The sequence below is a fragment of the Hemicordylus capensis genome, chromosome 2, assembly GCF_027244095.1.
Source record: "Hemicordylus capensis ecotype Gifberg chromosome 2, rHemCap1.1.pri, whole genome shotgun sequence".
Taxonomy (NCBI): Eukaryota; Metazoa; Chordata; class Lepidosauria; order Squamata; family Cordylidae; genus Hemicordylus; species Hemicordylus capensis.
Window position 1 is genome coordinate 181,995,861 of NC_069658.1, and position 126,158 is coordinate 182,122,018.

The window sequence follows — 126,158 nt, forward strand, 5'->3', positions numbered from 1 at the left end:
CATTATTGACCATTTGAAGTGTATCTTCTTCACTGTCCTTTATATATTCTTCAAGGCCTCTTTTCTCCTCCTCTACTGTTCGATGGACTTGCAGCATTCCTCTTCCACCTGAGCTGCGAGGGAGGTATAGCCTATTGACATCACTGCGGGGTTGCAGAGCATGATTGATGGTCATGATTTTCCTGGTCTTACGATCCAGCATCTCTAGCTCTGCCTGGGTCCAGTCTATTATTCCTGCAGTGTATCTGATAACAGGTATAGCCCAGGTGTTTATGGTTTGTATGGTGTTCCCGCCATTGAGTTTGGACTTGAGGATTTTTCTAACTCTCCTGATGTATTCACTTCCCATTTTTCTTTTAACTTCAGTGTGTGCGATGTTTTCAGCCTGGAGAATGCCCAAGTATTTGTAATGTTCTTTCTCTTCCAGGTTCTTGATCTTGCTTCCATTGGGCACTTCTATTCCTTCTGTTTTTCTTATTTTCCCTCTGTTCATTATTAATGCAGCACACTTGTCTAGTCCAAACTCCATTGCTATATCGCTACTGAATATACGGACAGTGTTTAGCAGTGATTCGATTTCTAATAGGGACTTTCCATACAACTTCAGATCGTCCATGTGCAGTAGATGGTTGATTTTACTTGATGTTTTAGATGTTTGGTATCCAAGGCCTGTTTTGTTTAGTATTTGTGAAAGTGGGGTCATGGCGATTACAAACAGAGGGGATAGTGAGTCCCCTTGGAAAATGCCTCTTCTAATGCTAACCAAGTGTCTCGCCATTGATTGTTAACTGTGTACTCCACATGCTCATTGCTTTTTTTATAAATATCTGAATGTTTTTGCTGACAGCAGTTGTTGCTAAACATTTTAGTATCCATGTGTGAGGCAATGAATCGAAGGCTTTCTTGTAGTCAATCCATGCAACACTTAGATTGGTTTTTCTTCTCTTGCAGTTTTCTAAAATCATTTTGTCAATCAGCAGCTGGTCTTTTGTGCCTATGGTGTTCGGGCAATTTCCTTTCTGTTCAACTGGAAGCTGTTTGTTAGTTAATAAGTGTTGCATGGCTTCATCTGCTATTATTCCAGTTAATAATTTGAACATGGTTGGCAGGCAGGTTATCAGTCTATAATTACTTGGAACTGCACCTTTTGCTGGGTCTTTCATTATGAGATGAGTTTTCCAAGTTGTTAGCCATTGTTCAATATCATTTATTTATTTATTTATTATTATTATTATTAACAACAAAAAATTATATCCCTCCCTTCAGTGCACCACTTCTTGGGGTGGCTTACAACATTAATAAAATAGATACAATATAGAATTCAATAATTAATAAGATTTTAAAGAGCTAAAAACAGCCAGACTAAAACCACAGTTAAATTTACAATTTTTAAAAAATTGTATTTAAATGTTACCAATGAAAAGCTAAACACTAAGAAACCTACAGATAAAAGCCTACCAGATTAATATCCAGTGGATATTAAAGCCTCTCTAAAAAGACATGTCTGCAGTTGACTGAGGGAGGGAGCATGGCAATTCTCTTCTGGGAGGGCATTCCAAAGTTGAGGGGCCTCAACCCAAAAGGCCCTGTCTCTAGTACCTGAACATCTGTTATTGGCAAGGCCATGAACAGGGCCTGAGTTGCCGAAGAGAGGGCCCAGGCAGGTTCATATGGGCAAATGCAGTCCAACATATACCTTAGTCTCAAGCCATCTCAGGGACATGTGGAGGTTTGGGTGTGCCAGAGGAAAAGATCTGACTGGCGGCTCCCCTGCTCCCTGGGTGTTCTTGTGCACATATGAAGCATGTGCCCCCCCTAAAGCCATGCCCCCTGCATCTGACATCAGACACATAGGGGTGGGGTAGGGTTGCCATAGTTTGGCTTTCCAAATCTGGGTGCCTAATTTGCATATTATGGAAATTGGCTTGAAAATAATTTCTGAGCAGAATAGTGACTGCACGTTTTGCTCCAAAACTCTGCTTCTGCAAGGGCTAGAGCTTAGCTGTTTTGTTTTGTTTTTGTAATGAAAGCTGAAATCCGGGCTAAGCAATCTGGGTGAGAGGCTTAAAATCCAGGTAAAACCCAGAATTCCAGGGGGGCATGGCAACCCTAGGGCGGGGCCAGTGCAGAGAACGGGTCTGTCACAATCCAAACTCCTTGGAAGGAGTTCCCTTTTAACTATTCCACCAACCGTTGACAGGGGAAATAAGGAAATGAAACTATGCTGCGGCTTTGACAGACCCGTTCTCTGCACTGACCCCTCCCCACTCTTGTCTCTGACATGAGAGTCTGAGGCACCAATGCCCAGTCGGAGAGGAGAGTCCATCCCTCCCCAGCCAGCATGGAACACTGGCTGAAGAGAGGGGTGTGCCTTGCACTCCCAGCCAGTGAGCACTTTGCTTGCTGGCTGAGTGCAGGAGGAGGCAAGCGAGGGCCTTGGGAGGGGGGCCCAGACCCTTAGGGCCCGAGGACAATTGCCCCCCTTGCTCAGCGGTTGCTACACCCCTGCTTGCTTGGCTTTAAAGGTTAAGACCAGCACCTTGAATCTAGCCCAGAAGCAGACTTGTAACCAATGAAGCCACCGCAGGATGGGCGTAACACTCATGATGGGACTTGGGCCCCCGAGCACCTTAGCAGCAGCATTCTTAGCAGCACCAGCAGAAGCTTCCAAAGCCTGTTCAAGGGCAGCTCCATGCAGAGCACATTGCAGTAGTTCAATCCGGATGGAGCCTTTGTACTCACTGAGCATGGAGCTCTGGTTACTAGGGGTGTGTCCAAACCGGTCTAGAGGCCATTCTAAAGGCCTCCGAGCTGTCCGGACTGGTTCGGACCTGGCCGGTCCGGGTCCGGGTGGGGGGTCTTTCTTTAAGGGCGGGGAGGGCTTACTTACCCCTCCCACCTCTTTGCCCCCTCCAGCGCCTGTATATTACCGAGTAATTGGGGCGCTGGAAACCAGCCGCCCCCGCCCCCCCCACGAGCAGATTATGGCCAAAGCTACTGCTGCCCCCGTCGCCTGCCCGCCCGCCCTCCTAGCAGCCCGCCCTCCCCCCCTCTCTCCCAGCTGCCCGCCCGAGTCCTCACCAGATGTTGATTTAAAAATAGAGAGGAGCTCGCGAACAGAGCTCCTCTCTCGGCAAAGTCCCAGACGCTACTGAGGCTTTGCGCGGCGCACGCGTGCCGCAAAGGACACCTGGGAGTTCCGGCGGAGGCCCGGTCTACCCGCCGGGACGAGGCCAGGCCTCCAGGCACATCCCTACTGGTTACTGTGTTTTGCCAGCTCCATTCAGTTTGTATTCAGTAAGAAGGCTGCAAACAAACCCTTGGCTTGCTTTGCACAGCTTTGCAGTGATTGGCTGAGCCCTGCCCAGTGACTGCCTGTATCCCTAACTGAAAGCAGGAGTTGACAGTCTGCATGAAGTGACTTGAAGACTCAACAAACCGATCTGGTGTTACCTGGAATAGGCCACAAAGAACTGGAAGTGCTTTTTACCATCTCTTGTTTTATGTGTGATGTTGTTAACATGGGTGGAACTGGGGTGGGGCAGCCAGGGCACGTGCCCTAGGCGCCACTGAGGGGAGGGCACCATGCCAGTTCCAGCCACCCCCACCCCATTGCCCACCTGCCCAGCCCCAGGGCCCCTCAGCCACTTGCCTCCAGCTCCGGCCGAGGATCGGTGAGGCCTGCAAACTGCAGAGCTCTTCTCTCCCCGCCTCTCAGCTGATCGGCGGGGCTTCCAGAGAGGCCTCCGTGTAGGCCTCCCTGAAGTCTGAACTCGGCAGGCCCCAAGCAGAGGCATAACTAGGGAAAACAGCGCCTAGGGCAAGCACTGAAATTGCGCCCCCCCCCCGCCGCCGCCCCCAACATACATCTGACTGACACACATGTTTCAGAAAACTTTTATTTTAAAAATTACAAAAATTACCAAAAATTTCAAAATGCAACAAATAACCAAAGATGCAACAAATAACCAAAAATGCAACAAATAACCTAAAATAAATAACCTAAAATCATAACTTGGCTTAAATCAACTTGAATTTATTTACTCAGAAGTGTCCCATTAAGTTCAAAGGGGCTTACTTACTAACACGAAATGTGTATTTTCATAGCGATAGGATCAAGAAAATTAATATGTGTGTGTGTTGGTATATATATGAGAATAAATACATCTACAGCTATGTACACATATGTTGTCTCTATTTAAATTATCCCTTTATCTCTGCATCATGCATGCATACTGTACATTTATTCATTCATACATATACATACACACACACACACTACATGTTTTTATACACACACACACACACACACACACACACACACACACACACACACAGATTGACTATTTCTAAAGCTGCAAAGAGAACTCCATACAAGTATTTTCTGGAGCCCCAGAAAAATACAGTTAATAAAAAAGAATAGAATACATTTATTGTTGATTAACAAACAGAAATATAATGTGCAAGACGTTTTGACTTCTGCCTTCTTCAGTTGCTCTGATGTTGTTATAAGAAAGGTCTATTTGTTAATCAGCAATGGATGCACACACATTTTGTCCTTATTTAAACTCTCCCTATCAATCCTTATTTAAACTGCAGACAGTTAATATGTGCATTGCATCGCCGACATCAACTTTTGTTTTAACTGTTTTTGTTTTGTTTTTTGTTGGTTGTAAACCAGCATGAGAGTGTATACTTTGATGGCACAGAAATGTATTAAATGGGGGGGAAATGTGTGGTTGGATTCCCTGGTTAAAAAATGTTTTGATCTTAGAAATACCATGCCCGTTTCCCCCCTAGCACAGGAAAGGACATGCCTCTAAGGGAGAGTTATGGGTTGACATTTATGCATGGTAAAAATAGCAACAAAGAATCAATAATTTCTAATTAAAATAAGATCTTATTATAATAAGCTAATTAGAATAAGAATATTTACAAAAAACCGTATTTATTATTTCTTTATTTTTCTGTGTAAATTGCTTCAAAAATTTTTGTTGATAAGCAGTATATAAATAGTCATACTAGTCATGTATGTGTTCAGGCTGTGCCTGTTCACAGAAACTAGAAAAAGCTGTATCCTGCTGTTTACACCACATTACCTGAATCCCTGGAAGTGGTCAATACTGCCAATCTTTAGTTGCCAATGCACATTATTCTGTATGTCGTGGGGTAGGTTTAACGGGAAGTAACCTTTAGTGATGCTATAGGCTCAGGAACCAGAAAGTGATCTAGATACTGTTTTCAGTAATTACCATTTAGGAATGTCTCTGAAGGCATTTGCTATTCACATGGAGGATTTCTCTTCCCTCCCCTAATCATTTCCTGACAATAGAGGGAGATGGAAGAGAAAGTAACTGCAGAATCAGGCCCCAAGTATCTGTATTCTGGCAAGAAGACACACAGCCAACCTTTCAGTTAATTCCATGCAGAATGAAGGGTGGGGAGAGGAAGCCAAGGCAAGGTTTGGTTGGGGAGGTGACAGTCTGAAAGTGCAGGGGAGGGATCCATGAGTACTTCCCCAAACTCAAGAGTCTCCCAAGTATCTTTATTTGAAACTTGATGTATTTATATTGGTTGCGAGGATCTTCAGCAACATGGAGTAAAGGAACAATTGTTACTATAGATATTGTCTGGGTTTTTTAATATCATTTGGAACACAATAACTACTGGAATTCTGAAAAACTTTCCATTACAATCTAGCATGAGCTGCATTGATGGTTATCAAATACACTCTCAAGGTCTCCTCACAATTAAAAATAAAACAGCAGACACAAGCACATCCAGTCCTTCAAGATGATGAGTGCCTCTTGAGAACTCACAATTTATCATAAAAACTGAAGGCACTCCTCACACTGCCCATTCTGTTCTTTGAACATAGACATTACAGTTATTCATCCAAGCTTCCCAGGTTAACTTTGTTTGTGGAAAAGGGATTTCGTAGGTTGCAAATCGCAACGGAGAGGGAGAGTTTAAATCTCTCACACTCACCCACTTTGTCCTGATTTAAATTCTCCTTTTAAAACCACAGCATGAAATCCTGCCCTGAGTGCAGCAGGGCTGCGGCTGCTTTCCCCTTCCCAATGCCCCGCTGTTGCTCCTCCTCCCAGGACCAGCCCCGCTGCCTGCCCCCCACCCGCGCCCCAGACAACTCTGGGGTCAGCAGCTGCTGCCAGCCAGCGCCGGCTCTCGCGCTAGTTACCTGCATAGGGGGCGCCGTCGGCGTCCGCAGAGATGGGGGGCTCGCTGCCCTCGAGAGAGAGGGCACGAGGCGGAGGAGGCGGCAGAGGCAGGTGGCCAGGGGCAAAGGCCGGCAACCAAGGAGAGGGACTGGGCGCCCATGCTCTGCCATGGCTCCACGCAGCAGACTCCGAATTAAGGCTGGCCGGTCGAGAAGCCTTAGGCGTGATAAGAAATAACCTCAAAATATTAAAGCGGGCTGCCTTTTTTGCACACTTCGGAATGAGCGGCCGTTGGATTTTTTTTTTTTTTAAATAAATTTTTCAAGAGAAGAGAACACACACAGACCTTCCTTGTCGACCACCAAACACTTGATGATGACGCGACACGCGAGGTCTGTTCTCCACGCTCCTCGTCCTCCTCCTCCTGCCTGCCTGAGACTCAGCCCCAAAACGCTCTCGCTGCCTCCGACGCCACGTGCAGAAGGTGCTGGGGACGCTGGGAGGACGCACGCATGCGCAGCGGCGCAACTCGGCCGGCTTACGCTGATGAAGATTGTGTGCATGCCGTGCGTGTGCCCTCACCCTGGCAAGCCACTAGAGGGCCTGCCGAAGCAAGACAGCCGAAGGCAAGCAAGCAGCATTAACAAGCAATAAATTTAAAAATGCAAACTAGGTGTCTGCCGCCCGCCAAGCCAGCAAAGCAATGGGGGGGGGTGTGCGGGCGCGGCAGGGACCGCTCGTGGGGGGGGGCGCCACGTGCTCCTTTGACTGCCGCTAAATAAATTTTTATTTAAAATAATTTGGGTGGGGATCGGCAGGGGGGGCATGGGACTTTTTGGCGCCCCCCACATGGCCAGCAAGAGTGCCACCCAGGGCACGTGCCCTGCCTGCCCCCCCTATCATTACGCCCCTGACTCAGCTTGACTCTTTGCCTGGATCCAAGCCTCTAGCTGCTGCTTTGGCTCTTGGTGGAAAATAAGGGGGCTGGAGAATAACATTTGGCCTCCTTTCCATTTGGAACACTTGGCCTCCTTTCCATTATTCCTGCCACCCAGCAGCCCTGAGTGGTTCACCTAACCCAGGGCTGCACCACTTGGGCCTTCCAGCTGTTGTTGGGTTACAGCTCCCATAGTCCCCAGTCACACTAGCCAAAAGTCAAGGTTGATGGGAACTGTAGTCAAACAGCAGCTGGAGGGCTGGTGTTGTGCAGCCCTGCCCTAAATCAAGCTTCCCCTTCTGCATCACCACTCCATCCTCTTCCACAAGAGGCAGATCCCTCTTCAGGGCCAAAATCAGGCCTCCTAGCCATACATATTGGGGCAGACAAGCTCTGTATAAGCCTCCTGGCAAGGAGCAGTCTATCTTGAGCTACCTCTTGAACCTCTCAGAACATCTCTTGGCCCCAAGTGGACTGGCCATAGAGCCTTTTCTGTGGCTGGGTTTGACCCAAAGACATTTTTACCCAACTCTACCCAAAGAATATTCAAAGTAAGACAACTTTATTTTCTTTAAAATCAACTTTTTAATTTTTAAGCAGTAAATATGCATGTTCTATTGCTGTTTAGTCTCTACATCCTATCCTATGAAAACAAATGTTTAATATTTTTAAAATAAATATGCAGCATTTTATTGCTACCTATGTATGAAGCACTGTCTGGTTTTTGTCTTGCTCTTTTTCCTCCTCAACATCCAGCTCCCTTGGAGGAACCAGGATCCCCATAGTGGCTTCCACCCTTGCCAGTCTGCTCCGCAGTCTCCGGAGCTGTCCCCTCAGTGCCTTGAGGTTTTGCAAACATTCCTGGCAGCTGCGGAGGTCTCTTTGGCCTTGAAGGAAAGAAAACAAACAGGGTCAAGGGGCCTGTCCTCCACAATACCAGTCCCTGCACTGACTTCTAGTCCCTTTCCATGCCCAGCACAGACTTCTCCTCTCTACCTTGAAAACCCTCCATGGCTATGCCCCACCCTGTCCCTCTGCACTGATCCTCCCCCCCTCCCCCAACTTGCACCCCAGCAGGTTGGGTTTTGCTCCTCCAGCTTCTGTCTTCAGCCACCTGGAGGTCTCCTGCTCTCTAAAACTACTCTTTTTCTTCTCCCTCACTGACCCTTGGGTCTGGAACCGCCACTCATGTGGGCCCACATCTCTCTCCTATCCTTCCACCTCCTCTGTGCAGCTTTTGGCTTAATGCCTCAGCAGAGGGAGCTCCATCAGCTTGAACTGAATGCCCCTTATGCTTTCCTCCTCTTCCTCACTTCTCTCTCCAAAGCCAGACTTTAGACTGTATGCTCCTGGTGGCCGGGAACTTTTGCCCATGTACATTGACGATGCTATAAGGAGGATTGTGATAAGCACAATTGTATGACATCCTCCTTGGTTTCCTCTTTCAGTCCAGCTTGAATTCAAAAGGGCTGATATTAGCATTCATATTATCAGCATTCATGAATTTAGTATTCACATTCTGCTCTTCCTCAAGCAGCTCAGGGAGGTATACATGGTGATTTTTTCCTCCTAACACCCCTAAGAGTTAAGTTAGACTGCGGGACAAGTGACTAGCCCAAAGTCGCCCAGCGAGGTTCATGGCTGGATGAGAATTCAAACCCACGTCTCCCTGGTCCTACGGAGGTGCAGCTGAAATACATACACATCGTTCCCCCGCTTGTCCCACCTCAACTTCCCTCTCCTTCCTCTGTTGCTTGCCCATCTCTGTTTTTAGACAATAAGTGTTTTAGATTGGAAAACAACAATGAGGATGGAAAAGGGGTGCTGCCTCTGTGAGACTTACGGTCATTCAGCTGATGGAACTGCAAATCCATCAAACTCTGCAGAGTTTCTTTTACATTGCTGAGGTCTGGCTCTAGAGGAGGTGGGGAAGGAGGAGGAGGGGGAGAGGGATGCAGGAGGAAAGAAGAGGTGGAGGCGGAGGGTGGGATGGAGCCAACTTCCAGCGAGGCAGAAGATAATAATGAACCGGACCCAGGGGGGCGGAGACATGCAGCAGGGCCTGCAGGATCATCTGCAAGAGAGAAGCAGCAGCAGCTGATCAGCCGCAAACGCTGGCATACTACCACACCCGCCATCACTTGCCCTCACTGCTCACCATGAGAAGCTGTCTGAATTACAGGCATCAGAGCTTGGTCACCTGAAAGACAGAAAACGAAGGAACACTTCAGCAAGCACTGACAACCCACCCACAGGCCTCCCCTCCGAAACTTAGATGCAGACTCAAATCAAACATTTCAACATTCAGGAGAAGGAAACAGAGAGCAAAAGAGCCATTTTTAGCCCAGCAGCAACTTCAGGGGTGTGCTGCAAACGTACCTTCCTTTCCCCACCGCTGCAGCCGAACTTCACTGCGGATGAGCCTTGTCCGTGTGTGTCTGATTTGCAGGTTGATGGCCCGGAGAGAACGAGGGAACTGCTGGGAAATGCGGCGAACCCTCATTTCTGCAACCAAGAGAGCCAAAATGTTGTATGTTCTGACCAGGCTGAGTGCTGGTGTCTTGCAAAAAAGGGCAGTGCTAGTGCTTGGTCCATCATCTGGGCTGAGTATCAAAACTCCAGCTGAACTTTGTGCTGGGTGTCTATGCAAAAGGGTTCTGAGGTGCCACAATACTTACGCCGCTGGACATAGTCATGCTGTAATCCTGTGAGGATTTCTACTTCTTGCTCAAGATAATTGTCAGCAATGGAAGGCTCTGGTAAGGGCTCTGACGCAAAAGCTGCTTCCTTTGGAGTGCCAGTGGGGATGGAAGGACCTGGCACTGAGGTTTCCTCATTGACCTCTTCCCCCAGAATGTCATTGGTAATGTGAGGTCCTAGAAGGGATCCTGGCATTGAGGTTTCCTCTTTGAGCGTTTCCTCGAGAATATCAGTGGAAATGAGAGGTCCTGAAAGGGATCCTGGCACTGAGGTTGCCTCGTTGAGCTCTTCTCCCAGAATACCATTGGTGATGTGAGGTCCTGGAAGAGGTCCTGGCTTTGAGGTTTCCTCATTGACCTCTTTCCCCAGAATGCTAGTAGGGACACAAAGTATTGGAAGGGATCCTGGCACCAAGGTTGCCTCATTGGGCTCTTCCCCCAGAATGTCATTGGTGATGCAAGGACCTGGAAGGGATCTTGGCACCGAAATTTCCTCATTGAGCTCTTCCTCCAGAATATCAGTGGGGACGTGAGGTTCTGGAAGGGATCCTAGCATTGAGGTTTCCTCATTGAGCTCTTTCCCCAGAATGTCAGTGGGGACATGAAATCCTGGAAGGGGTCCTGGCACCAAGGTTGCCTCATTGGGCTCTTCCCTCAGAGGGTCCCCCAGAACATGGTGCAACCTGGGTCCCCCAGGACACGGGGCAACATGGGCCGGATTTCTGGGATGACCTGAAAGAGAGGAAATAAAGCAGGAATCTGGAAATGAGGATGGCCCATAGCCCTGATAGAAATTGCCTCCCCTTTCTGCCTAGGTTAACCAGCTGGGGTGCAGCCTGGGATTGTGGGTGAGGTGGTCCACCCAAGGAAACAAGCAAGGGATGAAGAGGAATACATTGCCTAGCACTGGCAAGACAGCCCTCACCAACTACGCTTCAGAAGGGAGTGCAATGGCCAGGCGCTATCTGCTGAACATACCAATGCAGCTGCCTTCTCCCAAGTCATACCCCTGGCTCACTTTGCCCTACTCTGGCTGACAGCCGCTCTTGGGCAGAAGCCTTTCCCTGGCTAGCTAAGATCCTTTAACAGAAGATGAAGAAGACTCAACCCAAGACCTTGTGCATGCAAAGCACTTGTTCCACTATTGGACTATGGGCCCTCTTTCCTCATACCTGTGAGCAAAGAGGCTTCTCCTTTGAGCAGAGTGGGAGCTGATGGTTCACATGGACTAAACAATGCATTTGCTCTCTGGCTGAAGCAACAATCCCCAGTTACAGCCTTTTGACCTATGTGCGGGGGTAGGGGTGGGGCTTGAAAATCTGCCTGGATGCCATAAGCAGGAAGCATAACTATGATCTGAGGAATGCAGGCCCAGCTCCGAGGGGCAGAAAACTGGGATCAGAGAAAGAAAGCGTCTCTTTGGACTGATCTCGGAGCTCATTGGCCAGGAAATGTTGCCCTTGTTTGCAGGTGATCCTCCAATTGTCAAATTACATGGGTCCTAGCTAAGGGACAAGGAAACAAGACACCAGCTTTGGAAACAAGACACCAGCATGCTTTAGCTTCCTCTTCTCCAAGGCAGGGGAACAAGGCCCAGAGGATGTCTTGGGGCTGGGTATGGGCAAAGGGTTCTTGCAGGGCTTTTTCAGAATTGCACCACTTCCAAGGGAGAATGACCAAACCTACCTGCCTGTCTGCTGCCACAACCCTTTCCTCATCTCCTCCTAGAAGGGAGGGTATCCAGATGTGACTTGTCCGGGCCCCCTGGTCTCCACCAACACTTTTGGCTGCAACAAGTGCCAGCAGCAAAGGATAGAGGTGGCTGAACTTGCCCTCCTGCCCTTCACCCATCAGATGGACGTCTGCCCATCTCTCTCCATTTTCAAAGCAAAACAGGTCTCCAAGGAGACACTCCCTGGGGTGTTGAGGAGCCCTGAGAAGAAGCATGCACTCTCCGTCATCCACTTACCAGTCTGTGCCCCCTCTTCATCTTCATCTTCATCCCTGCAGAGATAAGGAGAAACATTCTTAGTAGCAAATCACAGGAAATTGAGGGGTTCCCCCCAGTAATCCGAGGGGGTGCTGTGCCATCCCAAGTGTGCCCTCACCCATAATCCTTCTAGAAAGCCCTGCTAATTTTGGATGATTCCATGGTTGGGAACAGTGAAAGTAATTGCTATTGAAAGTCACTCACTGCATTTTGCTCAAATTGTTTTCACTTGGGGATTGACTGGTTGACAGGACTGGGGGCAGACTCACTCTCGTAGTTTATAGATATGAGACCAGCTTTCCCACCCCTCTCCAGAGAAGCTTTTCAGCTTTTTAAAAAGCCCTCCCCAAAAAGGGGACACTTCAGCTGAAAGAACATACATGATGTTTTGTTTTGTTTAAAAAATGGAATAAGAGGGTTTATATTTCTGACAACTCGAATCCCCGGCAGTATGTTTCCCAGACTATGGGAAACACCTATATCGGGCAGCAGCAATATAGGAAGATGCTGAAAGGCATCATCTCACACTGCGCGGGAGATGGCAATGGTAAACCCCTCCTGTATTCTACCAAAGACAACCACAGGACTCTGTGGTCACCAGGAGTCAACACCGACTCGATGGCACACTTTTACCCGGGTTTGGGCTATGTCTGAACAACCCCCACCCCCTCCACCCCCATCCCTTTAGCTGGCCACACCAGAGCCAAAAGCATTAAGAGGAGTCAAGAGGGGGGAAAGCAACTCACTTTGGTTCTGCCTCTGGGCGAGACCTATAGGAACATGAAAGAAGAAAAGGTTAGGCATGTTCTTGGAAATAACATGGGGGTGCTGGCAGAGGGCAGCTTTTGAAGTCAGCTTCAACTGGTGGGCAGGATTCCCCCCTCCCCCCCCAAAAAAACCCCAAGTGGGCCCACAGGGGCCAGCCAGTAGCTCCTGGGTGCTACCATTTCACAGGTCTAGGACCTGCAAGCTTAAGAAATACAGTGGTGAGTGGGAAGTCAATATTTACTTAATTAGATGTAACGGGATTGTTAAGATATTGTAAAAACCAATAAAACATTTAAAAAGCAAAAAAAGAAAAAAAGAAATACAGTGGAAATCAGCCCAGCAAGTGACCTTCGAGGGCCACCTGCATTTCAAGGAGAAGCTGTGTGGTGTGAATACTGGTGGTGAATTTGTGACCACTAAAGTTCACATAGAGAGCACAATCGCATGTAAAACAATGGAAGGGCATCTTTAAAAACCAAGTCCAGGCAGCCATTAGATTTGGCTTCCCCACCATGCCGGAGACTTACCTACAGTTCACCCATGACCAGCAGCCACCCATCCTGACAGCTAAGATGATAAGCTGATGATAAACTGACAGCCAACTTATCAAAGATGCTGCAGCTTATCTAGAATGCTGCCAAGTGAGCCTCCTGCAGAATCCTCACAGGTCTCCAAGGGGAACCATGACGGCAGAATTCTGTGGCTGATTGTGAGATCGCAAGATCAGTTACTGGCCACGCTGGTTCTGGTTTGAATCCAAACACTGTCTTGGTTGTGCAGCTCAAAGTGTCAAAGCACCAGGGGAGAGTCACCCCTGTCCTGCCCTCCCTGCTCCCCACATGTTTTCCACCTAATCACTTGCTGAAGTCCCTTAGTTAGGAAATCCCTCTACATCACATTTAGCACTAAGGCCTGTCTCTGTTCAGAAAACACAAAAAAGAAAGCCAATTAACTTGTGGAACTAGGTGTGGTGATGATCCCTGGCTTAGATGGGTTTGAAAGGGGGTTAGAAACATTCATGGAGGAGGAGAGGCCCCTCTGTGGCGATTAGGCAGGATGGCTATAGAGAACCTCCAGCACAGGCTGAATCCCAGATGCTGGGGACATGCAATGGGTGTGGCTGTTGCCTTTGCACTCTTTCATGAGTTACAGAGGACTCCAATGTTACAGAGGACCCATGCAGGTTTATTATCAACCTGCACTAGCAGTGGCTGCAGCCCACCCCTATCCACAAGCATCCCCTTCCTTCAGCATTTGCTAACAGAAGGGAAAAGGCAAATGAATAGAAAGTGACAGAGAGGGAAGGAGGGGGAAATGAGAAGGGCAAAGAAAGAGGGGAAGCAAGAAAAACGATGGTGCCTCACAAAGAATGAGCAAGAGAAACAGCAGGCTGTAATGTACTTTTTGTATAAGGTTATGAAATGGAAAACAAACAATATTCAATATCTTGCCCCACCCCCACCCCATTACATCTTCGGAAACAACCTACAGTATGTCCTTATTAAACTCCATAGGCCCAACTGCACAACATCTTAGTTTCCACTGCACTTTTTTTTAAAATGCACTGCATAGAATGCACCCAGCTGCACATCAGAATGAACCTTGGACTAAGGGACCGCCTATCTGGCCTCCCCAAAGACCCACCACGGCAGCTCATGGCCCCACAGTGGATGGATGAATCCTCCCAAGGATGCTACTCTTACATTTTTAGGGGACAGGCCAGGAGCATTCTAGCTATTGCTCCCTTGACTGATTGATTGATTGAGTGAGTGCTGTTAAGTCGGTGTCGCCAGGGGTGTATCTATGGTTGGGCAGGCAGGGCGCCACTAGAAGGGGGGCGCTATTTTATAAAATTAAAAATATTTAAAAATGACCGTGGAAAACAAAATGGCCACCACGCATGCTCAAATGGCCTCTGTGAGGCCTGCCAGGCCTCGCAGAGGCCATTTGAGCATGCGCACTGGCCATTTGTTTTCAGCAGCCACTGTATAAAAACATATTTTGTTTTTAAAAATGGCCACCGCACATGCTCAAATGGTCCCTGTGAGGCCCTAGAAGCCAGTGGGGGGAAGGGGAACCTTTGCAGACCCCCCCCCCAGCCTTTAGGAAGCCCCTTGAAGGGGCTACAGGTAGAAAAATTTTTAAAAATTTAATATAATATAATTCACTGTACACATATTCAGTTTGGCACTATGTACAGAGAATCAGGGCTTGTGAATACTGAGCTGAAGCTTATGAGTTAGGGTTATATTCATTTGCTCTTACTTTGCTTCTTGTGATAAGTGAGTTTTGTTTTTTTTTTTTACATTTATATCCCGCTCTTCCTCCAAGGAGCCCAGAGCAGTGTACTACATACTTAAGTTTCTCCTCACAACAACCCTGTGATGTAGGTTAGGCTGAGAGAGAAGTGACTGGCCCAGAGTCACCCAGCTAGTCTCATGGCTGAATGGAGATTTGAGCTCGGGTCTCCCCATTCCTAGTCCAGCACTCTAACCACTACACCATGCTGGCTCCACTTACAGTAAATGTGATGTCTTAATAATATGGCTATTAATGATGGGTTTGTCTTTGAATCAGTGTGAGATCCTTTATATTAAGGCCCACTGGGAGTTTCTTGCTCTCTTTCTCTCATTTTAACTGTCTTTCTGAAATACTAGAATATATTCCAAGCAGTGACACAGTTTACTCTGCATATCCTTTAATTATTTCCAGAGTATCTGGGAAAAGTCAAATTCTCCATTTATTTTTAAAACTTATGTAACAGTGATGCTACAATGCATAGTAGAGAATTAGACAGGCACTTCTGTTTGGTTTTCCAAGTACACCTCCACATAGTATTTGGGTATTTTATGAGCCCCAGCATACTGAAATGTGTAGTTTTCCAGCACTTTTTGGTCTGGCTATGTCCACTGCTAAATAGTTTTTGAAATATTAAAAGGTTAATGAGCTTGACTTGTATTTTTGAGCTGATATTATGGTAAAGTTATCTGAAAGATGGGTGTCAGATGTTTGGACAAGGGGCACAATTTCAGTGCTTGCCCTAGGCGCTATTTTTCCTAGATACGCCTCTGGTAACTCCTCTCCCCCCACTCCTCCAAAACCAAGCTCTTAGCCCTTTAATTACTTCACAACAACCCTGTTGTGTTGTCATTTTTTGTTTGGTAACTGCTGGTCAGTGTCTAGAATGCCTAATTCTAAAATTCCCCATAGCCTAGCTGTTTGGGGCACATGGATGTAAAAGTGGGGTAGCTAGCCCTCTATCCTGTCAGGAGGGCCATTACACCTATGGTCAGGTCCAGCTTCTCCAAGTTGGGTTGCAGCTGCTGTACGATGGTAAAAAGCATTTCTGCACACCACCACCACCACATTTTAGAACGGTTGGTTAGCAGCATATGAGACCATTCTTTGACCCTTGCCCTTCATGGCAGGTGAAGGCTACTAGGGTTAGGGTCCAGGAGTGACAGAGGTGGTGAATATCTACCTGAAATCCTCCAAGCACCCCAAGCTGTGGACTTTGTCTTTTAGAGGAGTGACACCCCATCAAAGACCAGACTTCCCTCTCTCCAACCCCGATCCAGTCCAGAACAGCCTCCAAACCCCAGTTCGGAACATTCACTGCCTCCCTTTTGTCTGCTGACTTAAATTATAAGTAGAGTTGGGCGTCATCTGCATATTGATGACACCACAGCTCACAGCTATGGACGACCTCTCCCAGAGGTTTCATGTAGAAGTTAAACAGCATGGGAACGGAATGGATCCCTGCAGCACCATATAGGACAAAGGGTGGAGTATGAGTCCCCTAGTAGCACCTTCTGAGTATGACCTTCAAGATAGGACTGGAGCCACTGTATCACGGGGCCCCCAGCTCCCAACCCAGAAGGATACCCCGACTGATGGTATCGAAAGCTATTGAGCGGTCCAGAAGAATCAAGAGTCACACTCCCTCTGTCTACCTCCTGGCATAGGCCATCCACCAGGGCAACCAGGGCAGTTTCCATCCCGTATCCAGGCCAGAAGCCAGACTGGAAAGGATCAAAGTAATCAGAATCATCTAGGGCTGCTTGGAGTGAAGACACCACCATGCTCTCCAACACCTTGCCAGAGAAGGGGAATTAGAAAATGGTCAAAAATTATTTAAATCATCCAAGTCTAATGAAGACTTTTAAAGGAGGGGCCTAATGACTGTCTCCTTCAGGTGGGGAGGGGGGGACAGCCCCCTGATTTCAGGTAGGTATTCACTACCCCCGCCACCCATGGACCCAATCCCTCCCTAGTAGTGGTGTGCCCGGACCGGTCCGGAGCCATGGAAAAGGCCTCCGGACCAGACCGGTCCGGAATTTGGCAGGTCCGGTGGTCCGGCGGGGGAGGGGAGTGTCACTTTAAGGGCGGGGGGGTAGTACTTACCCCTCCCACCGCTCTTCCCCCTCCGGCGCTTGTCTTTTAACCAACTTTTTGGGGTGGCAGGGTTCCTCCCTGCTGCCCCTGCCCCCATCATTGGCTGCAAAGTTCTGAAGTAAGTATAAGCTGGCGCTACGCATGCGCCCGGCGTGGTGCACACACCCCCGTTGTTGCCGCTGGCATGCACGCGTGACGTATGCGGTGCACATGCGCCGGTGGAGAAAACGGGTGTGTGCACGCCGCGCCGGGCGCATGCGTAGCGCCAGCTTATACTTACTTCAGAACTTTGCAGCCAACAATGGGGGCAGGAGCAGCAGGGAGGAACCCTGCTGCCCCAAAAACGTTTGTTAAAAGACGAGTGCCAGGAGGGGTAAGTACTAACCCCCCCCCCGCCCTTAAAGCGACACTCCTCCCAGTGCCGGACCACACCTCCGTGGTTCCTTGCACATCCCTACTCCCTAGTAGCCTTCACCTGCCAGGTAGGGCAAGAGTCAAGGAATGGTCTCCTATATGCTGCTAACCAACTGTTTTTAACATAGAATATTTAATCTGTACATTAGTCACATTTCTGCCTTGACCATCCTCCAAGGAGCTCAGGGTGGCATAATTTTCTCCTTCCCATTAATCCTTACAACAACCACCCTGTGACTTAAGTTAGGCTGATTGACCCAAGATCACCCTGTGAGCTTCTTATTAAGGAGATTTGAACCTGTGTCTCACCAATCCTAGTCCAACACAATGACATCTGGATTTTGCAGGGAAGGAAGAAAGGAAGTTTGACTCCTATTACTTTTAATTAATATTAATTTATACAGCATTTTTGGAAGGTTCAAAATGCTTCATATACATTATCTTGTTGAAATCTCCCAATTCTGTGAAATTAGGCCAGTATTATCATTCCCCTATCACAGCAGGAAGCTGAGTGTGGCTTGCCAGGCCACTTAATCAGCTAATAGCAGAAGTTAGATTATAATCAGGGACTTTCCAATGTGCAACTCAGTCTCTAAGCCATGTGTTATACCATGTTCATTGCCATCTCCTCCGGCTTCTCTGCCTCTTAGTGTGGAAGCCTTTAGATTTCTCAGCTAAGTTCTGTTGTAATGTGGTGGTGTTTTAAATTAACTTACACCCCACCATTTCTTCAAAGAAGAGTGTTCTAAGTTTAGGGAATCCTGTCTCTTTTGATGCATCTGCCATAGAACCCCTTCATGCCTCCTTTCCTGTATCCCTTGTGTATTGCAGAAGATTTGGCAGCATATTCTAGCACAGTGTTTCTCAACGTTGGAGGAGAGGTCTATCAATGGCTACCAGTCGGAGGGCTGTGGGCCACCTCCAGCCTCAAAGGCAGAATGCCTCTGAGTACCAGTTGCAGGGGAGAAACAGCAGGAGAGAGGGCATGCCCTCAACTCCTGCCTGTGGCTTCCAGCAGCATCTGGTGGGCCACTGTGCGAAACAGGATGCTGGACTAGATGGGCCTTGGGCCTGATCCAGCATGGTTGTTCTTATGTTCTTAACATTTTTGGAGTCATGGATCGGTACATAATTCATGTGCAGTTTCCTGGACCAGCAGTTAGTAAGCCTTGTAAGCTTTCCAGAGACAGCGGGCTAGCCGCTTCTGGAGACAGAATATAGGACAAAATGGTCTACCCGTCATCTGATCCAGCAAGACTCATTATTAGCTATGACAGGAATGGAACCTCCATGTACAGAGGCAGCTGGAAAGGAAAGGTTGTGCTGTCAAGTCGGTGTCGACTCCTGGTGACCACAGAGCCATGTGGTTTTCTTGGCAGAATACCGGGGGGGGGGGGTGTACCATTGCCTCTTCCCACGCAGTATAAGATGATGCCTTTCAGTAGCTTCCTATATTGCTGCTGCCCAATATGGGTGTTTCCCCTATTCCCATATTCTGGGAAACAGAGCAGTGGGGATTTAAACCAACAGCCTCCTGCTCTCTAGGCAGGTTGCTTCCCCACTGTGCCATTAGGTGGCTATAGAGGCAGTAGGCCTATGAATTCCACAAGGTGGGAACAGACACAGAGGGAGAACATAGTTTTCATGCCAGACTTCTGGGCTGCATACACATACTTTTCGTGCCATACTTATGGACTTCCAAGGATGCTGGGCCCTTGCTGTGATCAAGCAAGGCGGTTATTATTTTCTTCTGAAATACACCATCTAAATGCTTTATTATTCCTTTTCATCACTTCTCTAGTTTTGCTGGTTTCATCTTCCAGCAAAAAAACAAAACAGCAAACCTCCTCCTCATCACAACAGTCCACCGTTTCAAGTGTCAGCAGCATTCGGGGAAGTGTAGCTATGCCCAAAGACAGGGTACAATTTCAGCAGTCCAGCCAGTTTTAATGTTCACATTAGAAAAACACTAAACCTCCCAGGGAAAATGGAATGGGAAGCAATGTCCAGCTCACAGCCGCTCAGTCCATTTCTGGCCCCAAGGCTATGGGAAGTCGCTGTAGGGCAGTCGGAAGGGGTATAGCGGGCTGTATCGCATGTCATGCCACAGCAGCTTCTCTTCCAAGAAGGAGATCGTGTCCAGGGTGAGCACGAGAGTCTCATACTTCAACATGCTGTGCACATTGAGACCTAGAAATGGGGGGAGAACAGACAAATGCTTAAACTGTATCTTCAGTGACTCAGCTTCACAGATATAGCCAGCAACCAGGCCCCTTTCCAGCTGCTGGGACACTAAATAAAGTGATCTGACTGTGGCAAGGGAGACGGGAGACAAGGAGGGTGAGATTCAATCTCCTCACTTCACTACAAATCTGGTTAAGGGATCAGAAACTGGACACCTCTAGGCCAAATCCGGCCTCCTGCCAGTTGGCCTCTCAGATGCCCTCAGCAACATCAGGACAAGTTGAGATCCCCCCACCTCCACCTTTGTGCTGCCTCCGTATCTCCCTGCTGCTGCTGACAAAAGCAGCACAGTTTCCCTCCAAGACGATGCAAAGGCTGCAAAAAGCCTCCACCACCTCTTGCTGCCAAGTGCTATGCAGAATGTGAGGTGTGCCTAAGCCCGCTGAAATCAGTGGGCTTAGCCGTGCTTCTCTTTGCATACAATCAGGCTGCAAGCTTCACAACACACAGTCAGCTGGGGAAATCTTGCTTGTTAAAAAGCACTGTCGTTGGAAGATTGGCAAGCCCAATTGTGGATCAATGCTGGGTCGAGAGACCTTGAGATCCAAGTGGAGGCTTGCTTGAAACCGGTTAAACAGCCCACCCCAGCCTGGGCATGCAGGAAGCCAAATGGAGAAATCTATCCTGTATTAATATTTAACTAGCAGACCAGGCAAACAGCATCTGCGCCGCTAGTCTCTCCCCGCTGCTTCCCCCCCTCCCTTTCACCCCAGTCCATTCCCCGCCGCTTCCGTCCATTCTCCATCGTTCCGGAGGTCCCATCCTCCTCCTGCCACTGGCAGCTTTCCCTCCCTGCCCCTTGGCAGCGCTTTCTCTCCCTGCCGGGCTCCCTCCCTCCCCGCTATTTTAACCCACCCGCCAGCCTCCTCCTCACCCTGCCATCTGCCTCCTCTGCTGCTCTCCCCCCTCTCAGCCCCCAGCCACAACGGTCCCAGTTCGTTCTCCATCCTTGGAGGCTCGCGCAGCCAATCCGCTTGCTGCGCCAGCCTCTGCCCAGCCACAGGCCTGGCTAATCCGCTTGCTGTAGAACTCTCCCTGCCTCACATTGGAACACACCGCACATGGACCATCTACCAGAAATAGATAGATAGATAGATAGATAGATAGATAGATAGATAGATAGATAGATAGATAGATAGATACTTGGTTGCACTGATATCTTGCCCTTCTTCCACCATATAACTTTAGGCAGCATACATGTGGATTCCCAAGCAGTCAGCCATCCCAGCCCTGACCAGAGCGAGATCTGCTTCGTTTCAGCAAGGCAGCTGTGTTGTGTGCCCTCAGACCACCACTATGGCACTGCAGAAGCCCCATCCCACCCCCTCTACCCAACTCACCTATTGCTGGCACTACTGTGATGGTTTTAAGGCCACTTGCTGCTGACATGATGTTCTCAGGTATCTCATTACTGAAAGGCAGAATGGTGAGAAAGTATGTTTTTTTGCAGGCTCAGGGCCAGGATTTCTTGGGCATACGATCCTTGCCATTCTCCACGACTCTGAATGGGTGGTGTGCAGTGATCCTATTCCAACTCCCTGGTTAGAAACATCTGCACTGCACAGTGAATTGTGACTGGAATCATGTTGGGACCCTAAACAGAGCAGCCTGACTCCAATCCACACTGCATTTTAGAGCTGGAAGGGACCTTGTAGATCTTGTAGTCCAACCCTCAGCTCCACTACAGCATCTCCGACAGCCAATCAATCTGAGTTTGAAAACCTCCAGCAGGAGGAGAGCTCACCACAGTATGAGGCAGGTTGTTCCCGGTGTGTACCCTGAATTTGCACATTTCATTAGTAAGGGCTCAGATTTATTGTAGGAGGCTCACCCTTGACTCAGAAGCTTCAGCAGCAGCATAGTCCCAGCTGTGTTAGCCCGTCACAGCAAAGTATTTTGTAGCACCTTAACAAATTTAACGTGGCATTCCAAAGTCCACTTCATCAAATGCCCAAAAGCTTATGCCACAGAGTATTTATTTAAGGAGCCATAAGGCACTCTGATGTTTTGGTATAAAGGCTGGTTGCATGGACCATGGATAGGGAAAGGCATTCTGCATGTACACAGAAACACAAAAAAAATCTCAGCAGGCCCTGCAAATGGACTTCAGTAAGCAAGTTTCACTGAAACTTGGGCCAAGCAAGTTTCAGGGCCCTCCACCAGTAGCAGAACAAGAGCCCAGCCCATGCCAGTTTTGCCCAGATCATAAGGTGGAAATTTTCCACCTCTAACAATGGACAGATTTTTGTACATATACACAAGAAGCATGTGTCTTACAAAGGATTTCTGGGGGCTTTACGGCATCTCAAAATAGGACAAAGTCTGGATTAAATCACATAGTACATGGCTGAAACTTGTTCCGTTTTGGGTAGAAGCACTTCTGGACACATAAAAGAGAACATGTGATGTTCTTCGAGAGAACCTTGTCCATATCAGATGCCCTCAAAGCCCCAGTGCTAATACTCCCATTTTGGCCATAAAGCACATGGCTAAAGTCAATGCCATTTTTCTTATACTCATGAACAAAAAGCAATGTTCTGCACTGGATGGAAGTTTTGTACCTTATGACCTGGGCCAGCTGAAGGAGCCCTTTCCATCTCAACCACTGCCAGGGAAACCCTGTGCCCTGCTGTGGGACATTCTGAGGCTTATTCTAGGGCCCTGAGCAAGTTCACTGGGGCAGCACTGGCCAGGCCTGTTGGGCCTCACTGTCGCTTTGCATGAAGGAAGCATGCATCCCAAAGCAGACCCGACACTCCCACTGTGGCTGCACAATTCGAGGGAAGATCAGAGGTTATGGGCAAAGGGTCTCTTAAGGAACCTTAAGGGCTGCTACTGATCTTCTCACTCTCAAAGCTCTGAAGAACTCCAGAGCTCGCCCTGAAAACCAGCCACTGTCCTGGGCTATTCCTGAAACTGTTTCCATGGCTCAGTTTTCTAGCAGCTCCTGGTCAGATTGAAATCCTGCCCTGTTGCCACCAGAACTTGCTCTCCCTGAAGCTCTGGGTGGAGACAGTGAAGGCTTTTCAGTTTACAGTGACAGGGCAGTCTGTATCCTCAACCACATCCCCAACCAGACTCTGAAGCAAACTCACACATCCACAAGCAGCGCTGACTCCCCCCAATGCCTGTAACGGGCCAGATCCATCAGATACTGGGGGTCAGAGGTTGGCATTTCCAGAGAGTCTACGATGTGTAGATTGTCCTGGGGATGGATTCGAAACAGAGATTCATCAGGATTACGAAATCAAAGTTAACTGCTGCATGTCTCCTCTGTGACCAGGATCCAACTAAACTACACACACACACCACAAAGTGAGAACTGCACACACAGAGCCAGGAACTTCTTTGAAGTTTCTGCTTGTATTGCTGAAGAGACAAGCTGCTTTTCAGTTCCAGTTTTACTATTCAAACTGAAAATGGATTACCTCTTTAGCATACAACTTCAAAGTACACTCCAGCTCTTCAGCATTTTCCTCAGTTTTCATCACTGACTTGGAGATCACCTGAACCTCAGATCACTTTTTAAAAGCTACCAACCTAGCCTCTAAGGCAGGCTTTTCCAAACTGCACCCCTCCAGATGTTGCTGAACTACAACTTCCAGCATACCCAGCCACATAAAATGGTGTCTAGGGATGCTGGGAGTTGTAGTTCAGCAACATCTGGAGGGCTGCAGTTTGGGGAAGCCTGCTCTAAGGCTTACTGCACTACCACAGCTGCTAGGGCCAATCCACCAGCCCTCATCTAGCCACAAGCCGTCTCTTTTCCTAGCCAATCATCACCTGTTCAAATTGAGCAAAAGATGGTGCAAGAATCTAAAGCCTTGCCTCAACAGCCAAGATTCATTTGAGTTAGTTACAGATGCAAATTTTAATACATGTGGTAGTCAGGATTAAGATCTATGTGGATGCCCACAAACTGGACTGAGGGACACTACAGTTTTACAAGGTATGGGGAAGGATTAAACTAAACTGTGCAAACTGCATTAAGCCCAAATTATAGTAGGCATTCTTGCAGTTAGCAATGAAGTAATTCCACATGTAGACAAATCATCAAGATTTGTGTGACTCATTTTCCAGTGAATTTACAGAGAAAACTCAAGAGAGACATGAAACTCGTTTACACCAGGATGACAAGAGGATGATCATGCAGTGAACCAACCACTCTGTGTTCCTCAAAACCATTTATTTCTGTTTTATCAAACCCTCTTCACCTCAAGTCTCTTCCTGCCTCCCATCATTAGTCACGATGGCTATCTGCTACTTCTAAGTTCAGTATACCTCCAAACACCAGCTGCTGGGGAGCCACTGTCTTCATGTCCTACTGGTGGGATTCCCAGAAGGATCTGATTGGTCACTGTGAGAAACAGGATCCTGGACCAAATGGTCCTTTGGTCTGATGTAGCAAGGCCCTTCTGAAGTCCGGACGTTCTCTTTCATGTCTGCGTTTTGATTGCTCTCCTGCCCCTGACAATCTAATCAGACCTATGTGTATTTCCTATATCATGAAATCTCCAACTCTGCACATGTCTCAGGGTCAGCATAGTTTTACCTGTTTCACAGAAATGCTTTGTTCTGAATTAAAGGTTTCATTTTTGGCAAGAGAGAGAGAGAGAGAGAGAGAGAGAGAGAGAGATGGTTTGGAGAGGGTTGTTGCTTGCATGCAAGGAACTATGTGGTCATTAGCTGTAAAAACAGAATACATGGCAAAGATCACGAGGAAGAGTTGTGAAGTGTGCAGGAGCTTTGCAGGCACTGCATGCATGTTTTCAGCATAACCTTAATCACTGCAACACTGTGAACTTGCTTTTTTAAAACAAATGAAACCAAGAGTCTCTGATACTACATTCTGCAGGAAATTCTGCACAAATAAGATTATAATCCAACTTGCCACTGTGGCAGCAAATGGGACCAGAGAGTAACAACAAAAGGAGAGCTCTGCTAGATCAGACCAAGAATCTCTCTAGTCCTGCATCCTGTTTCCAACAGTGGCTAAACACTAAGAACCTCATAAGAAGGGGACAAAGGTGAAGGTCTTCTCCTTTAATGTCTGGAGTAAAATGTGAATTGCATTTTCCCAGCAATAGAATTTTGCAGTTAAAAGAGCTGGGGAAATGTAATTTCCCTGAAATGAGCTATCTTGACAATAAACGCGTAACTAGGAAAATGCGTCCAAAAGATCACAAGCAGAATGCAAAGATGATGGACATCATGCCAGCGTTTAGGGTGCAGAGTTATACTACCTCTGTATGCTGAAGCTCCGTTTAACTATCATGGTTGATAGTAATTAATTAACATCTCTCTCCTCCATTAAAATGTTTAATCATTTTCAAAGCCTTCTAAGCTACCAGCCGCCACCACGTCTTGTGGCAGCGAGTTCTGTAAACTTAAATTACCCATTGTCTGAAGGAGTACTATCTCATGCCTATCAATCAGTTTCACTGGGTGACTCCAAGCTCAAGCATTATGGGATGAAGAGCTTCCACCTACTCTCTGTATATCATTTATCATTTATAATTGTATAAACCTCTACATCTCACACTTAGTTGTCTTTTTTCTAAACAAAAAAGGCCCAGTGCTTTAGCTTTTCCTTGCAAGGAAGTGCACTCCAAACCCACCCCTTCCCTGTACCTTTCCCATGGGGCAAACTGTACACAGTAACCTAGAAGTGGTTGCATCATAAGTTTTATCATCGATTAAGTGCAGTCAAGTCAGTGTCGACTCTTAGCAACCACATAGATAACATTATGTTATTGGCCATTTTATTTTCAATCCCTTTCCTAATAGCCCCTAACATGGAATTTAAATAATAATTAAAAAAACCATGGAATTTGCTTCTTTCCCCTACTGTTGCCACATGATATTTAATGAAGATATCCACCACAGCCCTAAAGTCCCTTCCCTGGCCATAGTCACCGCTAGTTGAGACTCCCTTTGTAGAAATGACATTAGGAATTTTTTGCTCCAATGTGTATTGTTTTACACTTATTTGCTAGGGATGTGCACGGAATCAGCGATAGCCGGCTCGATGGCAGTGGTGGTGGTGGTGGGGGGTGTTACCTTTAAGGAGCAGGGAAGGTGCTCTTAAACACACACACACCTGCTGCCACGTTCCCTCTGCCAGCACTGTGATTTTTTAAAAATGGTCCCATGGGGCAGCAGCGTACCAATTTGCAGCCCCAGTGCACGATGGACCAGAAGTGCCCAGTGCACATAACATACACACACACCCTGCCGTCGAACCGGCCCAACTTTTGAACCGGTTCAGAGGACCGTAAAAGGCACTTTGAACCGGTTTGTGCACATCCCTATGATTTGCTGTTCAGCAGTGCCCCCAGCCTTGCCAAACTAGCTACAAGTCAGACCTTCAAGGACTGGAAGTTCACCCGGGACACCGGATAGAACTCTTTGCATTAACCATGAAATGCGGCTGTGATACCTGTCCCAGTTTGACTGTCAGTGCCACTTTGAGGCCCAAGACACGCATTTTCATGGGAAGCATGTAGTAGTAGCTGGTGGGGCCGCGGGGGCCATGGGCCACGCCACCTAGAAGGAAGGAAGGAAGGAAGGAAGATCAGAGAGATCAGGGGGGCATCAGCTGGGACAGATACACTATCTTAGCTGGATACTGGCAGCAGGCCCAGGACAGTGCTTGAGATAGGAAGCTGCCATATACTGATTCAGACCATCAGTCCATCTAGCTCAGTATTGTCTACACAGTCTGGCAGCAGCTTCTCCAAAGTTGCAGGCAGGAGTCTCTCTCAGCCCTATCTGGAGATGCTGCCAGGGAGGAAATCCGGAACCTTCCGCTCTTCCGAGAGCGGCTCCATCCCCTAAGGGGAAAATCTTACAGTGCTCACACATCAAGTCTCCCATTCATATGCAACCAGAGCAGACCCTGCTTAGCTAAGGGGAGAAGTCATGCATGCTACCACAAGACCAGCTCTCCCCTCTGGTCTGCCAGCAGAAGGCACATTTCTGCTGGCAGAATTTCAGGAGTCTAGATTTTTGCCATGGAAGGGACCAGTCACTATCCTCAAGCTTTAATAAGCTGACATGTCCTTTAGGACTACAAGACGCAGGAAAAGGAAAGGGAGAGTCACTCACCACCATGCCACAGAGGTGACCTGATACTGCCATGCCGGGCCCGTCCAGTGCCCTTCTGTGGCCAGGGCTTCCTGCCACCACCAGACATCTCTGCACGTGTCTTGGTCTTGGCATAACTCTGGAAAGTTAAGTCAGGGGGAAAGTCATGCTCAGAACAGCATGCAGCAGACACAAGTTCATCAGAGCATTCAAAACACTCCACACACCTCAAAAATCCTTACAATCACCCCCTACGGTAAGACAGTACTGTTTTTCCTATATTACAAATGAGAGGGCTAAAACGGAGAAAATGTGGCCGGCTTGCAAAAAGGAACAGAGCTGAGATTATCAGCCAGTTGAATTCTATTCTCAATAGTGCACTCCAAATGCAGGAGCAGAGACAGTGAATATGTCTTAGGGCATAGCGACACGGGCAGTTTTTGCTTATAATCCCTACAAGTATCACAATTTCTGTGCACAGTATGTGCTGCCAATGCCCTACCAGCGCACATGGCAGACCAGGACATTGGAACCCAGAGGAAAATAACTGGGTAAGTACTAGATGGAAATTCATCTCTCGACGCACTGCAATTCCACAACATCTCTGAGCACAGAATGTGGTGAAGAATTCAGCTTCCTGAGAATCGTAGCTTTTATTTAAACGTTTCTAGTTCTTGTGAGTGCAAAGATATACTTGAACATGTTCATGGGCAATGTCTGTTGAAATCTCAGAAGCCAGAGGAATTGCTGTTTCCAGGGGCCAGGCTTCAGTGTCTTGCATAACTCCTTGCCCCCACATCCCCATGATTAGCAAAAACAGTTATCTTCTAGAAGAGAGTAAAAACTGCAAAATGGTGGAAAATAAAGGTGCTGATCTGCTTAATTTACAAATATGATCAGAGAATTTTGTTTTTATGGACACAGAATATGAATTACCTTGGCAAATCATGTTTGGTATTACCATTTTAAAAGAACTGTATCTCCTTTGGGGTGCATGAAAAAAGTACAGTTCCTCAGTTGTCCAGGTTTGCATTAGAGCAGGGGTAGGCAGCATGTGGCTCTCCAGATGTTGCTGAACTACAACTCCCATTATCCCCAGATGTAATAAATTGTGGCTGGGAGTGATGGGAGTTGTATGCCAACAAGATCTGGAGAGCCACACGCTGCCTACCTTTGCACTGGAGCACTGCCTTAGGAACAGGAGGAACTTCTTTGTGGACATGCTCCTCCAGGGCCTACTGTACACCTCTCTGACCAAGCAAGCCCAGGCACCAGCCTGCTCCTCCAAGGCCCTGTTCTGGAATTCCCACCAACATTCTAGCACTCACGATTCTTTTGAAGTTCCTCTGCCAGATAGCCACTGCATGCAGAATATCAATCCTGAGGGGGGTGAAAAAACACACACACGTTCCCCTATGAGAAGCAGCCGTTAGCAAGAAACTTGGGAAATAGACAATACGATCGCAATCAGCATAAAAAGAGAACCACTGTGGTTGTTGTGGGAGGGAGAGCCCCTTATTCAAGGGCAGAGATACAGCGAGTGGGGGCGGGGCGGGGGAGTACGGGAAGGATCTCACAAAACAGCTTGGTCTGTGGTAGTCAGGAGGCTCAGATTTCAGTTTTCACCCTTGCTCGGGTTTGTTCTCATTCAAACATGGTTTTAAGAATTACATCGGGAAACCCAGGACTCCTCCTATCAGCCAAATGTTAGGCAAGGCATCACATCCCTGTGATCAAATCCCTGAGTTCCATGTCAGATGCTCATCTGGAGACATTTTAAGATCACGTGCACATTTTTGCACATCTCTGCAATCATAACACTGGAAAAGAAACAGAATTTCAACCCTTACCGGGGCACTACTGCAAACACATCGGGATGCAGGTCTGTCAAGCCCACATGCCTGGCATCATAATGCTTCAGGGACTCCACCCAGGCCTGGGCAGGTGTGAGGTGGTTGGGGATGGCAATACTGCATTTCCGTAGGATGGGGTCTCTGGAAACCAACTCAGGAGAGGATTCTAAAGAGAATCAGCAGAAAGATACAGAGCAACCAACACTGCAGATGTGGTCTTGGAGAGCTCTCACCTGCCATCTACCAAAGGAAATCATTTTTTAAAAGTGCAAATACATGTAAAAATTTACTATCAATTTGTATCTCACAAGTCGAGAAAGCAAGATCAATTGATTGGTTATCTCGGAATATGACTTATCAGACAAGAAGTTCCTACAAACCCGTTATCAGGGTGGGTGTCATAAAAACCCAGCCTTGAATGCAATAAAGGGTTCAAAAGTAAGGCTAGACAAATATTTTTAAATAACTAGATATCAGCATCAATTTTTTTCTAGACAAAATTGAAAGAAGTGTATTTTACATCCTACCCACATCGAGTTAAGCATTAGTAAGAAGTTCTTCCTAGTGGCAGATTATCCCTCTGCTGCCACCTAGAGGATTGTATGTTCCTTCATCAGAAGCAATGAGCTAAGGAAGGACTAGTAACACCTACTCAGCCACAGCACAGAATCACTCCAGGGGCTGTTATGGGTACCTACCCTGTGTTTCTCTTTAACTGTCCCAAAGGGCCTCACAGGGAGCCATTTTCTTATTTTTATTCCTCTCACTATATAAACTGCTATGAAAACTTTTTTGTTGAAAAGCAGTATAAATAAAACAACAACAACAGGAAACTGGGTTAGCAAAAGACAGGTTGGTTCTCATCCAACAAAGGAGCTAATCTCCTTTGTCAAAGTGTAGAACAGACACTGGAGAACACACCCCATATGCTCAAGTCTCTGCGGATCAAATGTCCTGCAGCCATGAAAAGGACTTACCTGTTAGTGAAGCTGCATCCACCTGAGCTGAAACACTAGAATTGCCTGGAAGACCTGCCTGTTTTGACAAGGTGGACAAAAGCTTGGGGGTGGAAATGAAAACAAAGAGGGAGTGAGATATCTGAAGGCACCAATGATCTCCAATATACTGAAGCTACATAAAAGAGCTAAAATCTAGGTAGCTCCCTTAAACTACTCTGCCCATTCTTTACTGCTGCTGTCCCTTATCCCTGAAACATTCTTTGTCATGTAGACTACTCAGAGAACTTTTCAATAAAAAGTGGTATATAAATAACATCCCCTTACCCTGAATACCTGCTCCATGCCACCTCTCACCCTTCAAATGAAACCACTGGGAGAGATCATCAGGAAGTTTTGTCTGGTATGCTATCAATATGCTGATTACACCCAGATCTATTTCTCCATACCAACTTCATCAGGAAATGGTATGATCCCCCCCTAAGTGGCTTCCTGGAGGTGAAAGTGGGCTGGATGAGAGATAACAAGCTGAAGCTGAATCCTAACAAGACGGAGGTACTGTCTGTAGGGGGTCGAGATCCAAGAGATGGTTTTGATCTGCTGGTTTTGGATGGGGTTACACTGCCACTAAAAGATCAGGTTCTTAGTCTGGGAGTACTCCTGGATCCCAATCTCTCCCTGGTTTCTCAGGTTGATGCTGTGGCCAGGAGTGCTTTTTATCAGCTTTGGCTGATATGCCAGATACGTCCATTTCTGGAGACAAATGACCTTAAAACGGTGGTACATATGCTGGTAACTTCTAGGCTTAACTACTGTAATATGCTCTATGTGGGGCTGCCTTTGAACGTAGTTCGGAAACTACAATTGGTACAGAATGCAGCAGCCAGATTGGTCTCTGGGTTTACCCGAAGGGACCATATAACACCCAATTCTAATAGAACTACACTGGCTGCCTATATGTTTCTGAATGAAATACAAAGTGCTGGTTATTGCCTATAAGGCCCTTAACAGCTTAGGTCAAGGGTACTTAAGAGAGCACCTTCTCCGTTGTGAACCCTGTTGCCTATTAAGATCATCTAGAGATGTCCAGTTATAGTTGCCGCCAACTCGTTGGGTAGCAGCTTGGGACCGGGCCTTCTCTGTGCCTGCCCCAGGGCTTTGGAACACGCTCCCTGCTGAAATAATAGCATCTTCTTCTCTGTTTGCTTTTAGGAGGACCTTGAAGACCTACCTGTTTTCCCAGGCTTTTAATTGAACTTTTAAAGTGTGTTTTTATCTATTGTGATTTTTATCTGTTTTTATGAATTTTAAATATTTTGTTTTATATTATGTTTTATTCTGTACACCACCTAGAGATTTCTATACTAGGCAGTACAGAAAAGCAATAAGTAAAATAAATAAAATAAAATAAATGCCCAACTCAAAAACCCAACTTCCCTGTGAATTTTTTGGCTTAATCCCACAGTTCCCTCTTCCTCCTCAATTTAAGTGCAGCATTGGGTCCAATCCTGTGCACCCCTGCTATGGAGTAAGTCCCATTGAGCTCAGTGGTGCTTATTTCCAAGTAAGCATGCACAAGATCAGCTATAAATAATGTCATTATGTGTTCACATTTATCTTGTTACCCTCACCTTTTGCCACCTCCCTTCCTCTGCTGCTTCTCTCCACTATCAAATGCTGTTTGGGGCAGACACCTGTCCTTTGTATTATGTTACTGTGCCAAGTACAATGATAATCAATGAGCTATGACAGGCTGATGCTTTCTCTTATTATGGACTGTGTCAGAATGTTGAGGCCTGGCCTTAAACATAGCAGTTCTCAAACCTGAATCTCCAGATGTTGAACTACAATTCCCATCATCCCCAGCCACAATGGCCTTTGGGATAATGGGAGATGTGATCCACCAAGATCTGGGAACCCAAGTTTGAGATGTTCTGCCTTAAGCCCCTGGTGGCGCAGTGGTGATGAGCCCCTGGTGGCGCAGTGGTAAAACTGCCGCCCTGTAACCAGAAGGTTACAAGTTCGATCCTGACCAAGGGCTCAAGGTTGACTCAGCCTTCCATCCTTCCGAGGTCGGTAAAATGAGTACCCAGAATGTTGGGGGCAATATGCTAAAATCATTGTAAACCGCTTAGAGAGCTCCGGCTATAGAGCGGTATATAAATGTAAGTGCTATTGCTATTAAACCCCTTTCAGGAGTGCATTGCCATCATTTCCTGACTTGGCAGGGAAAGACAGCTCTGTCCCCATGTTCCTCAGACCTCTGAGAAGGCAAGAGCTCTGGCAGGCATTCATCAAGGATGCTTTAGGCATCTTGGAGCAGAAGTCAATTGGCTTTGCAAAGAGGGTGGGTGGGTTTGAAGAGCACAAATGCCCAATACAATTGATTGGGGTGAAGCTCAAGCCAGACAAAAATATAATACTTCTCTGCATAGCTGTGTCACAAGATATGGTAATGATGGCCACTAGCTTGGATTTGTTTTTGTTTTTAAGGGACTGGACAAACTTGTGGAGAACAGGTCTACAAATAGATATTAACCATGCCAGCTAAATGAAAGCTCCTTATATAGAGGGATTGAAGTTAATATCCCCCCAGACAGTGGGGACAAGCAATGGGCGATAATCATCACGTTTGCTAATATGTTTTCCAGAGGCATCTGGTTGTTTCCAATTAGAAACTGAATGCTAGACTAGGGAGACTATTGGTCTGACTTAGCAAGGCAATTTATTCTAGTCTTATTAAGCATGATAGCTAAAAGGAACCTCCATGTTCAAACATCTCTCCTTGTAGCAAGAGATGTACATCCATCTCCTATATAAACTCTGAATGTAGCCACCCAATGAAGCTAATTGACCATAGATTCTTTGGCTCTCATGTCATGGAGATCGCCTAATCTAAATATAATTGAGGATATATTACAGCAATATTTTGATTTTAAGCATGCTTTTGTTTTCTCAATCTTACTATTGCTCCTTCTGCTGCAGATACATTCTTAGTGAGCAATGACCACGGGTTATAAAGGTGGTCCCCCCCATTCAGTAAGTTAAGGTCATACAATGTAAGTTAAGGTCTTCATACAATGCATAATGCAGCATATAGAATTCGTTGCCACAAGATTTGCAAATAGCTTACATGGCTTTAAAGCGGAATTAGACAAATTCGTGGAGAAATTGAAACTTCACAGAGATCATGAACCTCTAAATACCAGTGGGGTGAGGTCAATAGAGGACGACGGTTGCTTTCCTACCCCGCTTGTGAATTTTCCGGTAGCATCTGACTGACCGTTGTTGGAAACAGAATACTGGACTGAGGGCAGCTGTGCTCTGACCCAACAGAGGCCAGAGCTGCTTACGATGCGCTCGAGCTCTCCTAGGTCCAGCTCTCTGACACTTTGGAATCCCCGTCCGCCTCCACTGAGCTCCACGCATGCATGCATGCAACACCCTCATCCACCCTCCGCCACATCACTCCTCTGGCCCAGCCGCCCTCCCGCTTCAGCTCTCTCACCCGCGGAGCAGCTCCCCGACTCAACAACGGAATCCCGAGCCGGATCATCGCGGCAGCTACGGCGACTTTCCACTCCAAACACACCACCACATGAGGCAGGCGCTGGGTGATGACGTCAGAAGGGACTTCCGCCACCCTGGAGAATACACAGACTAAAAAAAACCAACCCACAATGAGAGTCGCAAAATCTCGCGGTAGGCGTTGACGTTTGAAATCGAGCCGGCGGCGTGGTATCAATTTCTCAGGTTTCTATCACACCCTCCTAGTCCTTTCCGGTATGGAAACTGTGTGTGTAGTATAGAGAACCCTGCCGGAAAGGAGAAAGTGATGCATCTCGGAGCAATTGATTCCACACCGGTTCCCCACTCTGAACTTCGGATGCGGCAAAGCTGCAGAACTTCGGGTTGGACTTGGCGTTTACGGCGAGCATGGTTCCAAAGGGCCGCGCGGCGCGGGAACGGATCTCAGTGGGCGGGGCTGGGCGGGCGGGGCTGGAAACAAGCCCGTGTGCCGCGAGGACCGTGTGCGGGCGGGAGGAGCGGGGCCGGACAAGGAGTGGGGGAAAGAATGGAAAGCCTCGTCTCGTTTGCATGTGTTAATCCGGGGAGATCCGTGCACATTGACTGGTGCTGTGCTAAGGTTATCACCCCTCCCTTGTCAGTGCCCCCCCCACCGCAGCACCAACAACACACATATGCTCTGTTGTTTCGTTTAACGGAGCGGAGGACGAGACCACCAGCAACACAGCCACTGGGAGTGCACTATGCTGGGTTGAATACAGACGGTTTCTGAGCCCCTGCTCGTTATAAGAGCCACCACTTGACAAGGGTGCCTCTTTGCTCAGCAGGGGTCCTTGCACTCGGGGCTGTTTGGAAGGAGGCCAAGCAGAACAGTACATCAGAGCAGCCTTGCTGGATCAGACCTAAGGTCTATCTAGCCCGGCACACTTTCACATAGTGGCCCACCAGATACATTGGGAAGCCACGTAAGGAGGAGATGAAGGCACCTGTCGTGGCTTGTCTGCAGCTGGTATTTGGTGGCATCCTGCCTCTGAACAGGGAGCTAGCCTATAGCCATCAGGATCAGCAGCCACTGATAGACTAGTCTAATGAATTTGTCTAAGCCCCACTTAAAGTCACCCAAGCTGGTGGCCATCACCACATCCTGTGGCAAAGAATCCCACAGGCTAATTATGCACTGTGGGAAAGTACTTCTTTTTGTCAGTCGTACATTTCCTGGCAATCAGTTTGATGGGAGGGCCCCTGGTTCCAGTGTTGTGAGAGAGGAAGAATTCCTACCTATGTTCTCCAAACCATACATGATTTTATACACCTCTTATCACATCACCACTTAGTCACCTTTTTAATAAACTAAAAAGCCCCAATTGTTGTAGCCTTACCTTGTAAGAAGGTCCTGTAGCCCCTTGATCATCTTGGTTTTCCTGTTCTGCAGGGTGGATTTGATTTAAATCAAACGGATTTAAATCACGATTTAAATCACTAGCAGGGTGGATAAAAATAAAAAAAATCTGATTTAAATTTAAAAAATCTGATTTAAATAAAAAAATCTGATTTTTTTGATTTAAATCAGATTTTTTTATTTAAATCGGATTTTTTTTATTTAAATTGGATTTTTTTTATTTTTATCCACCCTGCTAGTGATTTAAATCGTGATTTAAATCGTGATTTAAATCAGTTTGATTTAAATCAAATCCACCCTGCTCTTCTGCATCTTTTCCAGTTCTACCATATCCTTTTCGAAATAGGGTGACCAGAACTGTACATGGTATTCCAGATGTGACTGCCTTCCCTGGAGGTCAGTACTTTGAGCATCATGAACCTTTCTTATTGCATTAAATGTATCACTGGAGCCTCTAATTATTTGCTTAGATGTATTGCTCATGGGCACTAGCTGTTCTGCCTTAGCACACTAATGTGTCCTAGCATATATTTTGTCGATGTCCTGTCTTAACCTGTATGACAGCAGTTGAAGAGTCTAATGCCTCCTCCATTCTTCATCCCCTTTTAGAATTGTTTCCCCTGTATGATTTTTAGCCTACTTTCCAGTAGGCTTTTGAGATCACCCAGCATTCTTTGTGTGTGTGTCTGTCCGTGTGTCAACTTCACAACACCTGAACCAATATGAACCAAATTGGGTACAGTTGTAGGGACACCTCAGCGGCGTAGTTTGTGATGATGTCATCCACTCCGATCCAAGATGGTAGACACATAAACTTTTGAAGCGCAAGTGGGCTAACTTGTGAACTGCCTAATTTATTTGAATCAAATTTGCTACAGCTGTAGGGACACATAGGGATGCCCAAATGGTGTGGTGTGTGATGATGTCTTCCACTCCAGTTCAAGATGGCGGCCACGTGAACATCTGAGGCACAAGTGGGCTAATTTGTGGATTGCCTAACCTATTTGAACCAAATTAGGTACAGCTGCAGTGAGCCACACACACAGATACCTCAATAGCATAGCTTGTGATGATGTCATCCACGCCAATTCAAGATGGCGGACGTGTAAACTTTTGAGGCGCAAGTGGGCTAACTTGTGAACAACTTAACTGATTTGAACCACATTTTCTGCAGCTGTTGGGACACATAGGGACGCCCTAATGGCATGGTGTGTGATGTCATTCACTCCAAGATGGCAGCCATGTGAACATCTGAGGTGCGAGTGGGCTAATTTGTGGAGTGCCTAACCTATTTGAACCAAAATGGGTACTGTTGTAGTGAGTGACACACAGGGACACCTCAGTGGTGTAGTTTGTGATGATGTCATCCACCCTGATTCAAAATGGCGGAAGCATAAACTTTTGAGGCACAAGTGAGCTAACGTGTGAACCACTTAACCAATTTGAACCAAATTTGTTACAGCTCTAGGAACACATAGGGACACCTCAACAGCGAAGATTGTGAGGATGTCATCCACCCCAATTTAAGATGGTGGACACATAAACCTTTGAGGTGCAAGTGCACTAACTTGTGGACAGTCTAACCAATCTGAACCAAATTTGCTACAGCTGAATGGATACATAGAAGATGCCCCAATGGTGCAGTTTGTGATGATGTCACCCACCCTGATCCAAGATGGCGTAAACATAAACCTTTGAGGCGCAAGTGCACTAACTTGAGGACTGTCTAACTGATTTGAACCAAATTTGGAACAGCTGTAGTGAGTAGTGACACACAGGGACACTTCAGTGGTGCAGTTTGTAATGATGACATCCACCCCGATCCAAGATGGCAGACATATGAACATTTGAGGTGCAAGAGATCCTACTTGTGGACCTTGATTTGCATCAAATTTAGTCCGGATGCAGGGACAGTGAAAAGGAAGTAGGCTGAGTAGTTATTACTAGAACAACTTGTTTTCTTTAGTGCTGTCAAAGATCCAGAACCTCAGGCATTGAGACTCAGGGGAGGATTCTCAGAAACAGGGCTGTCCTTAGGGTAGGACAAGAAGAGTGACCATCCTCTTTTAACCTCCATTAAAATTAACTGGAAGAGGGGCCACACACTGGCTGATTTGTCCCAGGCCCTGCCACCCGCCAGGGTGGGCTGTCTCTAGGGACAGCCCAACTAGGAAATAAGGGGTGGTATGTGGGGCAAAAGAAAAGTGCACTGTGGTGTCATCAAGTTGTGGCAGTTGTAGCACCTGGTTGAGGAAGCAGAGCCCTAGTGGAATCTGATGGACTGTGGGGGATGAAGCTAACAGGAAAGCTCTCATGAATCAGATTGCTCCCTTCTTTCTTAAGAATGTAAGAATGGCCTTGCTGGATTGGGCCCAAGGCCTGTCTAGTCTAACCATCCTGTTTTCAAGAGTGGCCAACCAAATGCCTTTCAAGTATGGATATAATGGCATGTCCCGTTTCCCACTGGCTTCCTTGCAACTGGTATTCAGAAACCATCTGCCTCTGAAGCTAGAGGTAGCCTACAGCCATCAAGACATAGCCATTTATTAGGGATGTGCACAGAACCTCCAGCGGCTGTTTCAACCGTGGGGGAGTTACCTTTAAGGAGCAGGGAGGGTGCTCTTACATGCATCGGGGCAGCAAAGAGGTACACTGCTGCCCCGCGGGACCGTTTTTAAACACAGCGCCAGAGGGGGAAATGTGGTGGGAGGGTAAGAGCACCCTCCCTGCTCCTTAAAAGTAACCCCCTTTGTCAAACCGGCTGAACCACTGGTCCTTGGGATCAATTTGGAGGTATATAACAGGGCCTCCGAACCAGTTTGTGCACATCCCTACCATTGATAGATTTCTCCATTAATTTGTCTAATCCCCTTTTAAAGCCATCCAAACTTATGGCCATCATCACATCCTGTGGCAAAAGGTTCCTCAGGCTAATTATGTGCTGTGTGAAGAAGTACTTCCTTTTATCTGTCCCAAATTTCCTACCAATCACTTTCATTGGATGGCCCCTGTTTTTAGTGTTGTGAGAGAGGGAGAAAAGCTTCTCTCTATCCAGTCTCTCCACACATAATTTTATAGACCTCTATCATGTCTCCCATTAATCAGCTTTTTTCTAAACGAAAAAGGCCCAAATGCTGGAGCCTTTCCTCATAAGAAAAGTGCCCTAGCCATTTGATTTCGCTCTTCTGCACCTTTTCCAGTTCTATAATACTCTTGTTTAGATGCAGTGATGAGGACTGGACATAGTGTTCCAAATGTGGCCACCGCTTAGACTTATAAAAGGGCATTATCATTTTAGCAGTTTTATTTTCAGTCCCCTTCTTAATGACCCCTAGCATGGAATTTGCTTTTTCCCCACAACTGCTGCCTCCTAAGTTGACATTTTCATTGAGCTGTATAGCCAAGATCCCGACAACCACAAGATTAGTCACCAATAGCTCAGCCCCACTTGGTGAATATGTGAAGTTGAGCTTTTCTGCCTCAGAGTGAATCACCTCACACTTATTTACATTGCTACTTCGTTGACCACTCTCCTGGTTTGGAGAACTCTTTCTGGAGCTCCTCACAATCCATTTTGGATTTCAACACCCTGAATAGTTTAGTGTCATCTGCAGATTTGTCCACCTTGTTGCTTATCCCAATTTCTTGATCATTTATGAGCGAACTAAAAAGCACTGGATCCAGTGTCTTCTTCATCATCATCATCATCATCATTATTATTATTATTATTATTATTATTATTACATTTATATCCAGCTCTTCCTCCAAGGAGCCCAGAGAGCGGTGTACTACATACTTGGGTTTCTCCTCACAACAACCCTGTGAAGTAGGTTAGGCTGAGAGAGAAGTGACTGGCCCAAAGTCACCCAGCTAGTTTTATGGCTGAATGGGGATTTGAACTTGGTTCTCTCCTGTCCTAGTCCAGCACTCTAACCACTACACCATGCTGGCTCCATGTCCATTTTTATCTACCTCTTGTTTCCTGCCTAAGCAGTTCCTCATCTTGCTCCTTCACTCTAATTCTAATCCTTCCTTTGGAGTCCTTAAGAGAGGCTAAAACCTTTAAACTCCAGGTCAGTCCTTGAGACTTGGCAACCATATGTGGGGTAGGAGGGCAGGCAATTGGGAGATGGAGACCTAATGGGAAGAAAATGTTCTTGTCTGAACAATCTAAAATTATTGGAAATTGTAAATAAAGCACAGCAGAGTCTACCTTTATCCTTTGAGGTGAATAATGTGTGCTTTCAGCTTCTCTTCAAGCTTTATTACTTTTGAAGGACCACCTCATTGATTTCATCATTTGGAGCTGACCATTCTGATCATCCTCAATTGCTGGGAAGTTTTATTGGAGAGAAAGGAGAAGTCATTATTACTTGCTAACTGAGCAAAGAGACACCTTTTAAAGTGGTGATTCTCTTATATTTAGCAGGAGGAGAGCAACCAATCCAACCCTATCCAACCCCAGCACAGCATCCCTCCAGTGACTCTTGCTGGTATCTGCCTTACATTTCTTTTTTTATTGTGAGCCATTTGGGGACAAGGAACCATCTTATTTATGTATAATTTCTTTTTCTATGTAAACCGCTTTGAAAACTTTGGTTGAGGAGTGGTATATTTATTTATTTTATTTATTACATTTTATATCCCGCTCTTCCTCCAAGGAGCCCAGAGCGGTGTACTACATACTTAGGTTTCTCCTCACAACAACCCTGTGAAGTAGGTTAGGCTGAGAGAGAAGTGACTGGCCCAGAGCCACCCAGCAAGTATTTGGCTGAATGGGGATTTGAACTCGGGTCTCCCCGGTCCTAGTCCAGAACTCTAGCCACTACACCACGCTGGCTCCTAAATATTCATAGTAGTCGTATTTTTATTTATATCCCACAGTTTATCCCTCCAAGGACCTCAGGGCAACATACTTGGGTTGCCCTCTTTTATCCTCACAGCAACCTTGTGAGAGATAGTGACTGCTCCTACGTTAGTGACTCCCACTGAGCTTCATGGGTCTCTAGAGTCCCAGTCCAACGTATGGTTGTTTGTATGCAGGGTTTGAAACAATTCAAAAGCACCTGCTTGCCAGAGATGGAAGTAAGATGAGTGTACAAACATCACAAGCAGCGATGGCGCTTTCCAGCGCTTTCCAGATTACCTGCTACAACAGGGGTAAAATGCTTCGGCTTGGCAGGATCGTATTGAAAATGATCCCCAGAATCTCAATTCCTACAACAGGAAAATACAGCTACTTTTTTTGCAACGCATATGCAACATTGTTGCACTATATTACAAAGATAAAATCCGAAATAAGGCATCGGATTCGGAAATGTGGACGGCACCTTGCTGACCGCACAAGGACCGAGGTGTCACAACACAGGAAGTACGGAAGCACACTTAGTAGATACGTAGTGACATTGTTGTAGCTTTTAATCTGGAAAGTGCCTCAGACAACCTGAAAAACTGGAAGCACAATGGTCCAGGCAGTCTTCTTGGTTATTCTTAAAGGAAACAGCAGAGGGCAGTCCAGACATTTGTTTATTCCCAAGCAAAAAGTTTCCTAGAAGGCATTTTCCCCCCTTTTGCTCCTTCAATGGTTGGTAAAACAAGAAGAAAAAAACATAAACCCACTTCTTATTTTTGCTTAATGCTTTCTTATGAAACCACAGTTCACCGATTCTAATCTCACCATAAACCTGTGAAGTAACCTGTGAAACCTGTGAAGTAAGAGACAGTGAACCAAGGCAAGCCAGGTGAACAGCTATTCAAATGAACTGGCAAGAGATCAGAAAATAACCTCTGAACTGAAGTAAGACTAGCTGCTATGAGAAATAGAGCTTTTTCAGTGGTAGCACTCCTTTGAAGGAGAAATACAAGGGTAAAAATAAGAGTAATGAACGGGACAATAAATAGAAATCTGCCAAGGCCAGCTTGTTCTTCACTGCATCGCAACTGAAAAGAAGCTGCCTGAGTCCTTTAGATTACAAACATGTGACTCCATAACATAAATGAACCAAGGGCACTGGGGAGCTTTCTGTTTTCCAGTTTGGAAACCAGAATTCAGTGACACAGCGACTTCTTAGTTAATAATTCCTAACAAAGTTCATGTGATTTTCTCTTCCACAGTCATCTGGCCATTTGACCTGAACAAGAATGTTCAAATTATCATACGTTGATTAGGACAAGGCAAGCGGAAATGCAGAAGAAAAGCTATTTTATTATATTATAGTATTTAATTGAGTAAACAGGTTAATCAGTTTTCAGACATTGGCTAAAAAGCTGTTCTGATTAACTGGGCAACAGATTTTTCAAAAATATTATTTTTTTATTCAAGTATTTCTACAGGCAGCAAGCCCTATCTTTAAAAAAAAAAAAGATATTCCTTCTTTCTTGCAGGATGGAATGCCTCTTCTGATGTCTCCTATGCTACATAGGAGAGGAGAGCTGGTCTTGTGGTAGCAAGCATGACTTGTCCCCTTAGCTAAGCAGGGTCCGCCCTTGTTTCATATGAATGGGAGACTAGAAATGTGAGCACTGTCAGATATCCCCCTCAGGGGATGGAGCTGCTCTGGGAAGAGCAGAAGGTTCCAAGTTCCCTCCCTGGCTTCTCCAAGATAGGGCTGAGAGATACTCCTGCCTGCAACATTGGAGAAGCTGCTGCCAGTCTGGGTAGACAGTACTGAGCTAGATAGACCAATGGTCTGACTCAGTATATGGCAGCTTCCTATGTTCCTATGTGTGCATCAGCATCTAAAATCAAAGAACATTTGCTTTTTCAACAGAATGATTGTATTTATTCATATGCAAATTTAACTAGGAACATAGGAAACTGCCATATACTGAGTCAGACCATTGGTCTATCTAGCTCAGTATTGTCTTCACAGACTGGCAGCGGCTTCTCCAAGGTTGCAGGCAGGAATCTTTCTCAGCCCTATCTTGGAAAAGCCAGGGAGGGAACTTGAAACCTTCTTTTCTTCCCAGAGTGGCTTCATCCCCTGAGGGGAATATCTTGCAGTGCTCACACATCAAGTCTCCCATTCAGATGCAACCAGGGCAGACCCTGCTTAGCTATGGGGACAAGTCTTGCTTGCTTCCACAAGACCAGCTCTCCTCTCTCAGTTAATTGATCAATCAACTAAAACACATTTAATCCCGTAAGAGCTTTTTAACTGGGTGACAGCTCTAATTATTATTATAATTGTGCAGTATTTCATTATCAGAGTTCTTTCCTTCCCCCACCAGGAGATCTTACCTGGCAGAGATAAAACCAAAGGGATCATGATTTTAATTGTAATGCAGATCCCCGCCTCCAATTTGTGAATATGGGTTACTGAAACATGTAATGCTGGAAGCAGACAGTTTTAATTCTATAGAAGGTAGTTATTTAATTGGAATCATCTGCTTATGTGTGTTCCTGTTCTGTGTGTGTGTTCTGTTATGTGTGTTCCAGGCCTTAAAGATGGTAGGATTGTAAACTTATTAAACATGTTTTAGCTGATTAATCAAATAATTATTCTTCTCACTTTCAATAAACTAGCAGTCTGGTCTATGCCCTGAAAACGTACTCCTGTTCAAAGATGCCTCCAAGAAAGATGTAGTGTTCTCAATGTTGACCAAACTGGAGCAGAGAATTCAGCTCTTTTCCACCCATCAGCATGAAAAGGCTCTTCTCTGCTTCCCAGACTCCGACACATCCAAAGTCTCCTTTCTTTCTTAGCATTACCAGCCCCATGGAAAAGCCGGGTCTGGGAAAAGGTTAGTCCGGTGTCTCCTTGAGTTATTTCTGCCTGTGAAAAATGCTGAGAAGCTGGCAGAGATGAGAGAGCACAAACTGCTAATTTTAGCTGCTGGTTTTGAAGGAGGTTGTTCTGTTTCTCTGCAGGCCAGACATCTGCAGCAGAGGGACACTAATTTCTTCCCAGCACTCTCCTGCGCTCTGTGTTTGCCCTTCTCTCTGACAGACCCTCGGAGTGAGGAAGATAATGAAGAGCATCGAGAGGGGTGGAGCTGGGGAGCCCGGGTTCTTTGAACCCCTTCGCTCAGTTATAGCTACACCCCTGAGCCCAGCGTCAAAAGGGGAGCTTATAGATGGTGGAACTACATGGAGATGTCTAATCTGACATGTGCTAAGGGCCAAACCAGACATGATAATAGAAGTTTTGCAACTGGAACTACTGGTGGTTCTTTTTTTTTCCCCCTTAAAGAAAGCGGCAGTGGGAGCGACCGAATTTGAACTGGGGCTGTGGTGCGCAAAGTGGGGGAGAGGGGGGTCTAACCCTTTCCCTCCATGCTGGTCCACATCCAAATTGACCCTCACAGCTGTGTGGTATGTGTGTACTCTCACAAATGGTACTTCTATGCTTCCTCTCCACGGCTAATAGCTCTGTCTGTGTGCCTTCCTGCTGCTGTTTTTGAGAGAGAAAACACTGGAGGGTTCTCATAATGGAACTCTTATGTAACATGTCATAGGAACATAGGAAGCTGCCATATACTGAGTCAGACCATTGGTCTGTCTAGCTCAGTATTGTCTTCAAAGACTGGCAGCAACTTCTCCAAGGTTGCAGGCAGGAATCTCTCTCAGCCCTATCTTGGAGAAGCCAGGGAAGGAACTTGGGGCCTAGATGCTCTTCCCAGAGCAGCTCCATCCCCTGAGGGGAATATCTTACAGTGCTCACACTTCTAGTCTCCCTTTCAAATGCAACCAGGGCAGACCCTGCTTAGCTAAGGGGACAAGTTATGATTGCTACCACAAGACCAGTTCTCCTCTCCTAGCTCTCCTTGGCCCAAATGTCATTTGGGCCAAGCTAGTTGTTGTTTAAACCTGTCAGTGCTGCCTGTCAGTAACAGGTGGGCTTAAATATTCAAACATGAAGTGACTGGAAGTAGACCTTTTAAGTCCCAAAACATCTAGGAGGAGCCTGATTCAACATGGGTGTGTGTGATGCATGATGAGAAAGGGTTAATGCTTTGCCCCCAACCTAGGGTTGCCATGTACCCTGGAATTTAGGGTAGCCCCCAGAGTTTGGCTCCTCCACCCAGCTGCTAAATTCCACCAAGATTTACACGGATTTCAAATGTGCTGCCCGGATTGCTGCCCGGATTGAGCAGAGAAGGAAGGGAAAATAAACAAATCTGTCAAATAAATAAAAAATGCAAATTAGTTGCCACATAATATGCAAATTAGGTCACCTGGATTTGGGAAGATTGAATATGGCAACCCTACCCCCAAAATTGTTTTTACACCAAAAATCTCTCCCTTGAAGCAGCTATTTGCTGCTGAAGCAACTATTTGTGGAAATAGCCTCTTGAGGGGCAAATAGCTATTTTGGGGGAGGGGGAAAATGTGTTTTTTTAAAACCCATGTTCCTGCTTCATCCTTCATCAACACATAAACCCTTGCCCCCACACCCCCGGGGCTTTTTTGAGCCTTAAAAGGACCTGAGAGAATAGACTGGCTTAAGAGAGGAGGTTTATCTGACACCAAAGAGGAAATCAACTGCACTGTAGATGTCAACCACTGGACATTCTGGTGATTAATGGGGATTGTAATTGTTGGGATTTATGTGTATATACATTGTCTTTGTTCTTGCCGCTGATATATGTATATCTGTGTATAGGCTTGGGGTAGAGTTTAGAATGTTTGCATCAGTCATCTGTAGACTGATTGGTCAGTTTGTAATTCTTACTGAATCTTTCAGACCGTTATTTTTCTGTTAGGATGACCTTTCACTCAGTAGGACTATTGTTTATAATCTTGGTTATAGTTAATAAACCTTAGTAACTTGGTTCAATAAACTTAACAAGCCTTGATTTCCACTCTGTTACACTCCGCTACAGTTATCAGGAGCTGGCGGGGGGGAAACCTAGGGGACTCTCAACCCCCACCCATATGTTTCACATGTAAATACTTTTCAGGAGCACTTGTATATCTGGCAAGCTCACTACTACTACACAAGTAGAAGATGGGGGGTGTCACTTTAAGGGCGGGGGAGGGTGCACACCCCTCCCCTCGCTTTTCCCCTGCCAGCACTCAGTGTCCATAAAAGCCTTTGGGGTGGCAGTGTACCTCCCTGCTGCCCCTTTCCTCCTCTTCGGCCAGAAGTGGCCGGAAGTACCGTGTGCACATCACATGCGCACGTCAGACATGCACACAATGTGCGCACGTGCACCCGGTATTTCCAGCCACTTCCAGCTGAAGAGGAGGAAGGGGCGTCAGGGAGGTACATCCCCCACCTCCCTTAAAGTGACACCCCCACCCCCTCAAGCCACCCCCACCTGGTTCTGTGCGCATCCCTACTCCTGGCAACCACAGAGCCCTATGGTTCTCTTTGGTAGAATACAGGAGGGGTTTACCATTGCCATCTCTCATGCAGTATGAGATCATGCCTTTCAGCATCTTTCCTATATTGCTGCTGCCCAATATGGGAAACATACCAGTGGGAATTCAAACCAGCAACCTCATGCTTGCTAGGCAAGTCATTTCCCCACTGCGCCATTATGGTAGCATTAATTGTCTCTCTTTCTAAGCAGGGTCTGCCTTGGTTTGCATTTTATAAATCAAATAAATACATTTGGATAGAGGCTACACATGAGCACCATAAAATATTCCCTTTAGGGATGGGACCACAGCTCACTGGAAGAGCATGCAGAAGGTCCCAGGTTCAATCCCTGGCAGCATCTCCAGATAGGGCTGGGAGAGACTTCTGCATGAAACCTTGGAGAGCCACTATCAGTCTTTTAGACAATACTGAGCTAGATGGACCACGGGTCTGACTAGGTATAAGGTAGCTTCCTATGTTCCTAAACAATGCAATGGAACTCTACTAAGGACAGTTCCCATCATTTCATGAGCAGACATGATGGGCACAGGAATTAGTAGCAGGGGTGTAGCTATAATTGAGCAGATGGGTTCAAAGAACCCAAGCTCCTCAGGGGCCCCAGCTCCACTCCTCCCTATCTTCTTCATTATCTCTCTCATCCCAAGGGGCTGCTGGAGAGAGTGGTGAACACAAAACACATTTTAAAAAAATAAAAAATCCCCAATCCATGACTTCAGGCACTTCTCTTCCAGCTCGCTCATTTCTGCTAATAGAACTGACCTGGGAGGAAGAAAGCTCTGGGAAGGGTTCAGCTTACCTCACCTGGGGCTTTTACACACATGGCTGTTAGTTCACATCTCCTCCAGAATGGAGGGTTCGATTCCACACATCACCTGGATTTACCCCGAAGTCCCTGCAAGCTATCAGGGACCAATACATGCCCCATTCTGCTTTCCCCTGAATTACTGCTGCACATTCTAGCTTGGCCTGAATTATGTCCAGAGTTTAAAAAATCATCTATTTGCAGCAGCTTTTTCTTTCTTTTTTTAAACCAAGCTTTCTGGTATGCCCCACCGCTTCTCCTGCGATGTGTAGAGGGGCCATTGCCATTGGCTTTTTTTCGAAACTGGCACTTTCACAAGGCTAAATGAAGAGGAGTTTGACAGCTGTGTTGGGTATGGTCTGCTCTTTGAGTGATTTGCAATTGCAAGCGTGCAGGCAGGGTGGGGGGTTGTGGCAGATTGTTGACATTCTGCGGAGGGAGTCCAGAAGGGGAGGGAGAAATTCCTGAGCGAAACACAAGCCTTGCTAGTGCTGCTAGTCTTTTGGCTACTTTTAATTCATATATGAGTCTCTGGCTTCGTCTTATTGAAGCCTGTCACCATAGGAACATAGGCTTTACATATGCAGATGTTGTTGGAGGATGCCTGGAAGCTTAACAATGGAGACTACAGGTTCGGTGTAACCTGAGCCCTTCGTGTCTGAGGTGATTCCATGAGGCTGCATTTTTCTTCATCACAGAGAGAAAGCAATGATTTTGCCTTTAAACTTCCATGGCCTCTTAAATGGTCTGGAGTGGGGTGTGGGGAACATGAGGTGATGAAGGCAGTCACAAAGGCAGGTTCATGATAAAAATCAGCAAAGATTTGGGTGAGATTTTGCAGGTTCGGGTTAAACGTTCTGTTGTTTGATCCAGCTGCTTGGCAACTTTTCTTCCATAACTAGCTGTCAAACTAACAACCACAAAGGTATCTCGCCTGCTCCTCTGGGATGTGATTGGTTGTCGGAAAAACCCGGAGCAAGCTGTGGGGCTGCACACAGGAAAAAGATCTACCGGGATTGCAGAGAGGAGCCGACCCTATGTGAATGGTCCAGTTAATCCCCCCAATTAACCAGCTGTGAATCTGCTGAGAAGCAGATTTACCCCAAAGTCCCTGCAAGCTATCAGGGACCAATACATACCCCATTCTCCTCCCCCCCCCCCCGAATTATTGCTGCACATTCTAGCTTGGCCTGAGAATCTGAGAAGCAGATTCACTCTTTGGATACCCCGCGGCATGAAGCCATGTCAGGTAGTGAACTTGCCAGGATGGGTTCAAAGAACCTGGGCCCCCAGCTCCACCCCTCCCTATTTTCTTCATTATGTCCCTCCCTCCAAGGGGCCGCCAGGGAGAGGGGTGAACATGGGCCCCCTCTCCCATAGCTACGCCCCTGATCTCTGCCTGCTTTTTTACAGCTACATTGTTGCCAGGGACAGTTACACACAGCAGGCTTTACTGCAAGTTTACTGGGAAGTTTTAATGCAAACTAGTTGTCCTCCAAAACTGTCACAAATAATGGATTTTTTAACCCCAGATATAAATCGGGCTACACTCTAATGCACAGTGAAAAACCCGAATTGTGTGTGAACTGCTCCTCGATAACTCTCAGGGACTTTGAGGTAAGTCTGGCTGATATGTGGATGCAACCCCTCCATTCTGGAGGAGATGTGAGCTAAAGGGTTTTAAAAGCCCCGTGTGAAGGCAGCCCTAACAGTGTTGAAATGCCAAAATACACAGTGATGAATTGGCAGGAAACTTCACATGCTGGATTGGAGGCCCTGAAAATAAATCATTCTCCACATGCACAGAGGCATTCTTCTTGCATGTTCTGGTACCATTCTTGGTGTGGAAAAATAAGTCCCTGGAAAAAATGAATGAGTTGTGGATGATTGTGTTATATTCATATGAAACCATAGATCAATATCTTTCAAAGCACAGATAAGCAGATGTTCACTGAGGTTCCCCGAACGTTTTTAATTCAGTTCTACCCTGCTCACCAACAACACTGCTAGAAATCTCTTAATTTGAAACTCCGTGCCACTCCAATTCCTCTTGTAACTTACTGTAAATGGTCTTTCTGTTTCTTCAGACATCTAATTTTCTGAACTATTTAGCTGTTTCCCAGGCCATTCAGATTTATGAGGTGGCACCAGATTGGTCCAGGGAAATAACGGTGTATTTTTTTTATTCACAAAATTTGAAGGGACTTCCTTGTCTGGTGTCTAAGCTTGAGCCCCCTTTGTGTTCTGGGCTTAATTGAAGGAGCAGCTCACCAGGGGTTAGCCCCAGGACTTCTGCAGTGCAGAATAAGATTTTTCTCTCTCATTTATAAAATGGATTTGTCACACTTTTAAAAATAAAATACTTGAAGCAACATCAGGCAAACTGTGTGGCTATGTCTTTAAAGCTAAGTTTTTACCAGTTTTGTTTGTAAAATTTGTTTGTAGAATTGTATCAACCTTAAATCAGCAGCAATAAAATCCCTGTTTGTAACGTCATTCTTGCATTACATAGCCTTTTGGCACTCTTGTTTACATTTTTTCTTCAGCACCCATGTATACATATTTGCCAGCTGAGGATAACACTTTATAAATCTGACATTGTGGGCTCCACCACTCTTCCAAAGCTTATCCTGTGCTAAATCTGTGAGTCTTTACAGTGCCACAGGACCCGTTTGTTTATGCTGCAAGATCACCCATCTCAAGTTTGCCATTTTAAAAAGTTGTCCTAAAAAAACCCCACTGCCATCCAGACTAAATGACTCCTGAGTATCTATATAATTAATTCTCCAAGATTGGGAATGCGTGGGGACGCATGGCAACCTCTCGCGAGAGTGGCGGCACCATTCGTGAATGTTCCAGGCTTTTGGCACAGAGGAGGCATTAGGAGGTGGGCAGCCAGCCAGCGGCTGAAGCCACGCTGGTGTGAGGAAGCGGCCGGCCAGCAGGCGAAGCCCCGCTGGCCTGAGGAGGCAGCTGGTGGGCGAGTTAAGCTGTGACAGCCTGGGGAGGCGGCCAGCTGGCGGGCAAAGCTGCGCCGGCCTGAGGAGGCGGCCAGCGGGAGGAGAATGGCAGGCTGGCCGGAGGTGGCTTCCAGGTGGGCAGGGGGGAGGAAAGTCAGGGAGAAGTCAGGGAGAATTAAGGGCACAGATGCTCTGTGCCCGGTCAGCTAGTTCCTTTTGAAATCAAGTAGTGCTTTAGAATAACTCCTGAGATAAAGTATCAAGTAACTGAGTCTGGATGTCAGCCACTTAAATTTCACAGCAGGAAGTAATGTAAGAGAGACGGCGCTTGACCTGCTCTTGGAGTAGCACATTCAATAGGGAAGATTATACCACAACAGTGAAAGGTCTGCTTTGCCTCCTTCCTTCAGTCAAGAGAGGGAGGAGGTCTTTGCTGTTGACCTATTAAGAGACATTCACTCCCCTAAGCTTTGCAGGGCCCAGGCCTTCCAGGAAAGGCATTTTTTAAAAAAATTGCAGCTGGGTGTTCATTGTTTCCTCACAATGTGGTGAGGCTCTGGGTTTTTTCCTTTTTCTTTCTTTCTTCTTCTCCTAAAACATGTCCAGCTGTAGCAGAATTCTTACAAGGAAAATAATTAAGATCAGGGGCATAGCGAGACCCCCAGGCGCCAGGGGACAACACACCCAGCCCCTTAAGCCATGCCCCCTGCACCTGATGTCAGACGCAGGTGGTGGGGCAACAACTCTCCCTACTACTGCCCCTGCCAGGGGCGGAGCCACCATTGGGCAAATGGGTTCAAAGAACCTGGGCTGCACCCAATCAGGGACCACACCTCGCAGCCACGACACACACACCCCCACGTCTGACGTCAGACGTGGGGGTGGTGGTTTAGCTCCTGATGGGGGGCCATGCGCCCTGTTCAGGAGTTAAATGGCTGCTGCATTCACGGCAAAAGCAGCGACAGCCCAAATCTAACTCCCAAAGGGGCCACGCGGCCCCTTCAGAAGTTAAATGGCCAGCACTGCGTTCACAGTATTTGTCCAGTGGGTGCTATGCCCATGATTAAGATATAGAAAACCTCAGTATAATCTCAGAAAATCTCAGTATATACAGTAATATATTTTGTTCAGAACAATCGTTTAGCAAGGTCCAAACAGGCCCATGTTTCACAAGTGAACGTATTTTTTAACCTGTTTTGGTTCCATAGGAACCACCAGCATTTTTAGAGATGAATCAGGGGAAAATGGGCTTTTTTGGCAGTTCCCACCATTGCCCCCTAGCCACCCACCTCCATGCCTGCCTGCCTGCCTCCATCCCTGATGCCCGCAAAGAGCCAGCTTGCCATCCACCCCCTTGCCCTGCTGGAGCTGGCAAAGCTCACATGGGCTAATGACATCACTGACCAGTGACACACACCAGGCGGTGATGTCATTAGCCCTTGTAGGCTTTGCCAGCACAAATGCAAGTGAGTGGGCAGCACCCACACAGTCTTTACAGCTTATATGGTGTGGAAATTAAGATGAGCACTTTAACTTGGAATTTCCATGCTTTTTAGAGTGGAAATGTAAAGCATCTTGTCATCGTAAACCTAAGGGTTTTGGATTAATTAATGTGAATGTTATATGTCCAAATCATGTTTACTGGGTGTCCACTAGCTGCGGACTGAGTGTCCATTTAACAACTATTAGTTTACATATTTTCTGCTTCCAGGGCTTTTAAATCAAAGCCAGCACCTTGAATTAAGACTGAACATAAAAAGTATGCCTTTTGAGCTTGTGCTGAATGTCACAGCTGGTTCTGGGATTGTGTAAAAGGGTTTCTGGATCAGAAAGTGTAACTTTTGCATGTGTTTGCATGGTTACTGGTTTAATGTGTTTGCATGGTTACTGGTTTAAAATGTATGTTGGGCATTCTCTGAAAACTATTACATTCCTCTGTTTTTAAGCACTTTGAACACTGTTCCAGGAAATAAGGGGATGCCTGCCCAAAACATGGGCAAGGGAGGGAGCTTTGAATTGGGAGACTGTAAATGTGGAGATGGGGGAAGGAAAGTGCTCCCAGAAGCAGCCAAAAAAAAAAAAAGGTGATCATGCTCTTTCGATCCAGGTATCTCTGTATGCACTCTCTGTCTTCACCCTCAGTGTGGTGAAAGCTGTTTTGAGCCCACATCGACTGCATTTGTTTTCATGGCAGTAAATACATGTTCAGGCCACATCCACAGCACTTTAGAATGTCATAGGGTTGTCTTCACCCTCTGTCTTTCCTACAGGGCTGGTTCTGACCCAACACGTTTTTGCCACCCCAGGCAGTTGCATCATCATTCAGTCCGAGATGTGTTGTCCTTACCCATCACCTCATCTGCAACCGGAGTTTTCAAACTTAGGTCCCCAAATGTTGTTGGACTACAACTCCCATCATCCCCAGCCTTTATGCAGCTTTTACGATGGGAGTTCTAGTCCAACAACAGCTGAGGACCCACATTTGAGAGCCCCTGCTCTACAACATTCCTAGGTCCTGGGGGGTGGGGACACCTCTTGCAGTGGGCATTGCCTGATTGATGCTACTAAACACACTGTTGCCCTGAGCAACGGCTTGTGCACTTGAGCTGACTCTGGCCAACGGCTAGGAGTCATCCATAGCTAGACACTTTATCCCCACATAGCTTTCAATTCACTGTTTGGGAATTGAGCAGTTAGGCCAAAACACAGCCCGGATATGCAAGTTCCTCTGCAGCTTCTGTGAGTCCATGAGGTTATGATAATAAAGTGGAATTGTGCATCTCTGTTGCTTTCCTTGGCTATGGGTGAAGGAGTCAGCGACCTCACTGCCTGGCCTGTAGTGCAGCTAAACATCTCAAAACTTCTCATTCCCTCTGAAGTGAGTTTTGTTTACAGACCCTTGGATTCCAGGGTCTTTGAATATGTGTCTCATTTTCTAAAGCAGGGATTCTCAATGTTGGGTCCACAGATGTTATTGGACTTCAACTTCCATAATCCCCAACCAAAGGCCACTGGGGCTGCGGATTATGGGAGTTGAAGTCCAATAACATCTGTGGACCCAGTGTTGAGAATCCCTGTTCTAGAGTATACTTTTGCTTCTAGGTCAATATCTTGGGGCTAAGGTTTCCAAGCACCTTCCTAAATAATGTCTGAAACTGTCTCATCAGTAATTATAAGGAGAATGTGATATTAATCTCTACACCACATTTCACGTACTTAAAGCACTTCATGCAGTGTCTCACTAATCCTTGCAACTGTCCTGTAAGATGGGGTCAGTATCACATTGCTAATGGTGAAGGCATATGAAGCAGAGATACAAGTAGCTTACCAAAGGCCACTGAGTGAGATTGTGCCTGAAGAGGTACAATTTGAACCAGGGACTTCCAATATACAGTGTATACCCTTAGCCACTACACCATACCAGCACTCACCTCAGAAACCATATCCTACATAGAAATCAGATCTTAGAAACTGTCTACATCGGAAATAAATTGCTTGGAGGTGGCAAAAAAGAACTTAAGTGTGAGAGCCATTTGCCTCTGTACAATTCTGTATTTTTCTCAGTGCTGGAAGAGCCCTTTAAGAGAGAGAGAAAGCCCTCTCTAAAGAGCTCTATGGGGAAAGCACTGGGAAGAGTTACACTGGAACATACCTCAGCACTCCATGAATGCCTTGCAAGACAGTACAGGGGTTTAAGAGGGCTCCATTTCCCTTAAAGGAACCTCAGAGGCTCTGGGCAAAGCATAGCACTGTACGGTGAGAATGGTTGCCTCGGCATGGTGCCAAGAGAAATGAGCAGAGCATTCAACTTTGGCTGAAATTTCTCACAGGCCAATAACAATTAGTGTGATATCCAAATGGTACCTGTAGTTGCACAGGTACCATGAAGACACCTGTTCTTGGCCATCATTGGCGATGACCCACACAGCTCTCCCTTATGCTATGTTCTTAACTTCCGTTGTTTGATATGACTGTTCCCCCTGATGTTTGCAACTTGAAACCTTTCCAGTTGATTTCTCCAACTTTCAAGTTGATTTCTCCAACTTGAAACCCCAGCACCAGATCATCCAATGCTAGCATTAAACATTTCTGCTAAATGTAAGTGCTGAATATTTGAGGGTGAACCTTTCTGGTGCAAGCAGCAGCATCTGTGTGCAAATGTTTTCTGAAAGATTCCCTAAATGCTTACTTCCCCCCCCCCTTTTTTTTTCTTTTTGCGTACTGGTTTGCTGCCCCAGTCAGCTGCAGTTTCAATTCTTTTATTTGTTTTTCTTCTGCCTAGTAACAATTGTGTTGTTACCTTAGCCAAACTAGCTGTCTGATAACATCACTGTTGCTAGGCAAAAGAAGGCCAGTTCTGAGCAGAAAGTGAAGCTGTGGCCCTTTGTGACTGCAGAAAGGCTCGACCTCATTCTGGAGCACTGTCAGTGCCACCAGATACCAGAGAAGTGAAGTGCAGAGATGGGGTTGTGTAGGGGAAGGGAGGGTGGGAGTGGGGTACATACCTTTTCTGTGAGTTTCTGTCATGTTCATACCCCCCAAAAAAACTTTGGGGGGGCAGGAACAAAGGAGAATTTTTCATGAAAATGTTCGCTCCCCCCACCCCAAACACACACTTTTAGATCAATCCTGGCCAAAAAAAATAAAAATAAATAAAATTGCAATCACCTCCCTCTCTGATCTGCCACTTCAGAAATATTTTCCCCCACTTCCAGATAAGATGCATACTTTGGAACTGCCACTCTTTCTTCACTCTCTTCTTACAGAGAGCCTTCACGATCTCATTTTCAAATCTTTTTTCTCTTGTGTTTTCCCATCCAGTGCCTGGGTGCTTTCCAGACTAGCTGCTCATCAACAGCAAAATGCCTCCGTTCGGGCAAGTCACATTCAAAATGTAAACAGCAGTGGGGGGCAGTCTCGCAGCAACGAACAACCTGAAAAAGCAGCAACTTTTCCACACCGGATATACGACATCCTAGCTCTATTTCACAGCGATTAAATTTGAAACAAGGCATTGGAAATGTGAACGGCACCCTGCTGTCCGCGTAGGGACTGCAGTGTCACGACGCAGGAAGTGTGGAAGCACACTTCTGAGATACGTCCTGACCCCGTTGTAGGGTCTCGTCTGGAAAGTGTCCAGTTCGTTTTCTTTTTCAGTCCACAGAATTTCCAGGTTCTTGTTGTTGCTTTGCTAAAGGTAGAGCAGTGCCTTCAAACCAAGTATGGATTGCTCTTCATGCAACTGTTCCCTCTGTTTTGAGAGGCATGGTTTATGGTTTTGAGAAATGTGCTCCGGGCTGAGCAGCAGACGGCAGCAGGCCGGCCGCAGGGAGCAGGTGGTGTCGGCGGGCCAGCCCGGCCGCCAGGAATTGACTGGTGGGCAGGAGGAGGTGGCGGGAATTGGCAGGTGGGAGGAGGTGGCAGGCTGGCGGACAGCGGGGGGGCGGGGCGGGGGGTAGCGGGCTGGGCAGTGGGAGGAGAAGCAGGCCAGTGGAGGTGCAGATGCTCTACGCCCGGCCCAGCTAGTTTGTTTTCATTGTATTAGCACTTACATGCTTTACAGGCTAATACCTTCACAATAGTTGCAGTTACACCCACCCACATACTTGCTACAGCACTACCACCTCTGAATGCTTTACAGAGTTCTGTAAAAAGACAGGATTCCTTGTCCCAAAGAAGATTGCAATCAAAATCAGGAAGTAAGACAGACAACAGTAAGTGCACGACACAAAGTAGTTTCACTGAATTTCTTGACTTCCCCTGTTAGTTCCAATGGGACTACTTTCAATCATTTCCCTCAGTCCTTCAACCGTCATTCTTATTAGTAAGATTTCCATTCTACCCTTCCACCAAGGAGCTCAGGGCAGCATACATAGGTTCTCCCTGTTTATTCTCACAACAACCCTGTGAGGTAGGTTAGCATATTGTGAGGGGTCCAAGCCTCAAGTGAGCTTCATAGTGACCTTGGAATATGGTGACGGTTTGTTTATTTCAAGTGCGGAAGACGCTCCCTTCCCAAGAAAAATCCTGTTTGATCTTTTCTATGTGATCTATTCTGGGTTTGTTCACCTGGGGCTCAGCCAGTTCCACCCATGCAGCAGCCGCCGCCTCCTCCTCCTCCTCACAAAGCCATTCTGGTGCTTTCCGCCTGTGTGAGATCATTGTCTTTGAGTGCAGAGTGTGGCCAAGAAGGGAGGAACGGGACGGGACCTTTGCAAACAGCTGGGACCACTTCACGTCTGGCGTTTGTTGACTTCACTGCTCAGCAAACACGAGATAAATCCTGGAGTGCAAATGTGCCTGAACTGTGCCAGAGACAAATGGATTCCATGTGAGCTGAGTAATGCAAGGATGTTGGGAGGGGGGAGGCCTGAGCTGCGAGCACAGACCGAGCAAGTGCTAAGGATTCTGACTTGCCTTTAATTCGACCAACTGCTGTACAAAGACATCAAATGGAATCCTCTGGCAATGCTGGCACTGCATTGCCCAAGGAAGAGTTTTCGGGGGAAACCCAAGTTCCTGCGGCATTGTTCTCTACCCTTTCACACTCTCAGAAATGGCCCCCGTTTATTCGAGCCTCCCACACATGGGGCCCACTGCCGAATGCTGGAGGCTTTCTGGCCTCCAGAAGGCGGGAGCAGAAGTCAAATAAAAAACGGTCTTGGCAAGCAGGGAGCCTACCCAGTTCCTCACCCTGTTCCTGACACTGTTGGGAGTGTAATTTCCTGCCACTAATCAGTTCCTTGTGCCTGCCGTTTATGCTTTCCACCACTCCTATCATTACTTGGGTCTCCACTGGCTGAATCGCAGAAACATCCAGACTCCAGAACTGACAAAAGGCAATACAGCACATAGTTAACATATGGAATCCGCTACCACAAGAGGTGATACTGGCCACTAGCTTAGGAGCTACATTCACAATGCCAGATAGACCTATCAATGGCTACTAGTTGTGATAGCTAAGTGGGACCTCCAGGTTCCGCTGGGATACAGCTCAATCTGAATAGCAAATGCTGGAGACAGCCAATAGGAAAGGCTAGAACCACCATGCTGTCTTTAGAAGCTTCGAGAGCATCACTCTGGCTGCAATTGAAAACGGAATGCTGGTCCAATCTAGCAAGGCCATTATTATTTGCTGTAGCAAGTAACGAGTCATTGGCTTGGATCCACAAGCCTCCAACTGTCTGTATTGAGTCACACCAAAAGTTGGATCCACGCATGTATTTCTTAGGCTAAATGGACCCTAGAAGGGGGTGGCAGAAGGGACTAGAATCCCCCTCCTCCTGCTACTACTGCCTCCTAAGATTGCCAGAGGGGCTGAGCCTCTAGGGATGATTAGGCCAAAAAAAAAAGGGGGTGGGGGAGACTGCTACTGTTGTAATAAAGGCTAAGTGATAAAAGAGGAGGAGGGCCCAGCAGCTAACTGCAGAAATTTGCTCGCTGTGGCTGGGGAGCAGAGCTTAGCTGTGAAGGGAGGTGAGTGTGGAGGAGAGCTCATGTGTGGAGAAAGAGAGAGTCACCTGAGGTTCAGCGTGGAGAGTCCAAGCTCTCTGAGCTGTGAACTTTTAGTTCATTCTCATCCTAAAATATTCAAGAACACCACATTTTCTGTACAGTTGGGATCCCTTTTGAATTTAATTTTTAACTTAACGTTGAACCCTTTACAGCCTGCTCTCACCTTTTGAAATGGAGTAGTCTTATAATCTAACTGCCCTATGATATGTATGTTCACTCAGAAGTAAGTTTACTGGAACTTATTCCTAGGTAAGCTGACATACAGCAGCTAATTAAATACATAGCTGTACTGTTAGGCCCTAAACCACCTAATGGCGCAGTGGGGAAGCAACCTGCCTAGAGAGCAGGAGGCTGTTGGTTCGAATCCCCGCTGGTATGTTTCCCAGACTATGGGAAACTCCTATATCAGGCAGCAGCGATATAGGAAGGTACTGAAAGGCATCATCTCATACTGTGAAGGAGGAGGCAATGGTAAACCACTCCTGTATTCTACCAAGAAAACCACATGACTCTGTGGTCACCAGGAGTCGACACCGACTCAACAGCACAACTGTTAGCCCCTGCTGGACAAATTGTGCTGTCTATAGATTGTAGTAGGAAAGCAGGGTAGGCCCCAACACGCACCTATAGGAGAAAAGCAAAGTAAACAAAATACAAACCCCAGAATGGGCAAAATGCAACCTGGCATTCCATTAGTAAATGAAAAGATTCTAGCTTTCTGCAAAATACTTTACTTTGTTATGCCCCTTCCTTCCTTCTCTGAAGGGAAAAATGGGTTAGCTTTATTATAAAAAGAGTATTCCTTGACTGAATTCCATAAATGGAATAATTTTCTATAATTTTCACTTTGATAATTATCTATAATTTTCACTTTGATCGATTACTGGTTTTTAGATTTTTCCTTATTATATTCTACTATGCCAGTGGTTCCCAAACTGGGAGCCTCCAGATGTTGCTGAACTACAGCACCCATCATCCCCAGCCACAATAAATTGTAGCTGGTGCTGATGGGAGTCAGCAACATCTGGAGTCTCCCAGTTTGGGAACCACTGTACTATGCAGTATGCATGATTGCGATCAACCCATATTGAATCTGATTGATTATAACCATTATTCGCCCATTAAATAAGCAGTTGTAGATATGTACCTGAAAATTAGGCAACTTTCATCATGCCCTGACCACTCTCAGCCTCTTCTCACTTTAAACATTTCTGGAGCCCTTGCTAGGCCATTTGGCATTATTTTTTTAATTTTTATTTTTGGTATATACAATTATCCCACTGCACATACAAGCATGAGTGCATGCAAACCATATTGCTGGAAATATGTCGTTTGCATATATATGCAATGAGATTCTCACCCTGCACCCTAGTGGATCAGCACATATAAACCCTTCCTCCTTTTGTCCCCTCATCTATTTCCAGAACCCAGGTATCATGACGGTCCTGTTGAGCTGGATGGTTCAACTGGCGCTTTCCAGGTTACATGCTAAAACAGTGTCACTAATGTCCACTACGTGTGCTTCCGTAATGCCTGTGTTTCAACATCACAGTCCCTGCGCTGTCAGCAAGGTACTGTTCACATTTCTGATGCCTTCTTTCGGATTTTATCCTTGCGTTTTAGTCCTACAACGTTGCATGTGCATCGCAAAAAAAAAAAAAAATAGCTGTATCTTCCCATTATAGAAGGGTTGAGCAAGCTATTTATAAAAATATAAAAATATGGTATAAAATATGTTAAACAAACAAATAAATAAATCAATATGTTTTCAAAACGATCCTGCCAAACCGAAGCATTTTACTGCTGAACAGTGTGTAATCTGGAAAGCGTCCTGATACCACTCAGGAAAGAATAACGGCATGTGCTTTCTGTCCGTCATTCAGTTTGCTGAATACATCACAGCTGCTTTCTGAGCACAACTTCTTTCCAGTACTTGAGGATGTTGGGCAACCTGGAGCCAGCTGTTTGGTTCTTCCTGGGGTCAGCTGCTCTCCGTGGCTGGGTAACATCAGCTAGGCTCTAAGTAGCTAAAAGGACTGCCAAACTAAGGGTCAAGCTAGACATGCCTTTCTTTGCATTAATACATGTATGCTCAGTGATCAACTGACTGCAGTGGCACAAATTCCTGTTTCACTCTTTATTCCCACGTATGAATAAATGCATGACAGCATCTATTAACAGAGCCATTAACAGATTGATTAACTCACAAAAGAACTGGTTATCTAGGCCAATAACCTTAACCACAAACCAAGCCTGCCGGGATCAATGTTCAATGGTTGAGGTGTATGTTTTCATGTTAAATGGTTATACCTTTGGTGGCCTTCGTGACTCACATTAAATTTTGTTCTGTATGTCCATCTTTGTACCATCTTAAGTGGCACAGTGGGGAAATGCTTGACTAACAAGCAGAAGGTTCCTGGTTCAAATCCCTGCTGGTACTATATCAGGCAGCAGCGATATAGGAAGATGCAATGGTAAACCCATCCTGTATTCTACCAAAGAAAACCACAGGGCTCTGTGGGTACCGAAATCGACTCGCCGGCACACTTTATTTACCTTACCTTTATGTCCATCTTCATGAGATTGTTTTTATTGTTGGATCTGTATTTTCAGTTTTTTAGGCCAATAAAAACTGCCATTTTGTTACAATATACAGGTGAAACACAGAAAATTAGAATATCGTGCAAAAGTCCATTAATTTCAGTAATGCAAATTAAAAGGTGAAACTGATATATGAGACAGACGCATTACATGCAAAGCGAGATAAGTCAAGCCTTAATTTGTTATAATTGTGATGATCATGGCGTACAGCTGAGGAGAACCCCAAATCCACAATCTCAGAAAATTAGAATATTACATGGAACCAAGAAGACAAGGATTGAAGAATAGAACAATATCGGACCTCTGAAAAGTATACAGTGTACTGTGCTTGACTAGCCAGCAAACTCGCTTGACCTGACCCCATAGAGAATCTATGGGGCATTGCCAAGAGAAGGATGAGAGACATGAGACCAAACAATGCAGAATTGCTGAAGGCTGCTAATGAAGCATCCTGGTCTTCCATAATACCTCATCAGTGCCACAGGCTGATAACATCCATGCCACGCCGCATTGAGGCAGTAATTGCTGCAAAAGGGGCCCAAACCAATTACTGAATACATATGCATGCTTATACTTTTCAGAGGTCCAATATTGTTCTATTCTTCAATCCTTGTCTTCTTGGTTCCATGTAATATTCTAATTTTCTGAGATTATGGATTTGGGGTTTTCATGAGCTGTATGCCATGATCATCACAATTATAACAAATTAAGGCTTGACTTATCTCGCTTTGCATGTAATGCGTCTGTCTCATATATCAGTTTCACCTTTTAATTTGCATTACTGAAATTAATGGACTTTTGCATGATATTCTAATTTTCCGAGTTTCACCTGTATTTTCTCTTGCACACTAGCAGTTGGCATACTGCCTCTCAACGTGGAAGTTTATTCTTTCTCAGATTAATAGTGTTAGTGACCATCACCACATCCTGTGCCAGTCTGTAAGTTGCAAATGCCTGGTATGAAGAAATGCACTGAGACATCTGTGTGAGAGTGCAAAATAGGAACATAGGAACATAGGAAACTGCCATATACTGAGTCAGACCATTGGTCTATCTAGCTCAGTATTGTCTTCACAGACTGGCAGCAACTTCTCCAAGGTTGCGGGCAGGAATCTCTCTCAGCCCTTTCTTGGAGAAGCCAGGGAGGGAACTTTGAACCTTCTGCTCTTCCCAGAGCAGCTCCATCCCCTGAGGGGAATATCTTGCAGTGCTCACACATCAGGTCTCCCATTCATATGCAACCAGGGCAGACCCTGCTTAGCTATGGGGACAAGTCATGCTTGCTACCACAAGACCAGCTCTCCTCTCCTTGCTTTGGGTAGCGATGGGGAGGGGCCCCCTAAGGGTTGCTCACACCTGGAAATTGTAACTGAGAGAAATACATGAGTCACAGGGCAGTCCAAGCTTTCAGGGTCAGTTCACTGGGGTCAGCTCAGCGGTGCAAGCAGCCAAATGGTCATCTCAGGGAGCAATATGCTGCGGGATCCCCGTGAAGCAGAACATGATCCAAAGGTGATCACTCTGTGTGTTGTTCCATCTTGATGAGTAATGCAAGGAGAGGGACATGCTAATAACACCACCTTTATTGTAGATTTAACACATGGACACGCCATTACAGAGGCAAAGACCCTGAGGAAGCCAGTAACCCTGGGCAACTTCACAAGACTAGCACCAAGTCTGGTTGGTGCAATTTGCTGGTTCCCAACAAGCGCACACTCCCAGAGTGATCCCTTTCCTGTTGTGCTGTTGGCAAACATGTCAATATCAGGCTCTTGAGCAGCACTTCCCTTGGGAACCTGACATCTGTGACCCACCTCATATCTTAGGGAAGTGCTGCTTGGGAACCCGACACGGGTGGGTTGCCAATACGCAAAAGGGGCAGATCAGATTTACCACCCGTCGTGCAAAGCCGCCCTAAGTCTCTAGAGCGTGTGACGAGATGGTTGACAGGGACGATGCAGAAGCTGAGTTAATGTGAGTTGATTAGGTATCTGGTTTCAGATGATATGTGGAATCAGATGGCGGAAGCCGGGGCACATAACCAGACTTTGCAGAATGTTATCAGTGCTTTTGAACTGGTTGACCTGTCCATCACATACCAGTATTACTTCAAATGACCACTTCAAAAAGGTGCCTTTCCCTCACATTCTGCAACTGTAAGGTGTCGGGTGGGTGTGTGTGTGTGCGCGCGCGCTGAATTGGGACCCACAGCAACCACCCTTTGGTTCTTATCTCTTGCACCACCAGGATAGCTTAGAAGGGGAGGGACTAGCTGACCCAAGTCTTGGTTCTCCAGAGCCTCACATCCCACAGGACCAGGAAGGAAAACTGCAGTCAGTCACTCCGGAGGAACCAGGTGTCTTGGGGGACTAATAGGGCACGGCACCCAACTTGAGGTTCTCCAGGTGTTGTTGGACTACAGCTCTGATCAGCCCTAGCCATAATTGATTGTGGCTGGAGGGGATGGGAATTGCAGTTCAATGACAGTTGGAGAACCTCAGCTGGGAGTTATTCACACATGGCTTCATACTGCGGGGTAAATGTTGAGTGAAGCCACTTCGAATCACACTTGCAGCAGTGAGGGAAGCAGCCCCTCCCCTCTGCTCTTGGTTTTTGTTTTTCCAAGTTCAAATGGCATACCTCCATGTTTTCCTTCTAGCCAATGCGGGTGGGGAGCGAGAGATTTCTAAAGAGCTATATCTGCATTTCTAAAGAGAGTATCCCTTAGAATCATGCTAATGATTCTATCTCAGTGCCCCTCCCTGTTTGCTATGTTTTCAGAAAACATAGCTTAAAACCAGCATTTTAAAAACCCAGAAATACATCAAGATAAGCTAGAATCTGCAAGACAAAGCCCAATTTGTGTGTGGAGTGTGTCCAAAGATCTTGAAGGGACTTTGGGGTAAGTTTGGCTGGTATGTGAACACACACTCTCTCTTCTGAAGGAGATTTGGGGCAGAAGCCCTGTCTGTAAAGCCTCCTGGCCACCCCTGAAATAGGCGCTAGGGCTGGATAAAATGCCCTCCCCCATTTTTGCTGATATTTTCATTGAGGGGGGAAACTGGGGGGGGGTAATGGGGACCACAAAAGTGGGTTGACTTTGCGGGGGGCTTACCCAAGGCAGCAGAGGGGTCATGGCAGTGTTCTTATTTAAACTAGTGGCTGCTGCTGTTCCACTTGCCTCCCAGTCATTTTACTGCCTGGGGTGCAACATCATTTCTGCAACTGCTCTGCTGCCTTAGGTAAGCCCCCACCCCTCAAACTTTAACAACATTATGTAACTTAAATTCCTCCATGAAAGTGAGAGTGGTTTCTAAACCCTACCTGCCCTCCTGTCAACAGCCAGAATGCTAGTAAGTGGGAGAAATCAAGACTTGACCCACAGTCTAAAGAACTCTCCTAAGCTCTCCTCCCCAATCTGAGAAATCTCTCCCGCAGTGTCATCACGCAGACTGCCTCACCTGGCCTGCTCTGGCCTTTTACCTCTGGCTCTTTTAGTCTTGGTCTGCCTGCCCAAGAACCGGCCTGCCAGCGGCAACCTGTCTTGGAGCTTGGCCAAGGCCCAACAGTGACATTGCAAAGAAGCATTTAGTCAGGGGTGCAGACAGAGGGAAAACTTGAGGAGCAGTTCCTCACTTAAAGTTCTCCGAGGTGAGGTGGGGTGGGGGAAAGATGGGATATTGAGTTTGTGGGGAGCTTGACACATCAGACTCTGTGGCTGCTTCACTTTGGAAATTCCCTCTCTGCCATCAGTGCAAACATGCCTTCTTAATTCCTGAATTAATTTCGGCAAGTTTCCAGTATGGTCATGTTGAACTGGGAAGAGCCAGCCATGGATGGCACTGAGTGGCTAACCCCGCTGCACCACCAAGACACCTCCTCCCTCTTGTCCCAGGAGAAATAAGTTGTTCTTAAAGTGTTTGTGGCCACCTAATGGCACAGCGGGGAAATGACTTGATTATCAAGCCAGGGGTTGCCAGTTCGAATCCCCGCTGGTATGTTTCCCAGACTATTTGAAACACCTATATCAGGCAGCAGCAATATAGGAAGATGCTGAAAGGCATCATCTCATACTGTGTGGGAGATGGCAATGGTAAACCGTTCCTGTATTCTACCAAAGAAAACCACAGGGCTCTGTGGGCGCCAGGAATCGACACCAACCCGACGGCACACTTTACCTTTAAAGTGTTTGTAGCTTTTAAAAGATAAGGTAAAGAAGAAATGTATACATGAATTGATGTGGAAATGCTGCTTTATTTATTTGGTAGATGAAAAGCTTCAAATGGGTTATTGTATTTATAGCTAGCTGTTCCTCCAAGGGGCTCAGAGTGGCTTACATCTCATTCCAGTGCTCTTCCATCTAGGCTGTTTACCCAGCCACACCTGCTGAATTTCAACAAAAGAGCTGCATCACCTGCCATCAGGCCAGAAGCAAGACAAAGAACCAGCATTCAACTTACTGGTAGGAGAGCTGGCCTAATGGGAGGAGAGCTGGTCTTGTGGTGGCAAGCATGGCTTGTCCCCTTACCTAAGCAAGGTGCGCCCTGGTTGTATATGAATGGGAGACTGCATGTGTGAGCTCTGTCAGATATTCCCCTTAAGGGCTGGAGCCTCTCTGGGAAAAGCATCTACTAAGTTCCAAGTTCCCTCCCTGGCATCTCCAAGATAGGGCTGAGAGAGACTCCTGCCTGCTGCAACCTTGGAGAAGCCGCTGCCAGTCTGCATAGACAATACAGAGCGAGATGGACCAATGGTCCGATTCAGTATATGGCAGCTTCCTATGTTGCTATGTCTATCAATCAGATCGCAAATCCAGACTGACACAATATCCTACTGTGACTCATCTTTAAAGAATACACTGTTCCTTACTTTCAGTGTTCAAGAAGGTTGCTACACCAGAGATCCATAACATAAGCTGCCAGTCCATTGTGCAAGTAGATAGCTCACGTGGGTGAAAAGTAGCCATGTGTTTTGTAAAGGTAATGTACAAAATGGCTTGTAGATGCGTGGAGAAGCACAGAGGCTAAGGAGCTTCTGTTCCATCATCTGAAACTTTCATCATGTACCAACGCCGATGGTATCTCCTCCTCAGATGATAATAAGACCATGCCTTTAACACACACCCCACACACAGACAGGACAGCTGCTGGGATAGGGGACTCAAACTGTGGCCCCCAGCTGTGGATTACAATTCCCATCATCCCCAGTCACACTAGTCAATAGCCAGGGATGATGGGAGTTGTAGGCCAATATCTGCAGGAGGGCCACATGTTGAGACACCTGTGTGAGGTTCAGTGCTCTCAATGGGTTTCAATTAAAAGGAAAAAAATCTGACAAGGAAACATTTGAGTACTTTATGAACCTGCTCAGAGAAATTGCATGGCTGAGACTTCAGTGCCCTTGCCAGTTTGTTCGAGGTCACTGCCATGCAGTTTTCACGAGATGGTTCACAAAGTAGGCAAGCAGTCCCTTGAGAAAGATGAACTACAGTCAAAGGGAACACCAACCCTAGCAGCTGTCCTGCATAGAGCCCTATTTACAAATTATCTTCAACTTTCATACAATCTGTGTACAGTGCACACATATACAGACTGGTATGCATGGATATTATTCACACATTATGTTCAACTAGTAGCTGAGGCCCATCGTTGACCAAACAGTTATTTTGCTTAGATTACACTGCTAGGGACAGTTCAAGAAGTGAAATCCAGGGGGCCCTCTAGTAGGGGTAGGCAACCATGGCTCTCCAGCTGTTTGTTGAACCACAACTCTCATAATCCCCAATCACAATTTATTGTGGTCAAGGAAGATGGGAGCTGTAGTTCAAAATGGCTAGAGAGCCAAGGTTGCCTATGCCTGCCCTCTAATATCACCAGGCGGTAGTGGGGAATGTCTCCAGAAACTGCGATATTGGAGTGGTTGGTAAAGGTAAAGTGTGCCGTCGAGTCAGTGTCGACTTCTGATGACCACAGAGACCTGGGTTGTCTTTGGTAGAATACAGGAGGGGTTTACCATTGCCTCCTCCCACGCAGTATGAGATGATGATGCCTTTCAGCATCTTTCTTATATCACTGCTGCCTGATATAAGTGTTTCCCATAGTCTGGAAAACATACTAGAGGGGATTCGAACCGGCAAACTCTGGCTTGATAATCAAGTCATTTCCCCACTGTGCCACTAGGTGGCTCAGTGGAGTGGTTGACCCAACCCAAAAAATGGGGTTAGGTTATTTAGCTAAACAATCCATTAGTGCGGTGAGAGTGGATGGAGCAGCCTGTGTGCAGAGAGTGGCTATTTAAACTTTAAACCTCCCCATGTGTCAGCTGAGAAGCTTGGGGAGGTGTAAAGTTTAAATAGCCACTCTTCCTGCTTCTCAGCTGATGCATAGGGAGGTTTAAAGAAGCAGCACAAGAGGGAAGAGTGGATGGAGCAGTCTGTGCCTCTCACGCCACTTCTTTAAATCTCCCCAATGCGCCAGCTGAGGAGAGAGTGGCTACTTAAGCCGTATACCAATTTAGTTAGTGATGATAGAAAATCGTGCATAACCGAAACTACCCACTAAAGTGGTGATTCTCTTTATTGAGCAGGGGGAGAGCAACTGGCCCTATCCATCCCCAGCACAGCATCCCTCCAGTGGCTGTTTCTGGTGTCTATCTTATGTTTATTTTTAGACTGTGAGCCCTTCGGGGACAGGGAGCCATTTTGTTTATTTCTAGCTATGTAACCCATTTTGGGAACCTTTGTTCAAAAGTGGTATTTATTTATTGTTAATTATATTTTCTGATTTGTATTCCACCCCGAACTCCCATCTTAACATCAAACAAATCAAAAATCAAAACCTTAAAACATTTTTATACCATAGCCAGTTAAAAAGCTTGGGTGAAAAAAATAAGCCTTTAGAGACTTTTAAAAAGTTGTCAGAGATGGGGAGGGTCTTATTTCCGCAGGGAACATAGGAACATAGGAAACTGCCATATACTGAGTCAGACCATTGGTCTATCTAGCTCAGTATTGTCTTCACAGACTGGCAGCAGCTTCTCCAAGGTTGCATTCCAGGCAGCAACAGAGAAGGCCCATCCCTGCATAGCCACCAGACTAGCTGGTGGCAACTGCAAACAAACCTCTCTAGATGATCTCAGTGAGTGGTGGGGCTCACAACGAAGAAGACATTCTCTTAAATACCCAGAATATGACCCATATGTATAAGAACAGCCCTGCTGGATCAGGCCCAAGGCCTATCTAGTCCAGCATCCTCTTTCACACAGTAGCCCACAAGCAGGAGGTAAGGGCATGCCCTCCTTCCTGCTGTTGCTCCCCTGAAATGGGTACTTAGAGGAATCCAGCCTCTAAATCAGGGTTTCTTCACCTTGGGCCCCCAGATGTTGTTGGACTACAACTCCCATCATCCTCAGCCACAAAGGCCATGTCTGGGGATGATGGGGCTTGTAGTCCAACAACATCTAGGGGCCCAAGTTTAAGAAACCCTGCTCTAAATCATATTTGTATTTGTATCCCTGTGATACCTAAACGTATATACAGGAAGGTGGCCTGCATATGGGTGAAATTGCTGTTCATAGAATTACTACATCATAGAATTTATTATGGTGCTTGCAAAATGGAAGTAAGAGAACACTTTGGAATGCTACGAATTTCAGCTTGAGACATGGTTCAGTATTCATTTATGGTAAGCTTGAATCATAGTAAATGTGAATCGGAGGCAGTTCTGCTTTTCTTAGGCATGATGTCATTTTGATACTTTGTACAGAGCCTGCCCCCGACCCTGCTTACACACAGCTGAATCTGCTGTATGCTGTATTCACATAACTTTGCAACCATCTGTCCTCCATGGTTTAAAGGCCATGAGGGTGATTGCTCTTTAGGTTAAAGAAATGCACTAGGAAAATGTCGTAATTGTCTTAAAGCTGAAAATGGGCCTTGTGAGCAGATCAAAAAGGCCAGCTGTGGTTTACAGGGAAGGACCATAGCTCAGTGGAAGAACATCTGCTTTACAGGCAGAAGGAGGTCCCAGTTTCAGTCCCCAGCGTCTCCCAGGTAGGGCTGGGAAGAACTTCTGCCTGAAGCCTTGGAAAGCCACGGGGAGACAGGATAGAGGTCTATAAAATCATGCATGGAGTGGAGAAAGTAGATAGAGAGAAATTCTTCTCCCTCTCACATAACTCTAGAACCAGGGATCATCCCATGAAATTGATTGCCAGGAAATCTAGGACCAACAAACAGAGATACGTTTTCACGCAACACATAATCAACTTGTGGAATTCTCTGCCACAAGATGTAGTGACAGCCAACAACCTGGATGGCTTTAAGTCGGGGTTTGGATAACTTCATGGAAGAGAGGTCTATCAACGGCTACTAGTAGGAGGGCTATAGGCCACCTCCAGCCTCAGAGGCAGGATGCCTCTGAATACCAGTTGCAGGGGAGTAACAGCAGGAGAAAGGACATGTCCTCAACTCCTGCCTGTAGGCTCCCAGTGGCATGTGGTGGGCCACTGTGTGAACAGGATGCTGGACTGGATGAGCCTTGGGCCTGATCCAGCAGGGCTGTTCTTATGTTCTTATGACAGTTCTGAGCTAGATGGACCAATAGTCTATAAGACAGCACATGCATTAAAGACATGAAGATGCACTCACCTCTCAGTCAGAAATTTAACTTCTGTAGACCCTGAGCTGAAGAATGACAACCCCAGAAATGCAGAGGGATTGCCTTTTAACCAGACATCCCGATCCCGAACCCCACCCCCATGGTGGAAACAGAGACAGCAATTTGCCAGGAGCAGAACAAGGAGCAACAAGTAGGGGCTCTCCCGAGTAAGGAAGGGCAGCTGGAAGCAGACGGCATTGTGGGTAGAGCCCTTTCATCCTTCCCAGGCAGAGTCAGGGGGTAGGGGAGGGGCAAGCCAGGTGAGGCTGCGTTGGCCCAGGGAATGAACAGGTGGGCGGGCGGGATGGGAGGGCGGTACTCCAGGCCATAGGGGCATGGACAGAGGTGCCATGTCTCTGAATGTAATTTTTGGGAAGCTAGTGGAGGGGGTGGTCCTAAGGCAAGGGTCTTTTGGTGTGTGTTTTGCAATCTGTATACATACATTGCCTCCATATGGCTTGGCCAGAAGCCCGGGCTTCATCTGTCAAGGCCTTTCCCAAACCCGGCCCCTTCTCCCTTGGCTCTTCAGGGAGAGCTGCAGTTTGCCTCTCCCTGCAACGCCGCTGTGCCTCGTGGGAGGAAATGGCAGCACTGAGCAGAGAGGGAGCTGTTTCCAATTAGGCCTTTCCCCTCCAGCCAGAGACAGAAATTCAGGAAACCTGATCACTCTCTAGCCAGCCTTGACTCAGAGGAGGGGGGGAGGGTTTGTTTCCTGCTCCCCACCCCCACCCCCGCCTAGGCTTGAGAAGGGTAAGCTGACCCCAGTTGCCCAACTAGGGCCAAATGTAGTCAGGCTGAATCTGGCCTGTGCACAGCCAAGGCATTCAGCATATTGCTAAAATTGTATGACTGTCAGCATGGTGTAGTGGCTAGAGTGCCAGACTAGGACTTAGATACCCAAGTTCAAATCCTCATCTAGCCACAAAACTCACTGGGTGACCTGGGGCCATCACGTTCTCTCTCTCAGCCTAACCTACCTTACAGGGTTGTTGTGAGGATAAAATGGTGGGGGGCAGGTATGATGGTCCTCCCCATTTGGATGAAGGACGGGATAAAAATTTAATGGGGGTGGGGTTGGACTTGAAAGGTGTCTCCACTGTGGATGTTTTGGGAAATGGTGTTCTTTAGGGGTATGCAAACCGGCTGGGCCCAGTTTGAAGCCCCTACTGTGCAGTAAAAGGGGGTTTACTCACAGTGGTGGCAGCAGCTGCGGTGGGGGGGACAGCTCCCCAGACCCCTGCCAGCCTCCCCACAAGTCTCAAGGGCTGATCAAGGCCGCCTTCGGCCCGTTTTGGGCCTCTGCACGTGCCTGGAGGCCATTTGTTTGACCTCCATGCATGTGCGCAGGCCATTTGCATGACCCCATTTGCCCCCATCCATGGCAGCAGCATCCACTGTGAATAAATTTTTTAATTAGTTTTAATTGTTTTAATATTGTAACCTAGTTTTCAGGGTTTGGATTGTTCTGATGGTTTAATTGTTTTTTATGATGTTTTAATGGTTAATTGATGTTTATATTTATATTTCTGTTTTAATTGTTATTGGTTTTAACAGTTTCTGTTTTAATTGTAAACCTCCCTGAGCCATTTTGGAGGGGCGGTATAAAAATAGAATGAATAAAATAAATAAATAAATAACCCTTCTAACCCCTTTTTACTGTGCTGTAGGGGCCTTAAGTGGCGCAGTGGGGAAATACTTGACTAACAAGCAGAAGGTTGCCAGTTCGAATCCTCGCTGGTACTATATCGGGCAGCTGCAATATAGGAAGATGCTGAAAGGCATCATCTCATACTGTGCGGGAGGAGGCAATGGTAAACCGCTCTTGTATTCTTCCAAAAGAAAACCACAGGGCTCTGTGGGCGCCAGGAGTCGAAATCGACTTGACGGCACACTTTACCTTTAGGGGCTTTGAACCAGGCCCAAGCCAGTTCAAATTCAAACTGAGCTGGGGGCCTGGTTCTGGGGGAGACATGCTGAGCCAGTCCAGCCCGAATCCGGTTTGGATTCAAACTGAATCAGGAAAACCAGTTTTGTGCACACCCTTAGTGCTCTGAGTGAGTTCAGCTTCAATTTGGTTTCTAACATGAATGTAAAAAAAGAGAAAAGGGAAGGCAAGTACATTAACTAGAATGTTCATTTGCATTACAAATGCCTCTCATTGTTTTCCACATAAGCAAGCAAGGTTCAATGTAAATAAAGCAAGAGAGGTTTGGAGGTGATGCAAGCCTCAGCTGTAAAAATGCCTTGCATTTGTACTGAAGGCTAGTACCAGTTTTGATGTGCATCCCTGCTGCAAGGGTTGCACTGTGAAATTTATCTGGAGCTTTCCCAGACAGCAGGCTTTACCATTGGTTTTTCTGTGAGGCTTCACTTCAAGTTTGAAGTTGCCAAAAAACCAACACCAAAAGTGGATTTTTTTTTTAACCCCAGATATAAACCGGGCTACACTCTAAGGTGCGATGAAAAACCCAAATTATGTGTGAAGTGCTCCCCAATAGCTCATGGGGACTTCGGGGGAAATTTGGCCGATATGTGAATGCAAACCTCCATTCCGGAGGAGATGCAAACTAATAGCTGGGTACGAAAAGCTTCATGACCACTAGCCTCAGCTGTGCTATGGAATGGTTCATTTGTTCTAAATATGCAACTGGGTACACTTTGTGCAGTACAGGAAAAAAAATGTGCCATAGAAAATGAGTTTCTGTGCAGTTAGACTATGAAGTTTAATAAAGAGGTAGGTTGTTTTTAAAGAAGAGAATAGAGGAGAAAGAGAAAAGAAACAAAAACAGAAAATAAAGATGAAGACTGTCTCCTTTCAATCTTCATACCTAATACAAAAAAGCATGTTGGAGTCTTCCCTTATTCCATCCCATTCTTCACAAGGCACCTCCATTTTTCCTCCTCTCTGTCTTTGTGTTTTCTCATTTCTCCCTTCCTTTCTCCCTTCACGTGTTCTTTTCAGGGGTGTATCTAAGGTGGGGCAGGTAGGGCACGTGCCCCGGGCACCACTTGAAGGGGGGCGTCAGTTTTTAATTTTTTTTTTTAATGGCTGCCAAAAACAAAATGGCCACCGCACATGCTCAAATGGCCTCTGTGAGGCCCTAGGCCATGCCAGGCCTTGCAGAGGCCATTTGAGCATGCACGGTAGCCATTTTATTGTCAGTGGCCTTTAAAAAATGTTTTTAAATGGCCACTGCACATGCTCAAATGGTCCCTGTGAGGTCCTAGAGGCCAGCAGGGGGAGGGGGGACCTTTGCAGACCGCCCCCCCCATGGCCTTTAGGAAGCCCCCTGAAGGGGCTACAGGTAAAAACATTTTTTAAAAATTTTAATATGTCACTGTACACATATTCAGTTTGGCACTATGTACAGAGAATCAGGGCTTGTGAATACTGAGCTGAAGCTTATGAGCTAGGATTGTATTCATTTGCTCTTACTTTGCTTCTTGTGATAAGTCAGTTAAATGTGATGAATTAATATTATGGCTATTAATGGTGATTTTGTCTTTGAATCAGTGTGAAATCCTTAGTATTAAGGCCCACTGGGAGTTTCTTCCTCTTTTTCTCTCATTTTAACTGTCTTTCTGGAATACTAGAATATATTCCAAGCAGTGACACAGTTTACTCTGCATATCCTTTAATTATTTTCAGAGTATCTGGGAAAGGCAAATTCTCCATTTATTTTTAAAACTGATGTAATAGTGATGCTACAATGCATAGTAGAGAATTAGACAGGCACTTCTGTTTAGTTTTCCAAGTACACCTCCACATAGTATTTGGGTATTTCATGATCCCCAGCATACTGAAATTTGTAGTTTTCCAGCATTTTTTGGTCTGGCTACGTCCACTGCTAAATAGTTTTTGAAATATTAAAAGATTAACAAGCTTGACTTGTATTTTTGAGCTGATATTATAGTAAAGTTATCTGAAAGATGGGTGTCGGATGTTTGGACAGGGGGCGCAATTTCAGTGTTTGCCCTAGGCGCTATTTTCCCTAGATACGCCTCTGGTTCTTTTCCCTCTCTCTAGTCTCGCTCCCTATCTCTCTCTGTTTTTTTCCTTTCAATTATCATCTCCCCATCCATCTTTCTTTCTGAAAGGACTTTCTGAAGTAAGGGGAACTTTCTGGAGCAGGTTGCACCAGCGCCACTTGCTTGTGCAGTAGGAAACAATGCTCAGAACTCACCGTGTGCTGCAGGAGCCTGCTCGCATGGGTTCCTCTGCATTCAAATGTGGGGAATCATGCATCGCCCCCCCCCCAGTCCTGCAGCACCTATGCAGTCTCCTCTCCCCTCTCCCACAGCAGTAGCCTGGGGCAAGCATTGGGACAAGAAAATGGAAGAGTCCACAAAGCAGCATCCTATGCAACATGATCCTTTTCCAAGGACTGCTCCCTACATCGAGGCTTTGCACACAGTCCGTGAAAGGGTACCCTAATGCAGCTTAGCTTTTGCACAATACGCCCACAGGTCTGCAAAATCTCTGGATGTCAGATTTCTTTCCCCTGGGGGAGCACAGCAGCCTGTACAACTTAAGACTGCTCTCACTCTGAGTTCTGGATGTTTTCAATCCCCTTCCCGTTGGCGCTTGTGCTGAAGGTTGATTTATGCTTCTTGGAATCGCGTAGGACATGGATTCCTGGGAGAGAACATTTCTGCAGCCAAAAGAGGCAGATGGAGGAAGAACCGGAGACCTTCCCTTGATATGCCTGACCCACAGAAGTTATGCGGGTATCTCTTTAAACTGGAGATACTAGGGGCACTGCCGGCAGACAGGCATGACATTTTCAAAGAGATGTCCCTGGCATTGGTAAGAAAGGATAGTCTGGTGGAGGAGTGGGGAGAGAAGCCTATCTGTTGTTCATTCTGAAAATACTTTGAATGCCAAGGGTTTTGGCTGCAGTGTTGTAGTGAGGGGAAATGCACACTCTTCAATGAAGTCTGTCTGTCCTTTGGAGCCACAGATGTGTTCATATGAATATGCATTCCTCCATCACTCTACCCCAAAATTCAAAACCTTTCCAAATATTTGGGAAATTGTTGCAGGGGCAGAGGTTGGTGGACACATGTAACATGGCCCCCAGTGATGTCACAGGCTCCAAGCCAATGGTCACCACAACAGATATATGATGTCTGTATCATTTCAAGCAAACTTTAGTTTTTAAAAAATGAACATTCATTTAGAAACTGCTTCACATCCATTGTCTTATAAGCCTTACAACAACCCTGGATGGTGGGCCAATATTATTATCATCTCCCTGTTGCAGATAGGAGGGAGAGAGGCTGAGAGAGAGTGGCTTGGATAAAAACAGATATTTATATACCGCTTTTTTAAAAATGAAAGTTCCCAAAGAGGTTTACATAGAGAATGAATGAATGAATGAATGAATGAATGAAAATACATTCCGCAAAGGGCTCACAATCTAAAAAGAAACATAAGATAGACACCAGCAACAGCCACTGGACGGATGCTGTCCTGGGGATGGATAGGGCCAGTTGCTCTCCCATGCTCAATAAGGAGAATCACCACTTTTAAAAAGTGCTTCTTTGCTCAGTTAGCAGGCTTGCCTAAGACCACTAGTTCAGGCCAGGGGTGGCTAACCTGAGGCTCTCCAGCTGTTTATTGGAGAAGATGAGAGTTGCAGTCCAACAACAGCTGGAGAGCCTCAGGTTGGCCACCCTTGACCTAGGAGGTTCATGGTAGAGGCTAGATATGAACCCAGAATTCCTTCCTTCATAACTCAGTTGCTTAGCATAGCCACTATGTAACATCTGCTTTCTAGGGCTCCTTTCCAAGGGTTAAAGGACTTGAGGCATACCTGATGTTTGTATTTGTAATTAAAAGCAACAATTATGGGATAAAGGGGAGATGGCCTGTGTAGAAGCAGCAGCAGCAGCACTGAGGGGAGGTCTTTTTCATCTGTTCCCCCCAGTCAAACTCTCACAGATACAGCCCCATGTAGTTAGCCTCACTGGAATAAAAGACAGCAACTCCAAAACAGCTGCTTGGGGTGGGGGTCTGGTTGAAGAAACAGTGCAGGGAGGAGGAAATACTCAACTCCCCTTCTCCAGTGTCATGGCCTGGATCCAGCTCAGTCCTTCTGCAGCTGCTTTTAAATTTTCCTCTGTTTTGTTTTTAAGGCAAGAGAGCCAATCTCTGCACAAGCTTCCCAGGCAGCAGGTTTTTCTGCGGGATTAAGAAGGGTGAAGTACTGCGAGTTATGGATATTTTGAATTTGCCCCCCAAAATCGATGCAAAAAGTGGATTTTTTTTACCCCAGACATAAATCAGGCAAAGCTCCAATGCACAATGAAAAACCCGAATTGTGTATGGAGTGCTCCCTGATAGTTCACAGGGACTTCAGCTTAAAGCTGGATGATATATGAATACACACTTGCCCTTCCATGGTTAAGCAAAGTAAAATCGCCATCTCAGAATGGCTGATCAAGTGTAGTTTGGCCCTCAGGAAGACCCTAGCAGAGGCGTATCTAGGGAAAACAGCACCTAGGGCAAGCACTGAAATTGCGCCCCCCCCCAATATCTGACACCCATCTTTCAGATAACTTCACCATAATATCAGCTCAAAAATACAAGTCAAGCTCGTTAATCTTTTAATTAACAAATTATTGCACTACCTGAAAATTATAACGGCACCTTCCTTGCTTTCACTGATGCAAATTGCTGAGGCAGCACAGATACAGCCTTCTTCAGAAAGCAGGAATCACACCTATCAGCTATTCAGAGAGGTACAGGAGACTGGATGTAGTCCTTACATTCCCTGATCAGCATGTTTATTGCATTCCAAATCCAGCAGTGTGTATTAGCAACCCCCCTGCCTCCGCAGCTGCTATCTGCCAGCAAGCAACAACATTCACATTTTTTATATCGCGCAGGAGCGCACCTTGGGATTGGTGTTTTTGTCTGAAAGAGTTTTCAGTCATGTGCACTGTTCCCTCTGATGTGTACGAGCCCCATCTACATCACCTCTAAGGCGTGTGCATGTGCTCACAAGTTTTAGATCCCACTCAGGTTGAATCAGGAAGGCTCTATTCTGAATGCTTGTGTGCACACACTGCCTTGATACTCCTGCCCAGAACAAAACTCATTCTGCACTCAGATGGGGTGAAAAATTAGAGAGAACACTGGTCATGTGTTATCTTATCATATGAATAATAAACACTCTACCATATTCAACTAGCAATGTAGGAAGTACACTGTTTTGCCTTTGTATAAGTGTTCCTTATAACTGAAGTTTTCTTACTGCATTGAAGAAATTTATATCCAAGTATTACCCACAAATCACACACAAATCCACAAATTAGCTTACTTGTGCCTCAGACGTTCACATGGCCACCATCTTGAATTGGAGTGCATGATATCAACACACACCACACCCTTTGGGCATCCCTATCAGTTAGGCGGTTCACAAGTTAGCCCACTTACACCTCAAAAGTTTACACGTCCGCCATCTTGGATCGGGGTAGATGACATCACCACAAACTATGCCGTTGAGGTGTCCCTATGTGTCCCTACAACTGTACCCAATTTTGTTCATTTTGGTCCAGGCGTTGCAAAGTTGATAGGGGGAAACACACGGACACACACACAGAATGCCAGGTGATCTCATAGGCCTACTGGAAAGTAGGCTAATAAACACTAGTAAGTTGTAATAATAAACACTAGTAAGCCTGTAAGCCTAATAAACACTAGTAAGCCTGTTGTTGACTGGGCAAAGTAATTTGGCGTACATTATTTATTTATTTATTTATTTATCTTTTTTTTAACCGCCTGATATGCATATCTCTAGGTGGTGTATGAAATTTAAAATATTTAAAAGTCACAAATTAAAATACATGACAATAAAAACAATATAATAAAATTATTAAAACAAGTTTTTAAAATTATTACAATTTTAATAATTAGATTTATAATAACTAGATTAGATTTATAAAAAAGTTCAAGAAATTAAATATGTCATATAATTTTTATTAATGTGCTTGCAAAAGGGAACTAAAAGAACAGTTTGAAATTGATAAGTTTCCAACTTTAAACATTATTCATTTTATTGAATAACTAGTGTTTTCAGGCCCGTTAAATAACGGGTGCTAGTAAGTGCTCCGGGCCCACCCCCACTCCCACTTGCCCTCCCCCCTCCCCCCTGCCCAGAAGTCTCTTCTACCTTTTATTCGCTCCCTGCGGCGGGCCCCAGCTTTCCCCGCGGCAGGGCCGGTTCCGCCGCAGCCGCCTCTGCCCTCCCTGGTCCCCGCTTCTCCTTCGTTCTGGGAGACCCCGGCCCCCTGAGTGCGGCCACCAGCGGGCCCAGTCCTTTCCTGTCCGTCCTGCCGCCCCGCTGCGGCCCCCACCCCCGCTTGCCGAGGCCGCGGCTTCACCGCCGCCTCGGCCGCACTTCCGCGGCAGCAGCCCTGTCCGTCCCGCCGCGGCCCCCACCCCCGCTTGCCGAGGCCGCGGCTTCGCTGCCGCCTCGGCCACACTGCCGCGGCAGTGGCCACTGCCATGGAGCCAGTCGCCCCGCTGCCGCCTCACCCGCACTCCCGCCGCCAGTTGCCCCGCCGCGGCCACCGCCACCTCTGGCTGTGGCCGCGGCTCCGCCGCCGCCGCCGCCTTACCTGCACTCTCCTTCCGGCGTGGGTGGCGGCCACTTCTCCTTCTCCCGGCCCCAACATGGCTGCTGGGTGCTGGCGTTTGCGGCTGCCTTGCTCTGTTCTGGGCATGCGGACGGACACCAAGCATTTTACTAGAGAGGATTATCATATATGGTAAATTTGAATCATAGTAAATTTGAATCTGAGAAAGATCTTCTGCTTCTCTGGGCACTATGTCATTTTAGAATTATTTCTGATTATGGAGTGTTAATCTATTGAGAACAATAGCAGTTAAAATATGATTATATCCCTAATTTCTTCTAAAAAAAAAAATCAATCAATCAATCAATTAATTAATTAAACCTTTCCCCCAGCATATTCCGGTATAGTGCATTCAGCTAATGTAAGTGGCAGGATTGTTCATGCAAAATTTGGTATCTGTAGGTATTGAGAAATATAACTGTACTAGCCGACCCTGCACAGAGCATCTGTGTGCTCTTTGGGGCTGGCGGTTACCTCTCCCCCGCCACCTTCTGCCCCAGTCTCCACTTCCAGGCCCAGCCGCCTCTCCTCCCCACTGCCACTTCTGCCCCCCCTTTCTCCCCCCTCGGGGCTTGCCTCCGCGACTGGGCCCGACAGTGCCTCTGACTTCTGTGGCCAGGCCTGCTGCCGCCGCAGCGACCAATCCTCCTGGGTGTGCCTCAGCCAATCAGGCCCTTCGGCCGCCCAGCCAATCAGCTGGGCGCTAGGACGCACATTCCAAGGCACATCCAGGAGAATTATATATATAGATTTCAAACCAACCAATCAACCAACCAACCAATTCTTCAAGATATATAATAGATGGACTAGGTTACTTAAAATACAGTTCTAGTTGAAGAGGAAGCTGGCTTCCAGGAGGTTAAATTGAAATATCTGTTTTGTTCAAATTAACCATCTTATAATTATACTAATCTGCAATTCTAAACACACTTACCTACAGTATTAGGGAGTGTAAGTCCCATTGAACTCAGATGAGCTTAGTTTTGAATAAATGCACTTAAGATTGCTCTGTTAAAGCAGAAACCTGTTTTTTTTGTGTGTGTTTTTGGCCTTCTTTGTTCCTCATATCTGTTTCCTTCTTATCAATTAGAACCACTTATGACAAAAATTGAAGGTGACTCCTATAAACAAACATTTGCTGTTTTTAGCTAGGAAATTGTACAAATACAATGGTACAAGTTTATATTAATTTTGATGGTTAACTTGTGAGTTCATCAGTCACTGCTAAAGGCAAGGGTATATAAGTTTTTATCCGTACCAGATACAAAAGACATCTGAATTATAAGGAATTGTTTTTAGTACCTCCTGCCCCACGGGGGGGGGGCTGCTACAATCAACGTCATAATTCTCTCTCACACACACCACCCTTTTGTTACTACCAAGATGTTCGTCTGATATATAATTTATCCTCTTCTTATCAATACATTTTGCTAAATGCAGCTGATGCCTTGCCTTTGTTCTATTCCTCCCAATAAATCGCAATTTTTCAGAGGAGCTCGAGGCCACGCCCCTCTGCACGTGGCCACACCCCCTTTTGATGAAGTCACAAAGGGGCGTGGCCTCGAGCTCCTTAGAGCCCAAGCGAGCTCTTTGGGTCTCATTTCAGGCAGGCTTGCTTCGTGAAAGCATCTGTTCTCCCTTTCTCTCCCTCCAGGGAGGAAGACAAAGGGAAATAGACACTTTTAGGCAGCAAATAATTGGCATTGGCAGTGCTCGCTCTCTGCAGCCAATGGGAGAGCGCCCGCCCGCCTCCCGGACTCAGAGCTCTCGTGCGAGTCATGCCTGAGTGGGGGGCGGTGTTGGCTGGCGGCGGTGAGCAGCAGCAGCAGCCCGCTGGGATTGAAGCGGGGGTGGGATTTAATTTTTTTTTTAAAAAAAAAACATAGCAAAATTGTCCTGGTTGGGGTGGGGCATAGCAGGCGCATTGCGCCCCCCTGCAACTGGCACCTAGGGCACATGCCCTGCCTGCCCCCCCTTCGTTATGTGTCTGGACCCTAGAAATGGAATTATTCTGGGTTCAGCTGGAATTCTTCTGGGAAACTGCAGAGACAGTTTTAACCAGAGCCTCTTTGGTGCATTTTGTGGAGGTTGGGTCAGCATGCCAACCTCCAGCAAATGGGCCAGTTCATACCCATAGCAATACTTTCCCCATACCATAGCATTTCAGCAAGAAGGGACTCAGGTTTCAGTTTTTCATCCACAATTTCCTGCACACAGAAAACTAGCAAAGAGAGGGGTTCTGGCCTAGGCCTTCCCTTGACATCCTATTTTGCTGTATGTGGGATTCTCACGATGTCTGGGGTTTTGTGGGGAGCATTCGGAAATTAACCCCACTGCACCTGCAGCTGGTGTCACAGCTTGGCCACATTCTGAGACAGGCTGCAGGAGGATGGTCCAGTTAGGGCAAGAGGCAGAGGGACAGAGGCAGGGGATGCTGTCCAGGACAGACAAAGGTTAGGAATTGGAGTGGGTCAATGAGGAGAAGATGATGGGAGGCAGGAAATGCCATTGGAGCCAGGGTGGAGGTCAGATTCCGAGGGCAGGGGAGTCTGTGCTGTTGCTCAGTTGGCTGAGCTGACTGAGAGGCAATGAATTTATAGGGTCTGGTGTGTCTCCATTGGGCAAAGAGGTCAGCTGACTAAATCCAGGCTCTATGAGAGCTCCAGGCATTGCAGCCTACCTCTGGTTTGGATGGGACGCTGGCTTCAACATGCGATCAGGATGGGGTCATGTTGAAAGTGTGACCGCCCTGACGTCACTGGAGGGTGTCCCAACACGCTGTTCAGATGTCCCTTAATCATGTGAGGGTGCTGTTCATCTGAATCACCCCTCTACACATGCTCTGAATATCTGCTTAAACAGGTTTTTGAAGTGTGTTTAGAGGGGTGATTCAGATGAATACCCCTCTTGTGTAGTTAAGGGACATCCTGACAGCATGTCAGGATGACCACAAGTTGGCCTTGTGGTAGCAAGTATGACTTGTCCCCTTAGCTAAGCAGGGTCTGCCCTGGTTGCATATGAATGGGAGACTATACATTTGAGCACTGTAAGACATTCCCCTCAGGGGATGGAATCACTCTGGGAAGAGCAGAAGGTTCCCAGTTCCCTCCCTGGCATCTCCAAGATAGGGCTGAGAGAGACTCCTGCCTGCAACCTTGGAGATGCCGCTGCCAGTCTGTGTAGACAGTACTGCGCTAGATGGACCAATGGTCTGACTCAGTATATGGCAGCTTCCTATGTTTCCTATGATGCCATTGTCCGCACTCCGCTAATCTCATTTGGGGCAGGGCGGGGGGGGCGGCAATTAAGCAGGCTAACTGCCAGGAGCCATCCAGCTCCTGGCAGTTCATACATGTGGGGGAAACAGGGCTGGGCTCGCTTAGCCTGGTTTCCTCCACACATGTGAATAGCCTTAGTATATGGCAGCTTCCTATGTTCCTATGATATAAAAGTGACTGATAACAATTAGAAAGATGAAGTGAGCAGTCCAGGCTCCTCTAGAACCTAGAGTCTGAACAAGCATTCCCATTTCCACTCCCCCTGCCAAAGATGCTTCTCTCAGACTCAGCTACCATTGTGCAGTTATGAATTTCCCTCTGTTGGGTGGGATTTTTCAAATATCTTTTGATTTGGTTTATTCAGGATCTCCATACTAATCCCTTGTGGATTCCTGTATTGACAGAGACGGTTTGCACTTTATGTAATGCATTATTGTTGGTTTGCTAATATATTTGTTTCAAAGCTTTTAACACAATGATTTTCTACACCATTATATTGTGTAGTTTCATGATATTCTGAGGTGGACTCGAAGTGCACCCGTGCAGTTAGGGATCCATCAGTTCTCTTTTGTTCGTGCTTCCTGGAAGGAGGCAAGGATGCTTGTAGAGATGCAGCAGGCAGGCAGCCTCCCCTAATGACAAGTAATTCTGTTGTGACTCTATACTGCGAGTGACTGAATGCTCCATTCCTACCTAATGCAGAGACTGGGTATCATTGTACACATCCCCAGAAGAGGATCTTTGTCTTTCAAGGAGACCAAGCCAGAACAATAACTCATTCAGAGTTACAGTGGGTAGCCGCCTCTGTGGCTTTGTACTTTGGGTTCACAAGAGCCTTTGATTATCCTGTATAATGAAGGTATTGCTGCAGGCACACTAGCATAGCAACCAGCTCTCATAGAATAGCTAATATGCTCTCGCACACAGTTTCAGAATGCGTTGTCAACAAGTGGAGCTCCTCGCCTGTCGTCCTCTAGTTTCTGAGTGTTACCTTCAACATCCACTTCCGTCTTCCTCTACAGAAATTGTGGAACTATAATGTAGGGTTTGGGTTTTTGCTGCTGACCACAGTAGAAAACCACAGCTCTTGCTGTGCTAGCCCAGATGTTGCTCCTGTAAACAAAAGGAAATTATTAATTACACACTAATGGAACCACCTTCCTCTTGGTCTGTTGGCAAAGGCACCTGGCCCAGGCAGAAATTCCCAGCAGATGCATGAAAGGCTTATCCTGCTGCAGTCATTGACATGCCATTCATTATTCAATTGAGTCAGCCTGATATTATGGGTTCTGGAGAATGACAGAGTGGGATGGAGCAAGACCACAGTTATCTTAAGTGTCATGGTGATTCAGGAGAGAGAGTAGGGAATGGTGGGTTGTTGGGGCTGACCTCTAGGTGTCTGGGTTCAAATCCATGTGTAGGTTTTGAAGAAAGATCACCCAGTGACTTGGCATGGAATGCCTGAATCATGTCTGTGCATAGGAGCACAGCTTGGTTGTGGGGAGAATGCTGTATGCAATAAGAATGGTACCCTATCTGTGACCAAGCCAGCTGAACAGACTCTCCATCTCCACCATGATCCTGATTTCTGTCTGTATTAGATTCATTCTACAGGTCCTCTTTTCAATGTACATGGGGACATAGGAAACGGCCTTATACTGAATTAGAATACGGGTCCATCTAGCTCAGTAAAGTCTACACCAGGGCTATACAACTTTGGCCCTCCAGCCGTTTTGAACCACAATTTCTCTCATCTCCCACTACACTGGCCAATAGTCAGGGATTATTTATATTCATATATTACTTACATTTCTATACTGCCCCATACAAAAAAATTCCCTGGGTGGTTCACAATCTCCCTGGGCAGGATGATGGGAATTGTAGTCCAACATCTGTAGGAGGGCCGGAATTGTACAGTCTAAACTCTGGATCCTAGCAAGATGCAGCTAGTCAAGAAAATGACTATGGAACTGACAAGAGAGAGAGAAATTGTTTGTTGTTAGCTACTTGCTTATATGCATTAATGTCACTAGTCTTACTGAAACATTTTCAGTGCTTCCCTCAAAATTCCATGGATGCTTTACCTGAACTTCTGGAGTTACCTTGGAATTTTACTCTTGGTGACACTGAGTGGCAGCTCCTGTTCAAAAACAAAAGATCCGTTCTAAATAAGAGGGTCACAGAGAGTGAAGAACCTTTACCCAAAATACTGGATCCTATACGGTGCATATCGCGGGAGAACTCTCTGTGCATGTACATTAAGATGGTAGGAACGACTATGAGAAGGATGGGAAACTTAAATATGTTTACACTTCCCTAGCAGTAGACCAGTTGCTCCCAAAGAACCCATTATCCAGCAAGACAGCACACTCTGTGCAAGATAAACTCTATGGATTTGCTTTATACTGAGTCCGACCCTTGATCCGTCTAGTTTAGTATTGCCTACACTGACTGGGAGCATCCACCCAGAGTTTCAAGCAGGCTCCTTCTTTCCCGTCTCCAGCTGGGGAAACCAAGGACCAAACCTGAGACCTTCAGCATACAAAGCAGATGCTCTACCAGAGAGCTGTGGCCCCTCCCTGTTGATTCTGTAGAGGGCTTCTCGTAGTCAGGGCTGGAGAGGGCAAAGGCCCTGGGTGATGCACACATGGAGCCCTGGAGCCCAATCAAGGTAACCAGACACAGAATCAGCCATCCCCTTGCTAGAGAGAAGTCAGGGGGAGAATTAGCAACTGGATGCAAATGAAGAGTGAGCAAAGCAAATGAATGGCACCCAAGCCAAGAGTGTTAACCAACAACCAACAACCACTTCCTCTCAAGTCTGCTGCATTCTTCCACAATGGGTTCTACATATTTTCACTCATGGAGCTTAAAAACAGTTACTTCAGGTTACGTTTGTAATGCAAACAAAGAACCTATATTGGCAGGAATAGGAACATAGGAAGCTGCCTTATACCAAGTCAGACCCTTCGTCCATCTAGCTCAGTATTGTCCTCACAGACTGGCAGCAGCTTCTCCAAGGTTGCAGGCAGGAATCTCTCCCAGGTGCCAGGGAGGGAACTGGGAACCTTCTGCATGCAAGCATCAAATACTCTTCCCAGAGCATCCCCATCCTCTAGTCTAAGGGGAATATCTTATAGTGCTCACACATATAGTCTTCTATTCAAATGCAAACCAGGGTGGACCCTGCTTAGCAAAGGGAACAACTCATGTTTTTTACCACAAGACCAGCTCCCTTTCTTACCTCCCTTTCTAACCTCCCTTTCTAACCTAAGCATCTAACCAACTTCCCTTTCTAACCTAAGCATCTAACCTAACAACTTTTGCATACTTGCATTTCTGAACAAATATGCTTTTATCTGCACTTAAAAGAAAAGGAAAACAAAGCCTGCATGTTTTGTGTCTGGTTGCACATTAAAAACAAACCCTTCCACCCAATGCTCAAGGATGGCTCCTAAGTTCAGTACTTTTAGGCTGATACTGTCCTAACACTAGTTCCACAGCTGAAACACAGGTCCTCTTGCTATACCATCCAAATGGTTCTTTTACTGGGTCAGCGAGCCAAAGAACATCACCAGCGGAGAAGTTTTAAAAGGCTTTATTTGCTCTGCAGAAGCAAAGGTTCTGGCCGGCTAGTGCCCAAATTCTAGAATCCTGATCATCATTTACAACAGACTTTTATACCTTACAGATCACGTAGGCAAGAATTTACATGATGATAACAGTATCTCCGTATCTCATTGGTATGTAGGTGGAGCTGGGGAGGAAATTCCTTCTTAACCTTTATCATGCTTTTATCGTGTTGTGAGTTTTAAACCTTTTAGCATGATTAGATTAACTTTTCTTAAGTTAGTCAATTATATCAATTTCACCCTTTCTTTTTGTGGGAACTAATTCCTTAGTTCCTTCTGGTACGATGATATTTTCTTTGGGGCATGGGGCCCCTTTTTATACATGTCATTGCCCGGTTTAAACAGTATGGGATCCATTGTATACAACAACAAGCAACTATTAGAATACAAATTATAGGCAAAAGAAACAACATCCAAAAGCATCAGAGCACCAAAAGCTAAAAGTTCATGATTAACAGATTTTCCCATGGTTCAATCTCCTTTTACCCTTTAGAACAAAGTTTTTAACCCATCAAGGGGTTCAACTTCCCAGCATTCTGGGTTCTCCTTTGTTGCAGCTGTTGCTGATGGTGGACTGCTGGTCCTTCTTCTGGGTCAGGGTTGACATCCTATGGAGACTCCCTTGGGATTCTTCCCTTACACTTGATCACTGTTTGGGTCACCAGCAGAACTTGGAGAGGACCCTGCTTACTGAGAGAAAAAGATAGGCATACAAGACATCAGTTCCTCCCCCCCGAAGGGACAGCATCCTGGGATCAGGGTGGCCAACCAATATTCCCAAAAGAAGAAGGTCATAACCTTTCTTAGGTCTAGTTCTCAAAGCAAGCAACACAATAAGTAAAACCTGAGGCCACTTCAAATTGGTCTTTTGGCATTATTATTATTATTATTATTATTTCCACTAATGTTTTTGTTTCCTTGCTTTCCCTCGCTTCCCCGCTTCCCAAAGTCCAAAACAGGGGATAATGTCCTCCACTGGGGCCTGCAATGGCCACTATGGCTTGTGGGCTGTAGAAAGGGCTTCAACCCAATGGGTCAGCTTGCAAGCAGCAATCCTGGGCAGGAGGCAAAAGTAATAAAAGTCAAAAAAAAGAGATTATAATAATGTTCACGTTCACCCCACCCTCGTGGGTTTGTGACTTTGAAGAAACATTTAAAAACCTGGCAGGTCAAACATAGTCTTATCACTCGAGAGGCCACAATATAAACTTCAGCACTTGAATCTTGCAAAGGCCTTTTGGGTAGAACTGCAGATAAAGTCCTGTTCTCCTGTAGCCTCATGTAGCTGTTCTTCCAAGATATCCAGAGTGATGTACTACATACTTAAGTTTCCTCTCACGACAACCCTTCAAAGCAGGCCAGGCCATTTAAGTGGCTGGCTCAGTGTCACCCAGCAAGTGTCATGGTTGAATGAGGAACTGGACTCGGGTTTTCCCGGTCCTAGTACAGCACTCTAACCACTACACCACACTGTGCCAGAATACTTACAGACTTCTGTCAGGGCAATCAGTCTCCGTCCAGTGTACCTGACTTCCTTCTCCATAGCAGGGTGATTTGTCAGTGACACCTGGCTTTCGGGATCTTCACTGTCCCTATCTAAGCCACGTTTAGGTAGTGTTCCAACTCTCCATCAACAATATCCTTATAAAAACCTATATAAAAGGAAACAGTCCTTGCCTCCAGGAAAAATTAATATACCTTGTAGAAATAGGATTGAACTCTCTTTCACGAGGCCTAGTGTCTCATGAAACAAACAAGCTTCTGTGGCAAAATATGTTATCAGAAAAATTGTCCATAATCTTGCAGAGGGGTGAAGCCTGTGATAAACACAAGTTATTATCAAGTCTCTAATCAGGAGCTGTGAAAACAGTATGGGTTTAACAGTAGCATACAGAAAGCTAGATCCTTCTAAGCTGAGAAGACCTTCAGGTGAATGGGAACTCCCTGCCACTTGGTATAACTGGCTACAGGAGTGGCATCTAGATTTCAAAAGTTCTTTGCGGAGGCACAGCAAGGCTGGCTGTGAGGAAAATTTTAAATTATAGACCATTTTATAGTGGCTCTCAGTGTACATGGTAACAAAAATATTACAAAGACATAAAAACCTCTAGTATTTACAACACATTATATCAGCTTGTGTTTGCAACTCCTTTTATCCATTCAGCTTAAAACCTTTCTTTCTTATTTATTTATTTATTTCCTCCCACAATTTACTGACATCCCTTCATAACATTAAAAAAAAATCTTAAGCAAGGTTAACTGTAGGGGTGGAATCTAAGAGCCCCTCCTGTACAAAAGGTGGGTGTGGGACTGGGAAGGTGCTACAGTTCCCCTCTTTCTCATTACTTTATCAATAACTAATGACATCTGATAAGACAATACAAAAACCCAAAATAAACAAGAGATCAATTTAAAGGGGTTCAGCTGAATTACAACATTTTCCTAATTTTCTACTATTACTATGAATCAAGGGTTAATTTGCCCTATTTCAACTTTAAGAGAAGCACAATCATTTACAGAAGAATCATTCAGTATATGACCAAGGTGTTACACATCTTCAGAGCATAAAAGCTCCCTTTTGCTTCCTCATGAAAGTGTTTCCAAACAACAACTCCATCCACCAAATTCACCCAACCTTCCCATAAGAGAATGTACAAAGACGTTACAACCATAGCACACATGGCACAGTATTAAACTATTTCCTGCAGCTAGTTATCGTATATATAATCTTAATGGTGAAATATACTTTAAATCTCTTGATAAAAGTTCAATGAATTCCAATAGGTTGCAAACTGGAGTTCTCAACTAGCTATTCCTCTGACTGGTTGGCATCTAACTAAAAGGTTGGCTGGGTTTGGTTCCCAAGAGATTTTACTGAAGCAGGGGGAGAGGAAAAGGCTCCAATTCTCCCCAAGACCCACATACTATGGTTAAAATGCAGGAATTATACTTTTTATATTTAGCTACAATAGGAAGAAACATGGTGGTCCTTTTTCTTTCTGATTTTCCAGAAAGGTAGGTTACTGGTCATGATGCTGGACCCAAATATTGGGTCACAACTGCAGCCATACATCCTTTGTCCTCTTTTACAAACAAGTAAAAGGGTTTCTCATAGTTTGGAAATGCTAGTGCAGGTGCAGAAACTAATAAAGATTTCAAGTTTTCCCAAGCATCTCAGGCCTCTTCTGTCCAAGACAGATTGTGGGGTTGCATAGTTAGATCATACAAGCTACTAGAGCTATTTGGCTAAAACCAGGAATCCATTGTCTACAAAAACCAACCATGCCAAGGAAAGAGCAAACTCCTTAACAGTAGTGGGTTGCCTCATTCCCACAATCGTATGCACTCTCTCTGGCAATAAAGTCTTAGCATGTTTTGACAACAGGAGTCCCATATATTTATTTCAGATTTGACCCACTGAGCCTTTGGTTTTGAGGCTTTTAAAACCTGTTTGTGCCAAATGGGTCAAAATAAAACAGTTAAGTGCTCATTGGCCTTTTTATCCACTGTAGCCAAAAACAGATCATCTATAAACTGCAATAATAAAGAACCTTGGGCAGAATATGGTGTTGGGGGTATCCATGATATCTATACTAGTAAAAGGAACATGTACATAAGCCATATTTCCTGCTTCAAAAGTCACTTTTCTCACTGGAAATGCCTTGGCACTCACTTTCCTTTCTCCCAACTTTATCTGTGCTTGCTTATCTTCCTTTCTCTGTACTTTCTGAAGCACCACTCTGGTATCCTTCATATCAGACTGAATTTTGGAGGGCGTCTGGACCTCCCAAAGTACTACTTCTTCTTCAGTCTCTTCCCCTTTCTCTATCGCCTTTTCCTTTTCCTCCTTTCATTTTCTCCCTTTTCCCTTTCTCTGCAAATCTTCCCCCTCACCTCCATAAGGTGGATGTGGAGCTGAGGGGGTTAACCCCTTTCAGGAAGCCAATTTAAATTGAGCCACCAGGGTGGATGCCTTCCCACTTGATATCAATCGGGCACCCATTTAATCAACAGACATCATTAATCCCGTAGGAGTTAAACCACATTGTTTACACATTTCAGGTTTTGCCCACAAACTCCTAAAACCACCAGCATATTCATGTTCAGAAAAATTAAGTGTCCTCCTCTTTCTCTGAAGACTAGCTTCTGCCCTCTTCCTCATCTTCGCCCCATTCATCTTGTTTCCTCTGTGAACAAGCCAGAACCTATGCCCTCCCCCTCCCTGTGTCCCATGTCCTCTAAGCCGCATGGCCCACAACCTATGCCCGCCCCCATCCCTCTTGTTACCTGCGGGACTGGGGGAGGTGAGGGTGTCGGGGAGGCCTAGGCGGCAGGTGGTACACTGGGGACGGGAAGGGGATCCATTTGATCACAAGGGTGTACATAGGGCAGTGGGTTTGGCTTTCGGATTTGCTAGCCCTACGAAGACAGGAGGAGCAGCCTGTGTCTTCGTCAACCCACAACTTTTAAGGATTTCATCCCTAGACCAGAGCTCCATAAACGCTTGCTCATATTGATGTTCCTCAAATTTTCCTTCCCGGGTACAAAACAATAATAACCGCAGTATGGTTTGATAATCGATCGATCCGCAGGGGGCCCATACGGCCCCGCTTTCTAATTGGTAATAAAGCCAACAATTTTGACAGAAATTAATCATTTTCTTTTTCCTAAGGGGATCTCCTCCCGTTAGGAATATCCAATTCCTTAATACACATTGTAATGGAGTACAGTCTTTTCCCTTTTTCTTGCTCTGAGCAGTTCCCATCCTTTTCTGGTAAGTAGTTTAGTTATTTGGGACTTTAACCCGTAAAGTGTAATCTGGGACTATAACCCACCCCAGGGGACTTCAACCCCTCATTTAAATCTACTTACCCGCTCCGGAGCGTTCTTCCCCTCAACGCGCTTTACACAGTTTTCCTGCCTTAGTTCTCCGATTTCTGGCCCCTGGTTGTGGAAGGTCCCGGCGCGACGGTAGAGCCTTGCCCACTTCTCAACAAAGGTGAGGTGCTGGCTGGGCTGGTTAGTCTGTCCGTCGCCGGGGGCCTTTCCACCCAGTGGGGGTTGCCTACGCTCGTGTAAGGAACGTGGCCCCAATCCGAGTCATGGCACCAATTTGCTATTATATCACTCTGACATCCTTTTAGACATCACAAATACTGTAGCTGTGTTACGACAATTTAAAATCTATCTATATATTTAATTCTCTAAGGCATACCCATGGCTAATCCCATGTGTGGAAGCTCTCGCGAGAGCTCATGAGCAGAAGCACCATGGTGATTGGGCAGTGGGGATTCCATATGCAGGTAGGGAGGATAAGCCTGTGATGGTTAAGGTCAGTTGGAATGCAACTGTTACTGGTCGGAGGATCTTCTTTATATCTATATATTTAATACGCTTAGCCGGCATGCGTGTCCTGAAGAATTTGGCGGCGGAACTCTCGTGAGAGCTCTTGGCATTCAATGAGAGTTTGGGGGGGGGGGTGGCAGCAGGCGCAAAATGGCCTAAGGAGGCAGCCTTGGCTGGTCGGCGGTGGCGGGAAGGCAGGTTTGGCCATCTTGGGTAATGGGGAGGCAGCGGCGGCAAAGCCCAGCCCAGCCTGTTCACTGGGGGCAGGAGGTGGCGGGGAGGCAGGCCTGGCCATCCAAAGCAAGGGGGAGGCAGCTGCAGCTGCGTTGGAGCAGCTGTGTTGTTGAGGAGGCGGGAACAGCGAGGAGGTGGCGGCGGACCTAGCCGCCAGGCCAGAAACCATGTGGGGGGGAAGCAGGCCGGGTGGGTGGAAGGCAGGAGGCACTGGCACTGGTCTGGGCGGCGCCAGAGGGGGTGAGTGGGGAACAGGTGGTGGGGCGAAGCCCCCATGCCTGTTGCTGCCTGGGACGGGAGGGAATTGGGTGGCGGGGCACAGCCCTGGCACCCGTTGGAGGCCGGGGCAAGGCAGAAACGGGCGGCGGGGCTTTCCTGTTCTCACCCAGAAGCAGGAATGGCTGGAGGGATCCTTTTTAGCCGGAGGGATCCTTTTTGGCCACCCGCCACATCTCTGTCCAGGTGGGGGGGAGGAATGGAAGGGGGATGGCAAGAGAGCATGGGGCTGGAGAGAGGAGAGACCGGACAGGAGGGAGAGGGAGGGGGAAACAGCCGGCCCCAAGGAGCGCACAGATGCTCTGTGCGGGGGGTTGGCTAGTATATAAATAAAAGGATAGTGGGCAGGGGTCTGTGAAAAGAGCAGTCATGAAAGAGCCCTTTCAAATGCTGGTTTTAAGCTACTTTTTCTGAAAACGCCAGAGCAAACAGGGAGAGGCGCTGACATAGAATCCTTAGCATGATAAGAGGCATGGTCTCTTCAGAAATGCAGATCTATCTCTGCAGGGAGTTCTCTCCCACCCACCCCCACCCCCGCTCACCATTGGCTATGAAGGAAAATACTGACGCCTGCCATGCGGACTTGCAAAACGAAACCCAACGGCAGAGGGGAGGGGCTGCTTCTCTCAATGCTGCGAATGTACTTCAAAGTGGCTTCGCTCAACATTTACCCCGAAGCCTGAAGCCAAGTGTGAATAACCTCCTGGGAATATTTATTTTCTAAGAGAGTTGACCATTCTGTGATTTTTGGGAGAGATCGCTTGCCCTCTCAGAGAAGGGCAGAGAGAGGGATACTTAACTCTTCCTCAGCAGCCCCCTGCTTTTCTGCAGAAGGAATTCTAGAAAACCAGTCTGTGGGAGCAAAGAGATCGCAAAGAACAATATTAGGGGAGTGAGAATTTTGCTGTACATTAAATACTTCTAGAGCAGGGGCTCCCAATCTGTGGACCTCCAGATGCTGCTGAACCACAACTCCCATCATTCCAAGCCAGTTCAGCAATATCTGGAGGAACACAGGTTAGGAACCTCTGTTCTAGAGGTAAGGTAATTAAGGTAATTAATGAGTCTCCTACCTTCCTGGCTGCACAGACTTCTGCTGCTTGTTCTGGGGTAGAGGAATGATTGAATGAGGCTTCTTATACAACAGAGGCTTTTGAAAATAATTAATTCCAAATATGGAACCATAATATACTATGGCTGTGTTATCGAAGAGTTTACTATAAAGTTCCAGTCTGGTGGATGGAGGAGAGAAATGGGGAGCGTAAATGGGGAGAAACGGGGAGCAGGGAGAGAAACTGGGAAATATTGGCGGGGGGAGCACCCACTACCCCCTGAAGTTGTCCCTGCTTTGCTGCTCCAAATCACACACCCTTAAGCTGCTTTTCTTGGGCTCATCAGACTCATATTCTGATTTGACTGGAGAAGCAATCAGGGAGCTGTTTTCCACTCTGAACTGTCCCCATCACAAAGTGTTTTTTCCCCAAAAACAGGAAAGAAAGAAAAAAAAATGCCATGATTTTGTTATACATGTATTGTGTCTAACCTTTAGTCAGACCCTCAGATCACCTAGCAGGTTCATGACAAGTGTGGGTTCTGAGCTCGGGATTTCCTGGCTTGCAGCCTTTATAGTCAGAATGCCACAGTTGCTGTCTGCTGGTCTGAAGACTTGTTTATTTAGAAACTGAAATCTGGAGACAAAGAAAGAAGGAGAAGAATAAGGACACTTAAGAGAAAACTAGACAGATAACACCTACCAAAGAACATCCCAATAGAGGCAGGAAGGAAGATGCATCTCCTGTGAACCCATTATGACTGTACCAGCTAGCAGCTCTTGCAGAAACTGTGCACCGCAGTGGTACTCTATATGCATCTAGGAGATATGTGAGAATACCTGATGTAAGGCGATGTGGTACAAAAGCGCAAAACCTCAGATGTGGCTTTGCTAAGTAGTATATGTGAGCTGGATTTGATTGTGTAGAGTTACTCATGACAGATATTGAGAGGGCCCTGTTTCTTTGCTCAGTTGCAGAGAAATGAGAACTAAGCAAAGTACAGTATAGTTTTTGCTTTTTCCTCACCATACTGCTGCAGAGACAAGAGAAGGCCATGTCTAATGAGCTATTTCCATCTATGCAACACATAAAGCATACCCCTTCTAGCTGAGCAAAGAGACACCTTTTAAAGTGGTGATTCGCTTATATTTAGCAGGGGGAGAGCAACTGGCCCTATCCAGCCCCAGCACAGCATCCCTCCAGTGGCTGTTGCTGTTGTCCACCTTATGTTAATTTTTAGACTGTGAGCCCTTTGGGGACAGGGAACCAACTTATTTATGTATTATTTATTTTTCAATGTAAACCGCTTTGAGAATTTTGTTGAAGAGCGTAGTAGTAGTAGTAGTAAAAAAGCAAAAGGCACTTTTTTGGGGTGCGAGGCTGACAACTCAAAATGCAAGGTCAGCTCAAGACTGCTTGGTGTCTGGAGTGGAAAATCCAAATGGCACCTTCTTCTTCCCACTAATTAACATAGGGCACCGTCCACTGAGGAGCTCTCCAGCACCACCCCATGAAATGAATGAGACTTAGGCTGTTGTGCACTGGCTACATTTGACTTCACGTGAAACTGGAGGTAAACGGGGCAGAGGTTGGAACTCCATTATATCCGAATGCATGAAACCACGGTTTTGCAGCAAAACTGACCTGCGGTTTGCCTCATCAAACTCTAATTTGAACCTTCGGTTTGTCACAAGTTTTGCTGCCCCGACCTGAGGCTTGGCAGCGGCAGCATTATGTCTGAATGCGGATGCCACCAGAACCGTGGTTTTGTGCTGCTTTTGGAACCATAATGATAGAGAGGGCGGCCCAGTCCTGCCCAGGAATGCAGTAGCTCTATGCACTTGATGGCTGCCTTTCAACTCAAGTGTCATGCCCCCTCCATCCTCTTTTATCTTCCCACTTCTGCCTGGCAACAGTGACACCATGCCCCCACATTCAGAATACAGCCATCCATTGTCAATCGTGGGTTTCCAAATCGCGGATTTGAGTATTCACGATTGGGAAATTGTCACCATCCTTGCCAACCACGACCCAGGTATTCGCAATTTGGCGCCTTTTCCACAAAAAATGTGGGTGGTTTGAGAGGGGATTTCCAGGATCAGGGGGTCATTGCTGGGGGTTCACCGCTCAACCATAGCCTATGTGCTCCTTCACAGGTGCATGCCACTTAGCGGGCATAGCTGCACCCCACCTTGCTTTGCAGTATCTTTAGAAGGCACTTTATGGTAGCTTAAGACCCACACACACTTTTGTAAACTGCCTCCCCCAAACCATTAACTTTTAAACCCACACACAACTTTTAGTTCAAAGTACACATCCCCTTTTACAAATCATCCCTGTCATATGTTGTCCAATTAGAAGGTCGCCAATAGCCTGTTGTCACTCTGTTCCTTAAAATAAAATGTTTTCCTTTGTTTTGAAACATCTAGCGCACTTCGTTGTCACAGCCCATCCATCTATCTCCAGCCTGCTAAGGATCAGCGGGTTCATAGCCATGCAGGAAGTGAGGGGGTCAGTACTGACACATCCAGGGGCAGCATGCACATGGCAGAATACAAGTTCTGGGAAGGCCCCTTAGTGGTTTTGAAGGAGAATGTGGACTTGTCCCAAAGGGGTTTAGGGGGAAAGCAGACAAGGCAAACAGGCCTGCTCCTGCTTCCTGTCCAGTTTGCACACACTCCCCTTGCTAGGATGGAATCCATGGGTTAGGCGCTTTGGCAGTGCAGGGGAGAGAGTGCCCACACTATTTCTGACATAGCAGGAATAACCAAAGTGAGTGTGTTGGAAGAAGGCCATAAACGGGCCATGCCAATGCGCCTCGCCAGAAACAGCTGGCTGGAACCGTGCCCTGGCCAGGTTGGGTGGGTGGCACTCCTGCCCACTACCAACCCCCTGGATGCCCCAAGCAGGCAGCATGCACAATTAAAGTTCCCATGTGGTTGTGTGCCATCACCCAACCTCCCTGCTGGTAACAGAGGGAGGTACCCTGCTGCCATGGCGGGTACAACACCCAGCATTGCAGTCCACACCACAATGGAGATGGTTCTGGGTACCATGGAGGAGGAAGCAAGACACAAAGCCCAGCAAAGAAGGGGCTTGCTGCAGGCCCTGGGATGTCTGGGGCCTGTGAGAAGCAGCTGCCTGTGAGAAGGCAACCAGGTTCTTTGCAGTCTCCAGAAGAGTCGACGGGCTGATTACACACTCCAGGGACATGCGGCAGCCCTCTCCTCTGCTTCCCACATTCTGCAGGAAGACTGGACAGCAGAATAGAGGTGGGTGCTACGAAAGTACAACAGAACCTGGAGGTCTATTGAAGACATGGACGAGTGGGATGAAGACCATTTCCGGGGCAGCTTCAGGCAGTAGTGTAGTTGCAAATTCAGAAGGGCAGATGCTCTCCATGACAGCCCCCATGGCCATGCCCACCCCAACAGCCAGGGAAGCCAAGAAGTACCGGCGCTCTGTCCCTGCGTGTCCTCCCACTACTACACCCCTGGCTTCAGGATGTCTTGGGGGACCTTTGACTTTCTGGCAAGCGAGATGGGGCCTTTGCTCCACCGGCAGGACACTGTGATGCACTGCGCAGTGCCAGTACGAAAGTGGCTCGCCAGAACAATTTACAAGCTGGCCTCCAACATCAACTATCTGGCCCTGAGCAACCTGTTTGCCAGTGGCGCATCAACAGTCAGGGAAGTGGCAACCTGTTCATGGAAATGTTATTGGAGGTCGTTGTAGCAGAAATCCCCCGGGTTCTTGAGTGAGAGATTGGCACCAGCAGTTTGAGAGAAAACAGATTTTATTGCTAGCAATTAGACTCAAGGGAATAAATTCCAAAGCTTGAGCCCCAATTACATTGTGGCTTCAGCTTTTATACTCACATTTATTTACAAACAGTGGATACAATCCTCATTGGTTAGCATCACTTAATCGTCATTTTACAATTATTACCAATCAGACAATTTCTCATACTAAGCTATAATTAAGCATCCTTCCTCCCTCCATACAGCCAAACTATTTTCCACTCCTTTCCAGATGTGTCCTTGAAGGTGTCGCTAGCTAGCGCCTTGTTATATAGAGATATCAGAGGGGCCCCTTTGCCTGCATTCCAGCAGGAGACAGATTTATTGCTTCTAGCAAGTTTCAATTAAAGCAGTTTGGTAATACAGACCCTTTTAACCATTTCTTGACCACCACAAACCTGAGTCTGCCTCAACGTGATCCACATGGGTGACCCACAGGAAGTGATGTCGGGGTTCCTGGGCATCATTGGGTGTATAGCAGGTCTGCTCAACTTCAGCCTTCTTGCAGATGTTGACCTACAACTCCCATAAACCCTGGCTATTGGCCACTGTGACTGGGGATTATGGGAGTTGTAGTCCAGAAACAGTTGGTGGGGGCCAAGTTGAGCAGGCCTGGTGTATAGAAAGCACACATGTGGCGATTTTAGCACGCGCACACACCCCGACGCCACAAGGAGTACTACAGGAAGAAGCACTACTATATCACAACCCTGAAAAGTGCAGTAGACTTGACGGCAGGGGCGTAACTATAATAGGGCAAGGGAGACAGTTGTCTGGGAGCCCACTGCCTTGGGGGGCCCCCAGAGGCAAGTCACATGACTGACTCCCACAGCCACATATCTGCCCAGGCTTCCTTCAGTTGTATTCATCCTCCAAAATTGATGTGAGTGTTAAGACCTGGAGCTACCAGAACAGCATGTCTTTCTCTAGTACCATTAGATGACTTGCATCGTCCATAATTTACAAAACCTTTAACTTTACTATGCTTTTTGTTACTACTATTCAGCCTCATTTAAAATTTCTTTACTTCATGAGCTGAGCTTCAGTGAGGGGGGCACCTATTTTAAAATCTTGTCTCTGGGCCCACTCCAACCTTGCTACCCCCCTGCTTGACGGGGTAGTTCATGGACTTCTGCACTGTGGTGTCAAGCAGGAAACACGACAGCAATTTTCTGGACCTCTCCACTTGCCTCAAAGCTGCGCTCCCGTACCTAGGTGAACGTTGCACCTGTGGAGATGGGTGGGTGGGTGATGAGTGAAGCCAGTTATATTCAGTGACCAGGGTTGCAGTCTCCAGGACTGGATGGTCACCCCCTATCCTGCACCCAGAGGTGCCATGGAGAGGCATTTCAACTTCAGGCACAGCAGCATGAGGATTGTAGTGGAGCAGGCGTTTAGGAGGCTGAAGGCCCACTGGTGCACCCATTACACCTTGCTGGATGTCAAGGAGAATCTAGTACCAAAAGTGATTGGAGCCTGCTGCATCCTGCATAACATATGTGAGTCCAGGTGAGACATTCTGCTGGAAGAGCCCACGGACCCGCCGACATATCCAGTGGGTGAAAATGGTGGTGGAGGGGCACCTGGCAGAGATGGGGATGCTGTGCTGGCAGACCCGTGTCCCACTCCAGAGGACTGCTGGTGGCAGCAGGAAGGCGCAGGCAGTGAGAGCAGCCTTCACAAGTCATGCCTGGGATCATCTCCCTCTCTCCCACCACCAGGGTGGGCAGATGCGTGGTGTCAGAAGAGAGTGACGCTCTTAAAGCCAATGATGGTAGCACAGGGTCATTGCCTGCAGCTGCGGCACCAGCCAGATCAGATTAGGAGCACCTGTCCCAGCTGCCCCAGTGGCAGCCAGTGCATTGCTGTTAAATAAAGTCAAAGAAGTCCTAAGCAAACCCATGTGTTTCTTTCATAATGCAAATGCACAGTTCACCCCTAAGATCTGGCCAGCAGCAGGGAGGGTGATATGCAGTCCAGGTTGTTGGATGCAGCAGGGGAGGACATATTCCTCCCATCCCATCACAGCCCACCCCTCCCCTTGCTGTGTAAAGAATGGAAATCGCTGGGGGTAGACGGTGTGCAGAGAGCTTGCTTTTAATTGACCAGGAAATGCATACGTTCATGGATCCTTAGGTTCAGAAAGCTGAAGGTGTGGAGGGAGGAAAAGTGTAGTTATCTGGCATCCATGGAGAGGAGAATGGCAAGCCGGCTTCTCCAGCCTCCCACCCCCCACATCGGATGAATCCAGGAAAATGCCTTAGATTCAAATAATAAAGTGCTGCCACCTCAAAAAGGGCCCCGCCCCAAACCCCCTACATGCGGAAGTGCCTCTCTGCAGTCCTCCCTATCAAAGAATCAGCGCAAGAGTCAATGTTCTGCTGCAGATTCATAGCAAGGATATAGCTGGGAGTACAGGAAGGAAGGGATTAAACTGTCATTGGACCGACAAAGTCAGCCAGAAAAGCCAGAATGCCGAGCATGACCGGCACACCCCCTTGGGAATTGTGGCCAATGGTGGCTGCCTGGATGATGTGCCAATGCCCTGCCCTCAGTCTAGCAACGCAGGTGGTACGTGGCTGCCTGGGATATGGCCTCGGCGGCCAAGGAGGGAGGAGGGGACACCCAGCCCTGAAACTGGAGGCTGCTCAACCACAGTTGGACGGATATCTGTGATGCGAGTTATGGTTTGACATAATAACCCTGGGTTTGGCAACCTCCAGTTTTGCATTATGTGTGAATGCGGCCTCCCATTCATTTCCACAGGGCTTTTTTTTTTTTTTTTTTTTTTGGCCAGAAAAACAGTGGCTTGTGGGCCAGATGCTGCCCTTAAAGGCATCCTCCAACCCTGAAGTTGCTGTTGTGCCTTGCCTTGTGATAGACCCATCTCTGCCAACATGTGTAGAATGAGAAAGGGCAATTTATTTGTTGAAGTACCCCATTCTTTCAAAGTACAAGACTAGTGGAAGCTGGTTATTAATTATATAACTACAATAAAGAAACTACACATCAACTACTGAAAGGAGCAGTTTTAACACACATCACTGATCAGAAGAGTCCAAAAAAACCTTGTGGAATAAAGAGTCTCTTTATCATGTCCCTTGAAAGTCACAAAAGAAAGAGCCTGCTGAACCTTCCTGGCCAAAGAATTATATAAAAGAGGAGAAGAATCCCATTAAAAATTCCCACACTGATAACATCTCTCATACCTGCCAAATGAACCTCTGATAATGGCGGGCCTCAGAGCAGGATCTTGGATGCTGCTCTTATGGCTCGGGCAGGTTTGCATGGGAGTAGGCAATCCTGATGGTAACCTGGCCCCAGGCCATGTAGGGCTTTAATGGCCAAAGCCAGCATTTTGAACTGGGCCCAGAATGCAGTTCCTTCAGGAGAACCTCCACCTGCATTCTGAAGAGCTACAACACAGAGCCAAGGTCTATATAGTATAAAGGGTTAATCCACTATCTAGAGGAAGGGCTTGATGACATCATCAGAAAGACTTCAGGCCTGATGGAGTTAGGGACTTGCACAGAACTGCAGACGTCCGGTTCAACAGCGTGGTGGGTGGGCTGTTACCTTAAAAGGGTCTCCAAACCGGTTCATGCACATCCCTAGATGGAGTTGAAATAAAACTCTTGGAAAAGGCAAGTCCGATCTCAGCTCTCTTTCTCAATATAACACAATCTAAGGTGTAGTTTCCCCACAATTCCGAGTGCTGCACATGTCCCGCAGAGAGAAACATTTGTGCTCATAATGGACACACTGTTTGCCACAGAGAAGACATCCAACTCCCCGCTTTGCACATTAAAGGAATTCCTTGGACATACAGCCGACTGGTTCCTGGAAACTGTGCCATAAGTCTAAGTATTTAAACTCGGAATCAATTTTCCCACAGGAACCAATGTTATAAATAGGGGGTTGATTCCTGAATGAAGGCCAGATAGCCTGGTGTTGTTGCTTTTTCTGTGACTATATCAGTCACAGACATAGAGGCATGATGGTGGAGAACCAGAAGTTGCTCATCATTGCCCCTTACCTTCCTGGTCCTTTCTCATTTTTCTGTGGAAGGAAGGGAAGCAACTGAGTAGCTTGCCTCCCATCTCCTCTTCCTCCTGGCAATAGTTAGACAGGGAAGGAAGGAGAGTGGGCAGGAAGCTGCGGGCCGTTCTTTTCCCCTCTCGCCATCACAGCACAGCAGCTTGTTGGAGATGCAGCTCCTGATGGCATCAACTCTTAGCAGCAGCAACCCGATTGACCACTAGGGGCACTAGGGGTAAAGACAGTGAGCAAGGGCATTCCCCCTCTGACCATGCTTTCTCTACTCAGTCTGATTCCCTTTTGTCAGACAGGTTTCTTTTTTTTTATTTTAACATTTTGTTATATTCCGCTCTTCCTCCAAGGAACCCAGAGCACTGTACTACATACTTAAGTTTCTCCTCACAACAACCCTCACAACAACCTACTAACCACCCTGTGAAGTAGGTTAGGCTGAGAGAGAAGTGACTGGCTAAGAGTCATCCAGCTAGTATCATGGCTGAATGGGGATTTGAACTCGGGTCTTCTCAGTCCTAGTCCAGCACTCTAACCACTACACCACGCTGGCTCACCTGAGAGAGAGAGAAAATAGCTTGGGATTCTGGGAGTTGTAGTCAACAACATCTGGGAATCCCTGTTAGAGGGAACACTGCTCCAGACAACATTAATTAGCAGTGCTCCCTTACCTGTGCACTTCCACTATAGTTGGGGCAGATTAATAAATCTCCCCCGCCCACCAGCTCTCTAACACAGCTGAGCCGGGAGAAGGTATAACCAAAGCAGCCCTGTCAGCAGGTGTGTATGTGGTGAATGGAGCCTTTCGGATGGGTGTCAGCCAATCCCCTCCACAGCCTTAGATGCTGCAGCAGCTGCCACCACATCTGCCAGTCTAGATGACAATGTGAGCTTAAGCCAACATTGTCGCCTCCTCCTTCTGTAGCCCAACAGCAACAGGGCCACAGAAAGATCACCACCTCCTCCACTCACTAAATGACTGCCGCACAAGTCTAGACACAGGCAAAGAGCTTTCTAACTCACTCATTCCTGTGTGAAACTGAGGCTTTCAGAGTTCTCCTCCTGTTCAGCACCAGCCATTCATTCCAAAACACACACCCCAAACACAAATGTGGGTTGTCCTTGCTCAAGACCTCAGCAGGGGTGGGGGCAACACATCCATTCCAGAGCAGGTTCAATAGCAACACACCTTCTCCCACCACCCATTCCTCCTGGAAACAGGAGAACTGCTGTGACCTTAAGTTTATCGGGTTTGTTCCATCTGCTGTGCATTCAGGAGAAAAACCATGATGACATGTGTCTGTCTGAAGAAAGGGCAGCTGTTGTTTGAACTTCCTGTCTAAACCCGCTTTCACTTTCTTTGATCAGAGGAAGGGGAAGCCCACGCAGCTCTTATAGGAAATTCAATAGGAACTGGGAAACTCATGAACAACCGGTATGTGCTTACAGACAAGGCTGCACTGAGAAGAATTTGCACAAAGCTTCACTAAGACATTTGATGATGTCCACAGTTTAAAAAAAAAAATCCGCAATGCCCTCGCCATTTCCGTTAATCAACAGGGCACAATCAGGAAATCCTCCCGTCTAAACTCACTGCCCAGTCAGCTAGCATGGGCTCTCCATCATTGTAGAGAGCCACTACACTGCTCCCGATGGGGGTGAGGGGAGGGTGGTGTCCAAAGCATCTTGAAAACGATGTACTGTATACTAAAGATGGAGAACCAAAAGCACAGCACAGAGAGAGCCAAGAGAAAGAAATGAGATTCTCTTCTGAAACACCAGCATGTAAAACAGAATATATCATCCCCGCAACACACACACACAGCATTTCATCAGTGATTGTAGGAGCACATTTTCCGAAGTGAAGATCATCTCCAATGTAAGGAAATTTCCATGTGTAAAGTGGTCCCAGTTCCTCTCCTTGATCCTTGTTTTGCCAGAAACTTCAGACTTCAGGCAGTCAGGCAATGGAACCAATTTAAAAAATGCTCCGTTAGCTTCTCTGCCTGGTGCTGGTAGACAGGCTGAGCCTGTACTTGGGTTCTAGCACAATTTATGGAGGAGGCAGGAGGAGCCATACAGAGAAGCAGGTCAGAGCTCAAATTACAATGAGGAAGGCAGAGAGTCATAGCTGACTAAAAATGAGGGGGGGAGAGATCAGGAGATGAGGCTTGTGGATTTCATGAAGGCCCTCCCCCTGCCCCAATCATTTGAGCACTGAAGCAGCTATGAAAGTAATCTTACTTATTTTTATGGGTAAACTACTTTGAAAACTTGGATTGAAAAGCAGTATATAAATATTCATAGTAGTCGTAGTAATCTGACAGACATACAACAATTCTTTCAGTTCATTCATTCTATCCCAATTTCTGCACTGCACAGCCTTCCGGTTTAGCCTAGAGAAATTCTAAACTTAATTTCTGAACCGACAATGTGCAGTTTGCATATGCAACTCCATTAAACCACAGCACAAAAAGGAATTGTGATGTGATCACACAATCTTACAAGGATTTCCTTTTGTACTGTGATTTAGTCTGTGCCCACATGCACATCAGTGCTTAGCAGAACTAACGAAGGAACTCACAAATGAACTGCTACGACGACTATGAATATGTATATCCCAGTTTTCAACAAAAGTGCTCAAAGTGGTTTCACATATACACATACATAAAATAATAAGATGGTTCTCTGTCCCCAAAGGGCTCACAATCTAAAAGGAAATATAAGACAGACACCAGCACCAACCACTGGAAGGATGCTGTGCAGGGGATGGATAGGGCCAGTTGCTCTCCCCCTGCTAAATATAAGAGAATTGTCACTTTAAGAGATGCTTTTTTGCTCAGTAAGCAGGAGTACTCCATGTATAGGAGTACTACATACATATATGGTGCATTGTCTCACTCACATCAGCAAATGAAACTACACACAGCAGGATGCTGGTGTGATTGTCAGTCTTGCCTCTTGCTCCATTTTCCAGTGGAACTCTTTGCCCTAAATTGTGTTAAAGCAGCACTTGTGTTTGTTTTTATGTTCATTCCTCACCTTATTAAAAACAAAAAAGTCCTTGCAAAAAAATGTCAAAAACACTTGCAAGTCTGCTCTAGGAATTGGCCTCAGGAGTGGAGTGGGTGAATACACAGGCATTGTCCAAGTGGTACTATCAACAGCAGGCTTTCCCCCATTCAAATGAAACCACTCAGAGAATCTGCAGAACAGGTTTCTTCAGAGCTCACTCCAAGATAGAAAAAAGACATGAATGCAGTCTCCAAGAGAAGAGAAGAAAGTAAGCAGCCAGCCAGTGAACAAAGGGGCTGGGCATCCTCCATTCTGGGTGTTGACATGCATCTAATGTCAATGCAAAAGCATGGCCAGCATGTGCTCACACACACACACAGCAGTGGGAAGGAGCTACAAATGTCAGTCTGTTCCTGGGCACCAGCAAGCATCCTACAATCTTGAAGTGGGGGGGGGGGGGGCACGGGTGTAGGGTCTCCTCCCCTGTGGATTTCAGCTGCCCATCTTGAATAGAAAACTAACCTGGAAAACAGACTGAAAGGTTTGGTGTAAGCCAAAAAGAGCATTTTCTAAGAGGAAGCTGGCCCATTTTCTGAATAAGTTCGAAAATGTCAAGCAAGCTTCATTAATAAGATAACTAAACTAACAACATTAATTACCTTAACATTGTTGTAATGAATGTATAGTAAAGGCTTCTATCTGGTCGCTAAGAGTCAACACCGACTTGATGGCACTTAATCAATCAATCAATCAATCAAAGTCTCTTCTTCTCTCATAATGTTCTTTTGCTCCCTCAATCTGGTTCTACAGTTGCCCCTGATTAGCTAGCAACTATAGTAGTACAGCGACACGCCTTCTCCAGTCCGCAGTCTGCTCCAGCTGCTCTCCAGGGCACTTTCCAGGTTGCAAGCGATCACACAGTGTCACAACAGGTCCCTTAAGTGTGCTTCCATATTGCCTGTGTTTTGACATGGCAGCCCCTGCCTTGTAAGGAAGGTGCTGTTCCTATTTCTGATGCCTTATTTCAGATTTTATTGCTGCATCACAACCCTATAATGTCACATCTGCATTGCAAAAAAATAGCTGTATTTGCCCATAGTAGGAGGCTTGCCCCCTTACAACAGGTCTCTAATGCAGTTTGAATTCAGCGCCACAAAACATTGTAGTTTACACTGCTTTTTGCGAAATCTGGAAAGCACCCTGGGCTTCAGACTCAGAATGAAAGAAGAGGTCTTTGAAATGCTATGCAGAGATTATTCTGGTTCTCTACATTCCATCCCCTTCACTTTATTATTATTATTATTATTATTATTACAACATTTATATCCCACTCTTCCTCCAAGGAGCCCAGAGCGGTGTACTACATACTTGAGTTTCTCTTTCACTACCTTGTGTAGTAGGTTAGGCTGAGAGAGAAGTGACTGGCCCAGAGTCACCAAGCTAGTTTCATGGCTGAATGGGGATTTGAACTCGGGTCTCCCCAGTTCTAGTCCGGCACTCTAACCACTACACCACATGTGCTAATAAACCCCAATACCAAGTCCTTTCCATCCTCCCTTCAATTACACAGCTTCTTCCAGCTTCCAAATTGATTCTTCTGCCTGCCAGAAAACTGGAAAGTCATTGCTGCTGTTTATGAAAACACCTTCTTTGCCGGTCTCCAGATCAAATCCACCAGTGCTTGGGAACAGAAGCTGGATCTTAGCACCTCTCTAGCCAGTCCCAAAGAGCTTAGGCTGCCCAATGCACACACCACACTGCTCTATTGTTCTACAGCCTGATAAGTATCAGACAGGTATTTATTCATTTATCTGAAGCATTTGGACCCTGCTCTTCAGCTGACAAGGTTTCTACGTAGCAAAGCAATACATTTTAAAATGTAGTAAATCAAAAGTTGGGGGATTTTACTTGCTTTGATGAATTCTCCTCCTCCTGCTGATGCTGCTCACAGGTGATTATACTGACCTCAGGGAGAGGCCCATCCCAGTTGAAGAAGCAGCATCAGGTGAAGATGGTGAAGACACTCCCCTTTGCAGGCTTCTTCCTCTCCTGCTCTTGCTCTCAGGACAGGTAGTTCCAAGTATGTTCAGGAACTCTGGAAAATGGCTACTACTGGACAAAACAGGATATGGTGATAGTCACCAGCTTGGATGGCTGTAAAGGAGGCCTAGGACAAGCTTATGGAAGAAAGGTCTATCAATGGCTACTACGACAGGCTGAGAATCCTTTATCCAGACCACTTGGGACCAGAGGTGTTCCGGATTTTGGATTTTTCCAGATTTTGGAATATTTTCATAAATGAGATATCTTGGGCATGAAAGTTTACTGGGTTTTTAAAAAAGGTTTTATTTAAAGTATATAATCAAATAAGCATCAAATTTACTCAAACATGGTAGTTTAGGTGGAAAATGTCCTCCTTCCCTCCTCGCAACCCAGGCTTGGCTTTGGCAGAGGATAGGTGGACTTTGGCAGAAGGTCTCAACAACCCCTGAAGTTCCTTTGTGCCTTCCCGCCAAGCTCCTTCCCGCCTCCCCTCCTTCCCATCTCACAGGCTTTTCAATGGGATCACACTCCTTCCCGCCTTCCCTCCTTCCCCTCTCTCAGACTGGCTTGAGAAGTGTGTGAGTGGCAGTGCTTGAGAGGCAGTAAACAAAAGGCAGATAGCAAAGCCTGAGGGGGAGAACTAAAAGGGGAGCTAATGAGCAGAGGAAGCAACAACAGCGAGTTTAGGGACTGCACGTCCCACCCAATCCTGGCCCCAACACTTCCCAGCTGATTACAGAGCCGCTGTAATGTTCTCTCTGTGAGTTGCAGGCTTTTTGCTGCTTTGTTATATGGTACTGTATATGCTCTGTTAGCTGCTGAGTTGGGGCCGGGATTGGCTTGGGGGCTAAGGTTTGGGGGCTGAGAGGTTTTTTTTATGTGTAAGAGGTTGAAGCTACAAGAATTTTTTCTCTCTCGGCGTGGAGCTTTCTGGATTTCGGAAGTCTGGATAAAGGATTCCCGACTTGTAGTCATGATGGATTTATGTTACCTCCAGATTCAGAGGCAGGCAGTATACCTCTAAATGCTTGCATGCAGAAGGTTCCCAGTTCCCTCCCTGGCATCTCCAAGATAGGGCTGAGAGAATAAATTTATTATGGGCTGGTAACAAATAAAGTTGTTTGTTTACTTAATTATTATTATTATTTTATTATTTATTTTTAAAAACATATGTAATTATTCTTGGGGGGTATGATATCAAAAGAGGGGCTGTGGGCCTGAATCTCAGATCTTTTTAGTACCTAGTCGCACTCCTGATTGCATGTGATGGCAACAAACCTGTATGCTACCTGTATATTTTCACCCACTGAGCCAAAAGCAGCTCAAGGGGAGCATTTCAAATCAGGAAAACGGAGCAGTTTAATCCTCCCTACAGCCCCAGTCGAAACTGGGCCTTCCCCACCACTGTATTTACCCTTCAAAGAAACCTTGAGGGATCCAGTAATAAATCTCCTGCCATCTGTGTGCTTTCCAGATTAAACCCTACCACAGGGTCACTACGGATCTCCTAAGTGTGCTTCCCTACTTCCTATGTTGTGACCCTGCAGTCCCTGAGCTGACCACAAGGTGCCGTCCACACTTCCGATGCCTTATTTCAGATTTTATCTTTGTGTTATAGTGCTGCAACGTTGCAAGTCTGTTGCAGAAAAATAGCTGTATTTTTCTGTTGTAGGAGTTTGAGTTTCTGGGGATCATTTTTAATATGATCCTGCCAAGCCGAAGCATTTTACCCCGTTGTAGCATGTAATCTGGAAAGCGCCCTGGTCAAGTTGCTCAAGACCCAAACTACCCAAGAGAGCAGATGCTGAAAGCACCATGATCCATCTTCTGTGGTTTTTGTTGTTGTTGTTTTAGTTCTGTGCAGGAGGTTGCTATGAATTTGATCTTAGCAGCAGCACTGAGGAAGGAGTCGAGTTACCATTTTCCCATGCGCTGTTTTTGCAAGTAAAATCTCCACAGACACACACACACACACACACACACACCACAAGAAGCTTTCCCATCCACAAGGGGGGAAAGAAAATGCAGTGCTCCAAGAAATATCTGTATTTTCTTTCATCTCATCTAGTCACAAAAAACAGCTCAAGTGGAAAGGGTTAATCATACCCTTTCTTATTGCTACTGGAATCAAATTCACAAACTGCAGCCCCACTACAGTCTGCATTAATCTCCAGGAACCATGTATAGTTTGGCCTAAGTAAACACAAATTCAGATTCATCTGGAGATTGAAAAGGAATCCAGTCCAAAGGCATATTTCCCAAACAGGCTTAAGCCCCTGCATCCCACATTTTAGATTGCTAGCAGTACTGACCACCTCACTGCAGCACAAGTTGTACCCACTCAACCAGGATCAGCTCAGACAATGTGGCAGTGGCTTAACATGTCCATTTTCCTTTCAGCCTGGCCATTTTATTTTATTTTATTTTATTTCAATCTTCTTTCAGGATGGTTAAGCAAATGCACATTCCCTCTCTCCATCCGGGTAAGATGCCCTAGTTTACAACATCTTCCTACATCCTCTCTCTCTCTTTGAATGTTGATTTAGTAGACCATGTGGCCAAAGTCGGAAGCTGTAAAAGGTTCGCCCTAATTTGGAGGATAAATCAATCCTGATTTGTGGAGGATGCCTCCTTTGGGGGTTGTGCACTTATCTGAATTTGTAGCCCTGAGGAGAAGTGACACCTCAGTGCAGCTGAAACTTTGAGTGAAGGCCTCCAGATCAATGATTTGTCTATTTGTTGCCCTGGCCGCCTGTGGCTTGATTCAACTGCCAAATTAAGCAACCACAAATGCTGTTCTTCTTCCTCACCACTGCACCTGTCACTTTTCAGAATGTTAGGCCATGGGCTGCTGCTCTCCCGGCCACCTCCAAACCACATGCAGCAGAAACAGAGTATGCTCAAATAAACACTTATACCAAGAAGAAGCTGCCAAAACAATGCAACATCTCTGAAATTAACAAAAGTGCAGAGATCTACACACATCTCTATAGCAGGGATTTCCAGGCAGTCTTTAAAGCAGAGGTAGGCAACCTTGGCACTCCAGCGGTTGTTGAACTACAGCTCCCAACATCCTCAATCACAAGTTATTGTGGTTGGGATTGTGGGAGTTGTAGTTCAACAACAGCTGGCTGGAGTGCCAAGGCTGCCCACCCCTGCTTTAAAACTTGGAGCTTTGACTTTTTGCGGTTTAAATCACCACCATCCAAGCAGTCAGGGATAGGATCAATGCTTTTAAAAGCCCTGCAACTGAACTGATGAGCAGCTTTACTCCTTTCCTCAAAACTCATGGTTCTCCTCTCCCCTGCTTCATGGGAGGAAGTCCCATATACAAGTGAAGCTTATATATAAAAATAAAAAATAAAGCGGGGTAGAAGATCATACCAGCAATAAAACAGGCCTTGTTTGCTGGTTTGGTTTGGTTTTTTAAAAGAACTGCAAAGAGGGAGTTACCAGAAGAGAAGTGGCACAGTGGCAAAGGTGCGCTCAGGTGCAGAAAAGGAGTGGTCCCTTGAGAGGTAACCTCCATAGTTGCACTGTGGTCCGTCTACACATTTGCTTATGCACAAGTTTCCCCACTAGCGCAGTCAGAGGGAAAAGCGGTCTAAAAGAAACAATTGTTTCACATACATTGGGCAAAAATCACACAGGATGAGAAGAATGTCATCTGGATACACCATTAAATCTCTCATAGCAATCAGCATTCATGATGGGGAAAAACTCCATCTGGAAGTACCCAAACCCCCACCCCTAACTAACAACTGAAAGAAACCTCAAATCTCAGTGTCGTCTAAACAGGGATGGCCAGTCTCTGTATCCTCAAGGACCACTCTGTTCTCCCGAGAGCAGCCCGGGGAAAGCATTTTGCCACACAAACATAGCCCCTCGTGAGAGGTCAGGCTCCACTTGGCGGCATTCTATGGCCGTGGCTGCTCAGATTCGCCAGCTGCAACTATGAAAACACATAAACACGACGGTAGGAAAAAGGAGTTTGTGGGCCACGGAAGAGGGGGGAAGCTAAGCTTCTCTGTATCATGTTATCCTGGTCCCACGGACGCTACAAAAACATGCCTTTCAGCCCTTGCCATTCAACACAAAGCTCTTTGTGTGTGAGCCAGCACACCGCGTAACTGAGCTTCAACCGCCAACAACGGAAAGGCTCCACCTGACCACCCTGAGGCCCCCTGTGATTTCAAGAAAAGCACACACTTCCCACTGCAGCTCCTGACCTCCTCCCCTCACTTTGTAAGGTTCCATCCTGGGCTTCTCATCCACCCCACTCCTGCCACGTTCCCCAAGCTGTAGGAAGTTTCAAGGAGAAGCTTTCACTGGGATCGTTTCCTTGTGAAGAAAGAGTACCAGTTACTACTTGGTGTGTGTGTGTGTGTGTGTGTGTGTGTGTGTGTGTGTGTGAAAGAAATCATTACTGAGAAATCAAACAATAAAGAGGCATTATCCCGTTAACCAATCATTTCTGTAACATGTTAATAATAACTGCTAATAAATCACGAGACTGTAATCCACACGGAGAAGTTCTATTTCTGTCTCACTCTCCTCCTTTTCGGTCACTCTGCCCTAACAAAATCCTCTCCCTGGAGGACTGGTTCTCCGAACTGCCCTGGAATGCTCTTGTCCATCCATCTCATACAGCTCCTGACCAATAGAAACAAGGAACAGGGCAAGGATATGACACTTCTCCCCAGCCTTATAGTGATTATGTCCTCACATATCGACATTTTAAATACTATAACGTGCATATAACATTTTATGCACCACTGCGGTATAGAGTTAAGAGCCAAGTTCCATCCCTACTCAGCCATGAAGCTACATAGCTGGCCTTAGGCCTGTCACTCTCTCTCAGTCTAACCTACCTCAAAAGGAAGTTGTTCACACCTCGCGTTTAGTCTGCATCTCCTCCAGAATGGAGGGTGTGCATTCACATATTGGCCAAATCTACCCCAAAGTCCCTGCAAGCTATCAGGGAGCACTTCAGACACAATTCAGGTTTTAGAGTGTAGCCTGATTTATTGCCAGGATTTAAAAAATCCATTTTTTGCATCAGTCTTGGGGGGGGGGCACTTGCAGTAAACCCTCACAGAAAACCAGTGGTAAAACCTGCTATCTGGGAAAGCTCAAAGTGGTTGTGAGTATAAAATGGGTCTCTTGGTCCAACATGGCAGTGTTTTAGGGGCACCAACAAAGCAGCATATGGCTTTGTTCTTTCAGAGCTGAGGTTTCACACTCAGGATCTCTTGCAATGTCGCTATAGATGCTGGAGCACATCTTTTGGTTTGTGTACAGAGTTGAGACCCAATGTCCTCTGCAACATTTCCCCTATGGTTGACATGGAATAAGATGTGATGATGGCCAGGTTTAGGTCCAAATTACAGAAGCACAAAAATTTGTGTTACAGAGATGAGCTTCCAACCAAGAACACCTCTTTTATGTCAAACACAACCACTTATTTACCTAATAAGGCAGTAGCACATACAGCCATCACGTCCTGGAACACATCTGCATATTGATCTATGACAGTGATCTTCACTATTTATCAAGCGGGGGCCATGTTGGGAGGGAAACCCCTCAAAATGAGAGCCATTTCCCACTGTGCTGACCTCTGCACAGTATGGTGCTTTTCTCACTCCTAGGAAGGCCCTTTGAAAGAGATTTATAGCCACATTAAGTGGCGCAGCGGAGAAATACTTGACTAACAAGCAGAAGGTTGCCGGTTTGAATCCCCGCTGGTACTATATTGGGCAGCAGCGATATAGGAAGGTGCTGAAAGGCATCATCTCACACTGTGTGGGAGGAGGCAATGGTGAACCCCTCCTGTATTCTACCAAAGAAAACCACAAGGCTCCATGGGCGCCAGGAGTCGAAATCGACTTGACAGCACACTTTACTTAAGAGCTCTATGGGGAAAGTGCTAAAGGGCTACACTTCCCAGCACTCTGTGCACACCTTCCAAGATAGTGTAGGGGCTTAAGAGGGCCCTGTTTCCCTTAAAGGAGCCCCCAAACAACACTGGGCAAAGCACAGCATTGCATGATGGGAACAGTCACCTCCCCATGTTGCCAGGGGATTTCACAGACAGAAAATTTACTTCAAAGTTCCTCCAGAGTGATGTATGTGTGTGTTCACACTTTGAGGGGGGGGGGTACCTTGAAGTCTCTGTGCCGTATCGGGAAGCACTCCATACACAATTCAGGTTTCCCCCTGCACTTTGGAGCTTAGCCCAGATAATTCCCCATGCTAATTCCACTTTCTATTGCAGCTTCTGGGGATCCTTTGAAGTACCTCAACCATTTTTCTGAGATGTATGGATGAGCCACAGTGATAGAGCAGTGACTTTTTTTCTTGACTTTTAAAAACAAAATGTTACTAGGTGATGTTTCGGAACACCAGCAATACCACCGTCTTTGCTAAGTCGGTGGTCTTCCACAAGACCACCACTGGCGGGGGGGGGGGATAAAATAAAAGAGAAATTTAAAAGGATCAGCACCCTGGCCTCCATGCCTCTCCACCCACCTGGCTGGCTTGGCTTGCTCTCCCCACCTCCTCTGCAGCTGTTTTCCGGACAGGAGGGAGGGTGGGGAGGGAGGGAGGCCACCAGATGGCTGATCTTGCGGAAGACCCCCTAAAAACAAGTTTTGAGAAATAATTTTAAAATAAATAAATAAATAAATAAATAAATAAATAAATAAATAAAAGTGTTTAAATCATCGAAATGAAAGTTTTTAGAAGGGCACACCACACATGCATGGTGGGGGGGGGGAGGCATGGCATTCCATCTACTCTAGAAAGCCCCTGAGTAGAGAAAGACCCGGGAGCAAATGGTATGAATGGTCCATGGAAAAAATCCAAAAGGATCAGAAGGGACACCACATCAAAGCAGCCCTAATTGAACACCCTCAGAATTGTTATTATTTCGGCTTCAGGCTTCGGCTTCTTTGTAATGAAGCCTGCCACCTGGGAAAGCCCCTGGGGGACTGTGCAGAATATTCAGCTTTGGCCAAAACTTCACACAGGCCTAATAAACAATTAACTGGGAACCCACACTGACCCCGGGCCTTACAGTGGAGGACACTGAACTAGGAGAAACCAACAGCTTCTTAGTTAATAATTCCTGACCATTCTGAGGCTATTCCCACGATCGCCCAAAAGTGGGCTAAGGGAGCCCAGCCCGCTTTGGGGTGGTCGTGTGCTGCCACGGGAGCCACGCAGCTCCTGATGGCTAGCCTCGTTAACCTCCCCTCCCCTTAAACGAGGTGAACAGAGTGATTGCTCCCTTCACCTTGGTTTTTTGCTCGTGTGTCACCCCGGCACAGAGCAACACATGAGTAAACCCTCGACCAGGAGGCTGCAAGCCGCCTCCCGGGCTCAGGGGTCTCTCCAGGATGCCCCCGCACACTTGCGCAGGGCATCCTGGAACTTCCAGGGGCTGAGCGGCCCCCGACCCCCACAGCCCCCCGCCGGCTCAGTGAGCTGGCAGCCATGTGGGCAGCCAATCCGACCGCCCAGCTATGAGCAGCTGCTCGTCTGCGGGGAGAGCTGCGGGCTCTTCCACGGTCATCTGGCTGTTTCATACACTCACTAAGGCAGGAAAAAATGGTGTCAGGAGGAAGGTGATGGGGCTGTTTACATGACCACGCATGGCCGGGCGGGCAGAAGGGAAGGCAGGGTCCAACCCATCTTTCCCCAGAAGACCCTTTGCAGCCCGGGCAGCGCACAAGCCATGAGCCCACACAACAGCACTGCCGAGAGCAGCACAGTTGACTCTAGGCGCTGCTCCCGGCTGCACTGGCAAACAAAGGCCTGGACTCGTTGTCCAGGCCTCCGTGAATCCCACAATGCACTGTGCACCAAGCACAGGGCACTGGAGGATTCCCCCAGGGGACGGGTGCTCTAGGCACCCATCTCTGTGTCAGTGTGAGCTGCAAGCAGCTCGATGGCACACGATCCTGGAGCTGGGGTTAAGGGCAGTTCTCACAGGCAGCCAAGCCCAGGCTTGGCTGCTTCAACCTGGGCTTGGCTGTTCATGAGAAAAGCCTCAATGAAAGAAAAGCAGTTGCTGCTGCTGCTATGTTTAAATAATTAGATCAATCCATTATTATTAGATCAATCCATTATTAGATAATAATTAGATCAATCCATTATTATTATTATTATTATTATTACATTTATATCCCGCTCTTCCTCCAAGGAGCCCAGAGCGGTGTACTACATACTTGAGTTTCTCTTTCACAACAACCCTGTGAAGTAGGTTAGGCTGAGAGAGAAGTGACTCGCCCAGAGTCACCCAGCAAGCGTCATGGCTGAATGGGGATTTGAACTCGGGTCTCCCCGGTCCTAGTCCAGCACTCTAACCACTACACCACGCTAGCTCCTCTGGTGTGTGTGTTTGTGTATATATGTGTGTGAGAGAGAGAGATACAGAAGTTAAAACATATGTGATATACAGACATTAAGCCCCATCTTAAAAGAGGCATTCCCTCTTCTCTTTCATGCAGGAAGAATGGCCTCTTCTGCGATTGCCTCCTATGCATCTAAAAACAAAGAAAGTTTGCTTTTTCTATGGAAGGGTTGTTTTTATTCATATGTCTTTAAAAGGAGATTCAAAAAAAATGCCTGGGGGGAAATTCTGTCAATGTCTAATCGCCCTGACAGATAAATAGACCATCCACATTCAGAAGCAGTATACCTCCAAATACCAGCTTCTGGGAGCAAGCAAGGGGAAGGACCACTTCATGCTGTACTTCTGGGCTTGACAAAAGTACCTGGCTGGCAGCGTCTGGAAACAGAGAGTGGAACGAAAATATTTATTCTGAGGTCTGTTTCCTACTACATAAGTGGTAGATGCAATCCCACTCCCATCCATGAGCATCCCCTGACTCCAGAATTTCCTAACAGGAAGAAAGATGGAAGGGGAAATCAAAAAGAACAGAAACAGGAAGAGACAGATAGGGAGAGGGGGAAAATAAAAGGAAGGCAGGAAGGAAGGCAGGGAAAAATGAGAGCAAAGACAGAAAAGGAGCAAGAGAATGTGAGGCACTCATTTGGTGCATTGCAAAGAATGAGAGAGAGAGAGGGAGGGAAGACTCTAATATACTTTTTGTATAAAGTTATTAAAACGCAAAGGAAACAAGTATTCATCTGGGGCCAATCCGTCCACTAGGGGAAGTAGGGGGTTGCCTAGGGCGACAAGTGAGGAGGGGCGCCCAGACAGCCTGAGTCATATGCCACGCAGTGAGTTGACATGGGCACCCCACCCCCTGGGCAGGCGCATGCAGGTGAGTGACTGAGCCAGCAGGTGAGACTGAGTGGATGCTCCCCGTCCCTGTAGCCTTCCTGGCAGCCTGATTGCTCTCCTCACCACCTCCACCCACCGCTGCTTCTAGGCAGCTGGCCTGCCACAACATGTTATAATGACATTGCCATGCCACACAGCAACATCATGATGATTCGCAGCAGCAGTCCGGCTGCCCAGAAACAGCCGGCAGTGGCAGGAGCAGCAGGCGAAGGCAGCGGAGAGGTGAGGACAGCAAGTGGACAGGCAGAAAGGTGATGGGGACCATCTGTCCACTTGGATGATGGACCCCACCGACCCACCACCTGCTCAGATGACGGGAGGTGTCTACCCATGCAGGCAAAGAGGGTGGGGGCGCCAAAGCTAGGCTTCGCCTAAGGCACCAGTAGTCCTTGAGCAGGTCCTGTATCCATCTTTATTTTCTGTCTCTTTTTATCTTCTCTTTTTCTTCCTTATTTCTTTTTAAGAAGCAAGCTGCAAACGTATTAATCGCCATAGGCCCAAATGCACAAAGCCTACATAATAGAAAGACAGACAGACAGACAGATATTGCATAGCACAAAATGTGCCCAACTGGACATTAAAATAATGTCCAAAGCGCCAGTTCGGGAACAGACTTTAAAGAGAGTGGAGCTCTGCATGCGAGCACCTCTCTCCTTCTGTTAATAGATAAGCGGATCAAACGGAGGACGTGTTCCGGGGGTAAGGAGGTATCGGCAGCTGGGCGGGCGGGCGGTTGGTCGGCAGCGGAAGCTGCGGGGGCAAGTGCCTGGGCCGATTTGGCCCTTAATGGGGGGTGGGGGGTGGGCTTGGTTCCCAATTCAGCTGGGAGGGAGGGTCGGCGGCGGCGGCCGCGGGAGCAATTTCTTTAAAAGTTGCATGGCCTCCGCTCCGCCCCCGGCCTCCGTCTCTTTTGGCCGAGGCAGCTTCCCCCGCCGCCGCTTCTCCAGCTTCTTCGGGGCGGCCGCTTCTGGCCACCCAAGATGGCTGCCGGGTGCCGGCCATCGTGTCTCCCTTGCCCTGTTCTGGGCATGCGCTCCGCGCATGTGCAGAACAGGCCAGGGAGGCACGGACACACGCTTGGTGTCCGTCCACGTACGGACACCAAGCGTTTTATTAGAGAGGATTCTGAAGGATTCTGGGTGCACGCCTCTTGGATCATGGGGTGCAGCCACTCGAGGCAGTGAAACGGCATCTTCTGGCCCTGTTTCTCCATGCACACACTGCTTCTTCTCTTTCTCACATGCCCACAAAACCTCTCTGCAGAACAGTTCTCCCACCCATCCATATACTGTCTCCTCCCTCCCTCCCTCTCTCACTCTCTCTCTCTCTCACACACACACACACACACCATTGTTGAGAATGGTCCTCCTGTGAGCAGATGTCCTGAGGTTGACTATTAGAGTACCAGGGGCTGATTATTCTCCCACAGACATTTGCATGTCTCTCTATAAATGATGTTGCATAGGACTCTCTCACTCTGTATGTCTCCCTTTATTATAATGAAGTGGGATGCAGTCGTCGCTGTTAGAGAAATGTCCCAGCTGCAGCTCTCCACCCAAGAAGGAGCTTCTTGTGTCCAGGGATCTTAGAAAGCTAAGGCAGGCAGCCAGAGCGATTAGCGGTTTCGAGGAAGAAGAGGCACAGATAACTCCCAGCTCGCCCATTTCAGCCAGACAGGAAGCCAAAAGTCTGACACTGAACACAGCACAGAATTGGAAGGGGTGGGGGCGCTTCTCCCATGCTCAGGATGTGCAACTGATAATGCAAGCAGAAGGCCGTTGTGGCTCCGTGACTTGCCAAGGTGCTGGAAATGGGTTAGAGGAAAGAAGGTTGCATTCCTGCTCTGCCTTGGACTGGGTGACTTTGGGGCTTTGCAGGCAGGGGGCTTTTTTGTGGGAGCTTCTGTCAAGTTCTGTGGGCTCCCACAGTAAACTTCTTGAGGAGTCATTGCTGGGCATCTTCCCCCAGCAATTCTTGCTCTATTTCATCCTGCTATTTTCATTTCACACCAAGGTGGACATGGTGGGTTGCAGTCCCTCCCTGTCCATGCCTGCCACTCCCATTGTCCTTCCCACTTTTACCACTTCCTACAGGTGCTTAACATGCACCCATACAGACAGCAACCAACCCCCCCCCCTTTTTATTTACATTTTAGTGTTTTGCAATAGGGCACTTTCATTTTCTCCCAGTTTCAGCATATTGAAGTTATAAGAACTGTCCTGCTGGATCAGGCCCAAGGCCTATTTAGTCCAGCATCCTATTGCACATCCGGTTAGCCTAATGTCCGTTCCTGGCAAAATGATGGAAAGCGTCCTCAAGGATAAAATTGTAAAGCACCTAGAAGAACAGGCCCTGCTGGGAGTGAGCCAGCATGGCTTCTGCAAAGGTAAATCTTGCCTCACCAACCTTTTGGACTTCTTTGAGAGTGTCAATAAGTATGTGGATAAAGGTGATCCAGTTGACATAGTCTACCTGGACTTCCAAAAAGCTTTTGACAAAGTTCCTCATCAAAGACTCCTGAGGAAACTTAGCGGTCATTGGATAAAGGGACAAGTACATGTGTGGATTGCTAACTGGTTAAAAGACAGGAAACAGAGGGTAGGTATAAATGGAGAGTTTTCACAATGGAGGGAAGTAAGAAGTGGGGTCCCCCAGGGATCTGTACTGGGACCGGTGCTTTTTAATTTATTCATAAATGATCTAGAAGCAGGGGTAAGCAGCGATGTGGCCAAATTTGCAGATGATGCCAAACTCTTCCGGGTAGTGAAATCCAAAACGGATTGTGAGGAGCTCCAAAAGGATCTCTCCAAACTGGGGGAGTGGGCGACAAAATGGCAAATGCAATTCAATGTTAGCAAGTGTAAAGTGATGCACATTGGGACGAAAAACCCCAGCTTCAAGTATATGCTGATGGGATCCGAGCTGTTGGTGACAGACCAGGAGAGGGATCCTGGGGTCGTGGTGGACAGCTCGTTGAAAGTGTCGACTCAATGTGCGGCAGCTGTGAAAAAGGCAAATTCAATGCTAGGGATCATTAGAAAGGGGATTGAAAATAAAACGGCTAACATTATAATGCCCTTATACAAAACTATGGTGCGACCACACTTGGAGTACTGCGTACAATTCTGGTCACCACATCTTAAAAAGGACATTGTTGAACTGGAGAAGGTACAGAAGAGGGCAACCAAGATGATCAGGGGCCTAGAGCACCCTTCTTATGAGGCAAGACTACAATACCTGGGGCTTTTTAGTTTAGAAAAAAGACGACTGCGGGGAGACATGATAGAGGTCTATAAGGTCATGCATGGTGTGGAGAAAGTGGAGAGAGAGAGATTCTTTCCCCTCTCACACAACACTAGAACCAGGGGTCACTCCATGAAATTGATTGCCAGGAGGTCTAGGACTAACAAACGGAAGTACTTTTTCACACAACGTGTGATTCACTTGTGGAACTCTCTGCCACAGGATGTGGTGACAGCCAACAACCTGGATAGCTTTAAGAGGGGTCTGGATGACTTCATGGAGGAGAGGTCTATCAATGGCTACTAGTCAGAGGGCTGTGGGCCACCTCCAGCCTCAAAGGCAGGATGCCTCTGAGTACCAGTTGCAGGGGAGTAATGGCGGGTGAGAGGGCACACCCTCAACTCCTGCCTGTGGCTTCCAGCGGCATCTGGTGGGCCACTGTGCGAAACAGGATGCTGGACTAGATGGGCCTTGGGCCTGATCCAGCAGGGCTGTTCTTATGTTCTTATGTTCACACAGTGGCCCAGCAGATGCCTCTGGGGAGCCCCACAGGCAAGAGGTGAGGCGGGCTTGCCCTCTCTCCTGCTGTTGCTCCCCTGCAACTGGTATTGAGAGGCATCGCGCCTCTGAGGCTGGAGGTGGCCCACAGCCACCAGATTAGTAGTCATTTGTCTGAGCCCCTTTTAAAGCCATCCAAGCTAGTGGCCATCAGCACATCCCATGGCAAAGAATTCTGTAGATTAATCATGCACTGTGTGAAAAAGTACTTCCTCTTGTCGGTCCTAAATTTCCCGACCTTCAGTTTCATGGGATGACCCCTGCTTCTAGTGTTGTGAGAGTGGGAGAGAAATTTCTCTCTATCTACTCTCTCCACTCCATGCATAATTTCACAGAGACACAGACCTCTATCATGTAGCATTTAGCAAATTGTTAATGCCTGCTATGAAGTGGCTCCTAGTTCTTTGCAACAGTGTTGCTGTTGCTCTTAATGCAATCATTTGCAGGGACACAGAAAAGGTTAGGGACGGGCTAATTAGGTGGAGGCAGAGGTGCTCTTACCCCTGGATTTTGGGGCCAAAGTCCAGGGCTTCCACACCCCCTGGGGCCCCCCAAATCTTCTTTAGTCTGCCCTGGGTGGTGTGGTTCGTGCCCTCAAGAACCTATGTGTTAAAAAATGATGCTTAACTTGCAGGCAGGGCCCTCCAAAGGCCTTTAGGTCCACGCTCCAAAATTATCTAGGTGCACCACTGGGTGGAGGGGGGCAGGCTAATTAGGTGGAGGGGGGGAAGCTTATTCCCCTAAAAGCTAAAGAAGAGCACTAGAGTGACAACAACTTCAATTTAAAAAATTAAAATAATAATAAATGGGACCTGAAAGATCATAATATCAGTCCATTTTGGGCGGGGGGGGGAGAACGGATCACACAAGGTAAGAACTGGAAGAAAAGTATGCTGAGGTGCAGAAATGAGAGAGGACCCTACTCTCCAATATGCAAGTAAAGTATTCCTCTACGTATTGCGCTCTGGCCCACCCATACTTTTTCTCCTCTCACAAACTTGTCCCCTTCACATTCAAGTGTGTGTGGGGGGGGAGCGGATGTAGTAATAAAAAACCACTGGTGCTTCACAGATTGACAGGCAAATAATGATAGGAAATTACATCATTTGAACTGTCAGCAACATCACCCATAGGAATCAACTGCAGCAGAGGCGTAACTATAATAGGGCAGGGGGAGACAGCTGTCTGGGGGCCCACTGGCTTGGGGAGGCCCCCAGAGGCAAGTCACATGACTGACACAAAGACAAACCCAGCCACACACCCGCCTGGGCTTCCTTCAGTTGTATTCATCCTCCAAAATTGATGTGAGTGTTAAGACCTGGAGCTACCAGAACAGCATGTCTCTCTCTAGTACCATTAAATGACTTGCATTGTCCACAATTTACAAAACTTTAAAAAATAATAATTTAGGATGATGTTCTATTGTGGCACATAGGTGTATGTATGTATATGTATATGTGTGTGTGTGTGTGTGTGTACTGTGTGTGTATATATATATACACACACACTATGCTTTTTCTTAATGCATAGTTACCACTATTCAGCTCATTTAAGATTTCTTTGCTTCATGAGCTGAGATTCAGTGAGAAGGGGCATTTTAAAAACTTGTCTCTGGGCCCACTCCAGCCTTGCTACCCCCCTGAACTGCAGCAAAGCAACCCTCCAGTGGTTGCTGTTGGCAGTGGCAGCACAGAAGGGACAAAGTGCATTTCTGGGTGGGCAAGCTGTGTCCCACGTTAAATTTCTGAAACAGAAAAGGGGAGGCAGTTGGGGAGGGCAACTACTTTTCTGAGGAGCACTTCCCTAGAAGAACTAGGAGCCACTTCATAGCAGGCATTAGCAATTTGCTAATTGCTTCTCACTTCTAATTATAACTTCTCACTCCTCCAAGATTGCAGAGACATCAGAAAGATTTCAGTGGCAAAAGTCAAGCTTCAGAACCATTTAAACCACTGAAAAGGCCCTCTTCGTGGTAGCCACCCACCCCACTTCATTTGGCCGGGGCACCTGCAGGAGGGCCTCTGAAGAAGATCTTAAGGTTTGGGCAGGGACATATGGGGCAAGGCGCTCTCTCAGGTATCCCGGTCCCAAGCCATTTAGGGCTTTAGAGGTTAAAATCAGCACTTTGACTTGGACCCCGGAACCGCACTGGGAGCCAGGGCAGCTGACAAAACACTACTGTAATATGATCAAAATGTCCAGTTCCAGTTAATAATCTTGTAGTCCTATTTTGTACCAGCTGCAGTTTCAGGACCATTTCCAAAGGTAGCCCAATGTATCTAGGGCACTCAGGCCCTGCCTTTGACCACTGGAAATTTTACTAACTTAGCTCTCCTCTCTGGCTTCTGACATTTCACCACACACTGTGAAAGTCTAACCTTCTGTGACCATGGTTAAAAATATTTTAATGATTGTTTTTAAAACAAAGCTGAACCCCTTGCATCTTCCATGCAGTAAATGAATCAGGCATGGCTCTTCCATGGAAAATTGCTTTGTTTTAATCAGCTATTTATGATGTTAAAACTCTGCCTGAGTCAACAGAACATTTAAGTCAGATCATACTGGTATCCCACTCATGTTCTCGAAGGTGGACTGGACTCAGAAGGCAAATGCTGGAGATGTGGATACATCAGATGGATATTGTGTGTATGGACTGGCAATGCCCTAGAGCTTCCAGGCATGCTGTACTGAATTTTGTCCACGTTTCTGTCACTTCCTTTTAAATGTTTGATCCTAGACCACATTCCATTTATAGGGATCGTTTTTGTCTAGGACAGCATACGAATCAAACAAGCGTCTTAGTTTTAAGAACATTCTTTGTCAGTGAATATTATACTTCATCACTGGAAATCCCAGCACTTTCTTCATATTGAGCAGCAAGTGGAGGATATGTTGGAGATAAAATGTAAATTATAATAGGTGTAATAAGTTATTTTGTTTGGGAGCATTTGACACAATGCTTAGAATTGTTTCAGCACTGAGACTTCAAAATCTCCTCCAGCCTAGGCTGGCTATTTCCCCACTGTCACCATCTTTCCCTACTTACTGTAGTCTCTCCTCCCCTCCCCCCTTTCCCCCTGTATCCTTTGATTACCTCTTTTCCATTTATCATGGATTAATTTTTCTCTCTTTCTGCTCTGCTCCTTCCTCCCTTGCTTCCTCTGAATTTTCTCATATGGATTCTGTAACCTGAGGATAGTTCTGGGTCTTGATTGGGGATAATTTGACTTCACTGTTTCCTTCTCTGTATTGTATAATTATAATAATGACAACTGCAATTAGTATTTGCATTTGAGTGTCCAAAATACTTCACATGCATTATTTTGCTGTCATCCTTACAACAACCCTGTAAGGCAGATCAGTAAGATTGTGCCCATATTATAGTCAGGGAGCTGAGGCTGATAGTGTGGCAGTAGTGAAAAAGGAAATTCTATGCTACGGATCATTAGGAAGGGGATTTAAAATAAAAATGCCCTTATATAAATCTATGGTGCAGCAACATTTGGAGTACCAAGTACAGTTTTGGTCACCATATCTTAAGAAGGCCATTGTAGAACTGGCAAAGATGCAGAAGAAGGCAACCAAGATGATTAAGGGCCTGGAGCACCTTCCATTTGAGGCAGACAAGGCTTCAGCATCTGGGTCTTTTTAGTTTGGAAAAGAGGCAACTACAAGGAAATGTGATGGAGGTTTATAAAATTATGCATGGAGTAGAGAGAGTGGGCAGAGAGAAATGTTTCTCCCTCTCTCACAACATTAGAACCAGGGGTCATCCCATGAAACTGAAGGCCAGGAAATTTAGGGCCAACAAAAGGAAGGAATTTATTTACAGAGTGCATAATTAATCTATGTAATTCTCTGCTACAGGACGTGATGATGACTACTAGCTTGGATTAGGGATATGCACGAACCGTAATGGGGGCCATGATAGAGGCCTCTGAACTGGTTCGAATGTGGCCCGGTCCAGCGGTCCAGCACCCGGGGGGGTTGTTTAAGGGTGGGGGGTTGCACTTACTCCTCCTGCTGCTTTTCCCCCACCAGAGCTCCTTTTTTTTGGAAATTTTTTTGGAGTAGCAGCGTTCCTCCCTGCCACCCCTGCCCCCGTTGTTGACTGGAAATACCAGAAATAGCGATCGCATCCATGACATGCACACACAATGTGCGATGTGTGTGGCCGTTGGCAACGGGTGCACGTGCGATCACTACTTCCGGTATTTCCGGCCAACAACAAGGGCACGGGCGGCAGGGAGGAACGCTGCCGCCCCCAAAACATTTCAAAAAAACGGAGCACCGGCGGGGGGGGAGCGGCAGGAGGGGTAAGTGAAATTCCCCCACCCTTAAAGAACACCCCACACGGTGCTGAACTGCGCCTCCACCGTTCTGTGTTCATCCCTAGTTTGGATGGCTTTAAATGGGACTTAGACAAATTCATGGAGGACAGATCTATCAACGTCTAGTCTGGTGGCTATAGGAGGGGGCCCACCTCTTGCCTGTGGGCTTCTTAGAGGCATCTGGTGAGACCTTGAGTCCATGGGGAGGAGACCTGGTCCTGTGGTAGCAAGCATGAATTATCCCCTTTGTTATGTAGGGTCCACTCTGGTTTGCATCTGAATGGGAGAGATGTGTGAGCACTGTAAGATATTACCCGTAAGGGATGAGGCCACTCTGGGAACAGCATCTTCATGTTTGCCTGCAGAAGGTTCCAAGTTCCCTCCCTGGCATCTCCGAGATAGGGCTGAGAGAGGCTCCAGCCTGTTCTGTAACCTTGGAGAAGGCACTGCCAGTCTGTGAGGATAATACTGAGCTAGATTGGTCCAATGGTCTGACCATCCGACTCACTATAAGGCAGCTTCCTATGTTCCTATGGCTAGGCTTGCCACCCATCTTTGTTTCAAAGAACAATTGTTTAGTTAGCATTAACATGTACCTATTCTTTTTCAAGTTAATAAAGAACACAGCTTGTTCTATCTTTTCAGCACTCTAAGGCCGGCCAATTACTGACTGCAGTGCACACAAGGAATAGGCTGGCTTCATGTTGCAGGCCTCTAGAAAGCAGTCTTCTTCAGCCCTGGATGCAGGCTGGATAGCAGATTGCACTCTGGTACTACAACTCCTATGATGAAGCTTGTTTTTGGAGCCAAAAGTTTACCTTTGCCCCTGCAGGTGATGGGAGGAGGCTGAGCCTGAGAGCAGCCAGGCCTGTGAAGGTGTGGCCCATTCTGCAAAAGTCTCTTCCTGGAGTTGAAGAGCCTGTCTCTTATCTTCTTCTTCCACCCAACCTCCAGCAAAAAAAAGGCTGGTGAATGCTAAAATATCATGAAGACAGGGGCGTATCTAGGGTGGGGCAGGCAGGGTACATGCTCCGGGCACCACTTGAAGGGGGCGCCATTCTTAAAAATTTAAAAAAAATTAAAAATGGCTACTGAAAACAAAATGGCCACCATGCATGCTCAAATGGCCTCTGTGAGGCCCTAGGCCAGGCCAGGCCTTGCAGAGGCCATTTGAGCATGCACAGTGGCCATTTTGTTTTCAGTGGCCATTTTTTAAAACATTATTTTGAAAAACGGCCACCGCACATACTCAAATGGTCCCTGAGAGGCCCTAGAGGCCAGCAAGCGGAGGGGGAACAGTTGCAGACCCCCTACACATGGCCTTTAGGAAGCCCCCCTGAAGGGGCTGCAGGTAATTTTTTAAAAATATAATATGTCACTGTACACATATTTAGTTTGGCACTAAGTACAGAGAATCAGGGTTGTGAATACTGAGCTGAAGCTTATGAGCTAGGAATATATTCATTTGCTCTTACTTTGCTTCTTGTGATAAGTGATTTAAATGTGATGTCTTAATAATATGGCTATTAATGGTGAGTTTGTCTTTGAATCAGTGTGAAATCCTTAGTATTAAGGCCCACTGGGAGTTTCTTGCTCTCTTTCTCTCATTTTAACTGTCTTTCTGAAATACTAGAATATATTCCAAGTAATGACACAGTTTACTCTGCATATCCTTTAATTATTTATAGAGTATCTGGGAAAAGTCAAATTCTCCATTTATTTTTAAAATGTATGTAATAGCTATGCTACAATGCATAGTAGAGAATTAGACAGGCACTTCTGTTTAGTTTTCCAAGTACACCTCCACATAGTATTTGGGTATTTCATGAGCCCCAGCATACTAAAATTTGTAGTTTCCCAGGATTTTTTGGTCTGGCTACGTCCACTGCTAAATAGTTTTTGAAATATTAAAGATTAACAAGCTTGACTTGTATTTTTGAGTTGATATTATGGTAAAGTTATCTGAAAGATGGGTGTCAGATGTTTGGACAGGGGGCGCAATTTCAGTGCTTGCCCTAGGCTCTATTTTCCCTAGATACGCCTCTGCGTGAAAAATGGGAAAAGGAGTTCTGTTGGTTGTCTAAAGTACATGATAATGCTTTGAAAGCTCATTGCAATACAAGCAACAGAGATTTCTTAATTTTGCACAATGAATGTGTGAGGTAAAACATTCCGCTGGAGAAGGTCATGTTTGCAGCATTCGAATGGGGGACCAAAATCAAGCCATATCCAAGTTTCTAATTAATGAAAGTTCATCAGAAGCCAATAAGGTATCTGTTTTTATCTTTTCTTCTTCTTGTACCAGTTAAATGAAAGAGTGAAAGAGATTGGAGGGGCTCTCTCTGGCAACAAAGCTACTCTCACTTTCTATGAAAAATGTTAAGAATACTGGTATTTCTTCTATACTGCTAGCATGTGTATATTGCTGAGCCTAGGTGGCTGCAACAAGCTTCCTTGTTTTATTTATTCATTAAAACTTTTGTACCTTACCTTACTAGCAAGCTATTCAAGGCAGCTTATAATACTGAAATTGTACAAATATGGAGTAACCAAAAATACTGCCACGAGTAACCAAAAATACTCATGGAAAAGAAGAGATGCACTCTGAGGGCAAAAAGCAAATTTAGTTTAACCTGCTGTCTGTTTTAAATAAGTTTAGATTGTATTGTTTTCAGTTTTGTTGTTTTCTTATAATGCTGCTTTTCAAAATTGCTACTGTTTATTATGGGATAGCATTCAGACAAGGTTACTCATGAGAAGCACCACTGAAATCATCGAGAATTATCTTTACTACCTTAAGGCCCCTAAATTTCAATGGAACTTAGTTATGGCTTAGTCTGAATGCTACCGAATAATTCTAGAACAACTTGCTTTATAAAGCCGTATATAAGTATATTAGATACATTTAATACATTTATTGCACTACTAATGTGTTGCATGTTCTGACAGACACACATAGGGGCTATTCTTACGATCACAAAAATCGGACTAGGAAAATCCTAGCCCGATTTTTGTGATCGTAAGAACCACTGGGCTCACAGCCGAGTCCGGTGGTTCTGGAGCAGCTAACCTGCTCCTGTAGCCCACCCCTTAGCCCAGGTTTGTGGAGCGAGAGCTCCGCAAACCCGGGCTATCTGCTCGTGAGTAGCCATGGCTACTCGTGAGTAGACCCCGGCCGGGAGGCTTAAAAGCAGCCTCCCAGCTCGGGGGTCTCCCCAGTATGCCCTGCGCACTCGCGCAGGGCATACTGGGGCTTCCGGGGGCCGCACAGCCCCCAAGCTCCCCAGCCCCCTCCGTCTCCGTCTCGGTGCCGCCATCATGTGGGCAGCTGATCCGGCTGCCCAGGGCTCCCTGTCCTCTCGTGAGCAGGGAGAGCGGGCTTAGCCTGCTCTTCCCGCTCATCCTAGGAAACCGGGTCTCACTGATCGTGAGACCCGGTCCATAATGTCATTTTAATCAAGCCTTACAGTGAGGCTGTTCTCACGCGCAGCCTAACCCAGGCTAGGGATGCTCAGCTTGGGTTAGGCTGCATGTGAGAACTGCCGGGATCGAGTGAGCGAGTGCTCCCTTAACTCTGGTTACCTGCTCGTGTGCAAGCACGGGCTGCTTCCAACCTGCCGCACACACAGATGGGTGCCTAGAGCACCCATCTCTCAAGGGAACCCCCCAATGCATTGTGGTGCATTGTGGGATTCCCCGGGGCTGGGACGTGTCAACCCGGCCTCAGGAGCTGCAGGCTGCACCACACAGGGCTGCTTGTCTGGGAGCACAGCCCACGCTCCTAATAACACAAAATCACTCGTCTGGGGTGATTTTGAGCAAGGTGAATTTGAGCAGCCTACCTATGGCCATCATGGATGGAACATAGGAAACTGCCGTATACTGAATCAGACCTTTGGTCTATCTAGTTCAATATTGTCTACAGACTGGCAGCGGCTTCTCCAAGGTTGCAGGCAGGAATCTCTCTCAGCCCTGTCGTGGAGATGCCTGGGAGGGAACTTGGAACTAGATGCTCTTCCCAGAGCAGCTCCATCACCTAATGGGGAATATCTTACAGTGCTCACATGTGGTCTCCCATTCAAATGCTAACCAGGGCAGACCCTGCTTAGCTGGGGGGTCAAGTCATGCTTGCTACTACAAGACCAGCTCTCCTCTCCACATCTCAGACTGTTCTCCCCTAGCTCAATATCCTTGCTGCAGTGCATGTAAAAAAGAAAAATACTGCATGCATGACAAATAACAATAAAAATGATGGATATTAGAAGGATTGGAATTAGTAAAGATGCAAAATATTTAGAAAATGTCCCGTTTGACACATGGAAAGATGGACGTTGCCTTTCTCATCTTGAGAAGACCAGTGATCACTTCTCAAAGTTTTTCTAAACTGCCAGTTTGCTCCTAATCTGTTCACCAACGTGCAGATGGGTGTTGGGCCTGTTAATGTCCCCGTGTGCTTGGAATCCTGTACATTTTGCCCTGGAGGAGGGGGGTAGAGTGGAAGAGGAAATGAAGGAGAGTGGTGGGCTAGTCTATCCATCACTCTGCTCTCTCTTCCACTGCCTCTTTTTGCTTCATTCCCCCTCCCCCTCCCCCCCCCCCGAATCCAGCATTGAAGGAAGAGTAGCTGTTTGCTCTGGTGGCTGGATGTATCAGGCCATGCTGCCCAAGCCAAGTCCCACTGGGTCAACCTCATTCATAGGGAAACTAAATTTTTAAAAAACATGTATGTCCCGCTCTTCCTTTACGGAGCCCAGAACAGTGTACACGATTGTGTTTATCCTCACAAGAACAACTCTGTGATGTAGGCTAGTCTGGGAGATTAAGGACTGACCCAGAGTCAACTTACTTGGCTGAACAGGAATTTGAACTCAGGTCTCCCTGGCCCTAAAGTCTAAGGTCCTAGACTTTAACCACTACACCAATTAGTCTTAACATTCACAGTTTAAGGATTCTAAAAAAGCCAAATTAGTAGTATGTGGAATCTATAATTGCCTTCATGTGTTTATAGGACACATGTCTGCACAAGTGTTGCCCATTCAAAAAGGCATTCAAAGAGGATAATATAATACAATTTTAAAAAGTTTAAAACCTGACCATCAGTTAGTTTTGGAAAGTTCATGAATTTTCTAGGTTCCCCATAAATATCATGATTGTATATACAGCAAATATAAAAGTACATGATGAGTATTAAAATACATGTTTTTATCTGGTCCTTCCAGGTATATAAGCTTTCTCATTTTACTTTGACAGCGTTTGGCTTTTTTCTTTTTTTTTTTTAAAGAGTCCTTAAACTGAATACTACAGAATTACCTTGTTAGTTTCAATCTGTGAATGAGATCAGCCCAGTGTGATCTGGCTGTGGACAGAGGAAGTGTCTCTGCCAAATATATTATCTAGAAAACCATCACTTCCTCCATAATGCAGCCAGGGGAAATTCTCCCAAGCTTGTCAGCAACTCTTTTTGTTTCCTAAGTGGGTGTACTGTACATGATGACATAAACAGCTTATATTTTTGCTCCTGTACTAACTGGAACAGCAAACGACTTGTTTTATACAGGCAGGTGCCTGGGCACTCAAAACTCCTGTGGCCCTACCACTGGCAATGGTAGGCTGTGGACCTACCATTGTGGACCCCAGTAAAGCCTATCGCCCCATTTACCTGCACCTATTTGACTGAGGCTAGGGGCCCAAGGCCAAGGTGAGAGTCAGCTTGGCAAGAAAGAAGTCCTGGATATAACAGGGTTGGCATTTCGTGTTTCCCAAAATTCTAGCACTCAAGCTGACCACTACTGAGCCTGTTCCCTAAGCACATGCTTTTCTCCTGTTTGTTTTTTAAAGGCCCCACATATAAAGTGTTTCTGAGCTAATGCAGAGTTCCTTTCCTTTCCAACAGAAAGCAGCTTTGCTACAAGTGCTTTTGTTTTAAAAGTGGCAAAATTAATTATTACAATATCAATGCAATGTCAATGCTCAAGGCCCATCTAGTCCAGCATCCTGTTTCACACAGTGGCCCACCAGATGCCTCTGGGTAGCCCA

At 46.5% G+C, this 126,158-nt stretch overlaps 2 protein-coding genes and 1 long non-coding RNA gene across 6 annotated transcripts; 1 reads left to right on the forward strand and 2 right to left on the reverse strand.

Moving 5' to 3' along the window:
• Nucleotides 1-7,489: 7,489 nt before the first annotated feature.
• On the reverse strand, nucleotides 7,490-13,473 carry LOC128342180 (uncharacterized). Its single transcript, XM_053289191.1, has 8 exons — nucleotides 13,101-13,473; nucleotides 12,552-12,575; nucleotides 11,785-11,819; nucleotides 9,795-10,547; nucleotides 9,496-9,621; nucleotides 9,275-9,316; nucleotides 8,960-9,190; nucleotides 7,490-8,003 (listed from the first exon to the last, which is right to left on the reverse strand). The coding sequence occupies exons 1-8, from the start codon at nucleotides 13,130-13,132 to the stop codon at nucleotides 7,816-7,818; spliced, it is 1,431 nt and encodes a 476-aa protein (XP_053145166.1). The 5' UTR covers nucleotides 13,133-13,473; the 3' UTR covers nucleotides 7,490-7,815.
• A 5,665-nt stretch (nucleotides 13,474-19,138) lies between these two features.
• Nucleotides 19,139-76,599, reverse strand: MRPL4 (mitochondrial ribosomal protein L4). Of its 4 annotated transcripts, XM_053289192.1 has the most exons (11): nucleotides 76,531-76,599; nucleotides 75,937-76,064; nucleotides 33,030-33,181; nucleotides 29,543-29,624; nucleotides 28,563-28,731; nucleotides 28,041-28,092; nucleotides 26,734-26,851; nucleotides 26,066-26,172; nucleotides 22,722-22,831; nucleotides 20,967-21,037; nucleotides 19,139-19,572 (listed from the first exon to the last, which is right to left on the reverse strand). In XM_053289192.1, the coding sequence occupies exons 2-11, from the start codon at nucleotides 76,058-76,060 to the stop codon at nucleotides 19,427-19,429; spliced, it is 1,131 nt and encodes a 376-aa protein (XP_053145167.1). In that variant the 5' UTR covers nucleotides 76,061-76,064; nucleotides 76,531-76,599; the 3' UTR covers nucleotides 19,139-19,426. The 4 variants fall into 4 exon arrangements, with proteins under 4 accessions (XP_053145167.1, XP_053145169.1, XP_053145170.1 ...); XM_053289194.1 differs by lacking the exon at nucleotides 33,030-33,181; XM_053289195.1 differs by lacking the exon at nucleotides 76,531-76,599 and having other exon boundaries at nucleotides 33,030-33,165; nucleotides 75,937-76,060.
• LOC128342184 (uncharacterized) lies at nucleotides 39,056-44,226 on the forward strand. The gene is made up of 3 exons (XR_008314821.1): nucleotides 39,056-40,245; nucleotides 41,974-42,191; nucleotides 42,319-44,226. It is a non-coding gene; the product is annotated as an uncharacterized LOC128342184 (long non-coding RNA).
• Nucleotides 76,600-126,158: the final 49,559 nt, after the last annotated feature.

Excerpts from the sequence above, each read along its gene's own strand:
- LOC128342180 (XM_053289191.1), bottom strand. The coding sequence starts at position 13,132 with ATGGGTGGCTGCTGGTCATGGGTGAACTGTAG. Across the intron at positions 9,191-9,274 it reads AATTCAGACAGCTTCTCATG|ATGATCCTGCAGGCCCTGCT; the intron begins GTGAGCAGTGAG and ends TCTCTCTTGCAG. Across the intron at positions 8,004-8,959 it reads GTTCCATCAGCTGAATGACC|GCCAAAGAGACCTCCGCAGC; the intron begins GTAAGTCTCACA and ends CTTTCCTTCAAG.
- MRPL4 (XM_053289192.1), bottom strand. The coding sequence starts at position 76,060 with ATGCTTGGTGTCCGTCCGCATGCCCAGAACAGAGCAAGGCAGCCGCAA. Across the intron at positions 26,852-28,040 it reads AGAGGAACTTCAAAAGAATC|AGTTATGCCAAGACCAAGAC; the intron begins GTGAGTGCTAGA and ends TTAACTTTCCAG. Across the intron at positions 21,038-22,721 it reads TCAGCGCTGCTTGTGGATGT|TAATGAGATACCTGAGAACA; the intron begins GTGAGTTTGCTT and ends TCTGCCTTTCAG.